This window comes from Rhamphochromis sp. 'chilingali' (genome assembly GCF_963969265.1).
Source record: "Rhamphochromis sp. 'chilingali' genome assembly, chromosome: 5".
Taxonomy (NCBI): Eukaryota; Metazoa; Chordata; class Actinopteri; order Cichliformes; family Cichlidae; genus Rhamphochromis; species Rhamphochromis sp. 'chilingali'.
In genome coordinates, this window is record NC_137932.1 from 6,757,891 (window position 1) to 6,860,013 (window position 102,123).

General features: G+C 40.1%; 3 protein-coding genes across 8 annotated transcripts in view; 1 reads left to right on the plus strand and 2 right to left on the minus strand.

Moving 5' to 3' along the window:
• Positions 1 to 9,169, plus strand: part of med23 (mediator complex subunit 23) — an 18,069-nt gene extending 8,900 nt beyond the window's left edge. Inside the window, exons 13-30 of the mRNA XM_080882934.1 lie at positions 136 to 281; positions 449 to 694; positions 775 to 917; positions 1,579 to 1,753; positions 2,191 to 2,354; positions 2,522 to 2,646; positions 2,769 to 2,974; positions 3,351 to 3,531; positions 3,646 to 3,816; positions 3,938 to 4,154; positions 4,401 to 4,510; positions 4,598 to 4,724; positions 5,088 to 5,253; positions 5,401 to 5,473; positions 5,560 to 5,774; positions 5,853 to 5,973; positions 6,076 to 6,207; positions 8,784 to 9,169. Coding sequence (XP_080739060.1) covers positions 136 to 281; positions 449 to 694; positions 775 to 917; positions 1,579 to 1,753; positions 2,191 to 2,354; positions 2,522 to 2,646; positions 2,769 to 2,974; positions 3,351 to 3,531; positions 3,646 to 3,816; positions 3,938 to 4,154; positions 4,401 to 4,510; positions 4,598 to 4,724; positions 5,088 to 5,253; positions 5,401 to 5,473; positions 5,560 to 5,774; positions 5,853 to 5,973; positions 6,076 to 6,207; positions 8,784 to 9,011 — 2,946 coding nt within the window. The 3' untranslated portion in view covers positions 9,012 to 9,169. The remainder of the gene's footprint in view (positions 1 to 135; positions 282 to 448; positions 695 to 774; positions 918 to 1,578; positions 1,754 to 2,190; positions 2,355 to 2,521; positions 2,647 to 2,768; positions 2,975 to 3,350; positions 3,532 to 3,645; positions 3,817 to 3,937; positions 4,155 to 4,400; positions 4,511 to 4,597; positions 4,725 to 5,087; positions 5,254 to 5,400; positions 5,474 to 5,559; positions 5,775 to 5,852; positions 5,974 to 6,075; positions 6,208 to 8,783) is intronic.
• Positions 9,170 to 28,505: 19,336 nt separating this feature from the next.
• akap7 (A-kinase anchoring protein 7) lies at positions 28,506 to 76,059 on the minus strand. 3 transcript variants are annotated; one of them, XM_080882158.1, is made up of 11 exons: positions 75,429 to 76,059; positions 75,107 to 75,356; positions 73,125 to 73,280; positions 72,617 to 72,771; positions 72,379 to 72,515; positions 70,271 to 70,431; positions 66,964 to 67,076; positions 66,442 to 66,488; positions 65,847 to 65,947; positions 35,557 to 35,592; positions 28,506 to 31,270 (listed from the first exon to the last, which is right to left on the minus strand). In XM_080882158.1, the coding sequence occupies exons 1-11, from the start codon at positions 75,600 to 75,602 to the stop codon at positions 31,050 to 31,052; spliced, it is 1,551 nt and encodes a 516-aa protein (XP_080738284.1). In that variant the 5' UTR covers positions 75,603 to 76,059; the 3' UTR covers positions 28,506 to 31,049. The 3 variants fall into 3 exon arrangements, with proteins under 3 accessions (XP_080738284.1, XP_080738285.1, XP_080738286.1); XM_080882159.1 differs by lacking the exon at positions 35,557 to 35,592 and having other exon boundaries at positions 75,429 to 76,058; XM_080882160.1 differs by lacking the exons at positions 28,506 to 31,270; positions 35,557 to 35,592 and adding an exon at positions 52,657 to 54,827.
• A 664-nt stretch (positions 76,060 to 76,723) lies between these two features.
• Positions 76,724 to 90,526, minus strand: LOC308396531 (uncharacterized protein). Of its 4 annotated transcripts, XM_080881905.1 has the most exons (14): positions 90,373 to 90,526; positions 90,186 to 90,254; positions 89,171 to 89,292; positions 88,994 to 89,054; positions 88,698 to 88,844; positions 87,803 to 87,871; positions 85,909 to 86,030; positions 85,732 to 85,792; positions 85,295 to 85,447; positions 84,780 to 84,848; positions 81,502 to 81,570; positions 79,875 to 79,931; positions 77,864 to 78,073; positions 76,724 to 77,604 (listed from the first exon to the last, which is right to left on the minus strand). In XM_080881905.1, exons 2-14 carry the CDS (start codon positions 90,244 to 90,246, stop codon positions 77,297 to 77,299), a joined length of 1,509 nt encoding a protein of 502 aa, XP_080738031.1. In that variant the 5' UTR covers positions 90,247 to 90,254; positions 90,373 to 90,526; the 3' UTR covers positions 76,724 to 77,296. The 4 variants fall into 4 exon arrangements, with proteins under 4 accessions (XP_080738031.1, XP_080738033.1, XP_080738032.1 ...); XM_080881907.1 differs by lacking the exon at positions 81,502 to 81,570; XM_080881906.1 differs by lacking the exon at positions 79,875 to 79,931.
• Between the last annotated feature and the right edge of the window lie 11,597 nt (positions 90,527 to 102,123).

Here is a 102,123-nt window from a genome sequence, read left to right on the forward strand (position 1 = left end):
TATCTTGTTTTTGTCTTGTTTTTTTATTAGATCTATGTTTTAAATATTCATCATTCTAATATTTTACTGGGGTGGTACAATAGACTAATATTGCTTGTGGTATGAGTGTCACCATCGCTTTCTGTTCCTCTTCAGTGCATTCCAGTTCCTGACATTAACAAACCCCAGTCGACCCATTCGTTCGCTATGACCTGCATCTGGATCCATTTGAACCGCAAAGCTCAGAACGACAACTCCAAACTGCAGATACCCATACCGCACTCTCTGAAGCTGCACCATGAGTATGTCTTTCACAAAGATATGCATTTAGCGATAATAAATACTTCAAAAGTCATAATTTTCCCTAAACAGGGCATACCTGGTTAATTGCTAATGTCGCCCAGAATTCATAAAATGACAAACATCCTTTGCGGCTCTCTGTCCACTGCTTTTCCCCTTCTTTCTTTAGATTTCTTCAGCAGTCGCTGCGTAACAAGACCCTGGGCATGTCCGACTATAAGATCGCCCTGCTGTGTAACGCCTATAGCACCAACTCGGAGTGCTTCACTCTGCCAATGGGCGTCCTGGTTGAGACCATCTATGGAAATGGATCCATGAGGATCAACCTTCCCGGCACCAACTGTATGGCTTCGGGATCGGTCACTCCGCTGCCCATGAATCTGCTGGATTCGCTCACTGTGCATGCAAAGATGAGGTAAATGAGTAAAACACAGAGAATGTTTTAATTAATTTCTTCTACTTCAAATCCCTGATAGCCTGCCCTCCGGTCTCCAGTCTGATCCACAGTATTGCCACGCGTGTCATCAAATTGGCCCATGCCAAGTCCAGCATTGCTCTTGCCCCTGCATTGGTAGAGACGTACAGCAGATTGTTGGTCTACATGGAAATTGAGTCCCTGGGCATCAAAGGATTCATCAGTGAGTCTATTTTTAAAACTCACTTAAAGTTTGCACTATGTTGAATTGTAGATGTATGAACTGTTATTTTATTTGAGGAGGAGATCATTTTACTTCTTAACGACTAATAGTTGTTTGGGATTGTCACGTCATACTTCTGTAGAGATAGCTAGATGCTAGATTCTGAAGTACTGCAAACATAGCATATGGACACCTGCACTCCTTTAGGCCAACTTCCAACTCCCAAGTTGAACCGTTGTAAAAATGTAAAGAGAAGAATGTACAGATATTTGTAAAAGTAAAAAGTTGCCTGAAAAATAAATGCTCAGGTAAAGTACAGATACATGAAAATTCTACTTAAGTAAAGTATGAAGTATTTGTACTTCATTACTTCCCAGCTCTGCAAATAGCCGACATAAAGCCGTCTGAATGTGTCAGGCTTCAGAATAGTGTTATTAATCTCTATATTTATAGTATCATGAACATTTTAATGACATTTACTGAGGAAGCAGGTTTATTTACATGATACTGTTTCATTATGGGGTTTTGCAGTACTATCGATATATTGAGCTAGTAAAATTTGCAAGTGTTACAGTTTACTGGGACACAGTTACATTATTATTTATTCTCTTTGGAGCTCCAGAAACGTTTTAAATAATGAGAAACACTCTTGTCTGTCCAGGTCAGTTGTTGCCCAACGTGTTCAAGTCTCACGCGTGGGGAATCCTTCACACATTACTGGAGATGTTCAGTTACAGGATGCATCACATCCAGCCACACTACAGAGTCCAGCTGCTGAGTCACCTGCACAGCTTGGCTGCTGTGCCACAGACCAACCAGAACCAGCTACATCTGTGGTAATGTAGAAGCATGTGTCGCATATAGCTAGTTCCTGCTAATATTAGAAATTTAAAGCAAAATTCCACATTTTGTTGCTTTTTGAAGTCGAAAGATTAAATCAAAACAAATACTAAAATGCAGCGTGAGTGTTGTGTGCTCTTTTAATGCACTTTATTGCCTTTGAACTTGAAATTTGTGATGTTCCTACCATGAAGTGAAAATGATCTGAAACTTGAAAGTTATTCTTTTAAGTCCTTCTGTTTGAAATAGTTATTTGCTTAATTCTAATTATTTACTCAGGTAAACTAACTGTGGAAGACAGAAAAGTCCCACACAACATGTTCTCATGTTGTCCAACTCAACTGAGAAACAAATTAAGCACAAAAAAATGTTCATCAGGATTATGATGTAGTGAAAAAGAGTCATCATTCCTCTTTCTGTCTTTGTCCTGAAGTGTTGAGAGCACAGCTCTGCGCCTGATCACAGCTTTGGGGAGCTCGGAGGTGCAGCCGCAGTTCACCCGCTTCCTCAATGACCCAAAGACAGTTTTGTCAGCCGAATCCGAAGAGCTGAATCGCGCCCTGATTCTCACTCTGGCCAGAGCCACACACGTCACCGGTACTCACTCAGTTTTTGAAGCCTCATTTGCAGGGTTGTTTTGGGTTTGTTTTTTTTTGCTGCCCGCTTCATTTTAGCCATTGTTTCGCTTTTTGCTTCACTTCTAATCATCGTGTTTGACTGAAATCCGTCTCGTTTTATTTGTCACCTGCTTCCTGTATGTGCAGATTTCTTCACAGGGTCTGACTCCATCCAGGGCACTTGGTGTAAGGACATCCTGCAGACAATCATGAGTTTTACGCCTCATAACTGGGCCTCACACACGCTATCCTGCTTCCCTGCACCACTACAGGTGCAGATATTATGTTATGCAAAATATTCAAGTAATAATTGTGGTTTATTGTTGTTTTTCTCTGTCAAATAAAACGTCTGAATCTTGCTGTAGTGACTCCTGGACCTCTGTTTTTGCTTCAGGCGTTTTTCAAGCAGAACAACGTTCCTCAGGAGTCGCGCTTCAATCTGAAGAAGAACGTCGAGGAGGAGTACAGGAAGTGGAAGTCGATGGCCAATGAGAATGACATCATCACCCACTTCTCCATGCAGGGCTCACCTCCACTGTTCCTCTGTCTGCTGTGGAAGATGCTGCTGGAGATGGACCATATAAACCAAATAGGCTTTAGGTTTGTTATACATGAGTTAAGCTTCCACATGTATATAAAAAGTAGAGCGCAGCGGGGGAAAAAAGAAATACTTAATTAAATAATCCAAAGCTGTGATCAGCGAGAATATTACTTGTTTATGTTTCCAGGTTACACTCACTATTAAAGACACTGCTGAGTGTATTTTAATGAACCCTGTGTTAATGATGCATCTCATCTCTGTTGTTGAGGCATTTTAAATTTAACATTTTACATCAATTAACCAGGAAGGCGGGGGTGGGTCCTACACAGCATCTGTGACTAATTGATCCCGAGGGAGAAAGCTGCCTTATTGTGGGATGATGAGCTAACTGCTGTTTTTTGTGGGGGGTTTTCCATTTCTTTTTTGGTCCCTCAGGGTCTTGGAACGTATTGGAGCACGTGCACTGGTGGCTCACGTGCGCACATTTGCCGACTTCCTCGTCTATGAGTTCTCAACGTCAGCTGGCGGGCAGCAGCTTAACAAGTGCATTGAAATACTCAATGACATGGTCTGGAAATACAACATAGTCACGCTGGATAGACTCATTCTGTGCCTGGTGAGGACAGACGGAGAACTACAGGATTATATACTGTAACAAAGACATCATTGATTCTACACTTTTTCTTTGCCCATGCTGCAATACGATAAGGGTCCATGTCTCTGCCTTCAGGCGATGCGTAGCCACGAGGGAAACGAGGCTCAGGTTTGCTACTTCATAATCCAGCTGCTGCTGCTGAAGCCCAATGACTTCAGAAACCGAGTCAACGATTTTGTCAAGGAGAATGCTCCCGAGCACTGGCTGCAGAACGACTGGCACAGCAAACACATGAGCTACCACAAGGTATACGTGCGACAGAACACGTTCCATTAAAAGTTAGTTCCACAACTGTGAGACATCTCAAAAAGTCAAGTTAAATGTAGAAATTAAATCAAATCTGTTTTAAAATGACCATTTCTTCCAGAAATACCCAGAGAAGTTGTACTTTGAGGGTCTCGCAGACCAAGTCAACCCTCCCATGCAGCTCCAGCCTCAGTACCTGCCAATCTACTTTGGGAATGTGTGTCTGCGCTTTCTGCCCGTTTTTGACATTGTCATCCACCGCTTCCTGGAGCTCCTTCCTGTCTCCAAGTCTCTGGAGACGCTGCTGGATCATCTGGGAGGGCTGTACAAGTTCCACGGTGAGTAGGGCTACGAGGAGGACTGTGCAGGTCCAAGATGAGGGGAGTTGGATTCACTAGGACGTCTTAACGCATTCTGAAACAGGAAATCCCAGGCAGCTCATTCAGTGGGAGAAATGTTTCATCACTCATCTAAGTAACTTCTCCAGTCATCCACTTATCAGAATCAGCTTTTTGGGATAAAAAAGGGAAGGTGAACTTTGCCATTAATTGGGGATTTGTATTTACCGCTGCGTTTCTTTGCAGATCGCCCTGTGACCTACCTGTACAACACCCTTCACTACTATGAGAGACACCTGAGAGACAGAACCAACCTCAAGAGAAAACTGGTTCATGCCATCATGTCTTCACTGAAGGTAAACAGAGAAGACACATTCATTAATTCATGTATCTGAATAGCTAATGCGCAATTATTGATATCAGTGTAACGTTTTATTTTGCAGGACAACCGCACTCCAGGCTGGTGTCTCAGCGAAACCTATCTGAGGTTTGGCATGAATGCCCGTGAAGAAAACGTGTGGATCCCTGATGACACCTACTACTGCAAGCTGATTGGACGCCTTGTGGACAATATCCTTCATTAATCTATCACTCTTAACAACAAAAGACCAATGTCTGGTCATGGAAAGTCATTGGTCTTTTGGGCTGCTGGAAAGTATATTTACCTTACCGCTGTGAGTTCTTGTCTCCCTTAATAGCTTTAAAGAGGGATTGTATTTATTAATCCATCTAAGCTCATTTTATTGCAGCCTCGGGGGTTGTTAAAGTAGAAAAGAGTTATTAAAAACAAGATAAAATCGGTTGGATGGGGTTCGTGTGCTCCACGAAAACAATATGCGTTTAATTAAAAGTGGAACAAGTAAAACATCCGTGCTTCCATGAAGGCTGTTTTCTCCTCTGGTGATTGTTTATCCTCCTTAGCTTTTACCTCACCCATGGCGGGAAAGTCACCGGGTCCTTTTCCCAACTGTGACTGGAGGTTCAACGAGTTCCCCAACCCTGCGGCCCACGCCCTGCACGTCACCTGTGTGGAGCTGATGGCTTTGGCCGTGCCAGGAAAAGATGTGGGAAACGCTTTGCTTAATGTTGTGTTGAAAAGGTGCAGTAAGCAAGCCATGTGCAATCACTGTAAAGTTTATGGGTCTCATTAGGCTTAAATGGCATCTTTTTGGAATTAATAGTGTTCTGTAGTGTATGCAGAATATTTTAATGATCCCTAAAATCATCTTCTCCTTTCACCTTTTAGTCAGCCTCTGGTCCCCAGAGAGAACATCACTGCCTGGATGAATGCCATTGGACTTGTGATCACTGCACTTCCAGTAAGAAAAATACTCTGACTTTCAGCTTTCACCATAAACTGATGTTCAGATTTTGTCGCCGTGACAACCTGTGATCTCCTCTTCAGGAACCATACTGGATCGTTCTCCACGACCGCATCGTTTCTGTGATCAGCTCTCCGGCATTAACATCGGAGACAGAGTGGACAGGCTATCCCTTTGCCTTGCTTGACTTCACCGCCTGCCACCAGAGCTACAGTGAAATGAACTGCAGCTACGTGCTAGCATTAGCACACGCCGTGTGGCATCACTCATCCATCGGACAGCTGTCTCTGATCCCCAAGTGAGGCGCTCTCCTTGTTTCTATCCTGTAAGACTGTTTCTTTTTGCTCTCCTCATGTCTTTCTGTGTCTTTGCGTAGATTCCTGTCAGAGACTCTGAAGCCAGTCGTCAAGACAGAGTTCCAGCTGCTGTACGTGTATCACCTGGTGGGGCCGTTCCTTCAGCGCTTCCAGCAAGAGAGGACGCGTTGCATGTTGGAGGTACACTTCAGACGTTCTGTTTATCTTACATGAAAGATATCATTTAGTTTTGTCTTTCTCCTGGTGGATTTTTGTACATTTTGCTCTGTGTTGCTATTTCAGATTGGTGTTGCCTTCTATGAGATGCTGCAGGCAGTTGACAAACACTGTCAGCATCTCAGCTACATGGACCCGATCTGCGATTTCCTGTATCACATTAAATACATGTACACTGGAGACAGCGTGAAGGAGCAGGTGAGCTTTTGACGGTTCCTTGGAGCATAGCAGTGTCACAACAACAATCCAATCCAGTTTTATTTATAGGGCATTTTTTATACATGCAAATTTGACAAAGTGCTGTACAAAGCACCAAAACACCACACACAATCAGTGAAACAATAAAAAAACAACAACAATAAAAATAATAATATATTGAAAGTAAGAACACACCACTGTCGTTGTGAGTTAAAAGCCAGTTTGTGTTGAGTTTTTTAAAAATGAGGAGATCATCCTAAAAGATGGGCAGGGAGATCATTCCATAATTAAGAGATGATTACTGAAAAAATGGTCCATGTACCTCAGCGATCTTGAGCGAACATATGCGGTCAGCAGCTCAGACAGTACACGCGTGGTCATCCAGGAAAGGTTTTAAAAGCAAATAATAAAATCTTAAAACAAACAGGGAGCCAGCGGAAGGAGGCCAGGATGGGCGAGCACTGGTTAATACAAGCTGTGGCATTTTGGACCAACTGCATGCGAGCAACGGAAGCTTTGATTTATTGTGAACTCGCTAATAGTGGATACAGGAACAGGAAAGTTCCTGTCATTTAATTGTTTATCTGTTATTGCCAGTGTGGGGAAACAGTCTTTATCAATAGGAAACGCTGTAAAAATGATGAAAATACAGTTGAAAGTTAAAAATCTTTGCACTCCTTCACATTTTCTAAAGTTGTCCAGTGACCGGATTAGCATCATCATCAGGGGATTCTGTCCCCGAGGCCTTATGTTTGATACCACTGCACTAGAACCATATTAATATTATTTATGAGCCCTAAATATTACCCTCTAAATACAGTGCAGTTATCAGCATTGCCTTGTTTAATTGCACTGCGAAGGCGTGCATACAGCATTGTTTGTCTGTAAATATCACGCTTGCTAACGGAAATTTCCCTGCAGGTTTGAATAAGAGGCCTGACTGAGGCAAGGGTTACCCTGTTTTCTGCTTTTTTTTTATCCACCGTATACTACTGCAGCTTAGATTTGTGCACAAAATTGACCTATTATGTTGCAGATGAAAGCTTCCAGAAAACGGAACTGCTGCAGAAATTCAAATAAATCCAAACAGAAAGTCTCTAAATATAATTTGTTTGGAGAAATGATGACATGCCAGTAGGACTGTGTAATTATGTGCACAGAGATTAAAAAGTGTGCTACCCTTTGAATAATAGATACCCTAAAATCTGCAGTAAGAAGATGATGAAACCATCATCATGTAAAACAGGGAAAACCAACTGACAAGAAATCTGTGGCTTTTACACACATTCTGAGTGCATGCTGCTCCTCAAAACACAGTTGCTGTTTTTTTTTATCTCCATTTATCCACTCATTCATTTTTTTTGTTGCTTATTTGGATCTGAGTCACATGGGCACAGATGCCCAGACCTCCCTCTTTTTGCAATGTTTCCAAGCCACCTGTCAGATGTAATCTCTCCTTCATGTCCTGGGTCTTCTTTGGAGCCTCCCTCTGGTGGGACATGCCAGAAATATCTCACCTGATCAGATGCCCGAACCTCAATCTTCCTCCTCTTGATGTGGAGGAGTGGCGGCTCTACTTTGAGTCCCTCGCAATCTCTAAGGCTGAGCTCAGACACCGTTTGGATGGAGTTCATTTCTGGTGCTTATATCTGCAATCTTATTCTTTTGGTCAGTTCTCACAGACATAGGTGAGGGTAGGACCGTAGATGTACAGCTTCACAACAGCAGGTAGCCTCTGCATGGATGTCAACACTGCACAAGTCTGTTCCCCTCTCTCGTGAACAAGACCCATCCATCCAGGGGTTGCAAGGGACCTGGAGCCTATCCTGTGTCAGTGTGAAAGAGAGGATACACTCTGGACAGGTTATCAGTCTGCCACCAGACTAACAGACAGACAACCATTTGAACTCACATTCACCTGTGGGTAATTTAGAAACACCATTTAAGCCAGGCTACCTTGAGAGAAACCTTGCAGATTCCAAGCAGAAAGGCTGTCATGGATTCGAACCCAGTACCTTCTCTCTGTAAACACCAAGATCCCAGAGATACTTAAACGCCTCCATTTGGAGCAACAGCTTACTCCTGATCAGGAGTGGCCACTCCACTCTTGACCAATTGAGAATCCCGGCCTAAGGCTCAGAGGCACTAATTTTCATTTTCAAGTGTTCACTCTCAGCTGCAAACCTCACCAGCGTGACCTGGAGGTTACCGCTTAAAGAAATTCATCATCTTCAAAAAGTAGAGAGGCGATCCTGAGACTTCATCTCTTGGCTGGTTTTCATCACTTTTTTGCCGTTTTAGTTTGAGCTGAGGTGCAATCCCAGAGGCGTGCCCGACTTTATAAGAGCAGGTTTGTTCCAAGCCACCACAGGACACAATATGCTGTGTTTTTGGTGCAGTAATTCTAAAGAAGCAAATGTGATAAATACTGATGTGATGCTTAACTGGTAATTACAAAGCACCTCTCTGACACAACCTAATTGCCTTTCTTGTTTAGTTCCTGCTTTTAGCTCTGTCTACATCACTGTATTCACTTCTCATCCTTTATCCTTCCACCTTTTTTGTGCTTTGTCTAGGTGGAGAAAATCATCATGACTCTGCGTCCTGCCATGAAGCTGCGTCTGCGCTTCATCACGCACAGCAGCAAGATAGAGACGTCATCCTCAGCTGCCAGCGCTGCCTCCGCTTCCTCCGCCTCTTCCTCCTCCGCCACCCCGCAGCCCCCTCCGTCCACACTCTCATCCTCCACCGCTGCCGCCTCGCCCTCCCCCTCCTCCTCACAGCACACACACACACCTATGTAGGTGGCCTTGCCAAACACAAACGCACAGTAGCGATCATAACTATGAACTTAAATTTTGTTCGTTTTATTCTCATTTAGATATTTTGTATCTCGTGTGTTTATAAACAAGGCCTCCTGCAAGAATTTTGTGCAAATTATTTTCAAAATCTCAACTTATGAAAATTTGTTTGTTCTATGTTTTTCTGTTCAGGAAACTCCATAGACTGAGTTTGACAAAATATTTAAGCCTTAACATAACAGACAAAATGGGTCACAGGAAAACAGAAGATTTTTTGTGGCGTAATTTTATCGTATTTTTCTTTGTAGACATTTTTTATGTTGTACATTATTACTTCATTAAAAACGGAGGCAAGTTTTTAAAATAATGGGTCTTTGTAACAAAAACTGTGTATTTCTTTATTTAGACTGTATCCTCATAGTCTCAAACCGGTGATCTTTCATGTGTTCATGTATCAACCACTTCACCTACACATGGATCCACTATGTTACTGTAAATATAATAACCATGCATATTAAGGTTTTTCTAAGAATTATTCAGTCAAACTAAAATTTTGTGTTTTTTGTTGCTCCTCTCATGTTTTTCATTTGTTCCTGGGCAGGCTAGAAATACCAGAGATTCTGACAGGTCAGCTCACCCCTTACTCTTACTGTGGACAAACACCTGTTTAGTAGGTGAGCCCAAAGCAATATACAGGTTCTGTCTGATGCAATATAGTAACAACCAGCAGGGGGAGCCCAGCATTTACAGTTGACATCAGTCACTTTCCTCACAGATGGAATTAATGAAGGATGGAGGGAGTCATACATTAGGAACCTTACCTTACCTTGCCCCATTTGATTGGTTCCCTTTCTCAATGCCAGAGGATATGGAAAAAGCACATAAACAGGTATCCATTAAGTTTGGTAGAAAGTCACACTCTGAGCCAGTAACACTTTGTATTCTGGCAGAGAGCTGGAGCTGGGAATTTTGCCATTTGACAGTTGGCAGTAAAGCTAATGGTTAGACATAGACTCCATTCCAAATCCTTGGGGTATATTGTTGGGTCAGTAAATCAAATTATAATTAAATTGGTGCCTTTGGATGTTGGGCAGTGGCGAGGGTAACTACATAGTTTTACCAACTATTTTTACTTCCCACTGGAGAAGCTGAACTACAGCAAAGCTGATCAATGGAAACATGTAGTTTAGATTCCTAAAGCTGCTTAGAGGAAGTAGTTAAATATTAGTTTACATCATTTATTCAAAATATCACAGAAAACTACCAACAAATGATATTTCCTTTTATGTCACATTGTAGTTTTAATATGTGTTTATGTAAATCATCATGGAAATGTATCCAACTGCAAAATTGAGTCAGAAGTAGTGAAGTCTTATTCTCTAATGTCAGTGTTCATCTCTGATTATTATCCCAAATTTGCTGTTATATGGCACGTGGATAAACTAAACATCGTTCCACTCAAGAACAAACGTAATATACTAAAATAAAAAAGGTCACACTGGTGCTGTAAAGTGTAACATATTACAAAAGCACCTTAAAGGAGTGTGTTACTGCACTTGTGTGTTGAAAGTCATAATGCTCTTTGACCCACAATCTGGAAGGATGTTAATCGTGGTCATCAGCAGCAAAAAAAGCACGCTTGGACCAAATGCAGTTCCTCAAATGGCCACTTGAGGTTGGCTTCAAAACAACCCAACAAATGACTGACGTCCTGTCTGCAAGGCTTCACTTTAGTTATGTGTCGCTTGCGAACGAGACGACTCTGAAATCTGATTCTTTGTAGTGAACAAGAAGAGCTGAATCTTCAGACGGTCCTGCTCAGCTGGCAGAGGCGGGACTTTATCTTGATGGTCCCCCATACAGCCCCCCATACATGCAAAGACAGACAAGGACCATACCATTGTATGAAAGAAGGAAGGGGAGAGACACTCTGAAAACAGCGGGTATAGTGCAAAGGTACATTGTCCATTGTGGAGGACAATAGGGTTCAAACTATTGGCCAGGCTTTAAACTCCATGGAAGTTCTCCACAGTGGTGGTAAATGTTTATAAAAACACTGATTTAAAAGTTGCTTATCAACATACAAACCATTAGGCTACAACAGAAGGCCTAGAACTGAAGAGCCATTTGAGCTGGCTCTTTGAAAAGAACCAAACCTCTCATCACTACATCCACTAAATCAAGATTTCTCGACTGTGTTTATGCCATTGGTGCCTTTTGGAGCATTTTAATGCAGCTCTTTAATAATCACCATGGCAGTACAAATAAACAATCAGCTCATCCAAGAAGTGTAGTGTTGTTTTTGTATGAACTTAGCGCTAATTAGCAGGTTTCCAGAGACGTGGGAAGAGCCGAACAGGTCTGCACAGCTGAGAAAAATCATAGCAAAATGAGCATAATATTTGAACAGCACAGCATTAATTAAACCTGTGCTCATGAAGTACACACACAGGTGAGCAAATTCATTATGAAACCATAAATAAGAAATTTGTCAGTTTTGCAAAGAGATCCCTTTACACACAACTCCCAAGAATATGCATTAAGCCTATCATGTCCCAGTACACATAATATTTTAATATGTTCAGGCATAATATGTTCATTCATGCAGCTGGAGTCAAATTTATTTCTGCAGGAATCATATTAATGTAAAACTGCTCCTTAACATTAATGCTAAACTCCTTGAAGGCAGCTCATAATAAGTCAGAGCTTTACCTTCATCTGGATGTACGATCCAAATCCAAATGTATCTTTGAACTCGGAGTCTTAGGAGATATATTTCCTCATGAGGGGCACTAATGTTGCACGTGTTAAAAATATCTGTGGATATACTGATCAGGAAGAGGTGTGTGCGTGTCCTTTGTGTCAGGGTGAACCGTGAGGAAGTTTTTAATTGACGCTAGCTGGAGAACGATCACTCGCATGAGGCCAGTGATACTGGTAAATTTTAGGATGGAGCTGATCGCCCTCTCATCACTGTTTGAAATATGTATAGATTTTAAATGTTCAGCATCTGTTACATCACATTACCCCCACCATGAAATCCTTGACCTTGCTGTCACTGTAAAAGTGGTATTTATAGTCAGCACACACGCACCAAAGATGAACGCCGGTGTAAAGTTGCACTTTAACCTTGAACGCCATCAACCATAAAGATGTTGTCAGCAGGTAGGAGCCAGTAACTGCACAAAGGTCAGTCTGGTCCGTTTTCTCTCACACTTTGCTGATTCACTTTCTCACCAGTGCTTACCTTAGAAAGTCTTGACACAGGCTGCAGTCTCACCCTGAGCCCTTCGTGCTCACTTTGAAGGCTGTCCTTTTGCCCACACGTAGAGTATTTGAATTCTGATTGAAAAAAAACAGTGTTTACACAGATCGATAATCAATCACTCCTGATTATCCACTCTCAATTACATTGCATTGTCACTAGGTCAGCTGTAACTAAATTACATGAAGATTGTGCAAGCTCTTTGTTAATTACATTAGAGACTTGAGCATCTCTTGTGATTTCCATTGTGGTGACAGCGCAAAGTCTTATTCATCCTCCTTGTGGCTTTAGAGAAGAATGTCTTTGTGCTGAGCAACACGGATTTGGCTTTTGGAGACATGCGGCTTGATGTCATTGTTCCTCTTTATGAAAGTTTCGTGTGTACCAGGTCAGCCGTGACCTAATCACATCACCATTGGTGCCATGCACTCCGGGTGTTTAATCCCATTCTCCTTTCTGTATGTATGAGTCATCCCATGCTCTCCCTATAAGGCCCTCGCTGAGATGTAGGTCAGCGTATGTGCTGCTGGGCCCGTGGCTTACCCATTAAACTCTGGCCCTAAACACAATGTGGCAACACACAGGCCTGTAGATGTACTTTGGGAGGGGTGGGGGTGATATCACAGTGTAGTCAAGTAAAGCTGTCATTACATATGTGTCTCAGCTCTTGTAGTGTTACGTGGGAAGCCAAGGTTTAAATATAGCATGGCAGCATATAACGCCTATGCGCTGGGCCAGTCTACAGCTTCATGTGTCATCCTGTATCGATTCTGGATCCACGTATTACCTCGGTTTGATTCCTTTAACCGTTCGTGAATCTTCTCACGCTAGGAGTTTATTATTATTGTTATTAATAAATAAAATGACATGAAAATCAAAATAAGGACTCGTATTTGTCACCTATATCTCACCACTGGGTGAATTACGATGGAATCAGTGTTTCCCAAAAAATTAAGCCAAATGATCTTAGCGGCCCTCTCAGTTTGCATCTCATGACACAGTAGTATTGATTGCCCTGATATTTAGTACTTTATTTACATTATGACTTTCAACACATGTTCCCTTATGGGATAATTGTAACAATGGGTGAATTTATTTTGTGTCATTATCAGGTAAAAATGTACATTTGTCTAGCTATTGTACTATAGACTTTGCTGCAGCTTACTTATTTGTGTTTAGCACTGATCAGCATGCCAAAATAAAATAATGAACATAGTAAGAGAGTGTATATAATGCTGGATGTAGCCACCATCACATCACCCATTGGTTAGAGACATCCTGTGTTAAAGGATGTAACGTACACTCACAGCGTGGTCTGACACAAACGCTTACCTCAAAAACATCTTTTATTTCTAAATGTTCCTTTTAAACTGGATCAGAACTGCTTTTAGTCTACCATTTCTCAATTATGGTTAGTTACTGTTTCACCTGGCCTTCACTGTTAAATTACCATTGAAGCACTTTATCATCTACTTTTAGCTACTCCTCCATTTAACACCAGTTATCTATTAATTTCACCCATTTCTCCACTGTGTTTAAATAACCTTTTTGTACTCTTAGCTAGTCATTCAACCACACATTTGTCAAATTTACAAACATTTTATTCATTTTTTTTTTAAATTTATTTATGAAATAAATTCTTTATTTCTTAGTGCTAGCTATGCTTTAGCTAGCTATTTTTTGACATTTATGAATGTGGTTTTATCATTTATCCTTTCCATTTCTACAGTTTATCCATTTCTTTCAGTGAAATGTCAACCACAACATTCTGATTATTAAGTTAATGTTAGTTTATGTGAAATTGTGAATGGTCTAGGTGAACATCACAATTTGCTGCCTACATTATTGTGCTGTATCTTTTTAAATATAATTCAATTTCAGCTCATTAAATGTTTATTTATATAGTGCAAAATCACACAGTTGCCTGTATTAGAGAGAAACCCCAACAATCAAACAAATCCTACGAGGCTCATGCAACCTTAACTTTTCAGTCTAATCAAAATAGAAGAGAAAGTCATGGATTTCCTAAAATGTTTATTCAAAAAACATACACAACACAGGCTATTGGCTATAAAATGCTAATGCTACCCAGTTATATGCAAAGTGTTGAGGCCAAAGTGTGACCCCGACCAGCTGCTGGGACACAAACTTCAAGACAAGAGCAGCAAAGGTAGGTCAGAGTGATGAGTATTATCACAAACTAACCAGCTGCTATTACCAGTTTTAATTCACTTAATTAAATGCATAATGGATTTAATAATTAAATGCATTTATATAAAGTGTTGAATTTCTGTTATTACTGCAGCCCTCCCGCATCAGTTTGACTAAGTTGACTAAAAAGTTTTTACCGCTGAAAGTTGCTCCACACACTTCACAAAGTATCTTATTGTTCCTGAACCAAAGTGCAAAATGTGTCCACACTCCTCCCAAACGTTGATATATTTGTCACATTTATAATAAGCATGGGAGCTAGTTTTGTCTTGTAAGAAGTTACCCCTTCCTTTTTAGCCCCATCATTTGCTAAAACGTTTCGGTTGTTATTTCTCATTGAACTACTTGGTTTGACTCTTAAAGGGTTATGGAAGATTTCCCTGTACAAAGAAGTTTCATCACAGTCTTGTTTTTGTTTCCTTGCCCTTCAGTCAGAAACATGAAAACACAACCGTCCGCGCGGCCTTGTATTGTCAACGCTCAAGTCTTTGCGTTCGATTACTCTTTATTAATGGGAAGCTCTGAGCTAAACACACACACGCAGACACAAACGCAGAGCACTCCAGTCGCTCACGTACAGTTGCCATGGTAACCGGATGTATCTGGGGACTCGAGTATGCTCGTCGCTTACTTGCCTCTCTGACCTGAACGGCGCACACGAGTGGGTGATGATCTCTTAACCCAATCGCCGTGAATCTCCTCTGAAAATTGTATTTTTCTGACAAGGAGCAAAGAGTTCGGGGAGAGGAGGAGACGGGAGCCGAGGGGTGAGAAGAACAGAGAGGAGTGGTAGACTGACAGAAGCAGCAGTGAAAGGTGTTGATTGTTGTTTTTTGGCACAATGTCAGAAATCCCACCTGTTACACGAGAAGGACTCCGATCGGAGTAGAAATCAATGTGCTGTTTATCTTAAACTGAAAAAGAAAAGTGTGTGGTTAGAGTACCCACAGTAGGGAGAGTAATGATGCCAGAGAGGAAGCAATTATTCCTGACCGCACAGTAATTAGGATTATCGTGGAGGACAATGACATATGGACGAGGAGAATGAGAGCAGCGTCCGGTTCAAATGAAAAATCACGTCATTTTTTGGGCGGGCGATTATGAAAAATAGGCGTGGAGCCTCAGTTTCGACTTTAGCGAGATAACTTTATAATTGCAGGGCTGTATTACTTACAGTAAATACTTATTAGGGGTCATTAATTTTTGTTTGCCTTTAAAAAAAAACCTCACCTGTTCGATTTTATTGGTCTTGAACAGATAAACAATGAATATAGAAAAAGCAGAGACATAAACCTTCCCAGCTATATGCAAGCTGAAACTGCTCGGCTGATTGCTGATTGCCACTATGTGTCACCAGATAATTAGAGGTACTGTTTTCCAACATTTGCACAGGCACAGATGGCCCCTGAATAAAAACCTGCCCTTTTAACTGTTATAAATCTGAGGAATTAATATTGAAGACCAGATAATCACTAACATTGTTAAGGCTTATTTTTATACTGAACTGACGCAATAACCGGTGCCTTAATCATCACACTTCACATTTCTGGGCACTCACTGCTGAGCAGAAAAATAAAGTGTATTTCAAATGCTAAATACTTAGTGGGGGCTCACTTTGGAAAAAAAAAAAGTACCAGTGACGAATTTCGGTGACTGTAAACCATTTAAATTCACTTTGATGGAGTCCCACTTGCACAGCAGCATGTGTATTTGCGGAGGACGCCAGATGGTAATCGGTGTAAGCGTAAAGCGAGTGGACAGTATTCTCATCTTCATCATTCCCGATTAAAGAAACAGACAAACACTTTCTTCCTCCTCAGTTTTCTACTGTTGCTAGGTGAAAGCTTCCCAAGGACAAACTGAACATTTTGGACAATAGGAAGCAGCAATATTGTGCTGAAGAAATGGTGATAATTGGAAAGACTGAATCTCCAGAAAATTAGTATTAAAATGCACCGTGGCGTGCCATTTTAGCTCACTGGATAAAGAAGGGTACCCTTATGATATTAGGCTAATGCAAAGACCGAAGTTTGAATGGGCCCTGAAGGCATTTACTGCAAGGTGTTTCTCCCAGCTTTCCTGTCTTCTCTTCTCACTGTGGTCTCACAATAAAGACTAACAAACATTTGAGAAGTGTGGCTCTTTTGTCCACATGTCATTTAAAAAAATCATTTTAAAAGCCTTTTGAGGGTTATGTCTCTGTTCTTACTTGTCTTTGAGCTGAAGATGTTTTAACTGGAATGTTTACATTTTTAGGGCTTAAATTTAGTGGAGTGATTTCCTCGACTAACATTTTAGCCAGTACAAGCAGCTGTAGCCATTAGCAGTCTATTAGGCTTTAGCTCCTCTTATTTGAGGATGCTTTTTTAACTGAATTGGATGTCTCGACTGTTTTTATGGTATTCCTGGAGCACTTTTAATGTCATTGTCTGATGTAAAAATCAATTGTTATTAGTGCTGTCACCGTTAATCTCGTTTAAATAACGCCATGCGGTTAATGCCACAACCGCATTAACGTGCCAAATCTCCAATAGTGATTTAACGCGGATCGCCCCGTGCCTGGGGCTGCATGGCACCAATGCGTCAGCGCGGTTAGCTCGTTAACGCGTTAGCGCCATGCAGCCCCTGGTACGGGGCGATCCACGTTAGCTTGCTAACGGAGATTTAATGCGGTTAATGCGGTTATGGCATTAACGTAATTTTAACAAGATTAACGCTGACAGCACTAATTGTTATGACAAAGACTACATTCATCTTTTATATGAAATGTAAGTTCAAGACTTAAGAATGTCAGTGAATGTCATTTGTAACAGCGTGGACACTGGGAAACATGGATGATCTGATACCATCGTGTTGGTGTTGTTCCTGGAACAACATTGAGAGTGACCAATCACATTGTTGTGACGTTATTCGTTGGCGCGCCAAGCCATTCGTGCATTTATGAAATTCCAATGTTGCAAGGACAATATCAATTCTGCTTAGTGTTTATTAAAGGGTTAGGGTCAGGGTCCGTTGATCGGCGGAAAGAGGCGGTTTCTCGCAGCTTAAGTACAGTTTTTTGTTTTACTGCGGTTTTTCCCGAAGTCGCAAAAGTATGACGTCACAACATTCTGATTGGTCACTTGCAATGTTGATCCTGGAACAACATTTACTATGTTGATCTGGGAACAACACCAACATAACGATATCAGATCGTACGGGAAACACTGGCCGTCTGTGGCTCCAGAAGTTTGTCAGCTGATTGGATTATTTGTGTGTTTGGGCACATTTGTCTGTCTTGATCTCATCTAAGCTTATAAAAGCTGCTTTTGTAAGTCAGCAACTTTTGAGGGAGAGTGGAAAGATTAATATTTCTGCTCTAATCTGTCATGCCTGCATGAAATAAACCGAATTAAATTCAAAATATAAGCAAAAACCACAAGTTATATCACATATATTGCTTTGTCTTGTAAGATCTGCTGCTGCCGCCTCACGCCAGGTCACTCACAGTCATGCCTGGTCAGTCACAAACAAGCACACAGTGTTCAAATTAATTTGCTGGTGACATTTCTCTGTGGTGTAAATTAGAGTCGTTATTAGCGCAGAGTCAAAACAATCTTTACTTGAGGCCGGAGGGACATAAACAAGGCTGCCAGATACTCTATGTGAAAGTGAACCGTCAATAAATCTTTTCTGTCACCTTCCTCTTTCTAATCACCTCACACAAAGATGCAATGACCAAACGTGCACACACGCGCATTTTTAACTCTGTAAGGTCCAAATGAGACAATAAAATACTGCTGCCTTCACTGGCTGCAGGAACTTTTCCACTGGATTCATGCAACATGATCTGTTTCACAACATTTTCTTGTGTTTTATTTTTAGAAGCCCGGACTTTCATGGTTGCCATCACCTATACATTTTTTTCAAAACCTCATACAAGTGTCAGACCATGCCATCAGATGTTTACTCGATGGCACGTCTATAAAACAAACTTACTTTGTAGACATGGTCACACACCAACTTAATCAAATGTATTATTTTACTTTTGTAGATTGTATCTGATTCAATGAGAAGTCTGTGTGTTTAGCTTCAACAAACTGCTGCCTTAAAAATAAAAAATCAAGTAAATTAAATTAAGTAGAAATTTTTATCGTTGACTTTTAGTATGTTCCTATGTCGGATTTAATTACCCAGACGGATATCTTTATGGGAACTTTATTTTGATTAATTTATTTAGAAAAGACCATAACTGATATAATTTGCCCAAACGTGCACTTCCAAAAAGACCAGGCTGAATCAGTGACTGATTAATGTTTTATCCTAGGTCTCTCTTTGCTCTGTGCTGTCTATGTCTGCCCTCACCCCACCACATATTAGTGGAAGATGTTTACCCTTCCCTAAGCCTAGTTTCTTCCTGTTAAAACAGTTCTTTCTTGCCACTGTCATTAAGTGTTCAATCAGAGGGGGTCATCTAATTGTTGGAACTTTCTCAATATTATTGTAGAGTCTTTACTTTACAGTGAAAAGTATATTGTTGTGAATTGATGCTGTATATAAATAAAATGTAATTTAATTTAATTTAACGGAGTGTCCCTGACATAACCAGAAATGTCAAACATATGCTTACAGTACGCTATATGAGATTTTAAAAGAGTAAATACTGGGCATAATTTCATCAGAGAGACAGAATCATTTCAGTAGATGCGCATAGATAAAATCTGTCTGTAATATTAATATAAATAACTGACTGGCCATATATGTAACGGCTTTAAAGGTGTCCTGTGCATGTAATCAGAAACCAATTAAAATCACAGATTTTTAAAAAATGAATCCACAGAAAGCAAATAACCATCACTGGCATGTCTTGGTACACATAAAATGCAGTTGTCTGAAGTGGCTCTTACCACCTTTAACATCTTTTAAAAAATTATTCTCAGGCTTATTATAAATCACACAGCCATTTTGACCCTGTCAGTATGCACAGTCCTTTTTCTATTAACGGCTAAATTCATATGACAGGCCTCAAAAAGCCTTTTCCCTGCTGCTGTATGAAAAAGTTCAGTTCATTAAAATGAATGTTGTTTGTTCACTCTGACCCAGCGGTGTGCTTTTTTATCCTTGTGTGTCTGTATGATGTACTGCAGATAGCCATCATGTGTTTGTGTTGATTCACTCCATCTGTGGTGAATGATGAGCCCACTGCTCGGATGCTTTGATGAAAAAAAGAAAAGAAAAAAGAAAAACATCGCACCAGCTGTGACTGTGTCATCGCTAAACCTGAGTGAAACCTGGTCAGGGAAAAACAGAGGAAATGGCACGATTATCTGAGAAGATGACCTCAGGATTAAAGTTTACACGCACCCGTGTGATGAGTTATAGTCACATCTGTGCTGTGACGGGAAAACCAGAAAGTATAAATCAAACAGAGCTGAGAACACAGATATGAAATATGGGTACATATGAAAAACATGACTGAAGGTGAGTCACAACTGAGCTGATTATAAAAACCATCGCAGAGGCTAACGGGTGAATTACTGTTTGTTTTGTTGCTAAAATTTAAAGCACAACTGCAATCTGGGAAACGTGTTTGCATTTGACCCACCTGACAGCAGGTGTTTATCACGACAAATTAACAGAAAATGGCTTTTGAGGCAATGTAGAAAGAGTTTTTACAGTTTGACAAGCACAGTCCATTGTTTCCAAAGCTGTGCAGCATGTAGGTTGACAGAGTAGTTCATCACAGCTGCCGTTTGCGGGTGAACAGTTTCACAGTGTTACAAATACCTGTTCCACAATGTTGTAGTATCACAATAATACTGTACTATTGCAAAATGAGCAATAAAAAAATCAGCCTTTTAGTTTACATTATGAAAATGTAATAAAACAACTATCTGCAGAATGAATGATGCGTAACCTGAGCTGTCCTAACACAAATGACTAACATTTACACATTTAGACAGCTTACCCTTAATATAAGGAAACACAGCTGTTGTAAATCAAAGAAACATGTTGGAACAGCTCGTCAGATTCGCTGTTTTACTTTGTCGAAGTAGGCGGGGTGTTTTTGCTGAAATTGGGGTTCAGCATGTTAGCGCGGGGACAGTCTGCAGACGGCATGTCTACCTGCAGAGAGCATCTGTGGTTGATGGAGGCAGTGTACAAACCGGTCTGCAGGCTACTCCTTCTTGTGCTGTTCTTGGTTCTTCAGAAAAGGGTAAAGTTATACAATTTATTATTTATAATATAATGATGCTGAACTTTGGGTGGTGGGGCCCCCTGTGAATTTTTGCTCAAGTCCTCGACAGAGATCTAGAACCATGAGTGTTTCTGCTTACCCTTGGCCACTTCTAGCTTAGCTTCTAGCATTGCCCAATATTGCTTATGTACTTTAGGAAATTCTATATATCGACAGAGAAAATGGGCTAGAGAATCAAAAGAAGGTAAAATCTTTTTCAGTTTACTTATATTTACATTTTTAATTAATATTTACTATTCATATATAGAGTGATGGGCTATTTCTAAAACCACTTATTACCCACAATATAATGAATTTGCATTTTGTTGCCTTGTAGCGATACATTTTATCTTTCAGTCTAGTTGAGTAGATGCAGCCACAATCATGTGGAAGACTGCTGGCTTGATAGTTGTCAATCAACACCCTCCAGATGGAGAGTAAGCCACAGAGAATCATTACTAAAAGGCTGGCTGTGCACAGAGAGCTGTATCGAAGCAGATCAATGGAAAATTGGCTGGAAAAAAAAAGTGTGGTATAAAAAGATGAAAATACAACAGGAATGACCAAAACCTTGAGAGGATTGACAAGAAAAGCAAATTCAAGAACTTTGAAAGCTTCACCAGGAGTAGTTTCTGGAGGCTACAACTGTCACATTCCTGTCACACACAATATCGAACCACTCCTGAACCACAGACAGTGTCAGAGGTGTCTTACCTGAGCTAAGGAGAAAGAGAACCAAGCTGTTGCTTAGTGGTTCAAAGTCCTATTTTCAGATCAAAGTATATTTTGTATCCAGTGTAAAGTTTCTGCAGTCTGTGATGATTTGGGGTGGCATGTTTTATTAAATCCAAAGTCAATGCATCCGTCTACCAGGAGATTTTAGAGTGTTTCGTGCTTCCATCTGCTGAAAAGCTTTATAGAGATGCTGACTTCCTTTACCAGGAGGACAGTGCCAAAATTACTACCAAATGATTTGTTGACCATGTTATTACTGTACTTGACTGGCCAGCCACCTCATATGACCTGAATCCCACGGAGAATCTACAGAGTATTGTTACAAGGAAGAAAATACAGACGAACTGAAGGCTATCAAAGCAATTCTGGCTTCAATAACACAGCAGGGCCACGAGCTGATTGCCTCCACACCACACTGTACTGAAGCAGTAATTCGTTCAAAAGGACCACCAACAATGTGTTGAATATATAACTAAACATGTATTTTGAACTCATTTTTGATTGCTTTTAGGAAATCTTTAATAATTTGAGGTGCTTGAGGTAAGCGCTAATCATCAGCATTAAACCAAAAGAGGTTTGAAATATTTCCTTTATGTGCAATCAATTCAGACTTATTTACCCTATTAATTTTAATTATTTAAAAAAGACTTAAAGTGCCCCATAATGGCTCATAGAAAATAATAATCATCACTAAGAAAGCATTTTATAGTTTTATGCATTGTGTTGAAGATTAAATAGCAAAAGAATGAGAGTAGCACAGGATACCATGAGGTATTTATATTTATTAATTTAAGAAAATCGGTTTGTTCTATATCTGTAACGAAAATGCATGCCAGTATTTCTTTAGCCAAAGCTGATCTTTTGCACTTAGTGTCTAACTGCTGGTGGGTTTGGTAAGTACATAATCCAGAACTTCCACCATCCGTCAGGCTCTAATCGTTGTATTTCAAACATATCACACACAAATATGCTGCTGTTTGAAGACAGGCCTGCAATTTGTACTTGTCCTGGTGTTTGACAGATACAGTGCCACTGTCTCTAACAGATCCTGTTGATCCATATGTGGGTAAGTGCAGGAGGGTTAGCTTGTTCATATTCCAGTCATGTTTGTGTCACCTTGCAGCTGAGGCTCTTCACCACAAATAATTCCTCTCTGTTCCTCCTCCTCCCTCTGAACCTCATTTTCTTAAAATTAATACTGCGATAATTGCCCGCTTTCCGCCCACAGCCTCAGTGACACAGCTTTTTATGTTCAGATTTTATCATTGTTATTACAGTATTTCACAGAGTGTGTATATCTGCCACTTCCAGGCTGTTCATTGAAGTAGGGAGAAGTGAAGGGAGAATTAAACAGGATCCACAAGATGATGATGGAAAGATGGCTTGAAAGTGCACATGCACTTTGTTTTAAAAACACACTGTCTGAATGTGTTCAGGAAGGCAGATGGTGCCATGACCCGAGACTGAAATAGAAAGAAAAAAAGAAGAAGGATATTTTGTCTTTCAGAGCAAGCAGAGAACAACCCTGTGGGCTTCAGAGAGTGTGCACACAACATGTATACACAACACAGAAACAGCACATTACAGTTAATGGACACTGGCCACATTTCTTTTATTGAATTATTTTTTTAAAAGCTCAAAATAATAACATTTATAGGTCGGGACTGTGAACCCCAACCAAACCCGATCTGAAAATGGCTTAATTATCAAAGTGTCCAACAAAAAAAAAACTCCCAAAAAACTAAATGCTGGATCCTGCACTTCCCAGAGTGCTCACAGCACAACCATATTAGACCACATCTGCCTGGTGAAAGCCACAAATATTTCAAACTCTGTATCTCAAGTTTGTGACTCATACTTTCTCATAAGTCTCATGCCAAAGCTGTGATTTGTAATTCATGGCACTCCCTCAGACGCCAGAGAAAAGCTCAGTAATCCTCAATGACCAGTAAAGTGATCTTCATGTTTAACTCTGCAGAAGATTTGCTAAAATGATAGATCTACCTTAGAGTTGTTTTAATTTAATCCAATTCCAGTTCTATTCTATTCAATTTTATTTATATAGCGCCAAATAATAACAGCAGTCACCTCAAGGTGCTCTATATATTTTTTAAGATAAAGACGCTGCAATAATACAGAGAAAACCTAAACAATCAGACAACCTCATTTGAACAAGCATTTGGCAACAACAGGAAGGAAAAACTCCCTTTTAACAGGAAGAAACCAGAACTAGGCTCAGGGAGGGGTAGATATCTGCCATGGCCTGTTGGGGGTGATGAGAGAAAGAAAGGATTAAAACACACTTTAGAAGAGAAGAGCTAATGATTAAATGCATGGATGTGTATAAACCCATAGTGACTGAAAAAAGATGAGTGAAGAAGAAACACTCAGTGCATCATCTGGTCGTTAAGTATGACCACATTAGCCGTCCAAACGCCACTTCAGGTCCCAATGTCAAATGAACTCTGCGGCATCACTGAGAGTTAAAAACTGTCTAAATTCTTTCATCTGCAATAAAATGATCAGTGTGGAGGCTCTACCAGGTGTAACAATTACGTTTAACATGCAGGCATCCATGAAAACAGAATTTCTGAAGTTAAACGGAGGTTAGCAGGGATTTAGCTCGCTAGTTTCCATCTAAAGATGAGATACCATGTTCTGATTGAGGGATTTCTGAAAAATTAAAAGGTACAGCTCTGCTATCACTTCTGACATAAATGAAGACAGAAAACTAAGCAGCAGCGATGTTTGTAGGGTTACTGAAGTTGGGCTAACTGGTATATAATGATGTGCTACGTGGTGGCTAACAACACAGCTATGGTTAGTATAATATAAACACATTAGCACAGTGAAGCTGGAGGATGAACGCTAACTTTTTTCCACTCAATAAAAGTTAGCACTCGCATGGCAAGACGCTGTTAATGGACCAAACCGAGATAATCCATCCACAATCAAGGTTAGTCATTAATATATTGCTGCATGGGCTGGGCTGTCGTTACATCATAAGGGGTTTTTTTGGGGTTTTTTTTTAAAAACTGAGCTTTAAAAAATGCTGCTGATGAGTGTGGTAATACAAACTGAGCAAGATCGACAGTGATCACCCCCTTTTTTGGGGGGCTTGTTCAGATTAAATAATACAAGATACAAAGCATTAAGACATCTTAAAAACATAACAGCCTTAATAAAAGCAGAGTAGTTTGGACCCAAATGCAGGGTTCATACGTCATCACTTAACAACCGGATTGGAAGCCCCCGGCAGCTTAGGCCTATTGCAGCATAACTAAGGGAGGACTGAGGGTCACATGATCCAGACCTAACTATTTGCTTGATTAAAAAGGAAGGTTTTAAATCCTATTTTCTATTTACACTGAGAAAAGATGTAACAACTGCATGCTGGAGCTCACATTGTGCAGAAAGCCAGAAGAAACTCTTGCTATGCTCTTCAAGGTTAAATGGACTGAAGGAACAGCCCAGGTGGTCACAGGGTTCATGAATATGCAGGAGCAAGTTCTATGAATGATTTCTGTTTCTGATGAGCCACAGCAGGTACGAAGCCCTACTTCTAACACTTTGCAGTAGATGCTATCATTGACCTTGTGATGAGCTGACATTTTGCAGCAGTGAAGTCACACTATGAAACGTTAGCACTGACAACCCAGAAAGTCAGGAAGAGTAGTGCCCTTTACTCTCCTATTTGATGGGACTGCAGAAGAACAAGCTTTCACATTTACCCCGATGTGAAACTCTGAGAGGGCCGTAAATGGGTGACAGCCGAAGACAAGATTTCGAGAGTGTAACTTTAAGATTGCTACACTGATTATTTGAGTCACACTGGATGGTGATAGAAACATGCCCTCCATCCACCATCAGCCTCACAGTCACACTTGGCTTTGTGAGTGCTGGTGAATCACACAGTATGTGCTGCCATCACTGTACTATATCGCATACAGGTCGGCCGATGACTGAATCATGGAATCGGTTGTGCTGCATTACTCTGTGTGATTCAGCAAATTCGCACATTATGAGGGAAGCTGTGAAGTAAAAGAGCTCGGAGGGTTTCCGCCGATAACACCCTGGTGACCCCGTTTTACAGAACTCTTACGGACATTTTCCATTTATTTAAAGATGATGTAAAAAAAGAAAAAGAAAAAAGGAAAGCTCAGAAAAAAAAAGACTTTAACAGTGTGTACTTTACTTATGTGTATGTGCTGGTTGCCTGCCTTCCTAGAGATGGAGGGTCATTAATGTAAACAAGCAATAAGGTTATTATAATTTCATTATGAATATTATTTTGATTGAGTGCTGGAACAGAGCTTTGAATCGTTTCCAAGTCACGTATTGACCGTGTTTTGTTTCTTGATGGCTCCAAAACTCAGTGTCCGGCTATCTGCCTCCTACTGATCAGTAAGCAATTAAGCAAATATCTAAAGAGAGCACACACAACCACATCCATACGGTTCATTGCCTCACCTTTAAAGCTACATCAGGGGTTTCTTTGGCCTTGCTTTCCCATGAAGCTAGAGAAAAGAAATACAGTTGTCAAATCCTTCAGGTCTAATACAGTACTGTGCAAAAGTCTTGAGCCATCTCTCATTTCTTTATATTTTGTTTCCAAGGAGCCCGAGTTTCGTGTAACTTTTAAAGTGGTCTTGAGCATTAGTTCTTCAGGCTATAAGAAGGTCTTTCAAAGTTTTTCTTTGGACATTTTCTGCTTTTTCACTAATTTTGGTGATTCCCAAAAAGCTGGCACATTTCAGCATGGTGTGCAGGTTGTCTCTAAAAAATTTGAGGAAACTGGACAAGTGGAGGACAAAAGATGAAGTGGCAGTCCTAAAAAACATCATCAACAAAAACAATCCGCAGTAGATGAACACATACCTAAAAGTTATTTTCTTAAGAAATAGGAAGACTCTGATGTGAGGACTTGAGAGATTGAATGAATCAGGTGAGTCAAGATTAAGAACGAGTGGGATGTGGCTATTTCCGAGTGACAGGTGGGTTTCTTGTTAAACAGTTGGTAGCCAAAGAATTTGATCTTGTTCATTTATAAATCAATGGGCACCATTAGACTGGCTAGATTTATTCTGCTTCGTAAAAATATAACTGGAGAGAGAAATCAGCCTTTGCACAGAGATTTAGTTGGACAGGTTCAAGTAGAACAGACTCATGTTTGAAAGCCACTAAAGTCACTCTAAAGTTTCAAGGTGTAAGTTGACATCTAACAGGTGAGAAACTGTACATTCAGACATAAATGAAAAAAATAACAGGGGGCAACTTAAAAACAGCTTGTCACTAAAATAACAGCAAAATATGTACTTCAGTGTACTATTAGAACATCAGTTTGAAGATTCCCATCACTTTGCTGTTGTTTCTAAACAAATACCAGTTGAATTTACCTGTTTGAGTTGACGTGAAGTACGTTTTCCATTATAAGCTTGAATAAGGATGTTTGAAGTGCTGCGACTACAATAAGCAACTATAAGTGAAAGATTTGTAGCCTATAAGCCTATTTTATGTGGGACGCAGAGTCCTCTCTGCCATTACATGAAAGACCTTAGTTACCGTTATTGAATGCATAGCAATACAATAAAGGGAGATAGTGTAGAGATTCATGCCCACATTGTCCTAGTGCTTCATGTGCATCAGCTTTGAGGTGGTTATATTTGTAAACAGAGCCTTTTCTCTCTATTTCAATCCTTCCTCGGTTTCAGCTGAGGCAAAATAAAAATCGTGTGTGGGTGTGCTTGGGGTGTGAAGGGCCTGTGAATGGTAAATGCATAATGGTAAATGTTATTTTCAAAAGCTGAGATGTGCACAATTTAGCAGTGATGCTTGGAAAGCTGATAAAAATAGAAACATTGCTTTAAAAGGATTTTACATTCTTAAGAATCCTGATTCAAATGTTTTGCATAATGGTGACTGGTTGCTTTTTGGATAATGGATTTTGGTTTTGCAAGAGCAAATTGTGGTGATTCAACAGACAAAATTTTTGCTCCAAAATGTTTCTGGGAAAAACTGGGACCTTTTACCGCAAGGACACCATATTATCTATCGGTTTCAGTCATGCAATGCAATAAATTTTTCTTCAGGGGAACCTTTAGTGTTTGCATTAATGTTACTTAGGCAAGTACCATAAATCTAAATGGTGAAGCAGATCAAATATGACCCTGTAGGGCAATAGCATGTTTGACAACAGCATGACCATGTAACCCGCTACTTTGAAAAAGGCTGCTGAGTAAAACTCGAGGAACATGAAACTAGAGCCCAGGGTGTTCATCCAGCCTCTAAACTCCTCAGATCAAAATCCCAGTGACCATCAGCGGGATGCACTGGAACTCAGCAGCCAGTTGCCCAAACCCAGAGTTTCAATTGCAAATGCACTGGTGGCCTGGATGGAGGCAACCTGTCACCAAATAATCGCAGACTGCTTCAGGCTGACTGCAATCACTCTCAGGTAGATTAGCAACATGCTGCAATCAATCACAGTAAGTGTGGGACAGTGAGTGCAACTCATCCGCATCTCCACTCAGCTGGTTTGCAACCGGTTGTCAAGCGCCTATGTCATTTTGCAGTTAAGTGACCATACTGCAGAAACTAAATCACAATTTGTGCAGGAATTTCTATTTTAGATCCATGAAGTTCAGGCTTTGCTCTGAATGCAAATAGTTAATTTGGGAAGTTTTGTTTAAATTTTGTTTGTAGATGGCAACAATTTGCCTAAAGTTTGCACTAAAGTTGCTTTGAAGGTGGAAACTGACTGAGTGGTTCCAGACCCATCTTTGACTCATCTTCAGAGGCAACAAGGCTTCAAAGACTGCAGTAATTTTGAACGTGCTGCGGTCTCCCACCACTGTGACTCCAGCATATACAATTGTATCGAAGTAAAACAGTCCCTTTAAAATGCTCGCCATTGTTAAAATAATTTTCTTACTGTAATCTTAATGTAGCAACACACACACACACACACACACACACACACACACACACACACACACACACACACACACACACACACACACACACAGACTGAAATAAGGAATAAGGAGACGGGGATAAGAGGATATTAGTTCTGAATCTCATATCCTGTTTTATTGTTCAAATATGGCAGAACAAGATATACAACACAGTACAAACAACACACCCACTCAGTCGGACATACACGTGGAAACATGGAAAGGCAAACAGAGAAGACATATTTGTACGCTTGTTCACACACGCACACACACACGCAAGTCTGAGTTTGCATGATTGATACAGACAAGAATTTCTCAGGGGAACCGCTGATCAAACGTCCCACAGACAAACACATCCACGCTTTCACAGACACATGAACAGGCCAACAGGACAACTTGTGTATTAAAGGGGATTTTAAGGAGATTAAGGACCTGGTGACAACAAAAAAAAAAAAAAAAAAAAAAGCGAAAAGAAAATATTCAAAGTCCACCTTAAGACAGCTACCCCCCTCCTCCTCCTCCTTCCATCCGTCTGTGTTATTGACCGTTTAAGTAGGTTCCACAGAGATGAGAGTGCATTTTCCAGCTCACACCTGTTCTCACTGCAGGGAAATTAAACCTCAAACAGCTGAAAATCAAAGTCACTTGCTTTTTTCTTACAATGGAAATAACACATATTCTGTTTTATGGTGGACTTTTTAATTTTTTTTAAAAACATTTAACTCAAGAATCCAACCCTTTAGCCTCAGGCTGATGTTTAAGAGACTTTGGCAAATCCCCGAACCTACCCCACATGCGGGGTAAAAAACATCCTTCAAGAAAACAAGAATCGCACGAGTTTGTTTTAGTGACTGAAGGCCACTTTGATCTGAACAGTATAAACCTGCTCTGTAAAATCCGAAACCAGTTTTTAAAAACATAAATTACAAAAATCTTGTGCTTTGTACACCTTCGAAATACAAACTAAAATCCAGCGTCTTCATTTTTTATGTTTTTACATTAAATCATGTAAATCAGCTGTAAGACAAAGCAGCTAAACAGATTAAATAATCACTGTTCTAGCTGTTTCCTGCAGTAATATCTAATTTAACACTGGTGCGTACGTATTTCTGAATAACAGTGGATGGATTTCATGAGCACAACGCTATAAGGGCCTATGTCATTAAGCTTACATTAAAAAAAAAAGATGGAAGACAGCGAAATTAGGAGCTGTGGGGTTCTCAGCTGTGAGGAGCTATTGTGGGACTCTCAATCACTGCTTGCCTTTAACAGCTCTTCCATGTACAGTACTACAGAATCAGATGCTTCTCAGCATCAGCATACTGATACACCCCAAAACAAAAACACTGAGCCTCAAACAAACGGACTCCAGCCTGTGTCACAGACTTAACAATTGACCAACTGTGCTGCTCTTTAAAAATGCATTTCATAGAGAATCAAACAAAAAAAAGAAAAATCACACTGATGTATTAGAGAGGAAGGCGAGTTCTGAAATAAATACTTAAGTCTAACAGTAATAACAGCTTGTCAAGGATTTAATCATGAAGGTTCTGGCATTAACGGAGAGACGTTTTTGGCAACTCATAGTGTAATGTTACGCTGAAGCACATCATTTTATTTTGTAGCATCCCCAAGCCACCAAAGTTAGTGTTTTTATTTATTTTTAGTGGAGGTTGATTTATAGGATTTTGCTCAAAAGCATCACTTAAGTTTCCAAAGTGAATCTATCTCAACTCCATGATTGTCTCGGTGCTGCCTCGGTAGTACACACTCTGGTAATGCAACTGTAATATATGACACTAAAAGCAAAGCTGTGGGGTGGGGGCAGGTTATGTCAGTTTCTGTACCAGACGTGAAGAAGATAAAATAAAATGATAGAAATATAAATAAGATCTATTTAAGTGGACTGCCAAATGCAACAGAAGCTTGCACAGATTCAAGTCCAGCATACTGACGCGTGTCTCACACTTAAGTTTGAAGAATCCAGCCAGTCACACGGCCTCTTCAGCCACAAAGATGAACAAATGATTTTCTGTCTATGAAGGCAGAAGACGTTTAAAGGATGGTGAAAGACTCTTCACCTGAAACCGTTTCAGCAAAAGGCTTTTTTTTCATTATCAGAGGGAAATAAAGGACATTTCAAGTTCATTTTAAAAGGTAAACTAAACTATAAACAAAACTTAATTTTTCTTATTCTAAAAGGGCAGTTTTGCAGTGACGGGTCACAGTGAAGCCTTAAATACGGATGAGTGTCTCTACAGGAGTGCTTCACATCTGTGTTCTGGGTTTGAGTGCCAACATGTACCCCTCCCCTGCAGATCAGTGCAGAAGGAGGGACGAAACTCTCGCTGTTAGATGTAGGACAGCAGAGTTGGTGCGGTAAGTCAACAGGCTAAACAGGCTGGCCTGTTAGGACGGTCACCTGGCGTTAATTTCAAGCTACATTACCTATTTAACTAGCACTGTGTCGAGCTAGGTCAGGTGGGCGGGTGGCTAGCGTGGCTGGCTAGCTGGGTTAGCTGGTCAGCAAAGCGGGCTGACTGGTTGGCTGGTTCAAGCTTTGTGCCCAGGTCTTACTGACTCTTCTCATGTCTAACCAAGCTTGGCTGATGGTGTCCGGACTGCTGGTTTTTCAGTCTCTGCGCCTCGGTCGGGTGAGGTCACTTCCTGTTCACTGTGATGGAGTTGGCTGTAGTGTTCGTCTTTGTAGCAGTTTCCTCTGTATTTCCAGGGGGCTTCACTGCGGCAGCATTAGGACCGCCCCCATTCTGAAGTGTTTCCTGTTTGTACTGTTGCAAGGCGCGGTTGACGGCGTCCTCGACCAGTCGCTTGCTGACCTTCAGCAGCTCCGCCTCGTCTGGCTCAGACCGGCGACGCCCACCTGGGTAGCAAAAGCACAAGTATATGAGCACGTCATGTCCATTAACAGCGAGTTGAAAAAAGTAATCAATCAACTTTGCCAATAAAAGAGTTTGTCAGCAATATTGTGGGGAAACAAAAACAAAGAAAATCACATAATTGATCAAAATCAACAAATCTTAGAAGATCAGTGGAATTGTGCCAAAGGAGAAAGCCATCCAGCCATGGGCCAGATTCAAATTACTTACTTTAAAATTGTTTAAAAAAAAAAAATTAAAAAAAAAGGGTATTGGACATAGCAAAACATTTTACATAAATATTGCCTCAAGGTCGAGAGTCTGGTCAGTAACGACCCCTCCTTCCCTTAGTTAGCTCCAGTTGCTAGGCAAAGTGTGTACCACTTGCAGTTGCCGAGTTGCTGCTGGAGTTGGTGGCAACAATGATGCAGCACATGGGGGACTCTAGTGAGTAAAACTAGTGAGTAAAACTTGCTTCTTACCAGTGCAACCAATATGTTTCAACACATTGACTTTAAGTTGAAAGTCAAACGTTGCCACGTTTCTGGCTTGCATATCAATTTTGCAAGTTTGACTACTGCTGAGTAAGTTGTTGGCGAGTATTTTCAGACAAGCTGGCATCTGCCATTCAATCTATGATGCAGCACTAGGTGCAGCACACTCTTTGGCTACCAATTACACCTGGCAACTCCAAGCAACCTCCAGCAACCACTTGCCAACTGGTTGCGGAACACGTACGTTTCCCTAGCAACTGGATGTTGCCATAGGGTCAATGACTGATCTGTAAGCCTGCGTGACTGAGGTCTAAATTCGTTTTAGCCCATATTGCGCGTAGTTTTAAAATGTAATAAAGGCAAATTTTGTATAACTGGCACCTTCAATGTTAAAGGCGACCTATTATATTTTCACACACTGTTATAATGATGGGTGCTCCTATTAAACACAAACCAGTGCACAAACATCTGAATGATGTCAGTGATAGGAGATTTCCACAGTATTGTCATCAACCTGAATGCAAAGCTACGCTACACAGTCCAAGAATAAAAACATGGGAGTGATAACAAGGATGCCAATGAAACTCTAAACCCGATTTATACCACCATCGTCAACTGTCAGAATATAAATGCCCCCTTGTGCCTGTAAAAGGGCATGTTAGAGCAACATCAGTACTCAATAAAAAAAATATCCAAACCCATCATGAAACTGCTGATTGTTCTCTGTGTTTGTGGCTCCAGCTGAGCTTCCACTTCACCATATGTGTCAGGAATTAGTCAATTTTTAGCTATAGTGACATTTAACTCGACGGTAAATTTGATTGCAGCACTAAGCTGCTTCCTGTGGTGTCTGAGTGCCTTTCTGATGAAAGCACGACCCGTTTCATTCTTTTTCTAATATGCTCAAAATGAAAACAGAAAATAACCATTAATCTGACAATAATTAATTGTGTGGATTCTCCACTCATCACAGACTGAACACGGCGACAACAGATTGATGTCGCAATAGGAAAGAAGTGATCGTTGCAGAGATGATAGTCACAGAAGATGTAAACAGCTGATATTAATTTCCTTTTTGGTTTGAACACCAAAGCAAATCATTTAAGTTTAGTTCAGCTACAGACAAAATGGCAGACAGAAAGACGGCAACGCCAGTCAGAAGAATCGCCGAGATGGTCAGTCAGTCAATAATTCATGTAGAAAGAGAGCAAAGCAGGCAGGCAGGCTGTAGGATGGACAGGCAGGAGCAAGCCATTCAGAAAGAGAGTAATAGAAAAATCATTCAGCCATCCAGTCTGTCTGGCGCACACAAACACACACAGGTACGCACAAACACTATATAACCGCATTAGCTTTTGATTACCAAGGCCAAGCACAAGATTCGCACACTAACCCTCTTTACCACAGAATCCCACTGGGCCCATAGGTTTGTTTCATTTGAAATCAGCGTCGTGCTCTATTATTCATTATACAGTGAGACAGAGCATACAGCAGGAGACGACGATGATAATTTTGCTGAGGTCAGAACCAGCTGAGAGTATGATGCGTAATTTATTGTCATCTGTTGTTTTCATCCGACAGAGGTGTCTCAAACCAGCCATGTGTCACATTCTCTTCTTATGTTTTTTTTAATATTAACCAACAAGATGGTGAAATTAAATTAAAGCAAGTTCTGATGCTGTGTTAATTGTTCAGTCATCTGCTGTTAGACTGTTACATAAGTGACAATCCACACACAATGAGTCATTTTATATGAAAATCCTTCTGTGCAGACTACTAAATTAGCATACCCATGAATAATAAATACAACAAGGTGCCACCGACCTTGCTGTACCCTCTGTTAATATGCAAATATCAGTGAAGTGCATCTGCTGACCTCTGTGCAGAATATAATACAGTGGCATCAGTCACCAAAGACCGACTGTGAGCTGAAATCTGTTATCCAGACCACTGGAATAAGTCACTGTCGCGAGTATATCACCTCCGCCACGGTCTGATGACACGAGCACTGTGCGACTGTGGATTTATGCTGTTTATGCCAAGCGTCCAGCCTGGTAACAGCACGCCAAACAGAAAACAGGAGTCGTCAGAACAAGCCAGCAGTTGCTTCTCACTCATCTATTTAACGTCCCCGTGTGCTCGAATCAGCTTTTCCATCTATTGTTTTTGAACATGTTCTGTTTTAGCAACTTGAGGTTTATCGAGTTGTGCTTTCTACAAAACGCTGCTGCTGTTGTACTGAGATGTTATTTGATTACCTGCCTGCTTGTCTTTTTGAGTGAGTCATACCTCTGATTGATGTTTGTTTTTCTATCTACCCTTTAGTTTTAGTGACTGAATTCACTGAATATGCCTTTCTCAGTAAAACTGCAGGCAGATTTCGGGTAGCGCAGAGTGGCGCTCCTAGCACTAATGATCACAATCGTTTAAATCATGTGACGGTCATCCTGTTTAGTCTTTGCTCCACTCTTAGAACTCCCTCACAGTCAGCGCCACAAAGCGTCCGCTCATTACTGATGACCGGTTTCTGATTCATGAGATAAACAGCAACTGGACCAATACTTATTTATTTATTTTTTAAGCAGGGAGCATATTCTGCACTTTACTTAGGCAACCTCCTAGTGGGCGACAGTCTGAAGTAAAACAAACATTAAAATGTTTGCAGTCCTCTCTGCTGTCAGAAACTGTTTAATCAACATTTAAAATATAGTAAAACTGCAGTAAATGTAGTTAAATTAAACTGTGCCTAACAACAGTAAAGCTGTAATTTGGTCAAACTAATCTCTGCTTTCTTTCTCTGCAGCAGTTCACATATAAAAGCTGAAAACTGTACGTTAATTGTGTTTTGTTATTTATGTTTTGTTAAATTTTATGCTGGATATTTGAGGGTTTGTATAAGAATGCATTAGAGCTGGCATATTTCAATATGTTTGGTCTAATCATCATTTTATGAATTGAGAAATAGCCCAGTCAGTGACGGTTACAGCCGGAACAAACTGGGTGAAACCTCGCCTCTCATCAAAACAGAAGAATCATATCACGGTGGGAACTGTGTAATTTACTGCAAAGGACAAGACGACTACAAGAGATATTCCTCAACAGGGTTCTACTGGTTCTACAGTTGAATTGCAGTTTGTACACATGCTGAACCCATTATATGTCCACTAGTTTCTAAAGGTCTCAACCCAATTTAAGTAATTTATTTGAATATAGATTGAAAATAAAACACATGAAGAAGGAATGTCTGTAATAAAATATGTGTAAGTAAATATCAAAGTAAGAAAGGTAAACCTAAAATGTAAACAAGGATTATGATTTCGAGTGCAGGATGAATTATTTTACTCAAATGAGGGGGATGCAACTGAAACAAATACATAAAACCCAGCAGCACGATTAATGGACAGCCTACTTAATCACTTCCTGCCCAGATGCTCTAAATAGGACAGAGACTGCTTCTGCTTCCACCATTTACGCTAACTTAATAAAGAGGAATGAGATTGTATGTGATTGGATTACAACAATATTAGTAAAAATACTGAGAATGATCAGAGAGACAAGATTTGGATACAAAAAAGCAACGAGATGGTATCATCTTTTGTAATCAATAAACTGGAGATTATTCCAAGGCAAGAAGTAATCACACCATTAATCAGCCTGAATTTGATTGTTGTGAAGGTATATGGGAAATGATGGCTTTAGGGTCATTGCAGTTGTAGCTTGTAATCAGATGCAGATCACACTTTGAATGAACCCTCCCAACTCTGATTGTACACATATGACGGGAGGAGGACACGTACTTGAGCGTTTAGCACGGACTGGAGCCTGAACCAAATCTGCAACACAAGCACAAACATCAAATATTAAGTAAGCACAAACAAACAAAGCAGACATATTCTGGCGTCTCAGGGATTGCACACACTCTCCAAACAGCGCCGTTATAAGAGCCTCTTTGTGTGTTACCACGGGGGAGATACTTTCAGTGCTAGACAGCAGTGATTTTAAACATTAGTTTTGGACCCCGGGGCTACATGAAGCCTAAAATGGATGCAGAAATACTGTGAAGGCAAAACTATTAACCAAAGCCACTGAGTCATACTACCAAAATATTGCATTAGGTTGGACAGAAGGATGGAGAAGGAAAGCAGGGCACAATACCGTGGGCAAGTTTTCTTCTTGTAAAAAGTGGCTTTTAAAAGAAATCTGTTGCATACCAGAAGCTTTTATTTTGAGGCTGCACTTCAGAAAATAAAACACTGGACAAGATACGATGACATAAGAGTGAACTAAAACCGTGACTTAGCGCTTCTTGAGCTCCTTCCGTTGCATTGAACACCCAGAAAATATCGCTTTCGATGCCAACCTTACGTAAGGTGGTTTCGTCTCGCTTGTCAAAGGTCTCTTCTGTGTCTGTATCTGTTAATGTGACTGCGTGTTTCTATCTGCCTATTCAATCTTGACCTGTCGAAGTGACGGCCTTTATGATGGCAGTAAAGCCATCCTCTGTACCTGTTTCTCACCCACACACACTAGCAGAGAAACAGATAAGCTTTTCAAACTGCGGATAAACGGACTCCACGGCAACGAGGCTGACAGACACATGAATCTCACTCGCTCAACTTATCTCTCTCTCCCCCTCTCTCACACACACACACACACACACACACACACACACACACACACACACACACACACACACACACACACACACACACACACACTCAGTGTTCCCACAATTTCTCAAAGCGCCAGCCCTCCTCGTATCCTCTCCTCTCGCTGCCACTCTGCTTTTACCTTCTCTAACCTCGCTCTCTCTTTATTCAAACATTTGTTCCTCTTGCTCTCCCTCTCTTCACCTTTTTTTTGCTGGCTGTGTAGTCATGGTGACAGTGATGAGAACCAGACGCACACTTTTAACAGCAAAAGGAGGTTGTACCGACTTTCCATCTGTTTTTGTTGTCAAGTTTAACTCTCTATAGCCTCTAAGTATCATCTTCTCCCAAACCAGTTCGTCTTTACCTATTTGGCTTCTTTGCCTCTTTCTTACGTTCCACTTCCTCACTTTTTGGCCTTTTTCAAGTCTCTAAAACAGCTTTTTTGGTCTTATACTGAAAGAAAAAAAACAGTAGAGAAAAAAAGTTACAAGCGCTCTGCACTGAGGTCCCATCATCAAGGAGTGACCCTAATCATACGCTAATGTAATTTTTGTTCTCGTTTCTAAAACAAAGGGGCAGAGGTTCGTTGGTTTTCTACTTCGATCCAGGCTAATGTATCTGAACTATCATGACTAATACATCTTTTAGTGTAACTTTATTGACTTGACTTTATCCACATCCAAACTAGAATTACAGCATTACTGTTAAAATGATTACATTACAGCCTTACAGTTGTGTCCCTCCCGTAATCAGTCAAGGTGCAGTGTAGACTTTAAAACTAATTTTATTAGTAATTCAGTTTCTTATCTTTCCCTGAGTCACTGAATAATAGGGGTGGGGGAAAAAAAACGATACTGTGTAGTATCGTGATATTTTGTTTGCTAATAATGTATCGATACAGGGACAGCAGAAATCGATATTTTGTTACAAAAAAGTTTTTGTGGCCTGGAACATGCTCTGACTTCAGAGCATGTTGATCCTTTTTCTGAGCAAGAATCCTGACATTCCTTCACTGTCCAAATGTGTTTAACTTTTTTTATGGCAGCAATAAACATGACATACTTATTTTAATTTAAGACATGTTTTATTTTAATTAAGTTTAAAACTTTTTTATTTAATGTAAAATTATATATTTTTTTAATTTACTTTGAAATTCTTCAGTTGCTGAAGGGGCTGCATAGTTTTCACAAATTGCATAGTTCAGAATAGCTATAATTGTACCAGATGGTTGCATTGAGTTAAGTTGGACTAGACTGTAATACAAACCATTCAGTTTGTCAACATTAAAACTGACTGAAATGAGAGAAAGACTGAGTGCGAGACTTTGTTATTAGATAAAATTAATATTGATAAAGTTTACCTTTATGTACAGAATCTGAATATCGCAAAATATTTTTAAAAAATTGCAATAATATCGTATCGTGCGTTAAGTATTGTGATAATATCGTATTGTGGGATGTATGGTGATTCCCACCTCTACTGAATAATGGTCCAAACAAGGGTTTTGCAAATCCTTTTGATATTACAGTAAAGCTGACCCTTGATCTTTTACAGCCACAATCTTATCAGTTCATCCTTGGCTTTAGCAGATAGATAGAGACTCCTTTCAAGAATTACTGTGATGACATATTCACAAGAATGGGCTTGGCACTGTCACCATTGACAAACAAAATCTAAGACGTTTATTACTAAGTTTATTGTTATAGCTGTTGCAGAGTCCATGTGAAAAGTTGTGTAAAATGTAATTAGTTCCCTCAATGTGTTTAGGACATGTGACAAGGTACATAAAGACATATGAAATCACTATTCTGCTACTGCTGCTGCTGGTTCAGATCCACAGAAACTCAACCAAATGAATATGCATTCAATCAACAGCAACAGAAATTGTCTTATTAAATAAAACACAATTCTAATCTTAACATGTGGAGTGGTTTTCAATAACTCAAAGAGGTTTTCTATTAAGTTTTCTAAATAAAAAGGTCACTCTGCCACAGTCACAGCATGTCCATGTACTGATGTTAACATATAGTTTAAAGCATCGGAGCTGCTGGGTGTTCTTGATATGTTCTCTTTGTTCCTCTCTGATGTGCTCCTGCTGTCTCGGTCTCTAATATCTTCCAGGTATCATAGTTGCTCCGAGAGGCAAAGGTTGAAAGGTTCTTGCTGTTCTTGGTGTGCAGACGCTATGTTTAGGATTTTGACCGTACACTGTCAGCTTTGAGTCTGTACAACGTCAAGTGGCAGTGTGTGTCTGCTCGAAGTCACCACTCCACTGTAATATATGTTGCCCTTTGAAGGGATCGTTAAACACCATTACTGCAAATTCTCTTACACAACCTCCCCTACTTATTCATCTTGCTTTTAACAGCCTTTTCTTCAAGAGAACCATTTGCAGGATTCTGTTGAAACCTGGACAATTTCACTTGAAAATATCACCTCTTGGATGGATGGATATTCTACTGAGCCCAAACCGGAAATTAAACGGACCAGATAACGGCAGCTACTGATGATGCAAAACCGTGCACAGGAACTAGCTGTAGTATCTAAAATGATCCTTAATAATCGCATTAAATTGAATCTAATTTACTGGATTGTGTTTGCTAACTATCTAAAAATTTGCTGTCATAAATACACTCTTTTTACTTTGAATGAGCTGATCATTTTTGAAAGCTCTCACAGGGGTTTGAGCAGAACATCAATGCAGCATATCTGCAGAAGGAGGATGAAAGGAATGGGTAAATAAAAAGGAGGAGGAGAGGAGCGTGTTCGGGCCCTAGAGGAAGGCTTGCTGTATCATGAGTGCGTGCTTTGACCTCAGCATCCGCAAACAACTGGGAAAACAGAAGAATTTCATAGTAGTCTAATAATGTAGAAGAGACTGAATGTAAAAGCTTCTTCTTCAGTACGTGACTTTAGGAAGCAGAGGGTAACAATATCTGTGCAATAGGATGGAGCTTGAAATGAGAAAAAGCAGGGGGGGAAAAAATGAACTTGGTGCATGCGAGGACAAAGACGAAGAGAGAAAGCTGAGGTTGAAAAAGAAGAGGCCGGCGGGGTTTTGTAGGCTGTGGAGGGGTGGGTTGGGGTACAGAGCACTGACAGTTTGCAGAGAAATATACCAGAAAGTTTTCCATACTTGATTCTGACTGCAGCAGAGTGCAGCACATTTATGCCTGATTCTCAGCAGCCCATATCCTGGTATACACTTTATGAGGATGAGTTGTCCATGGATCGTTTATTATTAAGCACCAGGTTAGATTATTAGCCTCTCAAAAAGCAAACAAATGTGCTCCCTAAAAACATGCTGCAAAACAAACAGGACGTAGTATTAATCCGCCTGATTAAACATTTGCTTATCTGCATTAATTCAGATCAATAAACCTGCCAGAAATGGCTTTGAAAAGAAAATTCAAAGTTTTATCACCGAGGAAAATTCTGCAGCTGTAACGTGGCTTAATTTTCCACTACTTTGTGAATCTTGCAACACAAGAAAGTAATTACGTTTCTGACCATCTCTTCGCCGTGCCAGAGCAATGGGATACAGCAGGGTGTTGGTGCCCAGATCTGTGCAACTCAACCAGCGCAGTGAAGACAATTTTAATGGCTCAAACAAAATGAGACACAAGGATGGACCCACTAATCTGCTTTCATATCATTCTAAATACAAAATAATGAGATAAAAAAAACCCAATGGTGATAAATAAAGTGTGATCAGAATTTTTTTTTGTTAATTTCAAGTTTCTCTTAATAAACTTGAAAAAAAGGGAAGCTTCCTGATTTCCACGCCGCTCAGCAAACTGAGCTAATGAACTAAAAATGGACACGGATGGTAGCGAGCCAAAGCCATGCTGACTGCACAATTACACACGGAAACAAAGTGCTGCGGACTCATAGATGGCACCAATAATCACCAATAATAACAACAGATTTAGTAAAGTGGGGTAGCATTACTCTGTGGGACTATAACTGAAAATATTTCAACAACTTGTGCTGTAGTTCCAATTTTTTCAAACATTTTGAAAACGTGGCAGCTTTAATACTGTAGCAGTCCAATAATACTTGAACAAAGTACGTTTTCAATTATTTTAGGCAGCAGTGGTTCCAACAATTACCGTAGTTTTTTTAGAAAGACGATTATCACAAACTCAGTGAGAGGAAATCAGTTAAATGAACATGCAGGAAGAAAGGCTGATTAATATGTGAACGTTTGACTGAATAAGTAAATGTAAACACTGCAGCGACAAAACCAAAGTGTCCATCTTCAACTTGTGTTGAGCCATTTTTATCTGGTCCAAAAATATAAATCCGACTGATGAGCTGCAAGAAATGTCAGCAGATCCAATGAGCAATGATATCTAGCCCAAAAGACCAGCACCGCCTTCATTGAGCCATGTGACCGACAATGAATAAAGATAACAGTTTCAGCGTTGCTTTCATTAACTTAAGAAAAAAAAAGTGGCACGTGATCTTTTAAGATTCCTGTGGGTTTGACACTGGAAGCAGACATTAAAGCTGCAGAGCCGGGCATGTGCGGCGTCTGTGAACTCAGTTTGACTGTGCATCAAACAGCCCGGTCTTTTAGTGTGAATGGAAAACAAGCACGGGAAAAAAAAAAATCCCACTGCATTTTGATTTGATATGTTTCGGTCTTTTACTCTGGTGTGACAGAGCAACACATCATAGTCTGTTTGCTCATTTCCACACCTCACCAGTAAGCAGTGATAGTAAACTGGTTTATTTTCATTACTTACACATAGAACTGTATCTAATTTGGCTTTAATGTGTGCTGGAGATCTTTATAACGGCTGGAGACAGTCTGGTCCGGTTCTAAAACAAATTGAGCTTAAACAGAGTCTGCACAAACACAGACGCTGGCTACAATCCTGTCACAATCAAGCACTGATGGGGAAAAGGCACTGAAGAAGTGAACATCACGTATTGATTGCACCTTAAAAAAGGAGACGGTGGGTTGTCTTCATGTAACAAAAACTTAGTCCCCAGGCCCCCTAGGCCATTCTTTGGGCCATGTGTGGTGTAATTTAAACCCAAATGTGACTCACTCCTTAGTATCAGGACTTGAGGAAAAGGCAGACAGCACTCAGAAATGGCCTTTTCTGCTCAGTGACCTGGGCTGTCAGGTCCACTCTTATAAAAGCACACTTACAGGTCATGAAAGAATGGGAATATTTCAGTGTTAGTAATACAGAGAAAGGTTTTTGAGTGCTTTGGCATTAGCAGAACTTCAGATCTGATTACTAATCCAATGTGGTTTGAGCAAAGACAAACATAAAACATCTTCAATTTAGGAGAGGAAACTTTAAATGTGGGTTTTATAAAATCCACAAAATCCAGTTAATCACACAGACTGATTTTCTTTACAAAAATAAAAAGGCTGTTTGGTGTGAACCATGCAAAAAACAAAACTTAAGACTGTTGACAATCTTCTTTAGAGTAGACATCTGGCTTGGATCACATAAAAAGCAAGACATGTAATGATGAAAAGTTAGAAACAAAACCAAATAAAACCCCCAAACCCATGGGTGACACCAAAACGTGCACAGATCAACAAATTCCTAAAGTCGTGTTCATGTGTCTATCATAAGGAAAACACTGAATGGTGTTAGAGGAAGGCTGGTTCCCAAAAACCAAATCTGCAGCATATTTTAAGTTTGTGAAAGATGATCTCAGTGCTCCACAACACTCTTGGAGTAGCGTTTTATGTGGACACACGAGACAAAAGTCGAACGTCTGCAGTTGAAGAGAGACGTCAAAGCAGACCAACACAAACATCCTACCCCAACTGCGAGGCATGGTGTTGCTCCTAAAGGAGATGTTACTAAATTCGAGAGTTTCCCTACTTTTTCACTTACCGAGTGTGTCTGATCAATTACAGCTGTCTGTATGTTGTTAGTTCAGTCAGATTGTTTCGTCTATAAACACCTGAGCCCATCTGATAGGTAATCATTTCAAAAATCCTTTCATTTCCTGATGTTTCCATACAACAAGGACGAGTAAAACCAGAGAGGCGCCAGAATAAAAGAAGAAATCTTAGCACAGAGGAGTGGCTGGGAGGAAAGAGGTGAAATGAGCAGCGCTGTATCCATCTCTTCCCTTTCTCTGTTTCTCTTTGTTGTCGATTTGCTTCCCCTCTTCCGCACGTGGTCCCTGCTGACTTCATCAGCACATCTCACAAATACAAACACAGAGCTGGATATTTAACACTTCTGTGACGTCACAGTTGTGCAAACCCATGCGACAGGGAAAGATGTCCGATCAAGGTCATTTCTGCTCTTTAGTTACAGATCATGCAGGTGAAAAGCTAAAACAGATATCCATATAGAGGCTGTGTGACTGTTAATAGCTTGTCCCAAGCATGCTGTGTGAGGAATAAAGTTTACCTTTACCAGACTGTTAGAAGAAGAAAAGAATCTAAGATATGGGTACAAATTAACTGCACTGAAAGGACATGAGTGTTGCTCCTGTCCTTTCCATGTCAGAAAGAAAGCTGGTTTAAGTAAGTTTGAATGCGGCATGGTTGTTGGCACCAACAACAGCTGCACAACAGTTTCTGAGTATTTTAGAAACTGCTGATATTTCCCCACACAACAGTCTCTAGAGTTTACAGAGAATTTTCTGAAAAACAGAAAGGATCCAATGAGCAGCAGGATGTCTGGGTGAAAATGGCTTGTTGATGTCAAGAAGTCAGAGGAGAATGGCCAGATTGTGTTGAGCTGAGGCAACAGTGAAGCTGTTTGCACACTGAAAACGATGACTAGTGATCATACAAAGTGAATGACATTCCTTGAATTCAGTGGACTATGGGTGAAAAAACACTGGCAACACAGAGTGAGTGGACCTGAGATAAATTTTTCTGAACTATCAGGTGAGAGATTAAAGCGACTACCAATGAGAGCCCAGGATACTGTTGACTGACGTGTGACTTCGTAGTCGAGGGTCAATACTAGTCAACTGGAGCCTGGAAACTTTGCAAGCAACCAGCTGTCAGCTTCAAACAATGCAAAACAACCTAACTGCATCTGTTTTTTAACGCCGCAAATCAAACAACCACCTGTTACGACCAAGCTATAGAAGAGCACACATAAATGCATAACACATTGAATGTTGAAGCAGATAAGCTACAGCAACAGAAGACCAGACTGGATGGCACACCTGTCAATTAACAACAGGAAACTGAGGGTATAATTCACACAGGCTCACCAGAACTGGACAACAGATGATTGGAAATATGTTGCCTGATTTGAGGAATCTTAATTTCTGCTGTAACATTTATATACTGGCGTCAGAATTGGGTGTAAACAACGTGAAAGAACAGATCCATCCCACGTTGTATCAACGGCTGAGGATAGTGGTGGCGGTGTAATGGTGTGGGACATGGTTTCTTGTAACACTTTGAGCCGAGCATCATTTAAACACCACAGCATACCTGATTATTGTTGCTGATCAAGTCAAGGATTGGGTTTCGATTACATTTTTTACATTAATACTCAACTAAATAACAACCGTAAGAACACATCTAGCTCTCATACGGCATTTTAATGAGTATGACAAAAAATGGCTATTATTCATAAAGTTATAGTCATATAAAGAAATTAATTCAACTGTTTCAATTTTCTAAGTTTCACCAGCAGTGACAGCCAACACCACCGTGTGACACCCTGTCTTGTTGGTCAGTGTTTTATTCACACACAGATACACAGCAGGAACACAAGTACGCATGTGTCTTGTTGCGCTCACGAGGGGCAACTGTCACCACATCACAGGGGTAGCATCTGACCTACAGAACACACACGCACACACACATACACACACGTTTGTTGGCTCCCTCTACTTGCCTCTGTCTTTGTCTCAATATTCCCACTTCTCTTAAAGCCCAATCGCTCCTTTCTCCCTCATTAGTTTTCATTCCCTGCGCCGCTCTTTCTCTTTTCTCTATCCTTCTCTCTCCACACAGAAGTAGGGCACAGTGGCTAGACTGTTTATAGCAATGCAGCTGCAAGCGGGGAAAAGAGCAAAGAGACACATCGGGGAGAAAACAGAGAAGGAGGGGAGAACACACTCAGCCCAGTTTAATATTTCTGCCCTTACAAAAAAAGAAAACACACACACCCACAGCCCTTCTGCAGACGAGCCATTTCAGCTGGTGTCAAAGTCTGTCTTTATGACCTCATGATCAGCACGATCAAGACCTCATGTAAGGCCTGCACACACAAACATACCCTTAACTGACCATAAATCAGTGGACGATTTTATTACTTTGTATCTCTGTTTAATTATTAATCTAACTGACAGGTCGTAGAAGGCATCATCTACCTTCTACGTAAGCGTAGCCTCACACAGAGACTAGCTTTTCTATTAGTATCTACATTAGATCAATTTCAATTTACCGACTTTCATTTCATTACTGGGACTGAGACAAACAAGTAGCAAATCCAATTTTACCGAAGAGAAAAGAGAAACCCTCACACTGACCGAAACCCTCCTTTAACTAGAGCAAATCTATATGTGGCAGCATGTGTGCATTCAGTTTAAGAGAAGAGATGTATTGACCTTTAACACTACTCTTTAATGTTGCGTTAAATGTTGTGACATGCTATGACCCTCCACAACAGATTGTGTGTGTGTGTTTTGATAATATTGGAGGAAGAGAGTAATAATTGCAATTCATGTCCTATGACATGCAGCAGCCCCAAAAACTACGCTGCACATTCATGCAAAACCCAAATTAACTAACAATACAGCTGCTGCAGAACAATGAGAGGGAAGGCTGCAATCAAACCACAAACTGCTCCCATAATTATCCTCTGGAGCTCATTTAATTTCATGTAAGCTGATGAAGAGCAGCCTCTTTTTGTCGCTGTCACTTAGTGGAAAATTTGTCCCCTGACTTTAACTATTTATTCATTTGAATTTTCCTTTAACCGACCGCAGATATTGTGCAACGACCCCGTGCATTAGATAACAGTGGTGCTCGAAAAACAAAAAAAACATCTTCCAGAAGACGCGTTAACTGGCTAATCCATGGCACATGACGATTAAACGAATGCAGAATGATAACCCAAGAGGCATTTACAAGTTATTTTAGAGCCGCCCCTCCCTCCACTCGAAAAGCGTTTTGCTTATTGTTCCCCTCAGTTGAATATTTGACCTTCACTGCGCAGCGTGACTTGCAGAGCTTGACTGTGAGATGAGCGTTTTCGTATTTGTCTGCTAAAAGGTCGAAACTTTCTTTGTGCCCAACTTGAATCTGAGTTTTAAGACGTGCACATATGGCAATGACATTGGAGCCAATTATGCCCAAAATTGTAGCTCGGCCAGCTGATACGCTGACTGCAGACCGAGAGTTTCAGTGAAATATCGGGCATCGAGTTTAAAACAATCAAATAAAAACCACAGAGTAATGAAATATTTTAGAACAGCTGTGAAGGGGGATGAGTAGATCTAACTTCAAGGAGCATTATTGAAAAAGTGCGTCAGTGTGACAGGATCTTTAGCTTCTTTAGTCCATTATGTTAAAGCAAAGCAGCAAAAGTTAATAAAAGAACATACTCATAGGTATTATGAGTATAATTTATACGATTAAATAAGAAATATAAACTTAAAGGCAAGCACAAAAGCAAAAAGCTCCTTTGCTTATTTATTTAATAACTTTATATTTATGAAAGACCACTGCTATGTAATATAATAGAGGTGGAGTAGTAAGTAGTAGTCACAGTTTAGCCCAGTTTTGTTTGGCTCGTGTGCAAAATAATGCACATGCACAAGAAATTAAGGACCTGCTTATCAGAAGCAGCAACACCGAAAACAAACAGCCAAACAAACAATAAAAAATAAACACTAATGCAAAGCCACAGAGCAGCTTTCGACAGACACGTTTTGCACAACCTATTCACAAAGTGTTTCATCTGAAGCTTAATCAGTGGCTCTGCTCGGCCACTGATTAATTACACACTGATGACACAGAATTACACAGCTGAAATAGGACCACTCGTCTACAAACGCTCAAACATACACAACACTAATCTGCACACAAATGCTGTGACATGATGCTGCTCTCTCACAGACACTCCTTGTCCATGTGTAGGTCACACACTGACATGTATGTAGCTGTGCGCACACACTCAGCTGACACAAAGCACTGCGCACACACACATATACGATGTGCAGTATCTTCCTACACTGCACACATGCAGTCTTTTCCAAAAAAGCAGCACCGCTGAGTATCAATCCGATTGGTTTCTCCAACAACACACACCCACGCATGGAGACAGGAGCAGGAGGCACTTACTGATTTTCTCCTCGGCTTGGGAGAAAGGGAAGCAGCACAGTTGACCCATGGCGCCTCCTTCCCTCTCCTCCTGTTCCCCTCGCCCTACTGTTACCCCTCTTTTTCCTCAGCCCCTTGTTCTAAGCCTGACGGATGGAGGGAGAGCCCCGCTTCTCCTCCCGTCTTGCCCTCTGTGTCACTTGTTCTCCTCCCCTCCCAAAGGGCAGACAAACCCAGTGAGGATGAAAGCAACCAAACAAGAAAAACCCCCAAAAAACCCTCGCTCTCCGTCCGTGCAGCCCGAAGAAGACAGAGAAAGACAGCAGACGCTGGAAAAAAATGAACGAGTGATTCCTTGCTCTTGCTCTACTTTGCACTAACACAGGGAGGAGGGGGGTGTGTATCAGAGAGAGGGAGAGAGATAGGGAAAGAGGGAGGAGAGAGAAAGAGAAGAGAATGGGAGAGCTGGACGGTGCATGTGTAGGAGACAAAAAGACAGAACAAATAAAGAGTGATTTTGGTTTGAAGTGAGCAAAGCAGGGGAGGGGCGTGCATGAGTAAAGATAAAGAGTGCATGTGTGTGAAACTAGATGAGGACAGAGGAGGAGGGCTGCATGTATGAGCAGGCTTCAGTGAGAAGACACTGAGCGAGCCTTCGGATGTGGAAAAGGGAGCAGTGCGTATGAGGAGACGGCGGACATCGCTCTGTGTTTGTGTGTGGAGGGGTCGGGTGCCTACAAGCTCCGCCTCCTCTCGTCACTGTAGCTTGAATAATGATTGTTGAACAGCCGGCAGCTGCAGCCTGCTACTGGGTTTATCTGTGTAATTTATGAGGTCTGGAATGGAATTAGGACGTGGTGAAATAAAGAGGATAACATACATTACAGATAAAAAAAAAAAAAGTAAAAATTCTGGACTCAAGTGTGGATTATGACTAAAACAATAGTCAGGGCTAAACACCGACGTCCCAAGATGAGGGTCAAGGAAAGGCACATAAGGAGATTATCATCAGCTTCCTATATATATCCACTCTCTTATTGTGAAGGTTGCAGTCATTCAGATGTAATGACTAGTAATTCAGTGTGGCATTTACATCCGGGATCTCAATGAGCCTGACTGGGGGTGCTGAGCTGTTAATGTCTTCTTTTTAACATCTTTACAGCAAGTTAGTTGGCAATAAGTGATTTTCAAATGCTAAACAAAAAATGGTTTGGAAAAAAAGCTTGTCATGGTTTCTCAATTTTTGCAGGTAAATATTTGCTTTATTTTGTTTGTTGTCTGGTGACAGTTGTCTTAATTTTTTCGTTATTATTTGTAAAATCAGGTAAATGCGCTCTAGACGACATAGACTACTCCTTATTATTAGAGATGCAATCGATCATTATCCAACCTGGATATAAATTTAATTGGAAATAAGCATGTCAATTACTGGAAATACAGTTAGCAGATAGGGCTGGGCCATACTGGCAGGCATGTCTGACAGCGAGAGCAGTGTTAGCACCTAAAAACTAAAGAAAATCCAACAAAGCACAGTTCTTTGTAAATGATGCAGGAAAACTGATCCTGCTAACAGTGGAAACAACAAACGTTTCACCATTTGAGGTTAAAGCACATCACCGAGTACAGCCAGACCGAATCCACATGAGGAAGACTAGGGCTAGACCCAAAACACAAAATATTTTCTAATTTTATATTTTATTACACAATACTGTGTAGTTCCTGAAGAGTTACAAGAATGATCTACATTTCTGTTAAACTGGTGTGTCAGGCAGTCAAAATTTCAAAGGAAACCACTTCTTAGGCTTTTTTGTGCTCACATGTAGGGCTGAGTATTGTCACTGATTTCTAGAATCGATTCGATTCAGATTCACAAGGTCCCGATTCGATTCAATTGAATTAGATTTGAATCTGGTAAATTTTGCCTAAGACTAGTGCTGGGCAATATGGAAGAAATATTTATCACGATATGAATTATTTTATATCACGATAACGATATATATCACAATATACCACCTGACCTGTGGTCATATGGAAAGTACGCAGTCTGTAAACAGCGAGCGCAGAGGGTGCAGTCTTTGTTAATGAAATGGATGGTTATGCTCATGTAGGGCTGCGTATCTCTGCTCGTTCATAGGTCAGTCGTCAAAGCATAATGCACAACACTGCAAACATCCTTCTCTACTTTGGCCCGGCATGCGTCATATAAGCGAGGCAACTCGACTTTACTGAAGTGCTTACGACCGGGCATAACGTACCTCAGATCAAGGACTTTGACGAGGTCACGAAAGCTGTCCTTCTCAACTACATAAACAGGGGCCATGAATTTACAAATGTAACGCGAGACGGCTCCTGTGGTTCGTTTATGGCGCTTGGACGTTTTCTCATAAGAGCCTTGTGTGAAAGACTGCTGTATCTTCGGCTGGCTATAGTTTTTCTTTTCCCAACTTGCTGCAAAAAAACAGCATGTACATCAAAATAAACGATTTCCAACAGTGTAATTTGAGTTCTAAGCATCCAAGAAATGATACAGAAAAGCATAAAGTCAAACATAACTTTTAAAAACACCAGTATAGGCTTATAAGGCCCTGAAGGTTAAAAACAAAACAAATCTACATTTTCCGCAAAAATGACGTCACTTCCGGTTCCGGGCAGGTAATGGCGGACATGCGATAGTTCACGCTGACCAACAACAACACTTCCAACATAGGAAGTGTTATGAAAAGCTGATCGGAAAAGCGTGTTTCTAGAATATTATGTTTTTGTTGCTGCAAGTGCTTTTTATGCAATTTTTGCAAAGCTATATGTGGAAGGAAACCGTGACCTAGGACAAGCTGGTAGCATAAGATTGAAATGGCCTGTATTTGTATAGCACTTTTCTAGTCCCTAAGGACCCCAAAGCACTTTACACATTCAGTCATCCACCCATTCACACACACATTCACACACTGGTGATGGCAAGCTACACTGTAGCCACAGCCGCCCTGGGTCGCACTGAGAGAGGCGAGGCTGCCGGACACCGGCGCCACCGGGCCCTCTGACCACCACCAGTAGGCAACGGGTGAAGAGTCTTGCCCGAGGACACAACGACCAAGACTGTCCAAGCCGGGGCTCGAACCGGCAACCTTCCGATTACAAGGCGAACTCCACGATCGCCCCAAGATGTAAGTAGAACTCCTCCGGTTTCATATGCAAAAAAAATTATTGCCCTAGCTTACATGGTTCCAGTTATACAGGGATTTAAAAATAATTAGGCAAAACGGAGCGTGCCCACTCCGACCGGCTTTAAAGTGTTAATGATATATTTTATGTAATAATTTATAAAATTAGGTTAGAAACGATAGAAGACAAATGGCACGATAGACACTTTTCTATCGTCCACACGATATATATCGTCATATTGCCCAGCTCTACCTAAGACAGTTAGAAATATTATAATTCTGATCATTTATCAGTACTGACACTTGTGAGACTTCATCAGAGGTGTAAGCATCACAGCAGATGCCTTCGTATCAAAGTAACTGAGGATAAAACAGAAAAATATGAAGGAGATTTTCCTGGCCTGGCTTTTTATAGCAGATAACCTTAAAAATATTCTGCAGTAGAACAAAAACGGAAGAAAACATGACTCAGCATATGAACATTACCTGATGCTGCTGAAGCGAAGTTACAGAGGTTTTATTAGAGACGCTGCTAAGCATTTTGCAATTTGTCATAATTTTAAAAAGTTTGAATTTCTGCTGTTCAATACTGAAGAAATGTAAACTAACTTAGGTAGTGTTTCATCATTGACAGTAACTCTTTAACTGGAGAAGATGTACTATTACGTGTACTATTGAGATTTCTTTTTCTATTTCTTTCCTATGCCAGCATTTCCATGCTATTATGGTTAAGACTTTTGGCCTTTCAGACACTTATTAATATTTATATTCCTTATAAATGGTAAAAACATCATTTTTACATTACTGTGTATATATTTCCTGTTTCTTCTATACTAAAAAATGTATTGAACTGAGGTGCATGCAGATTTATGTGCCGTGACATCTGTTAGGAGTGATAAGTGAAAAGTATCGTCTGTGAATTGATTGGTTTCTTGTGCTTATCTTTAACGCGTACATCTCTTGGTCTTGGCTTAATCCAGCTGGATGATGTCAGCAGGTTTTTCAATATTTATAAAAAGAAAGCTGCTCGACAGCGATGATGTAATGTGCATTATGGTGCCTAAAAATGCAGATGTTCCTGCTCCTCTTTCAGGTGAGCGTGAGGTCCTACATTCAAAGGCACTGACCTCAAAGAAGGATCGCAGATGGAGCTCAGGCATTGCAGGCATTGCAACTATTCCAGCAAAGAAAAAAAATGTTTTGCTTCATCCATCTGTGAAAATGGATTATGATAATGGCCAACAGAGTCAAAACAGACCATCAGATTGTGCCTGTTTTAATGAAGTTGTTCTCAGGGCACAAAACACAAAATATGGACGCGCATGATCCCTGTAACACTTTCTCTGTGGAAACTCACACCTAAATCAAAACGGTGGGCTGCTGAAGAAATTATATCCACGTACGTATATCCCACTTTCTAGCTCTGCAAGCCAACATGCAATCTGCAAAAAGTAGAGAAGCAAGGATCAATTTTACATGAGGATGGTGATGAGAACTGGGCCTCCAGGTATAAGGCAGAGACCAAACAGCTGTAATCAAGGTAAGATTACAACCAGGAGCACGAGTATCACGCTGCATGATCTGTGCTGTGTGCCAGTACGTGTGTTATGTATCTTTTAAGCCTTGCCAACACAATCCTTGTTCACCACCAGCTTCACCTGCCAGATTTTCCTTTCTACAACTTCACCCTATACTCCACAATGAAATTAAAGTTAAAGAGTTGTTTGTTTAAAATAAGGAAACCGATTCAGTGTGCACCACAGATCCAGAAACCATCCAGAGGTGCACAAGGAGTCTATTTTCAGAGGTACATCAGACAAATTTAAATAAGGTGAGTGAGGAGCCTCATTCTCCCTAAACTTAAGGTCTCAACTGGATGGGTCAAACACCAACACCTCCCCTTGCATGTTTTCAAGTTGCAATACCACTCTGTGGTTAGTTAGTAAGTGTTTGAAATCACGTGCGCATCTTCCATGGAAACTACAGGTGACCATGAAAATCTATAAACATTTTTCTCCAGCAACCGGAGGCTGCCAGGGCCTCACCAACTGTTCTGTTGGTCTTCACGGCTGTGGCTTCCATATTCAAAGAATTTTTGATTTTGTTTTTCAGTCTTATGTCAATGTAACTTACATCAATATGGGGGAAAAAACAACAACAAAAGCAAAGTCAAATTACAGGCAAACAAGTGTTAAGCTAAAATTTCTAGCCGTCTTTGTTGGAAGCACTTTGCTGCTACGCAGACGACTGTGTGAAACAATGAGGATTCATGAAGGAGAGTGATTACACACACGACACACGACTTATAAAAACATAAGGGTGCATTCAAGTGTCCTCAACAACTCCCTTCAGAGCTGAAGGGAGTTGAGTAATAAATTACTCTCCACCAGTTCCAGGGACGCGTTTTTCTAGCTGCAAGTGATTGTTAAAAGCACACCTCTACCCTCCAGCATTAATGGTGGATTACACACAAGAGCTAAGGGTAAGGGGAGATGTGTTAAAGGAAACACACACACACACACACACACACACACACACACACACACACACACACACACACACACACACACACACACACACACACACACACACGTAAACCATGTGCATTGTGGAGCTTTATAAGCTGAGCTCAGCTGCATAAGTAGACAGTGGAGCCCTTTTTCTATCAGAAGAATTCAGCTCACAGCTGCCACGTTTCACACAAACACACTCGCAGCTGTGAGGAGGTGTTTTTATTGATTTGCCTTGATTTCTATTGAGTATCAGTTACACCATAACAATACAGTATGTGTACACGCAACGCTTGGTATTGATTTTGGGCTTTTTAATGTCAGATGTTCAAGGTTAGCTACAGGGTTACTTATGCAAACAAAAAGCGATGTGAGGACGTTTTATCCCAGAAGAACACATTTATTCTCCGCATGTTAAACCATAAAAACAGTTGGGGTTATTGGTGGTATCTTAAGTACTCTTCCATTTAAGCCTCACAGTGCACACACAGCGATAGCTAAAAAAAAGAAAAGAAAAAGACACAGTGTGGACTTTGTTTAGCTGATCTGAACTCATGGTGCCTCAGCACTTTGTCACAAGACAGGTTATGCACACAAAGCAAACAAGACAACTGCATACTTTAGATAACCGAGCCCTATTGAGAGCCTGTTGTTATCAATGCTATGTGATTATCTATACACGTGCCCACAGTTATGTAAGACTGTGTAACACACCTGGCATTTCAATAAAATCAACCAATACTTATTTATGTAGCATTACTATAAACATTTGGTCACATAATTTGGCATTTCAAATACGTAAATCAAACCAACACCTCTCCATCTATTCAGTATGAACAAACTGAAAGTTATCTTATTGCTGCTAAGGTAAACTAAAGCTACAGGAAGGTAAATTATAAATCATCTTTCACTGCAAAGAAGATGAGAACTATTCAGCACAGAGGTGCAGATTTACAGATTACTGCTCTCCTGGTGCGGTCGCCACGAGGTAGGATTTTTACCATAAAAACTCAAACTACTTATCAACCTAAAAAGGAAAAAAAAAAAAAAAGATTACTCATCTGCATTGCACATTTCAGCCAAGACTGAACACAAAACCAAATGGGCTTTTTAGTGGATAATGTGGTCTTTCCACAGTACCGACAGATGAGGTTTTTCTAATTGTCTGTTTTATTTAGACAGAAAACACCACATAAATTCATTTTACTTTGGCTGCTATAATGTAGCCTGTTTGCTCGTCTAAAGTAGCACATCCCTCTCCCACACACGGGCCTTGTTATGATGTTCGATTGTTTGTTGTGTTGAATCAATTTGGTGAAACTAATGTAAAGTAGCATTTTTCACGTGCTCGCTCCATCAGCGTTCACTCACACTCCAATAAACAAACTGTCCATTGAGCTGGGATCTGTATTTACTCATTCACAGGCTGGTGGAGCTTCTTTCACTCAATCATACAATACTACTATGTGAAACCCTCAGGCTGTTTGCAAATGTCATTTTGGTAATGTTTTTCCCCCCAAAGTAACATGTAGTAACATGGTTCTGGCAATTGGATATGCACCAGAAAGACATAAATTATGGTAAGTATTATGGTAATATCTAGGTAAGTAACACAATTCTCTTTTGTATTTTAATCTTGAATATTTCACAAGTACACATGCATATGAAGAAATCAGCAGCCTGGTGTTGTTGGATTGAATCAAACATCATGTCCCAGAGGTGTTCTATTGCAATCAGTGGTATCAATTCCTTCATTCTCCAGGAACTATCTACATATTCTTGCCAAATAAAGCCAGACATTGTAGAGCACCAAGATGAAGCCAGGTTAGAATCTGACAGAAGGCCCAAGGATTCCATCCTGATACCTAATGGCAGGCAGGGTGCCGTTGCCTAGGCTGTGGAGGAATGTGCGTCCCTACATGGACATGCTTCACCAGACCATCACTGACCCACCACCAAACCGGTCATGCTGAACGATGTTACAGTCTCCAAACGCTTTCTCGTCTGTCACATGTGCTCAGCGTGAACCTTCTCTCATTTGTGAAAAGCACAGGACGCCAGTGGTCGACCTGCCAGGTCTGGTATTCTGTGGCAAACAGGCTTGACACAGCCAGGTTCACTAGCGGACATTCAGACATCAGTCCACCCTCATGAAGTCTGTTTCTGATTGTCTGGTCAGAGAGATTCCCACCAGTGTCCTGCAGATCATTTTGTAGTTCTAGCAGTGCTCATCCTGTTCCTCCTTTCACAAAGGAGCAGATACTGGTCCTGTTGATGGGTTAAGAACTTTACGCAGCCTTGTCCAGTTCTCCTCGACTAACTGCCTGTGTTCTGGCACCTCTCCGTGCTCTTGAGACTCCATGCTTATGGAGTAATGATGTGTCATCCTGGAGGAGATTGACTACCTGTACAGCCTCTGCAGGGTCCCGGGATCACCTCATGCTACCAGTAGTCACACTGACCCTAGCCAAATGCAAAACAGGTGAAAAACAGTCAGAAAAGATGAGAAAGGAAAAAAAATTGTCAGTGGCCTCCACCTGTAAAACCAATTCTGTTCCTGTTTCTCCAACTTGATTAAGTAGATTTGTATCTGAGACATTTAATTGACTTGATGCTAAACTCTGATTAAAAAGCATTCTTTTAATTTTTTTTGAAAGCCACTACCCAGTTGTGCATCTTTTGCCAGTCCCTCTTGTCATTGCAGTGTCTCCTTAGCTCGACCGAGCCTCCTCCACCTCGCCTTTTAAATCAAGCTTCAATTCGGTTGTCTGTTTAATGTCATCTTCACTCACATCTCCAATTTTCTCTCACCATCTGTCTGGCCTACCTATCTGCCCTTTCCATCCGCACGATCTATTTAATTCTACTGATTGTGCAAGCCCGTTCCTCTCTCCTCTGCCTTTCCATTCTCTTCCCACACTCATTTATCGTTCTCGATTAATCTCACTTATTTCTTGCTCTCTCCTTTTCAATCTCTTTCTGCTGTGCTTCCATCCTCCCATCTATTTGGCCGGATTATTTGATTCCTTTCTCCTTCTCTATTCTCATCTCCTTTATCTTGCTCCAACACACCTGCTATCCTCTTAGCGTTCACTACTGCAAATTGTCAGGTGCTTATAGTTTGCTGCGCTCCCTACAGATTCAGATGTCGACCTGAGATAACATACCTGTGTGCCGCACATAAGCTTTACCGTTCTTTTTTAACATCTGAAAAATTCCTGGCAGGGCCTGCTTGATGCTGGAGCCTTGTTATCTGGTATAATGTGTAATTCCAGGATCATAGTACATGATATTTTTTTCTTTCAAGATGTCAGATACAGCAGTGAGAGTCAAGAAACTGCTACTTGGCCATGAGACAAGACTAGACCCTCATACGACAGCTTGGATTTTCATAGTGTGCATGAAGGACAAAGGTGATTGTGAAGGGGGTGTTAATCATGGCAGCACTGTCAACGTCCGCGCTCTTCCTCGTCAACATATTCTCATGGTATTCGTCGGGACTATGACACTCTGCAGAATTTGTCAGACTAGCTGAGAAAATGATGTTGTTCCCAGATGATGGACAGTTGTCTTATAGTTTACTTCTAGTAGTAACACAGCATGCAATAAAACAAGCATCTGTTTTACTGTTCTGCGATCATTGGACTAATATTGTGTAATCTGACTGTGTACAATGCCTGATTTAAATCGGGCTGAACTCCCCTTCAAGGTCAACCTCAGTAGTCCCTATGGTTCAGCTTTAGCATTGCTCGTTCGCTGCCTTTAAACTTCCTCTTTGATTAATAGTCGTTTTTCTCCAGTGTGTCAAACTGGTGATCCTTTAACTGGATTTTTATTTCAGGGGAACTTGAAGAGAGGTAAATCTGGCGAGTCGATGGTATTCTTCTAGGTTCCCACCAGTGTTGGTCAAGTTACTTGAAAAAAGTAATCAGTAACTAATTACTGATTACTTCCTCAAAAAAGTAATCCCGTTACTTTACTGATTAATTATTTTCAAAAGTAATTAATTACTTAGTTACTTAGCTACTTTTTAAAAACACGATTTACAACCTGAATAGGTAATAAAGCGATAGATCTGTCAGCCCAATTCTACTTTTTCTACATAATCCATCATACAAAATGAAATCAAATGGAAAAATCTCTTTTTTAAACTTGTTTTATCAGTTTTAATCTTTTAACTTTATGCATCAAGCAAAAATTAAATTATATGCAACATTCTCTGACTTGAAGAAAGTAGTTTAACATTTAAACCTATTTTCTGCACATTCCAGCACATAAAATAAAATATTTTTGCGTTTACACTCTTTTCAAATAGATGCAAGTAAAACACAGCAGAATATAAATATTTTCACCTGTAAAGCAGGAGTGGGGTAGGCGGAGGTGTGCTCTGGTGCAGGTGTGCCACAGCGGTCAGGTGAAGAATCCGCGAGTTTCTCTGTGAATTTCCCATTAACTTTTACTCGTGCACCATAGAGAGCATCCTGGCGGGAAACATCTTAACCTGGTTCGGGAACAGCACCATGCAGGACAGACGAGCTCTAGAGAGGGTTGTGCGGTCAGCTGAGCGCACCATCCGCTCCGAGCTCCCTGACCTGCACTCAATCTACAGCAGGCGGTGCTGGACCAAGGCCAGGAAGATCGTGAAGGACCTCAGCCATCCCAACAACAGACTGTTCTCTCTGCTGAGGTCAGGAAAGCGATTCCGCTCCCTGAAGACCAACACAGAGAGACTGAGGAGGAGCTTCTTCCCGCAGGCGATATGGTCTCTCAATCACACCACCACACAGTACTGACCCACACATACAGTTCTTACACACACACTGGACTTTCTGGACTTTGGTTTTGCACAACACTGGTCACTATATTCTTCATTTCCGGTTAATACTTGTACAGCTGCTGTTATTGTGTATATATTTATTTATATTTAGATTTCTTCATACATTCTTATATAGTTCTATATTGTGTATTTTGTTGTACAGTTATTTTATTTTCAACTTTAATTTATATATTTATCTTTATCTTATTCTTCCCAGTTAAATTTACCCTTCATTCTAATTTGTGTTGTACAGTTATTTCATTTTTAACCTTAATTTATATTTTATTCCTTCCTAGTTAAATTTACCCTTTTTAATTTTTCATATTTATTTCCTATCTTATTCATAGCCTTTTCCTTTTTTGTTTTCTTTAGGTCACGAGCAGTTGTCCAAGCATTTCACTACATATCGTACTGTGTATGACTGTGTACGTGACAAATAAAAATTTGAATTTGAATTTGAATTTAAGTCGTTGCGCACTCGGAGCTTGTTTAGGGGTTTTTTCGGTGTAAAAAGAAGTTTTCTTCCCACGCACAACGGACACTAATGTTTTTGTCACTTTTTATGGAATCAAACTCAAAGTAAGGTCAGTACTTCCACGTTTTAAACGCTGCACGCTCATACTCTCTCCCGTACTCGATATATGATCCATTGTTGATCTGCACACAGCTGTTGTCACGAAGGTCGCACTCGCTTACGTCACTGTCAAGAGACATTCTTGCAAAAAAAAATATCACGGTTTTAGTAACGCAGTGTTCCTACGGGAAAGTAACGGTAATCTAATTACCGTTTTTGCAATAGTAATCCCTTACTTTACTCGTTACTTGAAAAAAGTAATCAGATTACAGTAACGCGTTACTCTCCAAGTAATGCGTTACTGCCCATCTCTGGTTCCCACTGCAAGGTTTACATGCTTCAAGACATTTTCATCCTAGGGAACAAATTCACAGAGCACAACTTAAATTGTGGCACAACTTGGTGTCGCTGGATTGACTGCGATTGAACTGTGGACCTCAACTGAAACATGCTGGGTCAAAGCCAGAGACCCACTTTGCCACACAAAAATCAGGTCAGCTTGAAGGAGAAGTTTCACACCAATAGTTTGCTTACTCTGGTCCGAATCAGTTGATAAGTTTGGAAACTTGTAGCTTTTCCCTGTGACTTGGTTTCTTTTCACAGAGAAAAATCCAAGTGATCTCCACGCGAACCTAAAGGCGTCACTACAAACAATGTGTGAATGTTCAATCGGCTTATTGGCCAGATGTGTCTGAGGCGGGAGCAACAAAAATAAATAGAGGAAGAAGATGCTAAGTTCTGTACTATTAAGAAGTATACTGTGTATACTTAAATTATAGTGTACTATAGTCCCTTGCCACATCCCAGAATACACAGCACACATGGCTACGGAAAGTTTTTCTTAGCTCAGTCTTGCAACAAACCCCTAGTAGCTGTTTCAGATTAAGGTTGGATTGCCTTGGAGTACATGGTCTTGGTGCTGTTCTTTTGGTGAGCACCTGAGTGTTCACACCTGCTCAAATGAACCAGAGCTCAATTTGAAAGGGACTAAAAACTGCAGGTGTGAAAGGATCCTAAAGTGTGCTCTAGAAATGTTCATGCAAAAAGATTTCCAGGTTGCGATTTAAAAGTGTCTCTGAAAGCAGTGAAAGGTGCACAAGAAGAAAAAAAACTTGAATGAGAAACTGCCCAAGACATTTATGATTACATGAAAATTGTTTACATTTTTATTTTTGTACAATTATGTTTTCCTCCCTTGTAAACACATCCAGAGTTACTTAAGTATAAATTATGCTGGTCACACCAAAATTGGCAATACCTCTGTTTTATGAGATGGCGCTATATAGCACTAAATCGAAGGCCTTACACAGATGCTCCAGTATAACAGACACTCATATCTTCCCTTCTTCCAAGGAATTACAGAGGAGGAGGCGTGTACAGGAAGAGAGGTAGTCTATATTAAATTAAATCAATTATTAGAAACAGAGCCAGGCGGATGTGCCAATATTACCACACGGGAAGACTTAAGCATTAACAGTGAGAGCCTTTAGTATAATTAAGGCTCGTTTGTTTTTACTGTTTTATTTCCCTAGCGTACCCATAATTGTTGTGCTTCCAGTCAAATAAGGACACTGATCACTGCTTTTAAAGCAGTAGCGACAGCCATAAAAACGCAACTTGTAACAAAAGATGAGAAAGAAGGGGAGGAAATCTAAATTATCTGCTTAGTGCCATCAAACAATGAACCACTACCCAAGTAATTCCAAAAAAAGCATTTTTCCATGGTCCCTGCACTCGAATGTTTGGCATGTGTCTTTCAACAAATGCAAGGCAGATAAGATTCAGCGGACCTACCCGTCCTTGTGGCTTCTACAAACCAGAGGAGTAAAAAATAAATAAATAAATACATAAATAATAATAATAATCCATCCAACGAAACTCTTAAATGTTCAAAACATCAGCGGTCCCTGAATGCCGTTAAACTCTTTACAGCTCAATTTTCATCCTTTAAATATTGTAAACCCCTGATTCAACATTTCTCCAGAGAGAAATTAGCCCACTTACACTCAAATTAACAAAACTGCGTCATCAGTCTGTGTAGCTGCTGAGTGGAAAACGAGCACTGCCAAAGAGTTACTTCATAGAAGAAAAAAAAAACATGCAGCACAGTCTGTACAGAAGTGAGTAACCTTATCTTAACAAAACAGCAAAGGGTCAGTGAGCAACAAAGCACCTTCTTGAGTCCATGTGCACGCAGTCCCACAGTGCTGCTGAGCACTTCTAGTCTGTGCATGCCTGTTAATAAGCATTTACACCCATTTATTTGGGTGTCTGTACATAAAGCTGAATACTGTAAATACCAAAAGGTCCCGAGTTGACCTATACCTATTATTCTACCTCCACAGACACAGACTGGAAATAATACACTGACCATCTCCTATGTAAGGCTGCTTTTATTATAGGCTCGACTTCCCTTGGCTGTAACTACATATTAATGGGAAACTGTTCTACCTCTAGGGGGGGATTAAAAAAAAAAAAATCAGGATAAGTATAACAGTTTAAATGTTCCAGGCACATTTTGTAGTGACATCACGAGTGATGAGGACACTTTTCAACACACGCACACAGACTTCTTTCATTGTTTTGACTCCGTGGCTTAAATTTATGTCACATTCCAACAGGCCAGCAAGTGGAAAGCGAACGAGAAGAGACTCAAGTGTTTTTTGGTATCTTCGTGCTGAACTTTTAGCGCCTGTCCAAACAAAAGTGCACAAGCAGCTTTTCCATTTATTCTCTGGCCACCACAGAACAAAATAAGTCAGATAAACATGTCAGATTTTTGTAAAATCAGACCATTTGTTTTATATTACATCTGCAACACAAACTCTACACAGTATCTTTTTAACTATTTCCTGTATTGATTGATGAAATTATTTTTTCATGTGCAGGTGAGTTGAAAGCAAATAACATAGTTTTTCTTATTTTTAACTATGTGGCGTGAGCCTCACTGTTTGCACTTCACTTTGCTGTATGTATTAGGCACTATCGGCTTCTTTGGCAACACTGCAAACACAAACCAGTTGCTCCCTGTTGCATGAAATCCCTGCTTGCTTCAGGACCTGTACTACTAAACTGTAACCGCCACGACAAACTGATCTCTACCGAAAACATAAAAGTATACAACTTAAGAACATTACAACAGGCAACAAAAATCCCCCCCTTCACTCTTTGTTCTTGCACTCTGTACAGTGTTGCTTCCTCAAACATAAAAAGATGCCCTTTTAGATTACATTCAATGAGCTCTGTAGTGGATTATGTTGTAGTGTGGATTATGGGATTAAGATATACACATACAGACTCTGACCACTGTGCCCCACCAGACAAAAAAACAAACAAAAAAACCACAGAATGAGAGCCTGAATAATTCTGGATTTTATGTTTTTTACCAATCAATTTATAACTTGAATGTGTTAGGGTTTTTCTGGATTTTTAGTTGATATTCTGTCTTTCCATTAAAATTAAACCGAGACTGTTCATCTCTTTGTAAATGAGCAAACTTTCAAATTCAGCAGGAAATGATCAAATAATCATTTCCCGTGAGAAACACGGATGTAGAGGAGAACAAGCCCGACCAGTTCATCGGACGCTATAATCAATAGCAATAGACACCAAACTACTGCTATCACCTGCAACGCATTATGATATTTTATGCAATATTTTGTAAGCAACTCAAGTACAAGGCCTTGATGAAAACTAACAGTATGCGATAAAGCTCCACTTTAAATTAGCCACGTTATTAGCGATTTCCCATTTGAAATACGGTTGAAGTGCCAAGTCTATTCCCGCTGCATCGTCGTCTCCGTTGAGCCATAAGACAGCAGCAGGTGTGCTGGCTGAATAATTGCTCTCCTACAGAGAGAGTGATGACACACGCTGCTCATCATGTGTTCTTTGCTTTAAAGATTTCAAGTGTTCGTGCGGATGCCGGTCACTCTTAAACCACAGGTGTTTGGGAAGATGAATAGTTTGTTTTTCTTAACTGCTTCAATTCTGCCATTGTTGTGCACTGGTATAAGTAGATCCATCATACACAACATTTCTGCTCTTAATGCTGCTGTTGTACCATGGCTGGCAGCAAAATGAAAAAAAAAAAGTATTGGTTTGTTGGTGTGTTTGAGTGGTTTGTGGGAAAATGAAGAAACTCTGTTTTTAAACATAAAAAAACCACAGTGTGCTTTGGAGGGCATCCATCCATCCTGGTTTGCTACAGAATAAAATCAAACACTATCGATGCTCAGAGGAGAGGACTTTTGTGGTACAGACTGTCATCTTGCTCTCAGTGTTGCAACAAGTAGCCCGGTTATAGCGATCTAAAAATATGCTAAGGTCTCATGTCAGATTTCTGTCTCGTGTTGGTGAAGCTGTGATTATGGTCAGCATTGTTCTGTCTGCACGTAAGAGTCCAATGAGTGAATTCTGAGTCATAAAGTGGGTTTTCCTCCATGAGTTAGGGTGTTTAGTTAGGTGACGACGTTAACAGCTGTCACAAATATACAACACTTTAAAAAGAATACTGACAGACACCAGTGCTACCTTGAGTTATCGCATTTACAACATTTTCAGAAAACCTCAGAACTTGTTTTTGACATCGAGGTAAGTGAGATTTGAACTCGTCAGAGATTTTTAGTAGATGCACCTATGGCATCAATTTGAAAACCCTAAGTTCCCTTGTTCTTAAGTTACTGTGCTCACAAAGTTGGGTTCCAAAACCCAGAGAAGGCCGAGCATGGTGGTCAGCATTTGGCGTCTTTGTCGCAATTTACTCCTCCCTCACCTCCATCAGCACCGGCTTTATCTTTATGTGGCTTTTACAGTTTGTGTATTAAGTGTTTAGTGTTGTGTATTAGTCCTGATGGACTAAAAGTAGTTTAGGGGAGAAGCTTGAATCCGCCAGCCCGCTCTGAGGTTGGTTCATGGTCTTCTTCTGCGTGTTTTAGCCGGGGCTCCCATCTCTTTTTGTTGCAGTTGTTTGTAGGTCACTATTTTCATTATTAAAGGCTTGTTGAATGGCAGCAGTGAGACCGCGAGACGTTGCACAGTACAAAACATCACTACAGCTTCAGCTGAGTTATTGTAGTTCTTAGTTTGTACGAGGACGATTTTGTTTTTCTCTTAAAGTTTACATAGTCTCGGTTTAAAGCTTACGTAACCTCTAAGCTTGAGGGACTCATCCACTTAAATCCTGCCTTTCCTAGCACTTTGCTCACACACAGCGAGCAGTATCACATCATATTTAAACTCCCCTCACTGTAACATTCAGTGTGCAGGCTGCATGGTAACATCAGAGCAATGGATGCAATATTTTCCCCCATTTTCATACATTTTAAATAAGCGCTGTTTTGGAAAAACACTTGACAAAAAAAACACAAGCTTTTTGATGATGTGAAGTGTGAGGTAAACACCCCCTCCCCTTGACCGTTTCTCACTCCCACACCCACACCCACACCCACACACACACACACGCTCTTTGTCTCTCACAGACAGCCCAGTGATCCACAAAACATTGTGACAGCCTAGTTACACTGACAGCTCTCTCACTCACACACACACTCACGCATACACAGCAATTACCGCAGATACTTGACAGCGAGACTTAGGAAGTGCTTGTGTGTGAGACTAAGGTATACACAACTCCTGTTAACTCCATGGTAACTAAGGGTAGGACAAATTTTGGTGTGACGACATATCGGAGTGCTTTTTCTTGTGAGAGCTTTCTGCAAAATACCCTAACTAAAGTTTATTCCACTTTTCAGAGCCAAACTTTATTTCAGACTCATGACTGAGACTGAGTCATAAAAATATATAAATATTTCTACTGAAGTAAATATTGTAAGGGAAAGGGTTACTGGTAACAACATTATGAATATAATAATTATGGAGCTGCTTTGAAGCCAAGAGAAATGAGATATTCAGTGGATCCTTTCATCTGAAACACGAAGATGAAATCCACCATGAATCTTCCTTCAGTACTTCAGACCTGTTTTACTTGATGGCATCTGGTTCAGACCCCAAATTTTGATGCTTTTATCTGCTTTTTAATGACTGTTTAGGTTTTCTGCTACACTTAAAACATGAATGTAACGTCTGGGTGAAACCAAGGCAAAGGGGCTGATTTGCGTGGTTGCAAAAAGACTTCTGTACCTATAGAAGTCGGGAAAACGGCTTCTGTAAACACCTGATGAGTTAATGGGCTCAGTCACTCATTAGTTAGATCATTTTTTAAGATTTTGTAAATTCTGGTAATACTGTGTTAAGAAAGGATTATTTCGGGTTTGCAACAATCACAAAATAAGAACTTGTGATTGACAAGTTGTTAGCCGAAGAGCATGCGGTTTCACACTCAGACCTGCCTCTTCTCATCGCATCAGGTTTTCGTGAAAACATCTAAAAGCTTCAAAACAGGACTTCACAAACAAGTGGGTGACACCAGGTGGTTTATGTTCTTACCCAGCACTCAAACCATATTTTATACTGCAAGCTGCATCCAGCATTTGCTAATTTAATCAACTCAATGTTATTTGAAAAGAGGGTCATCAGTCATTAAATTCAGCACTTCATTCATCTTTTCCTCCAGCTTTCTTGGGGTACCTTTCACATTTACTCACAGATATTATGAAGCATCACAGGTGACCCGTCACGTAGGGCGTTAAATTCTGTGATACCACTGGTGTGGCTCCTCGGTGAATCCTACTCATAATAGAAAAACATGTGGCCAATGCACAGAAACAAGTCACTCAGTGTTTCCATCCCACCGTGAAACTAACTGAATATTTATTTGGTTTTTTAATTATCACACAAGTGATTTTCATTGAACCACAGACCACATTAATTAGGTCAGCAGAGTTTCTCAAGTTAAGACTTCTTTGTTGGCAGATTGAAACACTAATCAGTCACAGCTTAAAACTACATGATGGATGTTTTATGAAAAGCACCATAAATGACCCTGAGAGAAGCATTTGTGCTTCTAATCTAAGTACAGCATGTTGCTTTGTTGGTATTTCAGAGCCGAGGGGCACATTTTCATTTTGTTTCTAAAAGCAGATTAAATGATTACAATAATTTAACATCTTTTTTTTTTTTCATTTTTTAATAACAAAATGTCTCCAATCTCATCTCATCATGTGAGGACTATCAGTCTATTGTTTTTCAATGACGGATGACAAGAAGTGGCCGCTCACAAACTAATCACGGCAATTTGTTTTATCCCAGACAGACGAAACTGATGGAAGTAATCCTTTAAAAGACACGTTTTCCTCTAAACACAATTCCCTGTCGACTCCCGGTAGCTGCTAGACAAGAAGAGCACAAATGTACTGACAGCCTGGCAGCGTCCCAAGTCGACAGTGCCGTCTCAAATCATATCTGGCTACAGAGTAATAAACAGCACGACATCAATGACAAAGGAGCTGAACGGGCACAAGAATTATTCTACGCAATTCACATCAAACCGAACTAAAAGCATGAGCCATTCCCCTTCATGTTTTGCACACTCACATTTTTACATGTTCTACTCACAGTAATGAAACTGCTTAAGTTTTTAAAGCAGAAACCTTCCATTACTTCTTACATTTAGAGGAAATTTGAGTCATTATTCTCTACCGCCGCCAAGTTTTCAAAGACCCGGCAGGCGTTAATACACAGCTGGGTGGTAATGGCTAAAATGGAAATTAGCTCTCTTGTGTAACACTGCTGTGTTTGATTAAACCACTGTGCCTCTCTTTTAAGTTCTGCTAAGTACTTGAAGTTTGACGGTGTTACACAAATCCCCTTAGAATAAAAAAGAAAACTGATCAAACCACTAACAACAACAGCAAGTAGCAAGAAAATGAAAAAACTGCAGATAAAATCAGCAAAACCACCAAATCCTCATTCTAATGAATAACAAAACTGAGCTCCAGTTCACTTCTCAAATTACAAAAATATTAAGCCTAATATTTTGTTGTTGCTGTGAGCACATTTTACCCACAGCTATGAAAACCAAATTGTTGAGACTCTCATGTGAGCTGACAGCGCCCTCCGGTGGTTCAGTTTTGCCTCTGACACAACAAAACGAGCATCAAAAATAACTGTGTGAGTTTGTGCCTTTACTAACCGAGCTGTAGTGACGTTTCAGTGTGGTAATATCCATCTTGCTGCTTCTTCTTCAACATAGAACAAAGATCCACCCGCTCCACCGTCTGATCTCCAAAGAATCTGTGGTGATGAAACGAAAAACAGTCACAATGACAGAAGATAAAGACGCAGCGAGCACTGAGGCCTCCAGCAGATAATAAAGGCAGATGTCAGTCATATAGCCGCTTGATGGCAAAGAGCAGCGGGGGTGACAGCCAAATTTAAGCCTTTTTCACACGCAGCAGGTGGGAGAGAGAGGATGAGCACTCGTAAGCTGGGAATTCAAAGGATTATTACCTGCACTATTCTCATGCTGGAGTGATCAGATGTCAAATGTATTTTGCACCAGGGAGATGGCTTTAAATACATGGTACACTAGGTTTCTGTGTAAATTTGCATCTTAAAAACCACAAAAACTGAGTCAAAACATTACAAGATGCCATAATGTTCAAGCACCGTGTCATCTATAGCTGCTGTGTGAGTCTTACAATGGCCCCACTGCACAAGAAGTCCAAACCTTATAATGTGCTGTGCAGATTATGAATTTTCCATTGTATGAGAAACAAAGTACCTACTTGTCAGTGTAGTTGGAGTAAAGGGCCGGGTCCACACGCTTTATACCCTGAGAGAGACAAAGGAGAAAGGAAGTCGTATTAGTCACAGGTTGCGATAAACAAAGTGAAATTTCTGCACGCACACAAACGCACTGACAGGAAGAAGACAAGTTCGCCGCCCGGCAGGCACCAGGAAGGATAAGGTAAGATAAAGTGTCAGAGGGAACGAGATAGATGCTATAATTCTTCTTCCCTTATCATCCACCCTCAACCATCTTTCATATCTTCTTTATTTATCTCCTCTCTCTTCTTGGTGTTTGGCCCTTAACCTTTACAGTAGTCATCACGAACTCTAAAGTGATATAAATTCAAATTTCTTCTTAGTTATTAATTCTAATGCCCATTATCAGTTTCTGCTGGAGCCACAATGTGACATTTACCTACAGCTGCAACATTTTAACAGCTTCTGAGAGGAAGGGGAGGGAGAAGCACCAGTGCAGATGGTGTAGTTAAAAGCAGCTTTTTATTAAAAACAACACAAACCTGAGATCGGAGTTTTGAAGCTCTGGACAGCTTCATAATGGTGAGGTGGGGTTCAAACCCTTGGCAGTCTCCTTGCAGAAGCCCCTGCTCCTCAAAACGGCTCCGCAACAACTCTGCAACAGACGTGCGCACATTTATTTTTAATATAAACCTTCTCCCAGTGAGTCATTCAATTAAATACTGAAAATAAGCACATCAAAAAATTCAGCATATTTTCACAGCAAACCAAAACAAGCACATTTAATAAACTAAAAGGAAGCATGATAACTGATATAATGATACACATGCATAAATATAGAGAACATGACGTGGATTCAAATGCACAATAACGTGACTCCATTTCTTCCGCTCAAGCATCTCGACTCCCTATTATAGATTTTTTTTTACTGCTATAACAGAGCACACAAATGGAGCAGCCACAGATGGCTGAGAATGTGTGTCAGATGATGGGGAAAAAAGCTTTTAGCCAAAATATCATTTAGCTACTGAGATAAAGATAGATAAGTGAACAAAGGCGTGAACACACAGACAAGCCTGCAAGGACAAATATACAGACAAACAGTGTTTAGAGTCAGACTACAGAGGTATTTTTAGATGAGGAGCTCTACAGGGAGAGAAAGGTTAGTATATAATCAATACCAGTGGTGGAAAGTACAGACAAGATGACGAGAGAGCCTGACTTCCTGTCTTATATTTCCTTTTCTTATAGCACTTTCCATAAGGAATTTTGATTTGTAAATCTTCTGTCCCTACAGAGTAATTTTCTGCAAAAACAACAACCAGAGCCGTTCTTTATGAATGCTGCTTGTTAAACTTCCAACTTTTCTAAATGCTTCATAAGCAGGGCCCTAAAAGAAGCTTCAGTCTACGTGAAAACAAAGTTTATGTTTCAACATAAACTTTGTTTGCGGTACTAATGTTACTACTAATGAGGAAAGCCTTACAAACTCAGATTCACAGGGGGTGGAGGGGCCATTAAAATATTCCATTCATCCCATAAAATGTAACTCTACACCTTTAACTTGTTTAATATGCAAAGATCTATGACTTTCATATCAGCCCTTTTGCATTATCCTTCCACTTGCCTGCAACTCGTCCCCCAGAGTCCTCCACACTCTCAAATTCTCCAGCTTGTTTTGATAACCAGATGAGAAAAGCCCTGTTCATTAATGTCTTAACCACGAGGTCCTGGAACAGGTCGTGGTGCTGCTGAAAATTCAATACAGCCATCCAAGCAAAGCTTTTACATACATTAACATTAGTGCAGTAAAAGCTTCCCAGCCAAAGAAACATCAGCATTTCCTTTGAACCTTAATTGTCACTTTCTCTCCTCTGTCTGCGTTTCTGTTTCGTCCGGAGGAGCACAGGAGACGTACACGATGAAGCAGAGAGCAAAGAAAAGAGCGAAACACCAGCAAGGACGTAACATCATCCAAACAGCATCACAACACAGCGATTCTGCGATACGTGGCACGCTGCTTTGACAGATCATGGCATCCATGCAACCAAAAGATTAAAAAACCTGCATAAAAGGTGTGAAATATGAATTTATTCCCTGCATTTTGGTCTCAGCGTGCATCAATACCATTTAATTTCAATGCAAGTGTTACCAGCTCTCCAGTTAGCATTCCCCACTGTCCGCCATTTAGTATTACCTGGTACTGTTCTCTGCTTCAAACAGCTTCAAGTTTCACTAAGAAGATTGATATCTGGTGCCAGCTTGCTGATAATTGTATCATAACAGGATGTGATACACTATATACTCACATCAGCATTTCATCCCACTTCTTTTAAGTTAGATAACCTTGTCCCAAATCACTGGTTCTGGAAAGTTAGCCCCAGCTAATTACAGCCATGCCCAAAACCCATCGCTGTCTGATTTAGTGTTTTTGAGACTTAGATAAAATAAAATCCCCCTCAAACTCTCAGATCAAAAGTAATAATATGTAGAAACTTTGCCTTTGTAGCTCTGTATAAAACAAAACGGCTTCAGTATTGCTGAATTACACCAAACCCTGACACTCAATTCTTTCTGGGATTTGCCTTTGCTTGGCCAATGTAGCACATTTTTGGCTCTCAGCAGCAAATCTCAGCATGAGCAGCTACAAATCCCACAAAAACAGTAATGCTGCCCAAACACTATATGTTCACATTAATATAGAACATCTCACAGAGGTAGAAACAATCGAAAAACCTTAAGTATCATACACACATTAATTACAGCATACTTCCAATTTAACTGTTAAGGGTGAAAATGGAAAGTATTAAGTGAAGGTCACCTCATTTACTGTGTATTAAACGTGTGTGTGTGTGTGTGTGTGTGTGTGTGTGTGTGTGTGTGTGTGTGTGTGTGTGTGTGTGTGTTAGTGGTGCAAGAGCATTGGAGTGGGAATCCTCTTAGAAATGGCTTAATGTTGTTGCCGGAGGCACAACACAAAAACAAACATGCAAAAGATTCTGAAGGCACCCACACACGTGGATTTAGGCACAAGAAGAAAAATGTAGGAACAGAAATGTTCACACACACACACACACACACACACACACACACACACACACACACACACACACACACACACACACACACACACACAGATAACAGAAAAGGAAAAACACTAAAAATTCCATTTTATTTAATCAGATTGACTAAATTACAGATGAGGACGTGTTCACACTGAAAAACAAATCAAAATGTGGACGTCTCTGCACTACACAGAGTATGACTTTAATCATTTCTACACGTTTGTACGATGTATAACTTTGACCCGGAGGTTCTTACCAAACTGGCTGCAATTTATTTTTAGAATTCCGCTATTCTCGTTTTACCAGGTCCTCTGTTGTCTCCGAGACAAACGTCAGGCTTAGACTTTCCATGACTTCTGAATGAGAGACTTATGACTTAAAACATCTTAAAGATCTTAAACATCTCATTCTCTTGCAGTTGTCTAATCATTGATACCCATAAGAAAGGCTCCACCACAGCAAGCATCCACCTGCATTAAGGTGTTTTAAGCTTCGTAGTGTCTCGAGAAGGAAAAACCCTCCAACTGTGCATACTTTTAATTGATCTCATATGTAGAAACGTAAGCAGACACTATTAGCTACTAGCAGCTGATTCCAACTTCAGACACCCCTCCAGAGTGCACACCAAGTACAATATCACATTAGCATTGAATTTCACCCTCTACTAAAGCGTGAAAAGCAAGTAGAACAAAAATGTCACTCAATGCTTTCAAACCTAAACACCAAAGAGACAGAGAGAGGAAGGATGACCACAAGAGCAAGAAGCTAAATGTTTGCCACTGACCTGCCAAGCTGTCCAGTGTGTGTCTGTGTTGTCCGCAGGCCAGTCCGACAAACACCACCTCCTTCCTGAAATGACTTATCCCTGAGAAGGGCAAGACCAGATCCCTCCCACCCAGCAACTCAGCCAGTGACGGCTCAACCTGAGCCAGCACCGCTGCCGCCCTATAAGGAAATATACACATGAATATGCACAACACACAAACACGCACACACATTCATGACTTAATCCCCTCTCTCGCTCCCTTCCTGTCATATTACATAATGGGAGAATCTAGTGATTACTAATAACACCATCTTCTTCTTGATGGGATTAAGCATCACTTCATCACATAACGCAGCTCCGATGTCCCTGAGTGTCACGGAGTTAGCTCACAAAAACACAGACTGCCTTTATATTTCCATCAGCCTCTAAAGCTATGCGAGAACAGCAATTTCAAACTCAAATCTTTATTTTTCTACCGACTTTCAATTTACTTCAGTTGTATATGATATGATATGTGCAGTGGCAGAATTTGAACTCATTTAGTATTTTAGCCTTTAGGATGTGTGTGGGACAGATATGTGCTGACAGAGTAAAAAATAACTGAAAATGCTTAAAATGCTTAAAAGAACGTTTAAGATGAAAATGATGTAATGAAATCCAATCCAGGGGCGTTTATTCACTTTAACTGACACATAAAATAGGTGATTTTTAATCTAAGCTGACTAAGACAAGGCTTACTCTAAAACATCCAAACCACTGGTAAAAATGTACAGCCTGACCGTCGTGGAAGTGCTGAGAGGAAAAGATAAGACACAAGCCGTACCTAATGTGACACGTTGGTAATTAGGCACTGCCGACACTGCATCCATATATTTACTTCTGCAACAGGATTTTGCCGAGCATTGCATTTTATGCTCAGAGAACAATAAAGAAAATGGAGAAACCGGAACAAAAGAGATGTTGTTCTAGTCAACCTACATCCCAAGACACGACACCTGCTGTCACTGAGTACACCGCTGCTACATGCATGTGTGCATGTTTGGGGGGAAAAAAAGCTGCTGAGGATTCTCCGCATGGAGGAGGAGGAGCGACCCAACACAGTAATCTGAGGAATACAATGATCTCAGTGAGGGGCTGAAATTTGTTTTGGTAAAACAGTTTTTTGTTGCATAGCTTTGGCCATTTTATTTGCCACCCCTCTCTGAGCCTGGGTCTGCTGGAGGTTCCTTCCTATTAAAAGGAAGTTTTTCCTCCCCACTGTCACCTAGTGCTTGCTCATAGAGGGTTGTGCAATACTGAAGGGTTTCTTTCTGATATTTTAGGGATTTTACCTTACAATATAAAGCACCATGAGGTGACTATGGTTGTAATTTGGCACTAAGTTTACCTGAGTTGAACTGAATTGAATCTGAGTCTTCTTAGGTACAATAATGAGCCTCGGCCCAGCCCTGTAATGTAGGATCCAATGTGTGTTATTTAAAAAAAAAAAAAAGCTCTGAAGGAATGAATCAAAGAGCTGCAAGAATGTGTGTGTGTGAATGTGGCTCGCAGTGCTGGAGTGATCAATAAGACCAGAAAAGTGGAATATAAAAAGCAACCCACAACGCTGTGAGCACTTAGATGATCATTTTCAGGCTCACAGAAGAAGCTCTGCTGTAACTAATAACATTAACAATAGCCGTCTTTTTACTGTTACTACTCAAGGCCATTTTTAATGCTACGAGTAACATCTGAGTTCAAAATGGCTGCTGTAAAAAAGCATTTTGTTGTGGGATCAACAGAAGACTTTTGTGATAGAAGTCATTTTATTATGTCGCAGTAAGAAAAGGATGGGTATCTAAATGATAATTAACTTCTTCAGTTTGAGGGTGACTCTTATTCAGAGCAAAGTTTACTTCCTGATGTAACTACTAAAACGTCATTTATTGCTGTCATGAACAATATAATGTCTGCTTTTTAATGTTAGTGTGCTATAGCATGAAATATGACATGCACTTACATTCTACAATGTAGTTATAGTTAGTTAAAGAAGCAAAGGTAATTTCAGACAATTTGGGTGTCATAGTATTCATATGAACTTCTGTGTGTGTGATGTGATGTGGATGTCAGCATGCGCACCAACTCACAGGTCTACTTGCTCCTGATTGGCAAGATGAGTGACTAAAAGCGTGATGTGAAGAGTTGGGACAGGGATCATAGCTTTGGCCAGTCGGGGGTCCTGCTGGAGCACGGCCTCTTGGACCTCACTCACAGCTGAACTTATCTGTCAGTGGACAGAGAGCAGAAGTCAGTTAAAGGTCACGTCCTTAAACTGTGATTTGTGAGACACAATGTGCATAAACTCCACCTGCTCCAGCTTCTTACCTGAGTGTTAGTAATGGGGATGGAGACAAAGTAATTGGGTCGCTGGCTCTCTTTCTTTTTCTTCTTCTTGTCCCCATCGTCCTCACTGTCCACTCGGCCCTCGCTGTCTCCTCGCTTTCTCTTTCTCTTTTTCTTAGTTGACTCTTGGCTGGGGACTACGGACAACAGCAAAATGAAAATTGCAATTAAAAATATCAATTAAAAGGTCCCACATCGTGAAAACACATCCTATTTTGTTATGTAGTTCTAATAGAGTTGGAGGTGTAAAATATAAGCTATGAAAATATGAAGTTGCTTCTGATTCCGTTCCTCTAGCACCAACACCCACACATAAAAACTGGACATCATGCTAAGGATTTGCATGAAAATAAATATAATACAGGATGAGGACAGTGAAAACAGACCACTTATTAGCCATAAGGTGCCCGCTTGACTTGTCATCAAGGCTTCTTAATAGTGGGGGGAAAATGTTGCTAATTCAAGTAATTATAAAACATTAGGAACATACATAGTGTTTTCCATGTTGTTGGGCTGGCCAAAGCAAATGGAAGCTCTGACAATAAGTTTTCAGAAGTATCAGAACACTTCAGCGTTTTCTTCATCAGTTTCTTCCTCTCCCTCCTCAACTTCCTTCTAGTCTTCTTCTCACTTGATCCTGAAGGAGCTGTCAAAAAACAAACAAGTTTATCATACTGTATCTACATGAACTGAATATACAAATGAAAAAAAGAACAGACATGCAGTCACAGGCATGCAGTGTTACCCACAGACTCGACACGGCTCATGAAATAGTGTGCTCGACACAGCACCAGAACCCAAAATTATGATACCCAAAATCTGAAAGTCTGAGAATCATACAAGAGGTATTGGTACTGAGTATTAAGTTTCTGGCACCGTAACATTTTTACAGTGTGCTTAAGTTGCTTAAGTGCAGAATGCTGGCATAGAAGATTGTGTTCTTCTAACGTTAAATTATTGCTACTGTACGATAGGGCTGCTCAATTAATCGAATTTTAATCACGATTACGATCTGGGCTTTCAACGATCATTAAAAATGACTGAGCCGATTATTAGCCCCTCCCTAATTTATCCGCGACACCTTAAAGGCCGGTCCGTGAAAATATTGTCGGGCATAAACCGGTCCGTGGCGCAAAAAAGGTTGGAGACCGCTGATTAAGAGGACCCGAGGGAAGCTCGGAAAGCTAAGCAGAAGTTATTTGGAGAGTGACTGCCGTTGGTTGAAAAGAGAGTTTAAAAAAAAACAAACTTCAGTGGTGTTGCACACTATTTTATATATTTTTTTTTAAAGTCATTGTTAACCCTTTAAAGCCGGTCAGAGCAGCACGCTCCGTTTTGCGTAACTATTTTTAAATCCCTGTAGAACCTGAACCGTGTAAGCTAGCGCAATAATTTGTTTTGCATATGAAACCGGAGGAGTTGTACTTACATCTGATGCCATCAGCTTGTCCTCGGTCACGGTTTCGTTCCACATATAGCTTTGCAAAAATTGCATAAAAAGCGCTTGCAGGAACAAAAACATAATATTCCAGAAACACGCTTCGCCGTTCCTATCAGCTGTTCGTAACACTTCCCACAGTGAAATGATGCACATGCTGTTTTCTTTGCAAATTTGCATCATAGGATTGTTTTTTGTTTTACCTGCAGTGTATATAAAAATTGCTGTTTCTCCAAAATAAAACTATGAAGACACTCAAAATAAATTTCCTGTTGTTGTAAACTATTTTTTGCAACTTTATTGTATTTAAAGTTTTGAGGGATAAGCCTCTTAAATTTCTCCAAGTAGAAATATATGTAAACAAAACAAAAGCGATTTTCAATTTTTTTTTTGTAGTTTATTGCACTTTTTTGCAATTTATGTAATTACTATGGACTTAATGCATACATATTATTAAAATATGGGCTATAACAGTTGTATTGATGTATAGCAACTTGAAATGCTCCCACAAATGGCACTACAGCATGTAAAAAAAATAATATAAGCTCTGGTGGACTTGGTTCTATAGTAGGTCTTAAAGGGTTAAATAAATATCGTCAAATAATCGTGATCTCAATTTCAGTGAAAATAATCGTGATTATCATTTTTGCCATAATCGAGCAGCCCTACTGTACGAGTCGTCATCTAAATTGCATCTGGACTTTGACTCAGGCAGAACCGCATTATAAAACGTGTTAAGCCATAAGCTTAAGAGTTTCTGGCAAAAACTTAAAGTTACGTTTGGTCACCTCATAAAATTTTAAAAAGCAGTTATGAAACTTTTTTCATTTAAATTCAATCATGCAAGGACACGTGGCAGTCATGTTTACTAGTCTATTGTTGTCCACACTCACATTTGATAAATATTGCTTTGCTAAATAAAACACAGATTTCAAATTATGTGGTACCAGGAAGCCAACAAAAAAGTGAATCTATTCCCCAATTAAACCAAAGATTAGTCAGTATTGTATGACAGTTTCAGCCATTTAACTTACTGGACACCGAGGCAGCTTCAGGATCTGCAGGACTTTCCTGGACCTCCATGCTGACTGCCCCTGTCTGGGCTGAAGTCATCACCATCTCTCTCAGGTCCTTGTGCTCTTCTCCGACCTCCTTTCCTGCCAGATTTTCATCACCCTCATCATCCTCATCTGATGCAACTGCAGTTGTGTCTCTTCCGTAGGAGATGCTGGCTGGCTGCATATCACACACGGTGAGCAGATGATGATAGGACGGTGCTGTCACCTAAAACAGAGAGGCCATGTATCATTTCCAGGTTACACTTTCTGCAGCCAGCTTGATTTTTCTCTTCATTACCTGAAATCTGAACCGCTGTGCAGGCGGCTTGAGGCGAAGAGCTCGTTGGCAATGACTGACAGATACTGAATGCTGACTCCTAAGCAGCACTTCATTAACAGCACATATTCTCTGTAAACACGCGCTTTGTGAACGGTTAGACCCGAGGCTCAATATCACACGGCTGAAGATCATAACACACAAGTCTGTTCAATTTTAGATATAAACTTTTAGATTTTTAAACAGAGAAATGTATGAAGTAGGCATCACAGAGAACAACATTGCAACTACCACAAAAAACAAACAAACCCACAAGTCTGCAGCTTCTTATGAAACTCAAAAGACTGACTTTACCTCCATTTACAACACCTGTTGAAATATATCAGAGCCATGCTGCAGAACATCTGCTGAGCTATACAACTGTTAGCTAACTCTCTCTAACGGAGCTGTGCTACTGTTTATCAAACTAAACGAAATACGCGCACATTTTTCTTACTTTTTTTATATCGAGCTGGCGCAAAAAGCACGCAGGTGGTAGTGTTTGTATCAAAACTGGTAAGGTAAATAACACAAAATAATATTCATGCCAACGCGCTAGTTAACTAGCAGGACCTACCGGAAGCATTCATTTGTAAACAATATCAAACTTCCGGTCTAGAAAAATAAAATAAAACAAACATTTTCAAAATAAAAGTACAAGTTATATGTCCTCTCCATTTAGGAAAACAAAGACACTAAAGACACAATCGTATTCATCCAGCTTAGTTTAACTTCATATTTACTATTTCTTTCCACCGTAAATTTCCCTTTCACGAATGCCTTTCTGCAGAAGCTCTACGCCCCAGGGGGCCTCAAAACACAGTTTAAGTACCACAGTGCTAATCTAAAGAATTAATAACACGTCATTTATGTGACATTAATTTGGCGTTGCTAGCAAATCAAAGGACCGGATTAAACGTAATTATTCCGTCAAATACTAGAATACAGCGCAGTTTATGTTAGTTCATTTTTATTTAGATGACAAACTTTACACCAGCCAAAAAAAAAAAAAGAAGTTTGTCACACACAATTTTTCATTTTCTATGAATATAATGTATACATCTATAAAGTGGCTTATCATTGAATATGTGGTCTTTGCACTCTTTAGTCTTTCTTAGTGAATAAAAGTCAAGAATATAGAAAATAACAGCAGAAATATTAGCTGAACTAGGCTAAATTATACTGTAAATACACTGGTGTTTTGAACTGTTCAGGACCCCTCAATTTTTTTTTTTTTTTAAAAGGAAAAAAGAAAAAGAAGACAACAGATGTTTTTTTAACATTTTTATTCACAATTTTAAACATTGGCTTGATTTTTTTTTTCTGAAAGATGAAAATAACTTGCAGATTTACATAGCAACCGTGAAACTAATCACAATATATTTGACTTTGATATAAATATATTTATTATTTATCTTAATGATCAAAGGACTTACGATGTCACTGTGTACATATAGCTGTAACTGTCAGTTTTGGGTTTTTTTAGAGATAAACAGCAGTTGGTACAGTTGAAAGTAGTTTTATGGCTATCTACACCCATATACTGTGTCTCTGACCTCTTCTTTGACACTTCATGATCACACCTGTTGACTCAGCAACTACCCTTACAGCTGAAATAGCTTAAAGTACTGAAATAAAGGTCACAAAGACGATTCTGTGCTGCCCTTTTGTTTCACAATGCACAAAATAATTATTTTGCATGATCAAAACCATAAAATCCTTAAATCCTATGCAAATGGTCAGAGCAATCTGCACTACTCAAGTGATACAGTGCAAAAAAAGTGGATTACAAAAGAGTAATGCATGGGACATATTTACAGTTTCTTTGACTTGTGATATCTGACTTTACACTATGAAAATCCAAAAAGGGATTGAATTCTCATTAATGCACCACCACTATTACTACTTTTAGCAGCTACATGTGTCTTTCCACTTGTATCTTTAATTGTCTGGATATCTGCGTGCTGCAGTAATGCCTTTCGAATTTCAGAAATGGCACTGTTATTTTGCTGACACTGCAACAATCCATGCACTGTCTCATGGTAGAAAACATGGACTAGTAACACAACATTAGAAACGCCATCCCATGTTTTCATTAAAGTTACATGCTTGGGTTCATGTGCGTGATGCATCAGAACTAGAATGACAGGCTGAGAACCTACAGAGAGCAAAAAAGAGGAGACGGATTACGAGAACATAACATAACAGTGGAAAAGTATTAAAAGAAAAAAAATTTAATGGCCACAGATTTTCTTATACTATAGAAACATTAGACAAAATTCATGCTATTCCTGATGCTTTTAAAAGCTCATCATTATTATGAGTTACTTTCAGGTCGTATTCTCAAACCCAAAAATGTCTCATAAAACACAACTGCAATTTTTTGAATGGATGACTAATTTAATTCTTTCCCTTACCTTTGACTTGCGTCATGGCTGCATCAATATCTGTCCCCATACGTGAAACAATGGGACAGAAGACAATAATGGCCTGGCAATCCTGATTGCTGTCTTCCTGTTCGATCAAATTCAAATCTGGCTCCTCACTTAAAGCCTTTACTTTTTCCAGTATCTGTTGATGGGCATTAAAGGTTTTTCCACTTATCACCATCTTGTACTTCAGTGTGGCTATAGAAATAATACAAAAAATTACAAATAAAGAGCAAGTTAAATTCACAGGAGAATCAAATTAAACTTCCTGGAATACAGTGATTCATCATAAATGAAATAAAAGACTTTGCTTCAATGAGTGAAATCAATTTATTAATATAGCACAAAAAATTCTTGCTTAAATTTCAAAACATTACTAGAATGATTAACAGAGCTGTCTGAGTCTTTTATATATAAAGTTTTGAGTTGAACAGGTTTTAAACATAGTGTTTTAGATCATCTAAATGCAAATATAAAAATGTTAAGCATTCTCGAAAACAATATATGTGCTCAGGTAACTATACACTTTACAATATGCAGCTGAAATTTTAGGGTTTATTTTTCAATACAATTTTTTAGAGTGGAACAAAATATCATTTGATACACTGTACTGCCAAAGGTATTTGCTTGTCTGCTTTTACACACATATGAACTTAAGTGGCATACCATTCTTAATCTATATGGTTTAATATGATGCCAGCCCATTGTTTTCAGCTATAACAGTTTCTAACTCTTCTCGGAAGGCTTTCCACAACGTTTAGGAGTGTTTATGGGAGTTTTTGAGCATTCTTCCAGAAGCACATTTGTGAGGTCAGACATTGATGTTGACGAGAGGCCCTGGCTCGCAATCTCTGCTTTAATTCAACCGAATGATGTCCTGTTAGGTTGAGGTCAGGATTCTGTCCAGGCCAGTCAATTTCAGTCATGTTCCTTCTATGTTGGAATAGAAAGGGGGCATCTCCAAACTGTTCCCACAAAGTTGGGAGAATGAAATATTTCAAAATGTCTTGAAAGCATTAAGGGGCCGAGCCCAATTCCTGAAACACCATGCCCCATAGCAAACTATGATCCCCCTTCCACCAAACTTTGCACTTGGCACAATGCTGTCAGACAAGTACTGTTTTCCTGGCAATTGCCAAACCCAGACTCATCAATCAGATTGCCAGACAAAGACGTGTGATTCGTCACTCGAGAGAACACGTCTCAAATGCTTCAGTAATGTCGTGTTTTACACCACTGCATCCAACACCTTGGACTTATTGAAATAAAGCTTGGATCTAGCATCTTGGCTATGGAAAACCATACCATAACTCTACGGATTATGTGCCTCCGCTAAATCCGCTCTGTGATTTTACGTGGCCTACCACTTGGTGGCTGAGTTGCTGTCATTCCCAATCATTTTCAGTCACTGAGAGTTGATTGTGAAATATTTAGCAGCAAGAAAATTTTACAACTGCACTTGTCAGACAGCTGGTGTTTTTTTCACGACACCATGCTGGAATTCACAGAGCTCCTGAGAGTAAACTATTCTTTCAGAATTGTCTGTAGAAGCAGTCTGCATGGCTAGGTGCTTAATTTTATACACCTGTGACCATGGAAGTGATTAGAACACCTGAATTCAATCATCTGGATGGGTGATTACCTCTGGCAATATAGTGTGTATAACAGTGTATTAAGTTAGATTTCTGAGTTTTTTTTTAACATATAATAAGTGAATATTGAATATTGCCTGGAGTTGGAAACCTTAAAACCTGGTCAATAATACAACCTTACATTTTAACAGTGAAGAGCTAAATTTACCTTGTCTTTTATGTGGATGGTCACGCTTGAAAGAAGGAGAGCGTGAGAACCGATTTGCACTACTGGTACTTGTATCTAACAAATATTGATGTAAAACAGCTATGTAACTATGTATGGCTATTTAACAATAGCCATACATAGCTCCATATGCATGTGTCTGTGTGTCACTAGACTGTAAGTAAAAGAAGGTGAAATTTACCTTGTTGTATTTCTGGAAGGTCACTAGTTTGGCTATTCTCACTACTTGACGTAGAACCTGTTGAGTACATTGGCATAACACATTTACAAGAAATTAAAAAAAATCTTATGAATGTATGTAAAAATCTTAACTGTACTTAAGTAATAATATATATCGTCATATACTATAGTTTTATACTATATGTAAGGGGTTTCTGAAAATCTATCCTGTGAATGACAACATAGCAGAATTTCGACTGACTTGACCTTTTCCATGTGTTTGTGATTCATGTGCAAGATTTAACACTTGAAGCAGACTGCTACACCAGCGGATTTTGTGGCAGGAACTTAAATCAGATAAAATTACACAAATGTTTGCACTTTTACTTTTAATTCTAACCAGTGAGAAATACATAAAATCAACTAAATGAAAAGCCAGCAGTGTTTGAATTACTGACTAAAAAAATGGATGCCTGTTGAATCTACACTCATGAACTTACGACACGTTAAGATTAGGCTGATTATACAAATCATTTCATTATAATTACTTTTGTGGGGTTTTTTTTTTTAAATTATTATTAGTTTGCGGCATAAGGTAGTCCAGGTGTTTCTGACACCTATACTCAATTGTTGCAACAAGGGGCCTACTTACTGTAACTATATATACATATATATATGAATTAGGGGTGGGAATTTAACACGTTAATTGCGATTTATTAATTTGAAAAAAAATAAAAATAATAACGTGTTAAAAAATTAACGCATTTAACGCACTTTGCATTCCAAGCAAAGGGGAACTTTTGTCAATGCACGATTTCCTAGTATACCGATTATACTGATGTACACACACAAACGTTTTCCTCTGCAGAAGAGAAGAAAAAAATCAGAGAAAACAGAGGTTGGACATTTTTGTTGCTGTTATCCTATTGGATCGGCATGACATCTAAACAACATGGAAACAGACCTGCTGTGCAAGCTGGGCCTGCAGGAGCAAAAGAGAAGATGCTGGGATGAAAAACCCCCCAATACTGTTAGATGTAGATATTTGCATTGTACTGTCAGTCTATTCTAGCTTCATCAAAAAAACACCCACCGTTTACGGTCAACAAAAAGTGAAAGTAGACTGACTGAACAGTTTGGTCATGCTGTGATCCAGCATTGGTTATTGGAGTACATGCGCAGCCCCGCCCACTATAACCACGCGATTGCTGCAAAATGTCCACCCTACTGTTACTCATTTTATATTAAGATTTAAAAATCTAGTTGGTATTGGTAAGGTGAGTAGCCTTCAGTAATAGTAATAAATCACACAGCAATAGTACATTCATGTAGTTGTAAAAATCATGATAATATATTATGTAATCCAAAGTATTCAGAATACATTACTCTCATTGAGTAATGTAACGGAATACGTTACAAAATACATTTTGGGGCATGTATTCTGTGATCTGTAGTGGAATACATTTTAAAAGTAACCTTCCCAACACTGACCTTAACACCTGGTGAAGAGCTAAATTTACCTTGGTGGGGACAACATTGCACTACTGGTAATTGTATCTAATAAACCTTCATGTAAAACAGCATTAAAATGTAACAATAGCCTGTGTTAAATTTTACTGGAGTGCAAAGAAAAACAAGGTGAGATTTACCTTGTTGCATTTGTGGAGGGTCACTGGTTTGGCTATTGTGGCGCTTCACTGGACCACTTGACAAATAACCTGTTGAGTACATTGGCATAACGCATTTACAAGAAATTAAAAAAAATCTTATGAATGTATGTAAAAATCTTAACTGTACTTAAGTAATAATATATATCGTCATATACTATAGTTTTATACTATATGTAAGGGGTTTCTGAAAATCTATCCTGTGAATGACAACATAGCAGAATTTCGACTGACTTGACCTTTTCCATGTGTTTGTGATTCATGTGCAAGATTTAACACTTGAAGCAGACTGCTACACCAGCGGATTTTGTGGCAGGAACTTAAATCAGATAAAATTACACAAATGTTTGCACTTTTACTTTTAATTCTAACCAGTGAGAAATACATAAAATCAACTAAATGAAAAGCCAGCAGTGTTTGAATTACTGACTAAAAAAATGGATGCCTGTTGAATCTACACTCATGAACTTACGACACGTTAAGATTAGGCTGATTATACAAATCATTTCATTATAATTACTTTTGTGGGTTTTTTTTTTTTTTAATTATTATTAGTTTGCGGCATAAGGTAGTCCAGGTGTTTCTGACACCTATACTCAATTGTTGCAACAAGGGGCCTACTTACTGTAACTATATATACATATATATATGAATTAGGGGTGGGAATTTAACACGTTAATTGCGATTTATTAATTTGAAAAAAAATAAAAATAATAACGTGTTAAAAAATTAACGCATTTAACGCACTTTGCATTCCAAGCAAAGGGGAACTTTTGTCAATGCACGATTTCCTAGTATACCGATTATACTGATGTACACACACAAACGTTTTCCTCTGCAGAAGAGAAGAAAAAAATCAGAGAAAACAGAGGTTGGAAATTTTTGTTGCTGTTATCCTATTGGATCGGCATGACATCTAAACAACATGGAAACAGACCTGCTGTGCAAGCTGGGCCTGCAGGAGCAAAAGAGAAGATGCTGGGATGAAAAACCCCCCAATACTGTTAGATGTAGATATTTGCATTGTACTGTCAGTCTATTCTAGCTTCATCAAAAAAACACCCACCGTTTACGGTCAACAAAAAGTGAAAGTAGACTGACTGAACAGTTTGGTCATGCTTTGATCCAGCATTGGTTATTGGAGTACATGCGCAGCCCCGCCCACTATAACCACGCGATTGCTGCAAAATGTCCACCCTACTGTTACTCATTTTATATTAAGATTTAAAAATCTAGTTGGTATTGGTAAGGTGAGTAGCCTTCAGTAATAGTAATAAATCACACAGCAATAGTACATTCATGTAGTTGTAAAAATCATGATAATATATTATGTAATCCAAAGTATTCAGAATACATTACTCTCATTGAGTAATGTAACGGAATACGTTACAAAATACATTTTGGGGCATGTATTCTGTGATCTGTAGTGGAATACATTTTAAAAGTAACCTTCCCAACACTGACCTTAACACCTGGTGAAGAGCTAAATTTACCTTGGTGGGGACAACATTGCACTACTGGTAATTGTATCTAATAAACCTTCATGTAAAACAGCATTAAAATGTAACAATAGCCTGTGTTAAATTTTACTGGAGTGCAAAGAAAAACAAGGTGAGATTTACCTTGTTGCATTTGTGGAGGGTCACTGGTTTGGCTATTGTGGCGCTTCACTGGACCATTTGACAAATAACCTGTTGAGTACATTGGCATAACGCATTTACAAGAAATTAAAAAAAATCTTATGAATGTATGTAAAAATCTTAACTGTACTTAAGTAATAATATATATCGTCATATACTATAGTTTTATACTATATGTAAGGGGTTTCTGAAAATCTATCCTGTGAATGACAACATAGCAGAATTTCGACTGACTTGACCTTTTCCATGTGTTTGTGATTCATGTGCAAGATTTAACACTTGAAGCAGACTGCTACACCAGCGGATTTTGTGGCAGGAACTTAAATCAGATAAAATTACACAAATGTTTGCACTTTTACTTTTAATTCTAACCAGTGAGAAATACATAAAATCAACTAAATGAAAAGCCAGCAGTGTTTGAATTACTGACTAAAAAAATGGATGCCTGTTGAATCTACACTCATGAACTTACGACACGTTAAGATTAGGCTGATTATACAAATCATTTCATTATAATTACTTTTGTGGGTTTTTTTTTTTAAATTATTATTAGTTTGCGGCATAAGGTAGTCCAGGTGTTTCTGACACCTATACTCAATTGTTGCAACAAGGGGCCTACTTACTGTAACTATATATACATATATATATGAATTAGGGGTGGGAATTTAACACGTTAATTGCGATTTATTAATTTGAAAAAAAATAAAAATAATAACGTGTTAAAAAATTAACGCATTTAACGCACTTTGCATTCCAAGCAAAGGGGAACTTTTGTCAATGCACGATTTCCTAGTATACCGATTATACTGATGTACACACACAAACGTTTTCCTCTGCAGAAGAGAAGAAAAAAATCAGAGAAAACAGAGGTTGGAAATTTTTGTTGCTGTTATCCTATTGGATCGGCATGACATCTAAACAACATGGAAACAGACCTGCTGTGCAAGCTGGGCCTGCAGGAGCAAAAGAGAAGATGCTGGGATGAAAAACCCCCCAATACTGTTAGATGTAGATATTTGCATTGTACTGTCAGTCTATTCTAGCTTCATCAAAAAAACACCCACCGTTTACGGTCAACAAAAAGTGAAAGTAGACTGACTGAACAGTTTGGTCATGCTGTGATCCAGCATTGGTTATTGGAGTACATGCGCAGCCCCGCCCACTATAACCACGCGATTGCTGCAAAATGTCCACCCTACTGTTACTCATTTTATATTAAGATTTAAAAATCTAGTTGGTATTGGTAAGGTGAGTAGCCTTCAGTAATAGTAATAAATCACACAGCAATAGTACATTCATGTAGTTGTAAAAATCATGATAATATATTATGTAATCCAAAGTATTCAGAATACATTACTCTCATTGAGTAATGTAACGGAATACGTTACAAAATACATTTTGGGGCATGTATTCTGTGATCTGTAGTGGAATACATTTTAAAAGTAACCTTCCCAACACTGACCTTAACACCTGGTGAAGAGCTAAATTTACCTTGGTGGGGACAACATTGCTCTACTGGTAATTGTATCTAATAAACCTTCATGTAAAACAGCATTAAAATGTAACAATAGCCTGTGTTAAATTTTACTGGAGTGCAAAGAAAAACAAGGTGAGATTTACCTTGTTGCATTTGTGGAGGGTCACTGGTTTGGCTATTGTGGCGCTTCACTGGACCACTTGACAAATAACCTGTTGAGTACATTGGCATAACGCATTTACAAGAAATTAAAAAAAAATCTTATGAATGTATGTAAAAATCTTAACTGTACTCTAGTTCTAATTTACCATATAGTCATATACCATAGTTATATACTATATGTAAGGGGTTTCTGAGAATATATCTTGTGAACGGCAACATAGTAGAATTTTGACAGACTTTACCTGTTCCATGTGTTTGTGATTCATGTACAAAATGTAACACTTTTTGTACACAGACTGCTCTGAGCATGGCATGGGCAGAATGACATGTTAATTGAGACTCTGTTATTTAAATTCTATGGATTCATGTAAAAATAGATGTAAAAGCAAAGAAGGTTGAGCCGTGGTCAGATATTATGTCTATTCAATACCAAAGACATGGCTTATAAATATTCAGCATAAATGGACTGGATCAGATAGAAAACTGGATTAAAAACCTTTGTCCTGGTTCTGCAATGGTTGAGATTTCCTGAGGTCCTCCAGTAGATTGATATGTGCATCAAGGAAATCTTGCACTTTATTCATTTGGATCTTCATTTCCTTCAACATTTTCAGGTAGTCGACCAAAACTCCATTTTCGGTTAAGGCAGCTGGATGGAAAGTTTAAGGTTATGTATAAGAATATGCATGTGATATTTTAAAACTTCCCCAAAACATCCTAAATCCATCCATCTATTTTCTTCCATCCATCCATCCATCCATCCATTCGCTTCCGCTTATCCTTTTCAGGGTCACGGGGGGCGCTGGAGCCTATCCCAGCTGTCATAGGGCGAAAGGCGGGGTACACCCTGGACAGGTCGCCAGTCTGTCGCAGGGCTAACTTATCCAAATCAATCAAATGCAAGAGCCAACAATGTTAGCAGGCTGTACTTACCCCTGAAAGATTCATGTGGGATGAAGTCCTTGAATTTTTCTATGAGCACACCAATTGGTTTCTGAAACAAAGAAAAACAAATAAAAGTGTTTATTGTCCAGATCTGACTTTCTATATGAGTTACACACGTCCAGCTGAATCTCTCTCCTCTCAGTTATACACAGCTTGCTTGCTTACCTGCTTGTTTATTATATCAAAGATTTCCCTTATCCGTTTGACATTTTCAACTCCAGGGAACAGCAAACCCAGGTCTTGTAAAGTCAGTAACTGGAGATCTGAGTCAGCTCTCAAACCTTCCTCTGAAAGATCAGATCTGTTATTGATCAAGTAGTCTCCTGATTGTCTGTGAAGGTTCTCAGTCCTCCAGGTCATCGTAGTCTAAGGAGCTTGGAAAGAAAAGCGTCTGGACTTCTTTAAGTTGCTTGAAGACGTTTCACCTCTCATCCGAGAAGCTTCTTCAGTTCTAAGAGTCAAATGGTGGAGAGTCCCAGATTTAAACCCAGTGGGAGTTTCCCCCCAAAGAGGGACAATGGACCCCCTGATGATCCTCTACCTAATCACATGAGTCAAGGTGTGAAAACGGGTGTGGGTCACAATGTGCCAGGGTTTCAGGTGAGCTCATTGTGAAACCTGGCCCCACCCTATCATGTGATTTCTTGAGGTCAGATGGCCCAGGGTGTGAGTGGGTGTTAAGGTGTCTGGGAAGGGAAGATGGTCGCTCACAGTGGACATAAATGGCTTCTTTCACTCCTCTTTCAAACCAGCTGTCCTCTCTGTCCAAAATGTGAACATTGGCATCCTCGAAAGAGTGACCTTTGTCCTTTAGATGCAAATGACTTTATAAATGCCCAGTTAGGATACCCGCATGTTTTGAGTGCTTCCTTTACATGTGTGTGTTCCTTCTTTTTCCCTTCAGGCTTAGAGGGAACATGTTCTGCCCGGTGGTGTAGGGTCTAATTTCTCCAAGTTTGTGTTCCAGAGGGTGATGGGAGTCAAAGAGGAGGTACTGGTCTATGTGTGTGGGCTTCCGGTAAACTTCAATGTTGAGGTTGCCATTCTCTTCAGTGTGCACAGCGCAGTCCAGGAAAGGCAAACAGTTATCCTTTGTGTGAACTTGATGTTTTTATCCACGGCGTTAATGTGCGCAGTGAAGGATTCCACTTCTTGTGTTTTGATTTTGACCCAGGTGTCGTCTACATATCTGTACCAGTGGCTGGGTACTCTAACTTTAAAAGAGCCAAGAGCCTTTCTTTCCACTTCCTCCATGTAAAGGTTGGCTACAATAGGTGACACGGGGGTGTCTGTAGAAACCCTCATTGTATTTGAAATATAAAGTGGTAAGGCAGAGGTGTAACAGGGTGCAAATCTGATCGGGTGTGAAGTTGGTCCTGACTTCCAAGGACCTGTCTTCTTCTAGTCGTTTTCTGAAAGTCTCCACTGCCTCCGTGGTAGGTATGCAAGTGAAGAGAGAGACTACATCAAAGAACACTATGGTTTCATCTGGATCCAGGGTAAGTTTCTGGACCTTGTCGGCCATCTGGACCATCTGACCTTAGGAAATCACATGATAGGGTGGCGCCAGGTTTCACAATGAGCTCACCCGAAACCCTGGCACATTGTGTCCCACACCCGTTTTCACACCTTGACTCATGTGATTAGGTAGAGGATCATCAGGGGGTCCTTTGTCCCTCTTTGGGGGAAACTCCCACTGGGTTTAAATCTGGGACTCTCCACCATTTGACTCTTAGAACTGAAGAAGCTTCTCGGATGAGAGGTGAAACGTTTTCAAGCAACTTAAAGAAGTCCAGACGCTTTTCTTTCCAAGCTCCTTAGACTAGTCTCCTGATTATACATTATAAAAGTTATTATTGTTCGTTGTTGTGATTTGGCGCTGTATAAATAAAACTGAGTTGAATTAGAATTATACTTCAATTTATGGCTTTGTTAGCTTTTTTCTTGTTAGTTTGCAGCATAATGGAGGAACAATCGAGCCTACTTACTGTAATATATTTATGCCTATTTACATCTTATTTACTCTGACGGTAAATATTCTCAAAAAACTGCCATTTACCTTCCAGTTTATTGGCTGCCACTTCATCCTTGCGTCTTATTTCCTTAAGCAAAATATCCATGATTTCACCTGCAGAAAAGAAGAAAAAATCAGAGAAAACGGAGGTTGGACATTTCTCATACTATATAGTTCCTGTTTCTGTTCTCCTGTTAGATTGACATAACATCTGAACAATGTGGAAACAGACCTGCTCTACAAGCTGGGCCTGCAGGAGCAAAAGAGAAGATGCTGGGATGAAAAAAACCCCAAACAACAAATACTTTTAGCTGTAGATATTGTTGATCGTGTTGTCAGTCTAGCCAAGCTGATCACAAAACGCCCATCATTTCAGAATTAACCCACAAGGTTTAGTGTTCATGGGAATTTGTGAAGTCAGACGTTGATGTTGACGAGAAGGCCTGATTCCCAGTCTCCACTCTAATTAATCCCAAAGTTGTTGTGTCAGGTTGAGGTCAGAACTCTGCGCAGACCAGTCAAGTTCTTCCACACCAAAGTGGCTAATTGATGACTTTATGGACTTTGCTTGGTGCATTGGTGTGCAGTCATGTTGGAGCAGCAAGGGCCCATTATTGACTAAAAAAATGGATGCCTGTTAATCTGTCCATTACATTGAGAGAATGACATGTCAACTGAGACTTCATGTCTCTGTTATTTCCATTCTGTGGATTCATGTAAAAGTAGATGTAAAAGCAAACAAGCCTGAGCTGTGGTCAGATATTGTGTCTATTCAATATCAAAGACATGGCGTATGCATATTCAGCATAAATGGACTGGATCAGATAAAAAGCTTTACCTACATTAAGTTGAAGTTTGCTACCCTCTGTAAAAGCTTTGAATCTGCACTCATGAAATTAAGACACGTTAATATTAGGCTTAAATAAACTGGATTAAAAACCTTTGTCCTGGTCCTGCGATGGTTGAGATTTCCTGAAGTCCTCCAGTAGATTGATATGCGGATCAAGGAAATCTTTATTCATTTGGGTCTTCATTTCCTTCAACATTTTCAGGTAGTCGACCAAAACTCCATTTTCGGTTAAGGCAGCTGGATGGAAAGTTTAAGGTTATGTATAAGAATCTGCATGTGATATTTTAAAACTTCCCCAAAACATCCAAAATCCATCCATCCATCTATTTTCTTCCGCCTATCCAAATCAAATGCAAGAGCCAACAATGTTAGCAGGCTGTACTTACCCCTGAGAGAGTCATGTGGGATGAAGTGCTTGGAATTTTCTATGAGCTCACCAATTGGTTTCTGAAACAAAGAAAAACAAATAAAAGTGTTTATTGTCCAGATCTGACTTTCTATATGAGTTACACACGTCCAGCTGAATCCCTCTCCTCTCAGTTATACACAGCTTGCTTGCTTACCTGCTTGTGTATTATATCAAAGATATCCCTTCTCAGTTTGACATTTTTAACTCCAGGGAACAGCAAACCCAGGTCTTGTAAAGTCAGTGACTGGAGATCTGAGTCACTGCGTAAATCCGCCTCTGAAAGAGCAGATCTGTTATTGATCAAGTAGCCTCCTGATTATACAAATTAAAGTTATTATTGTTCGTTGTTGTGATTTGGCGCTGTATAAATAAAACTGAATTGAAATAACATTCAATTTGTGGTTTTGTTGATTTTTCTCTTGTTAAGTTTCCAGTGGTTTCTGAAACCTATACTCATTTGTTGCAACAACGGAGCCTACTCACTGTAACTACACACACACACACACACACACACACACACACACACACACACACACACACACATACATACATACATACATATATATATGCATAAATATTTACATCTTATTTACTCTAGTAGTGTAGGATAAATTAGGGCTTTTCGATATAATGATGTATCTCGGATGACGATATAAAAACGTCTATCGTTTCATTTTATGCTATCGTTTGTTTCGTGGTGTCGCAAAATAAACTGTTTACAGCAATATTTTTTCATCGTTTTGATGGTCACTGTAGTGGCTATATTAATTTCTTAAAGTTCTCTCTTTCTCTTATATTTAATATAACCACACTACAGACGGACAAGCGCCTGTTTTTATGTGTTGTGGTTAGCAACAACGACGGTAACAGCATCGCGTGTCCGCTTGTTTATGTTCCACATAAACCTTTAAACCTTAGACTCAAACGTTAGAACAGGCTTTTCCCCGCAGCACGCCGTGTAATAAATACTCACAAAGAAAACGGCTTAACTTATGTCTAAAAATGTATAGTTTCATGCATCTGTTAAAGATTCACAGAATTTACAGAAAATGTTACATTTTTGTGATTTATATCGTTATCAGGACGATAGAATTCTTATATCGGGATATGAGATTTTGGTCATATCGCACAGCCCTAGGATAAATATTCTCATTTTCTCTGCCACTTACGTTCCAGTACAGAGGCGGCTGCTTGGTCCTTGCTTCTTATTTCCTTAAGCAAACCATCCATGATTTCACCTGCAGAAAAGAAGAAAAAGTCAGAGAATACGGAGGTTGGACATTTCTCATACTGTATAGTTCCTGTTTCTGTTCTCCTGTTGGATCGACATGACATCTGAACAACGTGGAAACAGACCTGCTGTGCAAATGGGGTCTTCGGGAGCAAAAGAGACGCTGGGATGAAAAAACCCCCAAATACTTTCAGATGTATTGATCGTATCGTCAGTCTAGCCTAGCTTGATCAAAAGAACGCCACCGTTTACAGTCAAAGGAAAGTGAAAGTAGACTGACTGAAGTGGTTGGTCATGCTATGACGTTGCAGGGCTTTAAGCAACCATTGGTTCATGAGCAGCCCCGCCCACTATGACTGCTAAAAAAAAGTCTGGGTCCTAAAATATCCAAAGTCATGCACTGTGTGTTAAACGTACACATAATTTTTACACAAAGCACATTTCACATTTTGGCAAAACGAACAAGAACAACACCATGTCACAATGTAATCCTGTAATGTGTCTCATCTTTAAAACTTTAAAAGTCTATATAACAGTTATGTAAGGACTTCGTTGTTTCACTCGAGTCCCACAGCATCAGTCTTCAAGTTTGTGTTACAGAGCCAGATTGAAATAGCTCAGCATGCAAACACTTAAAACACCAGCAGGGTGCAGCAGTGCACAGTTTTTCTTTGCCAGTGCAACCCGTACAAAGTGCACACACTGCCATACATCTCAGTGCAGGCTTGTACAGTAAAAAGACTTCCCTCCAAATATGCTGCCGGTAAAAAGATTCCAAAAGAACACCAAAGGGCGTAATTTGAAAAGGAACAGGGACAAAACCAAGAAATGATTTCCTTTGTTTCATGTGCGGTCAGGATATTTAAAGGTGAGGAACCATTAGTATTAACCCATTTAATCTCAAATAATTTTCCCCTGCAAAATAAGTGCATGCATTTTACTCCTTAGACATCCCCTACACACAATATGTTTAATTTTGTTAATGTAATATGCGGTTAAAACAGCAACAATTGTTGCCAGTGTGATTAAATGGGTTAACACAATACTTGAACTTTGAGCATATGTACAGGATGTTCTTGCAGCCTCTCACAGTACAGCACTGACTGTGTTCTCTCCGTTCATTAAGCTTTCTGCTATTTAATAGTAGCTTCAGCAGCAATATTTTTTTTAATTGTTTTTAAATATTCTAAAAAGCTGAAAATGGCAACTTTTCCTTTATTTTTATTAGTACGTCTTCTTGTCCACTAGATTCAAATAAACTTCAATAAAAATTGTTCTGCACATGTAGCATGTGTGTGCTCACTCTGTCCTCAGAGCCAGTTTCACCAACAGCTCAGTCAAATTCGTGCTTCACTCTCTGTATGTCTGCAGAGAGCCGAGAGATAAAGAGAAGCTATCTTGAAGTCAGAAGCAGCGGCATGTTTGTCTTTGTGTCTATAAAACTGTTTGAGTTTTTCTTGGAGGCCTTTTGGCAGTCGCTGACAGAAGGTGGAGTGCTTTTTTCTCTCTCGCCTGTCTCAGACTTTACTGCAGGGGGGAGACAGCTCCTGGTGGCTCTGCTTAGCTTCCTTCATGTATGCTGTTGGAATGAAACAGTGTTGTGTGAATCTGACTGCGTAACATAGCAGTCTCTATGCAATGACATTCAAAGCGTGTCTGAGAATGTGAAAACGCCTGGCTGCTCATTCTACGATGGCTCAGTGTTTAGCTTTTTGATTGTGGCTTTCAAGCTTCTTCGGTGGTCCCTTTGAAGAGAAAGCAAACAGTAATACTAACAGCAGGGTTTGAGCTTTAGTTTCAGTAAACAGTAGAAGTTGTTTTGATATTTCACTCTTTCTGGTTTTAATTAAACTGTAAGCAAATACGCCGAGCTGCTTCAGTGACCGTTACTTTATCTGAGGGGGAAGCAGTGACAAGCTTTGGCCAGAAGATGGTAATCAGGCATCATGGATCTATCGATTCAGCAAATGCAGGAGCGTTAATGGATAAGTTTAAGAGCACATTTGGACTCTAGCCTAACTTTTCAATGATGCCAAGTCTGCAGTGCATCAGAAAATACTGAACTGGAGCCAACGCTTAACCCAAACAGATGTCTCCGTCTTACTTAGTGGTCTCATTTACAGCTATCAAGATGATATCTAATATGTTTGGTTCCAAATAAGTAAGTAATGATTCATTTTGAATAAATAAAAGAGCAGTGAGTGGGAAAACATGTATTTGACCATGTGAAAAACTACAGAGCACTTTTGACCCAAGAAGTGTATCACACAGAGGAGGAGATTATAATCAATTAATCACATGTATGTTTAAAAAAAAACAAAAAAGTAAGGTCGATGATATCAGATTTGAACCTATGGTCAAAATTACCGCAAAGTGCAAGACCACAAAAGTGTGGATTTCTGATTTAGAGGCTGGTGCCTGCTGTCTGTACATCCTGCAGATGGCACAAGGAGATACAGTTTGTAAAACTGCGTCTTAAAAGCAAATCAAACTGACATAAACTCATCATTTCTGCTCAAATCTCAAATTCCTCTTGAACTTAACTTCAAAAATTCTTGCAGAGCGGAGTCTGCAATCATGCGACCTGCCTTCATTTAAAGCCAATCTCAGAGAACATTCAAAGGACACCGTCGAGCCAACTGAGAAACTTAAAATTATTCTACATGCAGAACTTTTAGAAAACTTTAAATGGGCTCAGAGGCAAAAAAAAATCTGATTTGGTCCAAGGCTATAATGCCATGTCATGTGTACCAGCATACAGCATGTATTAGACTCTCTTTTTAGACCACAGACTGTCCTGTGCCTCATCATCTGCTCTGCTGATCATGTCAGAGTACGATGACTGCTGGCAGACTCACACTTCTATGCTATGATCAGAAATAGCACTCACTTGAGTTTCGACTGAGTCATGATAGCAAGACTACCTACATTGTGAAGCCTCATGGGTGCTCTTTGGTTGCTTTATTCAGGGGCAGTGATACGAAAACACTGCTGTATTGCCTGTGCACATTACATATAATTACACATAAACTGAGTCGAGGGTTTGGGGGGATGGAGCAGTCATATATAAAAGTAATAATTCCACTTTTCCTGATAACAGCTTAGACAACATTATGACGTGTTTGATAATGTTGCTTCAGGAATGTGAAATTGAATTAAAACAATTATAAAAACAACAACAACTGTAAATACAGGCACATAAATAAAGGATGGACACAGTTATTAAAAAAACAACTACAAGGGAGAATGTATGATTTCCTGTGTGTGCATGCTGCAAAGAGCAGACGCTGACCTTTGGATTTCATAAGCAAAGAGTGGATGTGGAAAGACGATGTCAAGTGGGGAGAAGAAATTCTTATGTATTTGATCCTTTGATATGAATGGCAAGCAGATAAGCACAGATGAGAGGTTGCTCTAAAACAGGGGAACAGTGATGCAACTTGTGTTCCTTCACACCAGGAGTCTGATCTCCTCCTCTTAACACACTCAATTATCTCAGAATGAGATTTTCTCTCGACTAGAAACAAGCAACATGTAAGATTAAAAGTCAACGCTTTGTAGGCACAGATGCACACACATTCACGCACACACACACACACACACATACACACACACACACACACACACACACAAAGCGCGCACTGTCACAGACATTGCCCTGAGTTATTATGCATTCATAAATCAAAAGGTTGTGACGGGAATTAATCTAAAACGATGGTGAGCGTAAGTCACCGGATGCAAATATGACAGCTTTATTAGAAAACTAGATTGCTTGAATTTGTCTGAATTAATGTGACACTTTTTCTGATTAAATAGCACTCCCTTCCCTTCACTTACCAAGCTGGGGATGGAGGGGGGAGGTGATTAAGGCGACCACAGAGAAGCAGAGGCTGCTCATATCCACAGTGGGGGTTTTTGTTTGTTGTTGTTGTTGTTGTTTTACCTTATTGTTGTTTATACAACAGCAATACTTTTTAATTAAGTTTCTGAAATGAGCAGTCCAACTATGATCCAAACAAACTGAACAATCACATTCATAGTGAGCTCTAAATACAAATATTGAACTCATAATGATGGTAAATGGTAAATGGCCTGTATTTGTATAGCGCTTTTCTAGTCCCTAAGGACCCCAAAGCGCTTTACACAACCTGTCATCCACCCATTCACACACTGGTGATGGCAAGCTACATTGTAGCCACAGCCACCCTGGGGCGCACTGACAGAGGCGAGGCTGCCGGACACTGGCGCCACCGGGCCCTCTGACCACCACCAGTAGGCAACGGGTGAAGTGTCTTGCCCAAGGACACAACGACCAAGACTGTCCAAGCCGGGGCTCGAACCGGCAACCTTCCAATTACAAGGCGAACTCCCAACTCTTGAGCCACGATCGCCCATAATGATGAATATGGAAGCTGCTACTCTATGTCTGAGCTTAGATGGGCCAACTATTGGATGTAAATATTGATTAGTTGGCTGAAATTACAATTTTAAATGATTCATATGTTAGCAATTAGCAAGTATTTGCAGCAGTATGGCAGGGGTGTCAAACTCATTTTACATCATGAGCCACATGGAGCCCACTTTAATCTGAAGTGACATTTCTATAGTGTGAAAACACAGGAACTTTTCTACCATCTGCTATATGTTTGACTTACTTTAGTGTAGTATAATTAGCTATGGAGGTTATCAGTAGGGAAAGTTATAAAATATTATATTTTCCAAAGTTATCCAATGGGCCAGCTTCAAGTCTTTGCCAGGCCAATTCTGGCCCCCAGGCTTTATGTTTGACACACCTGGTCTATGCCTTTAGCCACAGACTTTCCTCCAAATATTGTGCCATCTCGCTCCACAAACCGATGACTAAAATCACAAAAGCTTCCAAAACAGTAATCCACCAACCAGTGGGTGACATCCCCTACCATCTATAGGCCTCCAGCTAAATGGTTGTCATAGCCTAGCAGACACAGCCGTCCCGCTCTCTTTTCCTGGCAGTGCTCGGCAGGTATTCCCACTCCAGCTGCAGCCTCTTCAGCACACCTGTTCTCTGTTACCTGCTGGGGATTTGAAGACCAGGCTCTTCCACCAGTCTCCGCCAGATCGTTGTACTTAGCAGCAGTAATCAGACCTGTGCTTATCTTATGCTTTGCTTAACCTCGGGTTCTCGCTTTTCACCTCCTGGTGTGTTTGGTTGCTGATTCCTGGTGAAAGAAGCAGTCGGAGCCTGGATTGGGAAAATCAGGGATATTCAATTGGGATAGCACAAGGACATGCAAAACGTAAAAGTGTGCATCTTTAAAGCAAATCCAACTTGAATAAACTCCACATTGCTGCTCAAATCTTAAATTCCTCTTGAACTTAACATCAAAACGTCTTGCCGAGCAAAGTCTGCAATCATGCGACCTGCCTTGATTTAAAGTCAATCTCAAAGAACATTCAAAGGACACTGTCAAGCCAACTGAGAAACTTAAAGTTATTACATGTGCACAACTTGTAGAAAAACTTTATGTGGGCTCAGAGGTTCTTGTTTTACAAAAGCAACATTTAGAACAGGCAAAAAAATCAGAATTGTTTCAAGACTATAATGCCATGTCATGTTTAACAGCATAGAGCATCAATGAGACATACATCTCCCAGCAGATGTCTCGTTTTAGACCACAGACTGTCCTGTGCTTCATCATTTGCTCTGCTGGTCATGTCAGAGTACAATGACTGCTGACAGACTAACACTTCTGTGCTACCACCAGTAATACAGAGTGAGAATCTTGAGCTCTCATTTTCCTTCCTAGTTCTCTCCTGATTCAAACAGTTGGTGTCTTGATTGGGAAATTCCCTGAATAGAAATTCTCACCTGTAAAAACCTAACTGGCCGGGACAGCTCTCTGCCCACTTAAATAAATAAGTTCCTGCCTGAAGAATTTACATGCCTGCCTACTGTAACCCAAACAGAACACACCAGCATTGCAGGTTATGCTTACCTGTCAACACTCACCTTCACTCCCCAGGTGAAACTTGCATTCTGGATAACCCTGCCTATAAATACAACAGTTAAACCGGTAACATTTGTCTGGGTTTACTTTTAGGTCCAGACATTCTAGTCCAATATGAAAATGCTAATTTATGGCGTTTTAAAAATGTTATATATACTGTATGTGCATGATAATGGCCTGGTTCTTTTCAGCTCTTCTTGACAACATGTCTCATTCAGCCATTGGCACACTTCCATACAAGCATGCTTTTCTACATTTAAGTGCTTTCTACCTAACTTTAACACTCTAATGAATTCACCAGGAACAATTCAGTTTAGTACTGTGTCTTTTCCAAGGATACTTGGCATGCTAGCAGAGACTGAATGACCAACTTTACTATCAGTGGATGACCTGATCTTCCTCATGAGCCACACCCACCCCGACCAAATATCTGAAAGCTAAATATTCACAGCTGCATCACCATTTAGATGTTTAGATCTTGTTAATGTTGATATTTTGTGTAATCTTCTGTTTAGACCCAGCTGAGATCAATGGGAATGTCCTAAGATATTTTCTTTATGTTGTTTGGAAAACATAAATCTAAACTATGATGGTAAAAATATGAAATTTGCCCTGGGAAGATAGGAGCTCACCGAAGACATAGAAGAGGTATGAGTGCACCAGATCTGTAGAATATATTTGTTGAAAGATTTCATTCAAAATTCAGGAGATGACCCAGTCAGTCAGCTTTGTCTTCTGGGAAGCACTGAGGTCTCCATTAAAAAAGCCTCATAGTGTTACTTCAAACGGCAGTTTAAGCTATCTCCGTGAGGATTGACTGACTGCTGAGTGACAGATCAGCCAACCAAAATTCCTCCCCATGGAGAGAAACAACAAAGATTGAAAAAAAAAAAATTAAAGAAATAGCAGCTATAATTTACCTCATTTGCTGCATCTTTGTAAATATTAAAAAATGTTCGTTTTATTCCCTCGGGAAATTCTGATCACAATTTGGGAAATGTTAGGACTGGAATAATTAATCAGGCTTTGATTTAAAATGTACCTGATCAAAATAATTGTTGCTGCTCAGTGCTCTTATTAGCTTTTTAAAGAGAATGATGTGAAACAGTGGTGCTTGGGTATTTTCAAAGTAAAATAAAGAAGTGTTCCAGCTTTTACAAACTACTTTGACCTATATTTAACATCACAAATCAACAAAGTGTTCAGCTTCTTGTTTTACATACAGTCTCTATTGTATTGCGTTTCTTAATGGTGCTTGTTGTCATTATTGCTCTCTCTTCTGTCTTTCCTGTTGTCTTTCGCTTCCTTTTAATTAAAGAGCACTTTTCCTCCTTCTCTAAAAGACATAACCGCAAACAGAATCTGTGGATTACCTCCTCTTCTGAGTGCTGATGTATAAAATACAGCAGCGAGGCACCAGAGACGGGGAAATAAACATAAAAAAGAAGAAGATTTAAGTCAGAGGTGATGTGACATGTTTATTGAACAGACAGGTTTTGGGGGTTATGATGGAAAATAGCAAGTGACTCTGCTGATTCCACCTTTAGAGAGGAAGGATAACCAGCCTGCCGCAGGGAGAGCAAAGCAAAGTGGCAGGTAACGACAGAATGCAGATCACAGCCTGACGTGCACAACTACACTCTGGGCTACGGGTTGGAGGTTGGCACACCAGATTTTGTATTCAACACACAGCCTTGTGAAGCCAGTGGTGGGACTGTGTTAGTAGACGGGGTGGGGGGAAAGGGGACTCTCAATGTAAGGGCTAAGGAATGCTTTGGGAGTCGAGCCAGGAGGGATGGTGCAGCAGCCCGGGTGGGATGACTAAAGCATGAAAGGAGGGTTAGGTAATTTCCTTTGGGAGGCAGGAAGGGGGGGTCTGGTACAGTGGATGGGTTAGACTGCAGTAGCACATCTGTGACAAACTGTAGTACACTGGAGCAGGTGGAAAACGACCAGGAGACCAGCAAAAATGCTACTGCGTTCCTATTTGTCTCAGATTTTCTGTGGCTTAGCTGCTGTCTTCAGATCAGTCAAGTGAACCTCTGGAGGAAAAAAAAATCTTGTGCCTGCAAAAATGTTTGGAGAAATGTTGAATATTTTAGACTGTCAGCTCCACACACTTTGAAACCACACTGGAGCCACAGCAGGAGCCACATCTGTTTTTATTTGAAGAAATTAAAATCGACATTAGAGTTACAAGCCTCTTTGAGTGCTGTATTAAATGTTGGAGAGAGATGAAAAAAAAGTCTAAAAATGTGCCAAAATGAAACATTTTTCTCTCACACTGCAGGTTTAAATGGCGTGGGAGCTTCGACTGATGACTTACTCCCTTGTTGGATTCTGCTGTGCGGCTGCTTTGAGTGTGTGTTTGTGTGTGTGTGTCCATTCTTCCAGCCAAGCTTCTTAAGGAAAACACACAACATCGAGCTGTGGTGAGATTTGCTTTGTGCAGTCGATGTAAGTGTTTGTGCGTTTGCACGCCCCGAGCGTCGTTTTGCCGGCACTGGTGCAAGTAAGTGTCATGGTGCATCCACGTGCCTCATTGTGCATGTGTCTGTGTGGGTTGTTGTGCATGATAGTCATGGGAGTGCGATTCCTTTGATCACGACAGCTGCGTGGAAAGGCGATTACCTTTCATTGCTGCTGTTTGTGACAGAAAAGCGCTCTCAGGTTGACAAACCCCACCAGCAAATTTAATATCCTCCTCATTTCGCTGACGTATCCCAGGCTACGAGCAGTTGCCGAAGTTATTTGAGAATATCATGGAACAGTAAATAATATGAAAATATCTGTCGACTCAAAACGGGGAGCACGGGACTGAGGTGTGCTACTGAACAGATTGTTCCAGTTTGGCAAATTCAGCTGTGAGCAGATTAAAAATGATCCCCAAAGTATTGATACAGGTGAAGATTTTTTTGTAAGTAACTATAATTTGCTGCAAAGATTGTTACTGTCTAAAACCAAATACTTCCAAATCCTTAAAAATTAAAATGTTGAATACTACCAAAAAAAGAAGAAGAAGAAGGAAAAGTCAAATAAAGAAAACAAACCACTGAGTTGCTTTTATTGCAAAGTGTTACAGTTGTGCTTGGACTGATTTAGGTCTATTTTATGTTCAATATAGGTATTTGTTGTGCCTGAAAATGAATAAATAAATGAAAAATGAAATGAATGAATGTGTACTGTTATTTTTTTCCCCACAAACACACATCCAGGCACACAAATGTATGTTAAGTAATAATAATATACCCGTATTCTTTCCACCTCTCCTGTTCAGGCTAATGTTAATTCCCCCAGACTGCTCTCTGGCTGTCAATAATTAGTTTGACATTTTAAAAAATTGCCCTTTTCTTGGAAATTGACAGTCCTCTCATGCCAACCTCCAGGGCTGAAAAACGAAACCTTTTCCTTGAATTGCCACTTAAAACCAGCTCCTGAGGGGATTCAGACCCCATACATGCCCTCTCCACCATCACCACCACTGTAATTGTGTTGTCTTCGTATAGCTTTGAATAATTACACAGCATCCACTTGTGTTTCGCGAGCGTCTGCTCCAAACATTTTTATTATCTCATTCACAAGTCAGTCTTCTTTTATAGAGGCATTCATGAGCCCTCTCAAATACAGCGCCCCCTACTGGCAAAACCCCATTAGCACATGAACACCCACACATCACCACAGTAATAAAATGGCTAACTTTTAAAAAGGTTACACCCAAGAACAAAACCTGAAACTGCAGAGTTGTTGCGTTTTTATCTACTCATGTGATCCACCCATTTATCCACCCAATGAAGGGCTTGTCTCCGGTAATATGGACCTATACAAGGCTGCGTCCTACAACGTGCGCAGCGCGGTCCGAAAGGCAAAGCGGAGCTACGGGGAAAAACTAGAGTCACAGCTACGACAGTGCGACTCTAGGAGCCTGTGGAAAGGACTGCGGACTATAACGGACTATAAACGACCAGCTTCTTCAATGATGAATGCCGATGCTTCACTGGCTGATGAGCTGAACACGTTTTATGCTCGCTTCGACGCCGCAGCAATTAAAACAACAAACGGCTGCGCGCGCTCGGAGTGCACCAGTGAAGAAAATGCATTCGTCATCACAGAGCATGCCGTGAGGAACACCTTCAGGAGGGTGAACACCAGGAAGGCAGCAGGACCAGATGCAATCCCTGGCCGGGTCCTTAGAGCCTGCGCTGATCAACTAGCACCGGTGTTCACGGAGATCTTCAACCTCTCCCTGGCCCAAGCTGTGGTTCCCACGTGCTTCAAACGGTCCATTATTGTCCCTGTTCCAAAGAAACAACAGCCCGCTTGCCACAATGACTACCGTCCAGTAGCACTGACTTCAATTGTGATGAAGTGTTTTGAAAGACTGATGAGAGATCACATCACTTCTTCACTTCCTCCCACCATCGACTCACTTCAGTTTGCTTACCGGACTAATCGTTCCACAGACGATGCCATATCTCACCTGCTCCACACATCCCTGAGTCACCTGGACACTGGCAGAGGGAATTATGTTAGGATGCTGTTCGTGGACTACAGTTCAGCATTCAACACAATAATTCCCTCTAAGCTTTTCACCAAGTTGACGGATCTAGGACTCAGCTCATCACTGTGTCAGTGGATCCTCAACTTCCTCACAGACAGACCCCAATCAGTGAGGGTAGGAAAACAAGTCTCCCCCTCCATCTCACTCAGCACTGGAGTGCCTCAGGGCTGTGTTTTAAGCCCCCTGCTGTACTCACTGTACACTTATGACTGTGTAGCCACATCCGACACCACCTCCATTGTCAAGTTTGCTGACGACACTGCTGTTGTGGGCCTGATCTCTGACAACATCGAGACGGCCTACCTGGAGGAGATTAGGAACCTGGAGACCTGGTGCCAGGAGAATAACCTCCTCCTAAATATCAGCAAGACTAAGGAGCTGATCGTGGACTTCACTACAAAGCAGGCGAGGAATTACAAACCCCTCATCATCAGTGGCACGCCAGTGGAGAGAGTGGACAGTTTCCGATACCTGGGTGTCCACATCACTCAGGACCTGTCATGGTCCTGTCACATCAACACCCTGGTTAAGAAAGCCCGTCAGCGTCTCTTCTTCCTCAGAAGATTTAGAGACTTCCATCTGCCACTGAAGGTGCTCAAGAACTTCTACTCCTGCACCATCGAGAGCGTCCTGACATCAAACATCTGCACCTGGTTTGGGAACAGCACCAAGCAGGACAGACGAGATCTGCAAAGGGTGGTGCGCTCGGCAGAACGCATCATTCAATCAGAGCTCCCTGACCTGCTGTCCATCTACACCAAGCGGTGCAAGTCCAAAGCTAGGAAGATTATGATGGACCTCTCCCATCCCAACAATGGACTCTTCTCACTGTTGAGGTCTGGGAAGCGCTTCCGCTCCCTTAAGGCCAAAACAGAGAGAATGAAGAGGAGCTTCTTCCCCCAGGCTATTCGGGGCCTGAACCAGGTGTAGGACTGGACTCTCCCAAACACGTCACTATAAGACTGGACTCTCACACACGTCACCACACGCACCACCACACATTTCCTATAATCCTATAATTCCTATAATTTATAATCCTTATCTTTATAATCTCTTCTGCTATTTGCACATTCTTTACTGTAAATTCCTAAGTTAATTTGTAAATTTTTGTAGTAAATTGTAAATATTGTAAAACTTTTCTTCTGTCATTTAATGGTCGGGCATTGTACAGCTACAAGCATTTCACCCCCATGTCATACTGTGTATGGTTGTGTGTGTGTGACAAATAAAATTTGAATTTGAATTTATGCTGTGTTATGGTGGTTAGCACTGTCACCTCACAGCTAGAAGTTCCTAGGTTTGATTCCACTGGCTGGCTCTGGCTTGTTTAC

Coding starts and splice junctions, on each gene's coding strand:
- LOC308396531 (XM_080881905.1), bottom strand. CDS start 90,246: ATGGATGGTTTGCTTAAGGAAATAAGAAGCAAGGACCAAGCAGCCGCC. Junction 86,031..87,802: donor GGCAGCCAATAAACTGGAAG/GTAAATGGCAGT, acceptor CTGATCTTTCAG/AGGAAGGTTTGAGAGCTGAC. Junction 84,849..85,294: donor ATTGCAGAACCAGGACAAAG/GTTTTTAATCCA, acceptor TGTACTCAACAG/GTTATTTGTCAAGTGGTCCA.
- akap7 (XM_080882158.1), bottom strand. CDS start 75,602: ATGATCTTCAGCCGTGTGATATTGAGCCTCGGGTCTAACCGTTCACAA. Junction 75,357..75,428: donor CACAGCGGTTCAGATTTCAG/GTAATGAAGAGA, acceptor TCTCTGTTTTAG/GTGACAGCACCGTCCTATCA. Junction 72,772..73,124: donor AACAACATGGAAAACACTAT/GTATGTTCCTAA, acceptor TGTTGTCCGTAG/TCCCCAGCCAAGAGTCAACT.